Source organism: Pipra filicauda, unplaced genomic scaffold (assembly GCF_003945595.2).
Source record: "Pipra filicauda isolate LSUMZ 115617 unplaced genomic scaffold, ASM394559v2 scaffold212_size3012638_pilon, whole genome shotgun sequence".
Classification (NCBI taxonomy): Eukaryota; Metazoa; Chordata; class Aves; order Passeriformes; family Pipridae; genus Pipra; species Pipra filicauda.
This window is the reverse complement of record NW_024104324.1, coordinates 757349-879244: the sequence shown is the minus strand read 5'-3', so window position 1 is coordinate 879244 and position 121896 is coordinate 757349. Positions and strand designations below refer to the sequence as shown.

Here is a 121896-nt window from a genome sequence, read left to right as displayed (position 1 = left end):
GCTGACCTGCTGGTAACGATCTGACCTCTTTCCCTTAATTAAGAGAGCGGCCCCGGTTGGGGTGATCATCATTATGGTGGCTCCTCGCTGGTGCTGAGCTGCACAGGCAGGCAGACGGACACGTAGCCTGCCTGTGTGTGGGGATGGGGATGGGGCAGCTTTCTGAGCAAGGGTGTTTTAACAGGGGTTGTGAGAGCCTACATAGACCTCTGGCAGCACTGGGTGGCCTCTTTATCCCAGGAGGGCATTAAAGGCAATCCCAGAGGGGAAAATGCCAAGACAGGGGGGTTAGGGAGTCATGAAAGGGACTGAGGGGGAAGGGAGGCAGAGAAGATGTTTGCTGAGGGCCTAATTAGCACGAGTGAAAAAATGATAATAGGGTGGAGATAGACTGGGAAGGAAGGGAGAGCTGTGTGTATGGAGAGACCAGCTGGTGGAGAGAAACCAGATGAAAGGGAAGGAAACAGAAGCGGGAGAGGAGCAGGGATGGGAAAATGGGAGGTGGGAGGCAGAGAGAGAAGGCAGGAGGATTAGTTATTTTGAGGGACTTTTTCAGCTGAACAAAATTAAGGTTAGGGGAAAGGGAATCTGTGGAAAGTAAAAAAGGAGACATGAACTGAGGGAGGAAGACTTGTGTTTTAATATTTCTCCTCTCCTGGGAGAGGAGAAAATGGTTTCAGGATAGCTGTGTGTTTGGTTACACTGAGGAAAAAACCTGAATAGTCAAAGCAGGAAAAGGAACAGAAAAAGAGCAAAGGAACAGAAAAAACTATCGAGGTGTTTATTGCAGAGAGACTGCAATTGAATTTTCTTTTTCCTACTACAAAGGATAAAAGTGGACTCACCTCCCCTTCTCTCTCTGGAGTAATCCTGGGGTGGCTGTTTTGCTGTTTCTCTGTTGATTATGCTACTGTCAGGTTATATCCATGCTGTGCACATGTGAGCAGAACTTTTCCATGGAGCTGTTTTCCATTCCCAGGCCTGTCCCAGGGGCTTCTCCTGCAGGGCTGGGTGTGGGCACTGGCTGTGCCTGGGTCTGCAGCCACAACACCGGGCACAGGGCTCAGAAAGCTGTGTTGTGGGGGAGGTGCTCTCCCTCGTCAGCTGCACCCCAAGGAGCTAAACCTCTGTGGCAGCCTCTCCTGCTCCATCTCCCATCATGTGAGAGCTCAGTTTTAATTAATGAGCAATAAACTTTTTCACCTGCCCTTTGGAGTCACCGGTGTTGAACTATGATGGTGTGCAGTGCTGAGCCCCTGCATGTAGCTTCTTATCATACCACAGAGCTGGGAAAGAAATGCAAACAGGAGAAGAGCCCAAACCATGGGGATGTGGCTGTGGTGGGGCCAGGTAGGTCTCTCCTGTCTGTTGGTTTCTTTCTGCAATACCCATCCTCTGTGATTCTGGTTACATGGGTGTAATCATGTCTAGAGGTCTCAGTTCCTGTTCTTCCCAGTTTGTACAGCAGTACTGGTGTGCTGCCTACAAGTTATAGGCAGAGGAAACTTGGGTCTGATTCAAGAAAAACTTGTTACTGCCTGGGCAGTACAGGCTCTGCTCATAGCTGATGACTGGGCACATGCAAAACAGCACTGGTATCCAGGAAACTAGACTGTAGGAATTTTTTGGTGTGTGTGGTTTTTTGCAGCTTCAGTTTCTGTATGTGAATTTCTGACAGACCTGGTGAAAACGTTCAACAGCTTCCACATCACTTAAAACACACCCCTATCCCCATTTCCTCACTGTAATAGGGCATTTGGTAAAATAGAATGAGAACTATCCATGTAGTCTATCAAAGGTGCTTGTGGAAAGGGCCCTTCTCTGAAGCATAAATAATTTTGCATTTTAATGCACTTCTGGATAGCTTTTGGTTCTGTGTGAGGGGAGAAAATGTCTGTTAAGCGGAAATCATTATCAAAATAATGACACCATAATACAGGTCCGAATCCCGTTCCTTGTCACCACCCAAGTAATCATGCCAGACCAAGTGCAACCAGAAGTGAACTGCCATTCCTATAGGAATGTCTAAATCAACTGTAGTGGTGGTGTAAATCAGGAGTGACTCCAAAAATCAAAGCATCACCCTTCCTTTTATGTCCTTCATGGGGAAGGCACACTATGAACTGTGAGGTCAGGGATATGAGTACATCGTGGTCCTACACACACCAGCACCCTGGGCAGGACTCCACAGCCAAGGGGGAATCACTCCTGGGCACTATGTGTCCCCAGGAAGACAGCGGAGGGGGATCCTCCTGCCTTTGCAGCTGGCCTACAGCAAAGGGATGCTGTTTTGTTACCCATGTTCCTTGCCCTTGATGCTAAATATACACCATTGTGCAAATATGGCTGTGCCTTTGATGGGGTAAGGGAAAATCCAGGACTGGGCAAAGCAGAAAGCAAGGTGATCCCAGATGAGTAGAGTAAATCCTTATGAGAAAATCCTCCTTAGATGGGCATCTCTGCGGTAATATAACTGCACTTCAGGCAAAAGCCACATCTGATTTGGCAAGAGAAAAAGGCAATGAAAAAGTGAAACTTTTCTTGTTTATTTTTCTTAGCTTTACAGCTCATAAGTGGAGTGACTGGGTTTCTTCAACAAAAAAACACAGAAATTCAATGACATTGAAACGGCTGAAAGGTAAGGAAAAATAAAACTGAACAGTTTCCTGTTTTTCTAAAAATTTCAAACACCACTTTATTTCAAACTTTTCTTCTTTTTTTACTCAATTTTTATTAATTTTAATTAAAAACCTGAATTCCATGGTTCGGCACCAAACCAAGTATTTAATTTCACACCAAACTGAAGTGCCAGTAGAAATAATAATCATATAAATAGCCATTTTCATAATACAAAGAAAGGAACATGTTGAGGCTGGAGACTTTGTTTGGAAGGGGAGACTCATTGGGACCCTGGTGACAGCAGCAAGAACAAGTGCAGAGAGTGGTCTGTCCCTTTCATTGACAGAGTAAGATCATACAGTCAAATCAGACAGTCACTGGCCTTACAGACAGTGGAGCCCTTCTGGGATGGAATAAGGAAACTACAGTCCCTCCATTTCTGCCTTTAACCGCAGTTTGAGGCTATGGATCACAATGTTCCCCTCTCTTCTCTCCTTTCAGTTATAGGAGGCCAAAGCGAGTTTGCTTGGTAAAAAACCCTCACAAACCAAAGCCTCAGAAAAAAATACCAAACTCCCTACTACAGCCAAATTAGGTATGTTTTATAGGGTGACATTTCGAGGGAAGCAAACATCATGAGAGAGAGCAAGCACAGAGAGAGCTGTACGTGATGTGGGATAAACTGAAACCATAGCAGGTTGGGGTGGTTTAACTGTTTAGCAGCCAGCGGGCAGATGCAGAAGGGTGGGAGGATGTGAGGATGTAGATACAGTCCTGCTGCCCTTCAGGATCGAACCTGCGATCAGACTGACCAGCAGGGGGGTTCCCGACCTCCGCTCCCCGGGCTGCCTTGCCCTCGGCTCTGCCCGTTTGTTTCACTTTTGAGGGTTTTGTTTCCTGTCCTGTGGTGGATGGGTTTGCAGGCAGCGCTTCCTCTCAGGCATCAGTTGTGGACCACAAAGCGAGCCAGATCAATGGTCCCACTGCTGTGACATCCTTTCGATCAGTGCAGGGACACGGTGGCCAGGTCCCGCTGTCATATGAGCTGCCCTTGGCTTCAGGGATCAAACTGAGCCAGGCTTGGCCCCTCTTGGAAGCGACAAGGTTTTCTATAGCATCCTGTTATTGGCAACTTCTCCTTTGTGTCAGACACAGACAAAAGACTTGTTGGGTTTCCTCTGCCTGAGGAGAAGCAGCTGTAGATGCCTCCCCTATGCAAATGCGCGCAGCCAGGCAAAGAGCACAGCCACCCATGGGTGTCAGGGTTCCCTCGGGGGTCTCCAAAGATGTCTCCAGTTTTCTGGTCACAAATCATTGTAATAAAAATGCACTTGCTTCCCTCTTCCCCTCCACCTCCAGAATGAAAAGAATGTGTAAAGGCAAAACCACACAACTTCCAAGTTCTCTTCTTGGTCCCATCTTGGTGTTGGGGGAGTGCTTCCCCATCTGTTTTATAACTAAAGGCTGAAGGATTATGTTCAGCCTTTCACTATCCAGTTCTCTTTCTCCACTCCTTCAGACAGTGTCACTCTGAGAGAAACCTGATGGAGGTGACTTGGCCCTATTCTGTGCTCTGGCTCTGAGAGCTGGTGCTTGGCAGCTTGCCCACCGCAAGCTGCTGGTCGGGCACGAACTTTCTCAAGCACTGTATCAATAAAAATGGATATATAGATTGTCCCCGGCCTTGTAATGGAAAAAAAAAATATTTTCACTGCACTGATAATTTTTATTTTTGTTCTTACCTTTGCAAGCACACGCGGGGAGTGTGACAGGACGGAGACTGCACGGGGAGGTGCAGATGTTAAACTGCTCAAAATAGTGATACTTTCACCATTTTGATCAAAAGCATTCTTTCGTGAGGAAAAGATTCTCTAAGTGAGGAAAATATTAGGATCAGCTTGAAGCACAGAGCAGCTTTACATTTCATTTTGCCCCTGAGGCCAATTTAGATATCAGCTGCCCCCCACAGCAGAAGCATGCCTGGCACAGCTCTGGCACAGCTGAGCCCCCTGGCAGGGCAGGTGTCAGAGGCCACCAGCCCCACCACTGCTCTGCCCCTTCCTGCTATCAGAAGGTGCTAGCATGTTCTGGTAATCCATTACTGTTTGATGTAATTGAGGAAAAATGCTGTATTTATCTTTTGCTCATCTTAACTCAGTTTGAAGAAAAGGCTCTGCTCTTGTAGCTTGAGGAAAACGCTGTCCAGAGAAGTTAACAATAGAGGATGTTTATACAGGAATGGAGCTTCCCAAGGAGGGAGCTGGGTGGAGGAGATGTCTCCTCTAGCTGTCATTCTAATTTCCTGTTTTTAAGTGATTGGTTTCAGCCTTTCAAGAGGGATGTGTGTTGGATGTGTGCTTTGCCATTGTGGCGGTGTGAAATGAATAAACTGATGCCTCCAGCCCCACTCGTGGAGGCCCTCGTGGCTCAGAAGCCCAACATCTGCCATGGGTTGGGTGGTCCTGTCTTTGGAAAACAGCTGCTGGCCAGAGGGCCCCTTCAGATTAACAATGGGAGGGGTATACCACTGACATGAGAGACTTGTTCTACCTCCAGTGCTGCCCAGTATGGTACGTGCCCCACAGGAGTTATAGGGCAGCTGGTGTGGTTATTCCATAGGCTCCTGAACCTTATTCCTGCCCACACCATCACAGAGGTTACACCCAGCCCAGTAGCAGCACTCAAACCTCTTATGGGTCTCCAGTGGTGTCATGTCAACCTGCTAGACAGGATGGAAAAAGACATGCCGGCCATCTTCTGGAGGTAGGGGCTGGAATAGTGTTGTTTTGACTGCAGATGCCAAGCCAAATTCATGCATCAGCACAACCTCTTTCCCTATCCTGAAAGCCTGAGAGAAATTGTTCCATCACTCTTCTGCAGAAGTCACCTTGGAGAGGTGGGGACTGAAGCAGTGTTGAGGCACAATTACCTGTGTGAGGACACCAGCAACAGCTTGGAAGATAGGTGGGAGCCAGTAGACTGGAAAGGTCATTCCTGCTGCCCATGGTGCCAGAATGAGGTTGGAAATATTGATGGACAGGGAATGTTTGTACCAGTGAGGGCTGCATTATAAAGGGGCTAGCAGATGGATGCTTAACATAAAGGATTATCCAGTGCTGACCTGCACCGTAGGCAGCCCTTGAGAGGGTGGGCATGGGGTGCCAGGCAGCTCCCCATTTGTCTCAAGTGAAGCCATTATTCTAGTTGGACTCTATAATAAGATGTGGGGTTTGCTGTGTTAGTGGGAATGGGATCAGAAATATCTATATAGGAGGCACTGCACACAAACAAAAGTAATTCACCAGTTTTTCATGATTTGACTAATATTTCTGAGAAAAAAAAGGGCTCCTGATGGTGATGCTTATTTAAAATTTCTGCTAGGTAGCTGCATCCTGCCGTGTCCTGCCCTGACCCTACATCGTTTTCAGCTGTCACCAGCTGTCCCTGCTCTCGCCTTGTGAGCTGTGTGAAACAAAACAAAAGTAAGTACAGCGTGAAAGTGTGAATGGCCTGTGCTGCAGCCCACCCTCTGGCTCCCTCCAGGAACAGAGGCTGGGAGTCAGCAGCTCTGGAGACATGCCCAGTGCCAGCTCCAGGAGAGACAACCTGCTCCGCACACCAGCAAAAAACCCGCCTGGTTGAGGGGCACCAGGCTCCTGGCACTCGCTGAAGCAGGCAGGGTGGGGTGGGGGCACAGAAAGGTAAAGTCTTTTTGTGATCTCTTTGTGGTGTCCAAATGGATGGACTTGGGCTTCTGGGCAAGCAGTGCCTGCTGAGCACTCTACTTTCCTCTTCCCAGTGCAGCAAGGGAATGGGGAAGCTCTTCCTAAACTTTCTCATGTGATGCATCAGAAAGTCTGTTGATGCTGCTCAACCTGGATCTCAGACAAGCTGCTCAAAGTCTGGGCCCGGCTGACTGCAAAAAGTGTTGCCCAGCTTTTGTTCCCTTGGCTTTCCTTTCCTTTTTGGTTTCCCCTCTTTTTTTTTTTTTTTTTTTTTTTTTTTTTTTGGTGTGTGCGTGTGGGGTTTTTTGTTGTTTGGATTTTGTTTTTGTTTTTTGTTTTGTTTTTTGTTTTATACTGGGTAAAAGGAGCATTTGAATCCCCAGCAAAGATAGATTTTTAGCAACACATAACATATCCACGGCTCTCCTGCAGTCGGAAGAGGCCAGCAGAAGGACTGTGCTGAACTGCAGTGACTTGGGGGGGGGGCTTTATTATCCCTGTACACCAACGTTGGAGCTGACAGCCTGCAGCCAGCAAGAGCAACCACATGTCCTCCTGGCTGCTGCCACAGACTCATGCTCCCCGGACTCATGCTCCCTCTGCCTTCTCCTCTCTGTCAGACATGGGTCTCTGTCTGTGTATATATGTATTTATATATGTGTATATATGTATTTATCATAATGAGTGACAGAAGAAACATTAGGTGTACCTTTGGGTGTCTGTTTTTTTTGGCACGGTGATCATTTGACCTCTCTTTGCTCTGCAAGGAGAGGAAGTTGACTGAATGTTTATTACATTTGGTAGATTACATATGCTCATCCACAGCATGTGTTTACAACGAATTTATAGATCCCTATAAAGGGGCTTTCAGGTATTATATTTAATTAATGTGGCAGAAATTATATCATTGTAATAACTGCCTGGCCTTTAGAGGTAAAACTCAGAGCCAAGGATTCCCAGATGAATCATCTCTGATAAGAACCAGAAATGACACAGGCCATATATTGTATGGTGAATTTGTTTGGATTGGTACCTTTAGGGTATTCAGCCTTGCCAAGTCTCTGCGGTGCTGACACAGTTTATTACACATTTTCATTTATTAAGAGATTATTTGACTGCAGTTTGTTGTTTTATTGTACAGCAGGTGATAATTTTACACTAAATTAACTGTAACATCTCTGTTAGGAACAGGCCGAAGAGGCTTCTTGCTACGATGCTAAATACTAAGTAATGGCTTTTATTCATCAAGGGAGTAATTTACTGCCATGTGCAGGGCCTGAATAAGACTCTCCACCAACCTGTTATTAGACTGTGCATGTTCATGTTAGGGTTAATGGTCTTGTGCCAGTGCAGGCTGCCTCTTAAAAACAGATATCTGTGCTAACATTGCATAGCTTGCTACTTTCAGGCTTGACTGAAAAATGGTTTGAGGCAACCAAATCTGCATGTAGGCAGAGGAATGGCCACCAAGGTCTGGAGGTGGGTGGTGCTCATCATGTCAGCCCACAAGCTCGGATTTTATCATCAGAAGAGGATGGGTAGGCAAAAAAGTGAAAGCTCCTTACACAGTTTGACTCTTCAGGAAAATAAAAAGATGTTGTTTCCATTCCTGGCTTAAATATTTGTTTTTTCAACCAAAGAAATAACTCTACCAGAAAATAATTTTCAAACCCTTTATGAAAACAAAGGAAAAATTAGCAACAATAACCATCCCTCTTTTCCCACAGAAATTAATAACTTTTGAAGGAAAAATATTTATTCAAAAGCCCTTTTTTCCATTTAAAATAGATTACAGATGAAAATAATTTGCCTATCCTTTAATGAAGTCCATTATACCAGACTAGTTTCATAGTCTGTCTCGCACAGATACCATTGAGTTAAGCTTTGTGTTGGGAGATGGGAATTCCACACCAAATTGAATTGGAGACTGAAGCAGGAACAATTATGGCTGCAAATTATTAAAGCTTTGCTATATTGGAAATTCACAGCATGCTTATAGCAGTAACTTACTATTAAGAAGAACCATACTACAAAGCTAAAAAATACAGAAAAAATCAGAACCATATTGCTTTGATCACAATTCCATGTTTAAAGAAACTAATCATTGGCAAAATAATCCCCTTCCCAGCCGCGCCATGGATTAGCTTTGGTTAATGTTAACGTTTCCTTTATATGGGACACATCAAGGGAAAAATTATCAAATAAAATCTAGGGCTGTCTAAGTAATTCACAGTAAATAATGTACTCAGGGGAACCCCCTGACACACACACACTCTTTCTCACTTATGATTTTTCTGCGATCCAGCTCTGACTTTCAGGGAGCGATAACTTCCCGAGCGGGTGGCTGTGAGTCACACACATCTGCTCTGACTGGACGAGCAGATGAAGTGTTATATTTCTAGCTGCTGAAAGGATGATCAGAGCTCCTAAATTAGGTGTCCAGTGTAAAGTTTTTTATGATTAGTTATTCCAAATTGTCTTCTGGGGAATATTTTCTAGGGCTTCTTTTAAAAATTTGCTGCTCAAAGATAGTTCTGCAGCAAGCTTGTTAGCTGGAGTGCTCATGGAAAGCTGCTCCCAAAGCAATGTGCATCCACATGCTGAGAATATGAAATAATATTCCTAACTACTTCTTTGCAGTATTCCCTAGATCTAAAAGCAATGAATGGGTGTGTCCATTCTATTTATTTTTGTTATTATTAACAAAATTAACAAAATAAATTCTATTTATTTTGTTATTGTTATTACCTTTAGGTGAGGGAATATGAGACTATATAAATGAATGTTGTCTTGTTGCCTTTTGGGAATGACCTTTGATTTCTGCCCCCCCCCCCACCCCAGTTTTTTGGAGTCCCTGTTTTCTCTGAAGGGAACGTACAGCAAGTTTCCAGCTTGTCCTTAATGTGGGATGTTGGGTTTTTTTCAAGAGCAGGAGCAATATCAGCCTATGAAACAAAACTCTCCTGGGCCCCAGGCCTGGGAGTTAAGTGTTTGTGAGTGGAAGGTTCTGCCTGTGCATCCCAGCTCAGGTGTGAACATTTGAGGAAAAAAACCTGCACACTTGGGAGCAGAGGGGGTGCATGGCACCCTATGGACACCACAGACACACCTGCACAGAAGGTACACGAGAATGAATCCTTTGCTGGACAGCTACAAAAGCTGCTGCTCCTAAAGCCACCAGCAAAAAGATGAGCAAATCTGGGAATGAACTGAGATTCAAACAAATCTTTTGTGTATATTCATAATATTTTTTTGTGTGTAGTAGAGAATTTAAATGCAATCAATCCTTCAAAGGAAGTTTCAGTGGATGCGGTTTTAGAGGGATGTGGTCATGCACCTGGACTGGAACCTGCAGGTCCCATCTGCCCTTGCCTCTGCACTATCCCAGTGATGTACATCTCTGTGGTTTTTAGCTGGCACACAACAGCAAAACATGAGCTTGTAAAGCTCTGAGAGATCCCTAAGTGAGGGCTATTCTACAAGGGCCCCTGGAGATTATGAAGTCCTGTTGTGTTCAGAGAGGATTGCAAACAGGGAGGTGAGCTGGCATGAGTGACAAGAACATCAACTAGATCATATCTATTTTTAACATCCAGCAAAATTATTAAAACCACTACTGGAGGACTAAAACCCTCCTAGAAGGACAGGGCATTGCGGGACATCCCATACAAAGTGATGCTTGGAGGTTGCACCACAGAATATGTCATTACACCACATTTCTACCCATCTAGAATCCCTGTAGCCTGTTCAAAGAACTGTAAGTAAAAGCTGAGCTGCTGATAACCACTTTACAAATGAAAACCCTGATTTTATTTGATGGTGAAAGACGTAAGAAGAAAATAGGGGGAAAAACACAGAGCAGAATAAATTTTATTAGTAGAGTAGATGTGGCAGAATAATTACAGTTTCTGGGAGAGTGTTGGAAATGGCATAAGAAGGCTGGAAAAGAAATAGCAGCTTAAAATTTGATTGTCTGTCTGTTTGGGGTGATAGTAAAGTCAAGAGTGCCATTTCCAGTCTAAAATCCCTATATCCAATACTAAAGAGCATTAGAGCCTAAATAAGGATTTGAATACAAATGTCTTCAACTCCGTCTCACCACAAAATTAAAGGATCTGTTCCAGGAAATACAGTGTCTGCATGAAGAGACCCCCTTAGACCTATGCCTTTGAAGCTTAAGTTTTAATTTGGGATTAAAAAAAAAAAAAGTTGCACAAGGCCCTGCAGAAGTCTGACACACTATCCTAAAAGAGATCTTGTGCCACTGCCAGCTCGAGCAGAGCTGGGCTGGGGGTTCTTGCCACTTGCATGCCTTGTAGAGGGAACACTGCCCACGGTGATGCTGCTGATGCGAGAGTGATTCAGCAGTGAACATGGAAAGAAATTCTGAATCCCAGAGAGAAGCGCTGAATCCAGGACATGCAGGATGGCACAGAGGCTGGTTGAGCCCTGCTAATGCTGGTTTTAAAGCCAGACACACATGGTTTGGGCTAAGGATGGCCCCCTCTGTACAAATGCATTGCAGATTATGGATGATGTAGGCTTTGCATGGGTAATTTTTTCTTTTTCATCTCAGCATAAGGCAGCCCAGGAGACACCATCATGTATGACGTGAGCATTTTTCTTGTGCTCTGTGTTTCATTTAATCGAAAGAGCTTTCTTAGCAGCCCAGATACACGGGGTGACCACTTCTACTATTCTCAGCATTTTGCAACACTATTATTTTGCCTGTCCTCTTTTATGTGCAGGCTTCAGTGCACTTGGAAGCACCAACCACAGCTCACTGAATTCGAGACATCTGATCTGGGATAAAATAAGACAGTGATGCTTGGTGATGATAGAGCTGGCAGTGGGGTCATCTTCAACAGGCACCCCTGAGTGGCCCTATCCAACAAGATGCCTCAGTGCTGGAAGTCCCAGTGCTGTGTCCCAGCAGCAGGGATGGCAGAGTCCAGGGATGCAGGGCATGCTGCCAGCTGGGCTGCTGGGAGCTGAGGTTGGCCCACAGCTCCAGTGCTGGGCCATCTGGTGTCAGAATTTGTGGCCTCTGCAGTGTTCTCCCCAGGTTGATGTCACAGACTCAGAAGCTGCAGGAGGCTCTGCCTCAGGGTGACAGTGGGGATTCGCTGCCCAGCCTCACTGATGCTCTGCCCACTGCCCAGCTGCTCTGCAAGCAGTCTTGAGATTGGGTTTTGGTTTTACTTGTTCCATTACATAAAATATTCAAATTTGAAAAAAAGACCACAAGCCATAAAAATTACAAATACCTAAAGATATTTTCAGATAACAACATTTCCCTTTTGCTCCTGCTGGACATGGTCTCTGCCCTTTCAGCTCGCAGTGCAGCAGTTTCCATTTCGAGGTGTGATGTTCTCAGGTCAGACCTGGACACAGGAACCTACCCAAAATAGGGGTGTCCTAAGCCTGGTTCATGAACCACTTGCAAGCTCCCCTCAAAGGTAAGCATATGCAAATTCACTGTTTGTACTCCTTGTCTTTCTGGAGCTTGTTGTGCAACGAAAGATTGGTTTCTGAGTGATCCCACTGTGAATCCAAGTCCTGCAGGGAGACATGCCAATATGAACCATATTAGTAAAAAGATCTAGTAAAGGGCTCAGCATTTAACCAGTGAGAAAATTTGTGCACCACAGCTCAGCTTGGGCTTGGAGGGCAAGGAAACCTTCGGTGAGGGGCTACTGGGGGCAGACGAGGGTTAATTTTTTCACCTGGAAGAGCTGCATCTTCCTGAAGAGGGAATAGCCTCTGAATCTCTCCTGTGAGCTCTGGAAAACATTTTGAAAAATTTTTTCTTCTCATATAAAGAACTCATTAAGTTTTCTGTTCCTCTGAGTGCCCGTGCCTCCCATTCCCAGAGGCATAATATTGAGCCTAATCACCAACTAGAACAACTGAGGCCTTTATTTTGGTGTAAAGCTGCATGAAAAAAGAAAAGTCCCCTGTGTATGCAGCTGTAACACTGGCATAACTGTAAGAAATATGGAGAAACTCACAACTGATTTCCAAATCTGCGTCTTCCTTTTTCCTATAATGAGTGTGATGCATAATTTACACAGGCAAGAAAACCTACAGAGCTGATTATTTTTTTTCTTTCTGTTTGTTTTCATTCAGTTGCAGAAGGGCTGGAACTGCAGAAAGCTGAGATAAGAGCCCTACCCCTTCCTTGGCACGATGAACACGATATGAAGGATGAAGAGGAACTCAAGGTACAACCATGAGCACTCGGGTCTTTCCCGCAGCTATCAAAACCAAATATGTCTCGTCTGTTTCCTGTCTTGAAAAGAAGGAGCATGAGAGCCATGGTGTGAAACACTCAGTGATGTTGGGGGCAATCACAGCCTCAGCCATTGAGACACTTGCCCACACCCACGACTGTGGCAATAAACTGCTGACTACAACCAATATCATAAAAATTCCTCCCTGGATGCCATAGACACGTCGACAGTTTTGCATATGTTGAAAACTCTCTGGCTAATGACATATTTCCTCCTTGGGCTGACTCATGAGCTGCTTCTCCTGGTTGCTATGAAAGTTGGAAGCACTTTAACACTGCCTGCTGCAAGTACATTTCATGAAAAGAGAGGAAAATCTCTGTATTATTTCTGGATGCACAGATTTGACCCTTTCACTTTTGCAGTCAGTAAGCTTTGCCACTTTGACACTTATTAAATAGCCTGTTAGTGGCAGAAGCAACGACAACAAAATTTGTGTATATAATTTAAAGCAAACAATCTCTGCTGTTAATCCAGCCTTCGAGGTCTGAAATAAACAACCACATTTCAAGGGAATGCTACTGAGAAAAGGAAAGGTCTGTTGGGTGCTACTTGCTTTTAAACATTGAGACAAAATATTTAACAGCCTAAAAGCTCTAAGCCCTGCATTGGTATGGGGAGATAACAGCTCCATTAGTTAGATGATCAAATATTACTTTATTAGTATATTCTTGCATTGGTCTGGGATAGCTTGTGCTTGTTTATGAGACATGTGACTCTCTTCTTTTGAGGTTATTTAATGTAATTGTCATAATTCTCTAATCCACATATTTGCATCAATGTTGTGTGTTGATTATGACCTGGTTCAGGGTATTTATCTGTGCTCATTTTCAGTAGCTCTCAGGGAAAGAATAAAAGGTCTTTTCATGATGTTCAGGTCTGCCACCATGTCAAACCTTGATTTCTGTCCCTCATGAGGAGAGGTGAGGCTCATGAGTCTGTGTACTTGAGCTCATTCCAAGTTAGCACCATGCCAGCACATGTGCAGAGGGAAAAGTGAGAGAAAAGAGGCTGAATAAAGCCTTTGGGGCTGCTGACAGACAGACCAGCAGCCAACCTAGCTCCCTTGCCACTGACTCCTGAGCAGGGGCAGTTTATATGGGGATGGACAATATCTTCCACTGTGTCTGCTTGCCCCGACCCCATGGCAGTTAAATCATCTGCGAGCTGTGATGGCCAGAGCTTACAGCCTGGGGGTTTAAGGGAAACTAAAATCACTGCTAATTCACCTTGAAAAGTGGGCTGTAGGCAGAATGCTCGGGGGTGCAACAAGAGCCAGAGCAGGGAGCCAAGTGATGGTGTCAGAGCTCTGCCAGCAGAAGTTACCCGGCCCTTGAGCCAGCGCCAGGCTGGCTTACGGGGACTTGGGCTGCCCAGGTTGAAATCACCAGTGGATTTAAATCAGTCCTAGCATTTCACAACACAACTTCTCCCTGTAGCTCTCTATGCAGGGCCCATACATATTTGTATATCTTACAGCTCCTTCACAGCCTGCAGTACTTTTAACATAATATACATATGTTTATCTCAAAGCAGGATAGACACCAATTAACACTGCTCATTAATGAGGGCACAATCAACTTGCATAACCTTGAACCACTGAGTGCACACAGTGATGTATGAATGAGAGGTTAACTGCAGATGACAGCTCATTTCTTTTTGCTCTTCTGCCCAGAACATCCTGCCAATACACATATTACAAATAACATGTTCTTGCGATGGTAATGGGGGGGGCATTTCAGAAGCCAGCATGGCTTCTTTGTTTTAGGAGTTATTACATGACATTTGGGGTTTCTGGCTTAATACCATCTATTACCTTTGCTGTTTTCCCCCCCAGGATCTCCTCTGCTGGTACCCTTGACTGCAACCCAGTTCTGCTTTCTGAATTAGAAAGTTGAATGTGAAACGGATTAACATAAAAACCTACAGAAAAGGGCAAGTGGCATTTCTGACGTGCCTGAGACACCCGTGCCCACGTGACTCACAGTTCATGACTCGTGGAGTGATGCCATTCGTAAGTCATAATTCACCCACACACCCCATGTCAGACACTGCTTTTCCATGGAAAACGCTCAGCCAGCGATAAAGCTCCGTTAGCATCACGCTACCTCGGCTCTCACACAGATTATGCCACATCAGTGTTCTTTCTGTGGGGAATATATTTACTTGCTGTAAGGAGCCATCTAGTGAGGGTTTACTGCACATAAAATCAAAGTAACTGTTTCTTTACTGTTTCCAGGCAATACCAAAAGAAAAGGCACTAATTTTTTCCCCTCTTCCCCCCACTCCGTGTGCTCCTGCCATACTCGAGCCACGGCTAAAGCAAACAGCTTGAGCAGGTGAGGCTGTGTGGAGTGAATGCTCATTCCTCTGGCTATCCCTCTACAAAAGACAGGGAGCACATGTGCTCACCCTCGCTCAGCTCTGCTCTCGGGGGACCCATACAGAGCCAGGCACAGTCCCGGAGGACCTGCCTTATGTGCTGGCAAGAGTAAAAGTGAAGTGTGTGGGTGGAGAATATAAGGAAGGGCCATGCTAGGCAGAAGTGAAAGGCCTTAAACTTGGTCCCGTTTTAGTGTACAGGAAACTGAAGAGCAGAGCCAGCCAGTGAAGTGCCTTTTGTCACGCAGGCAGCGATGGCATAGCTGGGAACTTAATTTAATTGACAGAAGGCTGAGCCAGAGCCTCAGTCATCAAACAGATAGTGGCATTTGACTGGTGGGCACTTCTTGCTAGTTTGCTTTTTTTGTTTTGTTTTGTTTTTTAAAGAACAATTAACTTGTGCAGATAATGAGAGAGTAGAGTTGAGAGTGTCCGTGCACTGCAGAAATCTGAAGTTACTGCTCCTGGAGCATCAAAAGCACGGCTACATTGCAAATCCATCTTGTTAGGAATTGTACAGTCTGCAGAAAGGACCAAACACACTGAGTTAAATATTAACAAGACAGGGAAATGACAGTAGTTCTTCTGGTTAGAAGTAAGACTTCTAACTTCAGGTTAGAATTAGGATTTTGTGTTGTGCTGTGAAACTATACCCAGCGAGTGCAGCTGAGGGAAGGGATGGGGTGCTGGGGCAGCATCATCTGTTTTGGTTGTTGAATCAATCTCCAGACTAAAACAGAGCAGGCAGTGGGGTGTCCACCAAGGTGTGCCTGGGATGCTCCACAGCGGGTGACATGCTGGAGTCTCCATCGTGACATTCCCTGTGGAGCCTCCTCCAGCCCCTGCAAGCCTCCTGGGGTGGGAGTTTGCAAGCAGCTGTGCAGCATTTTGAGCAGCCTTATGCTGTGCTGGCACTGGAGTAATCTTCCCCATCTCCCAGCTATCTCCAGTGCTGGTTCTAAGGAGGCAGCTTTTCTGCCCCTCGATAACTCAGCTCTGTGCTCCCCCACGTTGTCCTCAGCCCAATTCCCCTTGGCACAACTGGCCAGCCCTCAATGGGAGAGCACTGAGGGACAGCTCCTCCAAAGGGCTGAAAAAAAATGGGCACCCTGGAGGAAAGAGACTCTGAGATGTTTGACACTGTGATACACAATAAACAGGACTGTCATTTTCCATAGCTACACTGCATATCAGGATAGGGAAAGTGATCCAACTTTCATAAACAAGCCTTTATTCTACAAAACCCAGACACTCTCTCATGTACTAGAAAATGCTCTGAATTATGAATGCCTGCCATTTTACAATAACTATTCCTTGCTTTTAATTTTTTGTCTTGAAAATGCAATTTATTTATTTATTTATTTATTTATTTTTACAGTGAGAAAATCCCTATTTTTAGTTGGTGGAAATTATTTGACTACATCAATGATTAATAGGTTTAATGTAATAGCTGCAATGGAAATTTAAAAAGCAAACACACCAAACAGAGCTAAATGGATTTGTTATAATGATTTCATTAGGGATTTTTAAAAGTTTGCCTTATACTTGCAGTTTGTTGCCAGAAAGAATTCGCTGAATTCAGTCAAAATGGTTTGTTCTTTGTCTGTCCGTGGTCACCATAGCTACCATTTCAATCTGTTAACATATGTGGTATTATTTTGTTCCTTTCTCCTAAACTCTGTTCACAGATGCTGTCAAGATTTTCCTTTGTACATATCTGATCGGTTCATGCCAGGTTTGGCTCCACGCCTTTTCAGAGGAGAGCCTCTATGATGAGGACAAGGTGGTCAGGCACTCGGTGCAGCAATGGAGACAAGATTAGAAGCTGGGGTGGGAGGTGGCTCCTACTCCACTAAGGCATGGGATCTGTGAGAAATACCTCAGGAACACATTGTCAGAGGTGTATCTTTTTTTCTGGAGAGATAGGTATTCCCTGGATGTGCTGTGGCAGCTCCTCAGCTGCCATAAATCAGTATAAATGCATTCATTTTAGTGGAGGTGTCGCGTCTGCTGGTAGTCAGGTCCTGTGATGTTGCTCATTACACAGGTTTTGGGTAAGGAGCCAAGAGATGAAGGGAGGCACGGCTACAACATTCTGAATAAATAAGTAATAAGATTGTACAGTCTCTATTCTCTTGCTTTTTCCAGTCTTAGAAAAGGTTCAGGTTGCCAGTGAGTACGGAAGTATATCCACCCTGTGCTATGGAGGGGATTGGAATATTTAGTGGAGATCAGATTATCCACATTTTGCATTTTAATTGGCATCAAGTGAGGGAAAAAGTCAGTTTTCTCTACTGCTGAATGTGAAGATGATTGAGATGGCTTCATTTTCTGTCCAGCTGTGAAGCAGGCAGGTAAATATATTGATGTACATATGCAGTACAGTTTATAGTGGTGAAGCCGTAAGAGAAATCAGATAGTCTGGAAAATATACAATTTTCTTTCACAACAAAGCACTCACAGTAGAGAGTAAAGTTAAGGCGAGTCTATATATTTATATTTTAATGGTATAAAAGCATTTGTTTAAAGCTCTGTGGCTGTGATTTTTCAGAGCCACTGAGCACCCTGCTCTCTGATTTCTTTTAACTGGAGATGTAGGTTTTCAGCAATTCTGGCAGCCAGGGCCTCTCTACTAATGCCTGCAGAGAATAGCTGGAGAAAGTGTGAGAAACATTATTGTAATGAGGGGCTAATTCTGCCTCTCCTTCCTGCCTCTCAGTGCAGATGAAAGAGTGCCTGCAAGTCATGTTATGTGCACAGGGAAAGGGAATTCTGATTACTGGCTCTGGCTCCCCAGGGGCAGGGATGCTCTCCTAGCACAACTCACAGTATGTCACATCTGCATTTCCAGTATAAGGCTCATTTTTAAGGACTCCTAGTTTGGCTATAAAAATTCACTTAGCATGCATGAATAGAAACCAAATTGACAAGATAGACCATAACTGCTCTGAAAGGGCCATTAGTTCCTGTCGTATGAAAAATCCACGTTTTAAAAAAGCGAGTGTTGTTCACATTTGCACAACAGGCTGTAACTATTCCTTGTAAGTCATTATAGCCTGTATGGAAATAATAATTTTCAAAATCACTATTGATACCACAGACATAGAAACAGCAGGAGGCAGATGCCTGTGCTTGATATTAATCCAGAGCCTTCCAGTGCCTCTGAGCAGATTGGGATCAGTTTAAACCCTCGATTTACAACATTGTAACTGAGAAAAAGTAGACCACAGAATAAAGATTTGGTCTAATGTCTGAGTTTGGTTTCTGGTGTCATCAGGTGAATTCCAGTGGTGCAGTGGCTGTGAGAGGGTACCAACAAGTTGTCTGTTGAGAAACAGCATCCATCCCCTGTGCTCAGTGCTGGTGTGGGGGGGAAATGCATCTGTCTTAGATGTGTTCAGGGTTTAATAAGGGAAAAAAACCCCTTGGGGCAGATAGGAATGTAGCTTTCTTTTTAATAATGATTTTAAGAGGTACTAGGTCATGTTGTTTTATAAAATTGTTTCTTTTGGTTCATGATTAGTTCCTCACTTGACACTAAATAGAGCTTTTATTGATTTTTTAATTGTCTTTTTTGGGTTTTCATGTGTCGCAGGTTTTCTTTAGACAAACACCAGTGAAGGACTAACCTTGATTTCTCTCTTCTCCCCCTGAGATAACTAGCATTTGAGATTTCCAGATTATATTTGGACTGAATGGAAGAGAAAGTGTACAATAAAAGGTTGGCACTAGAGTCCTGATGAGCTGTGCTGCCTTAGGGGTGTGTTCACAGAAACACTGGGCCTGAGCCTTCTACCGTTTTTTTTAACAAAGGGAATTTCCAGGGATTTCAGCAGAGTGATCTCCATGTATGTCAGAATGATGTGAAAGACAATTTTCTCCACTCCCACATACGTGTATGGACATACCAACCTGTACATTTTTACTCTGTTACAACAGTTTGCTTGGACCTACGACTATGAGTTTTGAGGGGAATTTCAGATTAATTCAAATAGTTCCCTTTCCCATAGGAATGCCAGTGGTCAGAGGCCCTTCAGGATACCCCTGGCTGCATTTCCCTAAGATCACCCTATGTCATGGGAAGAGATTGAGATGAATGGTGGAGTAAAGGGGGCTGTGTTGGCAGGACGTCAAACTGGGGTTTTTTTTGGTAGGATTTCAGGAGCAAGCAGCTGCCTCTCAACTGGACCTCTCTTCCTCATTGCTGAGATTACCCTGATAGCAGCAAGACATGAGGGGGACTGAGGGAGGCTTGGCTGAGGGACTTTGCTGCGATTGCAGCCCCGGGCACTATCGTGGGAGGGTGCTGGTAGGGAGCTGCCTGCCAGGTTGCAAAGGTAGGACACCTCTCTCTGAGCAGCCTTTTCTGCTTCCACCTCTGTTGCTGTGGACTGCAGCAACGTGGAAAGCTGCTCCCATCGAGAGGCTTGTATAGAGGAGTTTTCCTGCTGGATTCAGGTGATGTTTCTCATAGTTGGTCAGCCTTGCCATAGCAGCATCCTTCAAAGATAATGCCACAGAACTGCACAAGTAGCTGCTCCCGAGGAAAACTTCCCTCACTCAAAAAAAAAAAAAAAAAAGAAAAAAAGGTTGATTTAAAAACTGAAGTGCAAGGGATTGTATTCCTTGCAAACCTCTTGCAATGAATATCTACTGTTAAACCTCAATCTCTGTCCCGCTAGGTCTTGTGACAAAGAGCTCCGCAAAGGGATGTGCATTGCTTGTTCAAAATCACCAGTGAGGAAAATCATGTTATTTGACTCCCAATCACTCTAAAAATGATGGCAGCTGTCCCCTGCAATTCTGTCTCCCCTCACAGACTTCAGCACTGTGCCTCGCTGCTGAGATGGTGATGAAGGAGACGAGTGAAATGAAAGTTTATAAAAAGAGAGGAGTATCTTCCCAGATAAGTGCTGTGCCACCTGCAATCACCCCTACAATTAAGTGGTTCCCTAAAAGGAAATATTGTTTCTCCATTTGTTTTTTTAAGAAGCAATCTCTTCACACCACGTGTTTCTCTTCAAATATGGAGATTAACTTAAACACAGATCTGAGTGGGGCAAGCCCATCAGTTATCTGAGGCTTTCTACTCTGATTTTGCTGTGTGCCTTTTCCTCATCCTGAGGCAGGTAAAGGTCCCTGTCCCACCTCATTCAAAGTTTGTTTTTTGTGAGAAGGCACCAGCTATGGAGGGATTAGTACCACCAGAGACTAGCTCCTGTCTCACCTCCTCTCACTGCTGTCCCTTCCCACTTTCTCCTCCTGAGCTCTTCTCCGGGGCTGATCAGGGGTGCAGGATGGTGTTCAGAGAGGGGCTGCCCACTCTGGGTGCTGCCTGCCGAGGGTGCCCTGCTCTGGAGCCCTGCTGGCTGGGCAGCTGGGGGAGCTGAGGGGGAACAGGGCTCCTTGACAGTCTCAAATTTAATTAGCTGAGAGAAGCTCCCAGGAGGAAAGGGAGGAAGTGGAATCCTGTGACAGCAACACAGGGTGACAGGGAAAGCCATACACCCCAGGAGTCAAAACCCTGCTAAGGGGATGCACACGAGAGCACAGACAGATGGATGATTCCTATTCCCATCAGCTTCACAGGCTGTGAAATAGCTCCTAGCATGGACGCTGAAACAAAACCACTAGAGTCTGTGTCCATACTTTGCTGGGATACACAGCAAATTCTGCCTGTGCCAAGATGTCGTGTGTTTGTCCCACTGCTCTCCCTGGTGTCGTCAGCCTCTGCCTGTGCAGGATTTCAATCTCATCCTCTCCTTCCTCCCAGGGCCAGCCCTTAGTGCCTGCCCTCCGGATCAGCCTGGAGCTTTGCTTCAAGCCAAGACATGGTTTCCTGGGCTGCTGTGGCTCCCCTAGTCCTGCCGTGCTTACCCTGCAGCTGCCAGCATCCCTTTTCCTGCCTCCTGCTGCTGATCCAGCCCCAGCTGCCTCTCTGCACCCTCTCACTCCCACCATAGTTCCCCCCTCTATTTTTTCCGCTGGCCTCCCACTCACTACAGGATATGAGCCATTCTCTCCAGTGGGAAATAAAAGTTTGGATTAAAATTTGCTATACTATTCCTTCTCTAAAAGCAACTTTCAGGCTGAAAGGCTCCAAGGACAAATTTGCAAAGGCTCGCAAGAGATTTAGGGACAGATTTTAAAAGTCTTTTAGTTACATTAAAGTGAAATTAGATGCCCCTTGGGTTTTTTTCAGCAGGAGGGGGTGTTTTTGAAATTTGCACATGATGCCTGTTTCTGTCTTTTAGGCTTGTAAATGCTTCCAGAGATTTTGGGTTTGAACACCCAAGTCCCCTTGAAATCTAAGAGAACCAGGCATCAACTCCCATGCATTCCTTCCAAATTCCAGCCAAAATTGTTGTCGAACTTGGAGCATGAAGTTCTAATGTAAGAGATTATAAACCCGACTTCCGCTCTGCATTAGCAGGCAGCTTAGCACCAGGGGGAAAAAAAACAATCCATAGTGTTGACTGTATAAACATCTTGTTCAAAAGGCAACATTTTCCTGATTAATAGCCTTTCAGTATTAAAAACAATCAGTCCAGAGCATGATTAATTGTCCCTTTTACTACTAGTAACCAAATATATATGTGTGTATATATATATATATACATACATACATATATACTTGTGTAAACACACAGGCACATTCTCACTGGGGTAAGCATTTTTAGCATGTCTGTTTTCAAGGAAAATACTGTATAAAAGAGGTGAGAGCTGCTTTCTACAGCTCCAGCAAATGGGTAGGGTTTTAGCTCTCGTAACCCTTTGTCGCAAGAACTGGCAGCCCTGAGGATGCATGATGAGCATTGCTGCCCTGGGAAAAGTCTCAAAAGGAAGGAGACCAAGAAAGAGGCAGAAGACACTTTTTTTTTCATCCAGGGAATGAAGGCTACTCAGTTGTTTGGCATCCTGGCTGCATTTCTACTTCATCTGTATTTCACTTGTGGGAGTGACAGGGTTAAAGGCAATAAGAAAAGTTTTCACTTAAAAACTGGCAAGGAGAGGTGCTTTTCCCTTGACAAAGAGAAACAAATTTCAAGAAATTATTTAAAAAGACAGTCCTGCCTCATGCAACCTGTTAGGTTACAACACACATGCAACAATAACACTGTCTTTATATAAGGAGGAGACCTTTTTTCCCACCTTTTTTGGTCTGATATCTAAATAGCTGAGCAGGTTAACCACTACATTTCAGTAATGTCCAGAAGTTGCAGTCAAGCTCAGGATCTAGGGAAAATATCATCCCTGCTTTACATAACTCAGTCTGTTGCAGATCATGCACGAAACTCCTCTTGGTGAGCCTTGGCAGGTCACACAGGTGTGCACAGTCACATGTGGGATCATGGCCTAATGTGTCTCAATAGAATTTTGATCCAGGTAAACAAGACCCCCACACACCATAGACTCACTTAGTGCTCAAGGGGTTTCCTCCTCATCTGTCCCACCTTGCAGAACTTCAAAATAAGTTTTAACACAGGTTTTCTGCAGAGCAAACAGCACGAGCCAGAGGAGTAGAATTCATTGCTCTTCTGGCACTTGTATTAGAGGCTGATAAAAGTGTATTCACTACTGCTGCTAAAAAATAAAACACAATTCTGTGTTTTGTGTACAGTTTCTGTGTACATGTTCACCCACACTCTGCAAAGAGTTTTCTTTATGGCCAGAAAAGAATTTTTCGAAGTTTCCTTCAAGAACACCCCCAAAATCTGTAGTGCTGGGTTGGAACACCCTCATAACTTCAGGCTAAAGCCGAAGCAGAAAGAAACCCACCACCACAGTGTTCAGGAAGAAGAAACAAGCACAAAAAATTTTCTCAATGGTTAGAAATAAAAAGCTCCCATTAACATCAGAGATGTTCTGTTCAGGGCTTATGAATTTCTGCAGAAAGGTTTGAAAATAAATAGGAGCCCTGCTGTGGGTGAAGAGGATGTTGTTGGCCTGGGACAACAGCTGTGACAGGTGCAAACTGCAGTGACAGTGACAATGCCAAGACTTCCTGCTTTGGGGACATACACACATGCACAGAGTGCACACATGCAGCCTTTGGCACCCAAGGCAGAAGGCAGAGATCTGCTGCTGTTCCTGGGCATCTCCTTATCTTCTGCTGGGGTCACAGAGCAGGAGGGGTAGAGTGTGCCCTACTGCCCCAGGGTATGGCTTCAGCAGCGGTGGCCTCCCTCATGGTACTGCCAAGCAGAATGGGGGACAGGGAATACACTGCTCCCCCAGCCTGGGGGTGGACTGCACTGCTCAATCCTGCTTCCAGGAGGAGCTGCAGGGGCCATGGCTTTGGGAAAGGCAAACAGTGGCGAAGCGGCAGTAAATGTTGTTTCAACAGTTTAAATGAGTGAAATTTTGTTATAAATAATTTAGATGATTGACTTAATATTTTAATCCTGGGGCCTAAGTGGGTAATGGCTATAAAGAGAGGAGGAGGGAGGGAAGGAGAGAGAGGAAGTGAAGACAAAAATTAGGCCCCAATTTGCAAAGCTGTACACACGTCTCAGTGTAAACTGTACGCACAAGCTTCCCAATGTCGTCTGTGGTCTTGGGTTCAAGTTCAAGTGTGTTTCAGCCTAAGTCTTGGGTAAGCCTATTTTTTTTTTTTTAAGTGGTGGGACTTTCAAAAGCAATGGAGAAACCTTTTGAATTTCACTCAAGCTCATTTTTAAATGAAAGAGTGGGTGTTCCTTTCCTGCTCTTGGATTTCTGGTGTAGAAATCCTAGAGTGTTAGGATTTCTGGTGTAGAAATCCTAGAGTACAGAGAAGGATAACGAACACTCAGCCATGTTTGCATTCCTGTCTATCATGAAAATGTATTCTGCACTACAGAAGTAATACACTTCACACTGGAAAATATTTGTGGCTGTCAGTGCTGGGGTTTAAGAGCATCACTAATTACTCCCCTGATTTAGAGCTGATATTTTTAAAGAGTGTGGGATCAAGAGTCATAGTCATAAAATTTAGCATTGTGAGCTAGCAAAAGTTATTTTAATGCAGCGAAAGTGAGCTCAGTTTTTCTGCGTTAAATAACTGTGTTGAATAAATATTCACAGGTACACGCATGTGTACATGAAGGAAACTGTGCATGTCAGTACGTACAAACAACACACATACCGAGTGTAGAGGAGAAAGGAGATATTGTAAAGACGACAGTATGCTGAAACAAACTACCATGCATTTCAAAAAGGTATTTCTTTCCCTAATTTTAATGGAGAAAATACCGTGTCTAAACTAGAAGTGAAATGATTTTGATAATCTTAAGCACAGCATAGAGAGGGAAGGATAAGCCCAGGGCTGGAGACCACGGCTCTCCCTCGGCAGCTCTTTCCCCCTCCCCCTGTGCAAATTCTCTTGGATTAAAATGGCAGAGGGAGGCGGGGAGTGGCTGGGGACAGTTTGGCTGATACGAGATAACCGCTGCTAGTCAAATGGCACTTTTAATTGCACAGGCCAATAAAAAACCCAACTTGCTACAGAAGTTAATTTGAATGAAAATAGCAGACACACCCCACAAGCTGCTTTCCATGATCGTGCATTGCGTTGCCTCATCCTGACGTACAGTCCGAGTCGCAAAATAACAGCGAGCGGTCTATACATACTTTGGTTGCCCATTTAGCCAGGGCGGGTCCGGACTCCCCGTTCCCGTCCCTCCTCCCCCATCAGTTCTCCCCCGCGGCGTGCAGGTTTTCCCGGCAGGAGCCTCGTGTGACGAAGGGAGGGAAAGCGGTCCCGCTGCCCCTTTTGTTCCCTCCCTCGCCCCGCTCCCGGAGCGCTGCCGGCGGCGAGGCAGCCGCTCGCTGCTGGGTCACCCCGGGGGAAGGCACCGGGCGTGGGACGCGGCCGCGCCCGGGAAGGATTCCTGATCCCGGCCGGCTCGTCCTCCTCCGCCGCGTGGGGAACCGGGCGCGCCGCTGGGAATGTGGGAATCCGGGGTGCCGGATCTGTTGCTCGGCCGGGCCCCCAGCGCGAATCCCGGCTCAGCACGGGAGCGAGGATGGGGGAACTCAGGAGTTACTTGAGCGGAGCTGGGCGGCAGCGGCTCCTCGGCACCGTGCGAGCCCCGCGGCGGGCGGCTCTGCCCCGGGGGTAGTGGCAGCGCCCTGCGGGCGAGGCTGCACCGCGGACCCCAGTCCGTGCGGTCCCGCTTCCCGGCGGGATGCTGCCGTTCCCTCGGGGCAGCAGGAGCGCCCCCAGTCCCAGCGCTGTCCCGCAACCTCGGCGCCGCTCCGGCGGGGCCGCCCCCTCCGGCCGCCGGGACACCCTTGCCCTCGGCGGGCTGTGGCCGGTGCTGCCGACAGGAGCCGTCCCGAAGACGAGGATCACAGACCTCCGACCCCGCCGGGCTCAGATCCCCCAGGGAAACGGAGCTTTGTAGGGAATCCCATTCAAACCGCGCTGTAACCTTCCGCCGCGGGGGGAGGTGGAGGGGGGGCAAAGTAGTCCCTCGCCACGCTCCTCCCGGGACTGAGTTCCCGGCGGGGCGGCGGAGCCGGGCCGGGCCGGGGGAGCGGCCGAGGAGAGGCTCCCCAGCGGGAGCTGTGGGCCCGCCTCTTCCCCGCTCGGCCCGGAGCAGGGGAGCGGGGAGCAGAGGTATCGCCGGGCGGAGAGATCGCGGCTCCAGCACACACGCACGGCCCGCGCTCCGCCCCCGCCGCGCCCAGCGAACGGAAGCGCGGGGCCGCTGCGATGGACAGGCGGCGCCGGCCAATGGGCGGGCGGGATGGCCTCCCAAAATGTAGGTTCGGCCAATGGGCAGCGGCGGGAGCGGGAGGGGCGGGGCTCTCGGCGGGCAGCAGCGCAGGTTGAGCGGAGTCCCAGCGCAGGGCTGGGATGAGCCTCAAAGTTCGGGGCGATCGCGGTGGGGGATGTAGCAGCGCCGCCACCGCCGCGCACCGGCCCGGCCCGCCCCGGCTCCCGCCCGCCCTTGGCGCCTCCCACAGCCCCCCCCCCGCAGTTTTTAAACTCTGATCCCCCCCCTTCCCTTCTTCTCCACTCCCCCCCCCCTTCCTCCCCTAAATGCCAGCCATGATCGAGAAGGGCCCGGAGGTCTCGGGGAAACGGCGGGGCAGGAACCACAACGCCGCCGGGGCGAATAATAACAACAACGGCGGCAGTAAAAGTTTATCCGCCGCCCCCAACGGCAACAGCAGCGGGAACTCCTGGGAGGAGGGGAGCTCGGGGTCCTCCAGCGATGAGGAGCACGGTGAGGAGCGGGAGGGGGGGGTGGGTTTTTTTTTGGGGGGGGGGGGGAAGGGGCCGCTTGGGCCCACGCGGGTAACGCTTGTCCCTCTGCCTCCCTCAGCTGGCGGCGGAATGAGGGTCGGGCCGCAGTACCAAGCGGTGGTCCCTGATTTCGACCCCGGTAAGTCTTTATTATATTTTATGGGGGGACAACTCCTCCCCTCTCATCTAGTGCTTTGGACCCCTCCCGATGAGCGGAGCCCCCTGGGGGGTGGGGGTGGGGTACCCGGGGCTCCTCTCATCGGAAGGGGTCCAAAAATAATCCTCCCTTAATTCTAGTCTCAAACACCCAGAGCAAGAACAAGGACCCCCCCCTCCCCTTCCTCCCCCCTTCCCCAACGCACACGGTTGATAAAAGAAGTCTCGATGCTTTCCAGAGGGCGCTTTGCAGGCAGGGAGGAACAGGGAAGCTGGCAGGGCTGGAGGAGGCAGGAGATGGCAGTTGGGTGGGATTTTTTTTTTCTTCTTTCTTTCTTTCTCTCTTTCTTTCCCCTTTTTTTTTTTTTGTTTGTTCTATCCTCTCCTGAACTCGTGTTTCTGTAGTCTCAGTGATAGGTGTGGAACTAGAAGACATCAAGTTACAAATATTTTTTTCGAAGGTATTTAGAAGTGACTTGGGTCTGTATTTTAATTTTCTCTCTTCCTAAGAAGCTGCTCGCCTCCCTCCTCCAAAAAAATTATTGTTTCACGTTCCAGCTATTCCGCTGCGGTTCTTTGTAAGCTAATTTAAAGTGGTATGGAAGCAAATTTTGAGCAAACAAAGGAATTGGGGCTGTGCTGAAAGGCAGGTGCTGGAAGCACGTTAGTACTGATGTATCTCCGTGTATAGAAAGACAGGCTGTTGACCTCTTTAGTTTGAAATCTAAGCTTTTTTTTTTTTTTTTTTTTTTTTGGGTATTGTTCCTTTGTAAGTGGAGGTTGAAGCCAGCGAAAACCCTCCTCCTGCCTGCTGAAGATCCTAGCGTTTGGAGTTGTCCCTTTGCCCAGCCCAAACTTAATTGAATCCTCCGCACCTCTCGCCTTAAAACAAAAAGAATAGTGTGGAAAGCCACGGTGTCTCTTTATCGAATAATCCTTAGAGTTACTATTGTGTGGGTTCAGGAAAAAGGTTTCTCGTGGGTCATCCTCAGACTGTGCACTAATGTTGGATACCTTTTTTATTATTAAGTATGTTTGTTCTTAACTGTTCAGGTCTCAGGGTAAAGAGGATTTTTTTTCTTAAGTTCAGTATTACTTGTATTTATTTACAGAATAATTTTTCCCCACCCCTTCCCCCCTTCGTTTTCATGACAAAATAAGATGCAAGGTCTTGGCACATGGGAGCTCCGTTTCTTGGTTGACCAGGAGGAAAAAGGGGGCGGGCGGGGAGAGGAGGAGGAGGAGGAGGAGATGGGGGGGGGAAGGGAGGGGGAGCAGTTGGTTAGGCAGCAGTTGACACTGGTTTTCAATCTGTAGGTCAAACGTAACATTTCTGTAACACACACAGCGTGCATCACACTGGCTATTCAGCCACGTATCACAACAATACTTGGGCTTTTTGGTCACCCTGGAGAATTATGCTTTTTTGTGCAATTCATTTCTGTAACATAATAGACGGAGGGGGGAAAAAATACTGTGAGCCCCTTCCTCACTGATATGTGCTCAGCTGTACATTGTTCTGGTTTAAACTCACAGGCATACAGTGACCTATACAAAGGTTATTGTTTTCTGTGCTCTGTGGAGTAGGAGGGAGAGAGGAAGTGTGTGATGTGAAGAAACAAATTTTTTTCTCAGTAATATGTACCCTAGCACAGGATCAGCAGGTACTGGTGTTTGAGTACACAGTGTAATATAGCAAGCTCATAGTAGGGTTACCTGAAGTGAATGCACAGTCCTCTGATGACCTGAATGGACATCAGATCCTCCTGTATTGGTCTCTATTTTTTACTCTGGTTCTTGAAAGTATACTTGTTAGGTAAGAAGTTTGGGGTGAACTTTTGTCTGATTGAGTATTGAAGAGTTGATTTCCTGGCTCGTGGAACTACCCAGGGATAATTTTGCAGTGCCAGCTTGTTCCCTGAATTTTGTCATCTCTTCTTGGTCCTAAAGGCTAAAAGCCAAGTTGTGTTCATCTGTTATGTCTCTTTGGTTTCTCTCTTTAAGAAAGAAAACCCTAAATAAGCCTAACGTGCTGTGCTAAGACCGTTTGACTGAAACTATTAAATTGTCCTGTCTTGCTGGTCATTTAGAAAGTTAAATCTATGGAATAGTGTTATCAGAGTGCACAGATGCTGGGTCTGTTTCTCTTTAGAAATTTGAGGGGCTGATTGACCAAAGGATCCTTGAAGGTTGGTTGTTGTTGAGTTGTGGAGGCTTTCACCTTCAGGTTAGCTGGCTGGGAAAATGCGGAGTGCTTGTGCCTCTGTGGCTGTGTCTGAGGGGAAAATAACACAGACCAGGCCTTGTGTGTACTTCTTTTTTTTTTTTTTTTTTTAATTTAATGCTCAGCTATACTTCGTGTTTGGCTTGAGGTATATCTGTAACTACTGATTCTTACATCAGCATTCTTATGTGGGTGTTCCTCTGTCCCCATGCAGAGGGGCAGAGAAAGCCTTTAATTTTGTTTCACTTCTCGGCCACATGTGAGCTGCTGCAAAGAGCAGTGAAATCAGGAAAGCTTTTCTGAAATCCATTTCTGTGAAGCTACAGGAGAAAAGAGAGGTAGAGCAAGGCAGGATGTCGATTTGGGTTTCATAAATGAAATAGTCAGAGAAGAGAAAAAATTTACTACGTTGTATGACCTGAAAGTAGAGAGTGTTCTCAATGATTGCCTAGGTTTAGACAGGAAAGGGACCTCACCACCTTTTTGTTATCATGGAGAAGGACAGAAAGTGCTTGTCTCTTCCCTGTTTTAGTAGAGTAAGAGGGAAATGGTTAAGAGTTGTGCTTCTTTGTTTTTGCTTCATCCTTGGAACCAGAAAATGACAAGTTCACATTCTGGATTAAAATACCTTGGTGTTAGTTTTTAATATTCCTTGTGGCTAAAACTTGCTGTGGCAGTGGCCAAGGAAGGGCCTGATGTGATTCTTTGTCTGTAAAAATGCTTGTGGCTGGAATCCTCTGTAAGAGGTGGTTCTTACTCTCAGCTCCTTTAGTAAATCTCTTTACAGTGGCAAGGCCTATTCCATGTGCTGACAGAGCTTATAGGTTCTTTGCCAAAGTTAATGTTGCTAGCTTTTTTACCTATCCCAGTTTCTCCTTAGTTTGAGAAACTAAGTTCTCACTGCATTGATCCCACTTCTTTTATTCTCTCAAAAACATACACCTTTTTTATTATTATTGTTACAGTACTTACACCTCTGTTATTATTTATATAAGAATAGCTGTACTGTAAAGGCAGGGCTTTTTCAGAGACAATGTGTATACTAAAGAAGCCAATTCAGCTTGAGAGAAGAATAGGCAAAACTTTTTGGGCTGAAAGTCCCATGTCAGAGCTCAGTAAACTCAGTAAAACTTGCACTTCTGCTCTGTTTCACTTTTTGACCCTGAGTTCACATATGTGATGTGAAAAATTGCTGTTTTGTCTGCTATTTCTTGTCTTATTAAAGCTCAGAGTCAAATATTTGCCAGCCAAAAATTCTGTCCGTTAAACAAAGGCTGATATTGGTAGGTCAGCATTTCTTGGGAGTTTGGAAACTGAGACACGGAAGGTTTTGAAGAGGGAAAACTATTATGATTCTTTTAATCCATACAAATGAAACCCACATGTCTTGTTAATGGAAAAACTCAGTGAAAGGAAACATTGCATATCCTAAAGCTAAAAAGAAAAAATCTTTCGTATAGGGAAGCTCTGATATTGTACTTGACCATTTTATTTGTTGCTTATTAACTTATGCTGTTGGAACACTGAAAATAGGAGGAAGAAAGCATTAGTGAGCACTTTAACACAGTCAATGAATTTAACTGACGATTAAAATTGCCATAATTTTGAGGAGTGTTAAATAACTCCCTTAAGAGAACAGTTACTCCCAAATTTTGACTTGTGTTGAAGGCAGATGAAGTTTTTGGTTTTTTTCTCCTTTATAGCGTTAAAACTTCAGATTTCCTTATTTGTTGCAATGGCATTAACAATACATGCCACATCATGTATCTTTGGACAGTGGTTGTGTTGGTCATCTTTGAAAAACAGCTTCTGGGGCTCTTTCCAGTGGAAATAGATGAGAAAAAGCAAGTTTGACTCAATAGTGTCTTGTTGTAGAAATGCAAATCTGGGATGTATGTCAGTTGGGAGACTTCAATCCCTCGTTTGCAATGCTGCTCTTCTCCCACTTTTTTGTTGTTGTACCATAAGAATTAAAGTAAAAATGGTGGAAGGTGCTTTCACCTCTTGGTTCAGAAAAGCCTGCTGGAGGGTGCTCACTAATGTCTCTAGTCCTTGAGCAGCTCATTCTCTGGTGCTCACTGTTAGCTATGCTCTGTGTGCTCCTGCACCAACAGTGGATATTCCAGACCAAAAAATGAGGGGGGGGAGAAACCAGCAACCCTTTTCAATGTAGGGAGATACTCTGTCAGTGTAGTTGTGTCAAAGAGGGAGTAAAAGAACCCCAACAACGTAGTCTGCTTTTCTGATCTGGAGTGCCTGATCACTGTGGGGAAGTGGTAGCATGGTCGTGTCCTAGGGGAGGAAACTGGTGATTTCATCTGTCCATCCAATTCTGGCTGTTAAAATGTGCCCACCCTCTGCCTATTTAGGATCAAAGGTTGAAAGTATAATATTGGGACAGCCCCTAGGTGGCTGATTCCCCTAGAATTGCTGTATTGCTCTGGTGGTTGCAAAGGCCATGTTTTATTAGGTTGTATCATCAGCTGCTTCATGGGGTTCTGGGCAGAAGCACCTATTGGCCTATGCAGCTGGGACTGTAGCCCTTTAACAAGAGGTTGTTAAAAGCCCCTTATGACTTCCACTTCACAAGTCCAACTCCCAGCCAGCTTGTTCTGTTTCTTTGTTTACAGCTAGTCTTGATCCTCACAGTCCTAATAGTTTGTGAGTAGTCTGAGTATTAATGGCTGTAAGAGAAAATGGCGTTTGGATGAACGGACTCATCAGAAAGGGGATGAGGAAAAAAAGAAGTGCTCTTCAGGTGAGACTTTGCAATCACCGTCTAAGCAAGTGGAAGAGTCAAAACCAAACTCCTGAAACTGGAAATACTGGTATCCTGGAAAGCTATCTCATCTCCTCAAATGACTATGCCTTAAACGCAACAGGCAGGAACTCCCTTAGTTCAACAGTCCCTTCGGAAAAGAAGGAAGAGTTATCAGGATGTTTGATCTAATCAGAAATATCAAACCATAATGAACTAATGCCCAGTGTGTTTGGGCTGACAGAGGCTGCCTGGTGTCTTGGTAAACCATGTGCACCTTGAGTCTTTCACTGTTGTTTGAGATGTGCATCATGCCCAACAAGAGTGTGTTTTCAGAATTAGGTGGTGGAAAATTTGGGTTTTGCAGGTTTTCTCTTAAACTGGTGGGAGAGGAGAAGTTTTTCCCCCTGGTTGTCTGCTCAACCCCATTCTTCCTCAGGGGCTGTATTTGTCTTGTCCTCTTCCTCAGAGGTCACAGCCTCTCTGTATGTGCTGCAGTGCAGAGCAGATGAGAAGGTCCTCAACAGGCGCTCCACCAGAAGTTGTTGCCAAAGCCTTGTTTTTTCGTCTTACCCCCATAGGCATTTAGGTACAGTCTGAAGGGGTTCTCAAGGTCAGGCTGGTCCCCAGTGGCCTTGAGGAAGGGGGAAGGTGACTTCTGCTGCCTCCTTACTGTGCTGGCAACTCTGCTGGTGTGTGGGTGAGTCTGTCTCATCTCATTCTGTCAGTGGTGCTCGCTGCTGGTCCAATCACCATGGCAGGAGAGAGTGCGCTCCCGCTACTGCGTTAGGAGAACGAAGCTGACATGTAGGTGCTGACACTTCAGCTTATCCTCTGTTTTTCAAATCTACCCTGGAGAAAGAGTCGTGCTCAAGTTGGAAACTTTATTATCCATATCTCTGGCACCTCAGCAGGAGTTCAGCTGTTGATTTGGTGCCGTATCTTTTTTACCTCTGGGCTGCTCACCTGAGGGAGACCATTTTTAAGCCTACATTGTTCTGTAGTCAGCTTTCACCCAGCCTGTTCACTCATCCTGTGAAGAGGTTCAGAGGCTTCTGGTGGTGAGCACAACTCCCACTCGAACATATTTCAAGGCATGGCTTTTGGAGCTTTCTCATTATTCAAATAGTACCGAGAACATCCTTCTCAGACCTTAATGCTGTAGTAAACAAACAGGTCTCGGTGTAGCCAAAGCCTGTGGCTTCCTTCCCTGCCTGGCACATGCAGTGTTTGTATGTGGAGGTAATAGCTGTCTCATGTACTGACAAATGTATTAATGGCTGGACTGGAATTAATACTAGGTAGAGTGACTGCTTTGTTCTTCATAGTTGGTTCCTGCTGCTTAATGAGGTGCTCTTAAAACTCTTGTTTTCAGTCCTAGTTAGGTCTGTGACTTGGCCAAGTGAAGGCTTAGAGCTCCCTGTGATTAGTCATTATAATTAGCTCGGAAATCTTTGCCTCTGTGATCAAGGCGCACGGTATAATGCGGCTTAGAGTGGGCTCTAGTCCTGTCACATACCTTCAGAGTGGTATAGGTGACAGTGCTTTGGTGGACATGCCTGTGTGTTTAACTGTGTTGTAACTTTAATATGTAATTTTTTAATATGTGCCAGGCAGGTGAATGTGAAGTAACTGGCTCCTCAGAAACTCGTGGTTAGTGCTAGTCCCTGCTTCCCTCGCACAGGACAATTTCTGGTTGTGGCCAAGGCTTGCCTTACCTATTCCAAGTGTGAGATTGAGACATGTTGACTCGTAGTTGATGGAGCCCAGAGACCAAATAAAAAAGAAAACGCTGGGGTAATTAGAGCATGCCCCTTCCTAGGAGGTCTGTACTTCTTTCTGCACTGGGTGACCTTGTCTTCTGAGGCTTTGACTTGACAGGATAACGAGATGAGCAATCCTGTGTTCTTAAGTGTTTAAACTGGAAAGAGCAGTTTGAAATTCAGTTCTTGAAAATATGGAGTTGATTTGTAAAATAAACTTGATCTTAAAAAGTACTTTTTAAGGAATGCTGGATGAGGTGTTTCTTTCTTTAAACTTTACAAGCTTTTAATTTATTGTTCCATGTGAAAGTTTTGATGACTTTGTGCTTTTGAAAGTGCAAGAGGATGTGCTCAGTCAAGGCAGTGGCAGTTTCTCCAGCATATTGGAGAACTGGGCTGCTTTTGTGCTCTTCTCACTGTTTGTTTTGAAATGCAACACATTGTGATGGGACTGCCTTTAAGTATTGTAGGTCAAACTCAATAAATTTACTTTACTCCTCAAGTAAAATTTTGAGATGAAACAAGTGAGTTTAACCTACCTTTCCAAGTATCTTAAATTCAGCTCTATGCAGTAGCTTGCTCTTTGAACTTGATAAAGGAAGTATAGGTAAATGTTGCCTCTTTGGGGGCAGGAGGCTGCAGCAGTGTGATAAAATTGCAAAAAATCCACTCCCAGGAGGAAATTCTAGTCTATTCTTCCCCTTCAGCTCTGTTCTCCTATCATGCAGGTGTGTCTAGGGGACATCAGTAGGGTCTCATAGGTACTCTGTGTCTGTAACTAGGTGTGTCTGTACAAAAATATTTCCCTGCCCCATTAGGGGCAGGAGTTTAAGGTTGTGACTTTTTGTCCTTAAAGTTATTTTATCTTCCTTGCCACCTCCCTTCTCCCCGTGCTCTTCACCTGGATGGATTTCACAAAACCTGAAAGAGCCAACAGCTTATTTTTGTATTGCACTTGTCTAATTAACCACGTGGCTGTCTATTGCATCTTTTTAGTTCTGCTGTCTATAGGTATCTTTGATAACCTGTTGTGATAGCAGGTGCATGTACTTTTAGATGACTGGATGTCTTATCAGGTTGAGTCTGAGTTCATACAGAGACTTTGTTTTGAAAGTTTGGTCTTGAAAATAATTATTAATGTACATGACCTTGAATTGGTATCCTTCTAGGCTTTATAAGCCTACTGTGAAAGCACAGTGTAACAAATGTGTAATCATAGTTGTGGCTTCTGGGTTCAGAAATCCCTAAGGAATACATGTAAACAAGGCTCGCATGCAGGGGTACAATGCCTGCCCTCTCCTATTAACTGGTCCCTGGGGAGGGCACATAGAGATTCTAGTTAAACAAAGGGTTTGGGCATGGATGAAGACTAAGAAAAACCTCTCTTGAGTAGGAAATGGCCTTCCCTGTAGAAGAACTGAAGTGGCAGGACTAGGAAAATCTGGTCCACATTAGAGCATTGCTTTCGAAGCAACTTTTTACTTGCAGCTTGCATTGAAATGTCGAGTTTTCTCTGTTGCCTCTGACTTCCCACCTTCTTTGGGTGTCTAAACTCATCCCTCTGTTCCCATCAATAACATTGGTTTGAGTTTTGGCCAGGTGTGAATGGTAATGGGGGGGAGGGGGATTTTTCAGCTGCTCCCCACTCTTTGTTGAGAGCTCACTGCCCCATGTAGCAGGCACTGTTGGCTGGAGCTGTGTGTGGTTCTGCATTTAGGTTGCTAACAGCTGTGTGAGAAGCTAAAAGTGCCGCATCTGTAACCCAAGCTTTTTTGTTCCAAAGAGTGTAAAATGATCAGTACATACCAGTGTGCACATCTATTTCTATGGCTGATATCCCTCCATCCTTAGGAGGGAGCTGGTGTGGGTGCTTTTGGGAGGAGTAGGGGCTGTAAAGGCAGGCAGGCATACCAGGTGTAGCATTTGTACTTTCTTGGTATTGTTTTCTGTCTGGGAATCTTAAAGATGTCCCTCTTGGGACCCTTGTGCTGATTTGTGCAGCTGCCACCACGCCGTTCATGACAGTAGCCATGGGAACACAAGTAGGATGATACAAGTTTAAAACTCTAACTTGTTGCTAGGCAGACCCAGCTCAATGTGTGCATTAAGTAGTCTAAACAACAACAAAAAAATCCCCACTCCAGATATTGTACCTCTTGTGGGGGAAGATAACTTGGCTCACCCCAAATTCTGAGTCTTTGTCTTTAGGCTGGCAGAATGAAACCAGCCCCAAACGTGCCCCCTCACCTTGGGACAAACCCCTCCTGCACATCTGAATCATGAGTACGTGGTGGCTGGGGGGGCTGGGAGTTCCAGCAAGTAGGTTTTGACGCCACCTTTTCTAAAAAACCAAGTGCTGCGAAGTAAAGTGATGTGCCCCCCAATGCAAAACCATTGTGCCGCTCGGATAGTCTAAAAGCTTTAGCCTGCGTTAAAATAGATACTGCTTAAAGCGACATACACTCTAAACAAAGGTCATAGGCTTAAAATATCACAAGATCGTTTCTAAACTCTGGCTGTAAAAACTTAAAATTATGACTAAGGCAAGGTAAACACCTTCAAAACTTGCATTGCTTTTGCATACTGTTGGTGCAGCTGCTGGCATGTGCTGGATGAACTGGTGTAGACCTTTTAACTTGTTAAGTTGCTTTGTCCCAAGCCTGTGTTTTGGCACTAGGTGCTCAAGAAACAAGGGTAGCCCACTCCCTCATGTTGTTTTTGTTGTCAATGCCTGACCAAGGACGTATGGCACTTTATAGGGGCCCAAAGGGAATTGGAGGCCCAAACTTTAAGGGAGTGATGGGCCCCGTATGCTTCTTGAGGGCTGTGCTCCAGCCTGCCTTTGTCCCTGCAGCTGTTGGCTTCCTGTATCACAGCAGTAATTAGTTATGCTCTGGCCACTCGTTTAAACGGATCTTTTTTATTTTATAAACATTTGCTGTGCAGTAACTGTCATTCCTGTTGGAATAAGGCCATTTATAGAGATGCTCCCAATTACCACCTGCTCTTTTTCTTTCTAAGCAAAATACACTCTTACCTAATTTAACCTCCCACAGAAATTGCTTTGAAGTTGTTTTCTCTTTGCACCTTGCCTCACTGCTATCCCTTTTCCCTCCGACCACCCTAGCAAACAGCAGTTGTCCCTGTTTGTCCTTTCAAAAATTACTTACTTCTGGGGAGAAAGCCTACTTGCTTGGTTTGCCCCAAATGTTTTTGCAGTCAACTCTTATAAGAAAAGATTGCTTTCCTGTAGAGTGGCTCAGCCCTTTTTTTTGTTTCCTAAGTTGCTATTTGTGGTTCTCCCACTTTCGTTAGAGTTTTAGTACAGTTTTTATATCCTATCTGTCCACCCTCTTACTAACCCAGGCCTGCTTGGATTTCTGTGCTCTTCTCTGTGCTCCTGAGCCCTCTTTTCTGGTACTTTGTCTCTCCAGGAGAGACACCCGTGTCTGAGCTTCATTGTAGTTGTTGTTGCAAGTTCTCCTTCAGGTTGGAAGAAAGTAGTCATGATTTTTACTTTGTTACAATTTTGCGCTAAAAGAGGGAAAAATGTAGCAGGACTCTGTCCCTTAGCCTCTTTTACAACTTTGATGCATCTCTGTGCATGGTGTCAGCTTGCTTTTCAACCATTTACATAGCAGTGATGTTTTTGTCTTTTCAGGCTCCTTAAGGCTTCTTTTTTTTTTTTTTTTCCATCACTGAAGAATTTCAGCCTAAATTCTGTGGAAGCCTCAAGGTGCTGCTTGCTCCTGTAGGAACACATGCTTCCCCCCACTTTAGCTGGTAGAACATCTATCTCTCTGGACAGTAGTGTTACTCTTGTGACCTGTTGCTGCTGTGAGCAAACAGATGCGTGAGAAAAGTGAGGGAGCTGATCTTTCCTGCAGCCAGGGCTGTCCTGGGAGCCGACCGAGCACTCATCTGGAACCTCTAGCCAGCCCCTGCCTGATGGGCACTGAGGCTGAGTTGCCCGGAGTAGCTCTGAAGCCTGTCCTGTGAATTTGGAGAGAGGGGAGGTCTCCTTGCCTGTTTTGTGAGTAAAGCAAACCTTGAGGTTGCTGACTAACTTAAATCTGCGAGCGGTGAGTTTTGATGCAGTGAGGACACGCAGGTGCTCTGAAGAGCTTTTCTTTTTGCTGTAGTCTCAGCCTTGGGCTCATGGTTGTGTGTGCTGAGGGGAGCTGGGAGGGTACAGCTGGATCTCATCTGAAGTTCTCATCAGCTCTCTTCCCCTCTTAGGCATTATGCAAGTATCGAATAACTTGGGAGAGAGGCTTGCTGGTGGGAACTTGGTGGCAAAGGGATGATTTTTCAGAGCTGTCCTCTGGATTTCAGCCCAAGAGCTGAGTTGCTTGACAAATTGTTCCCTCCTGTGTGTACTGGCTCTGAGAAGTGGGTCTGCTCTCTGGGAAACTGCTGCATTGTGCTCTAGCTCTTTCTGTATTTCGGATGGGTTTTTAGTCCTCTTGGTTTGGTTCTTAAGATGATATTCCCCCCAAGATTTGCTTGGGATTTTGAGTACATGGCATCAGTTTCTTTTCTTGGGCAGTTTCAGGTGAAACAGCAAGCTGTCCTCCACACAGGTCAGGCGCAGTCCTTGTGGTGCAAACCAGGCAGGCACAAATCCAGCCGTCCTGCCAGCAGGCTGAAAATTGGCAAAGGTTTAGGAGTACATTTGTAGATTTGGGTGAAAAATGACTTTTTCTACTGGAGCAGAAGCAAAGGTGATTTGAGCTGGGAGGTCTTGTAGTTTGCTCTGGTGAAACTAGTGACTGAGGAACATCCATGTGCTGCTCCAGTGTGGAGATGGGCAGCACTTGCTTTGCCTGATGATCTGAGACTGGCTGCTGCTGTTTTGAAAGGATGGATGTCGATTGAGAAGACCTTTATAAATGCTGAAGCTGTTTAAAGTGTGTGTGTGAGTAGTTACTTTAGGCAAATTGATGTTTTCTATTGTACTCACCTTGCTGAAGTTATTTTGAAGGAGGGAGGAGAAATAAAGGCAGAACTTCTTAAACCCCACATAAGAATATTTTTAGAGATCATAAAAACAAATAAATGAGATGTTGGGGAATTAGGCTTGGAAGCAGTCCTTATTGCTCTGAAGCTTGCTGGGAAGGGGACTGTTTCGTGCCCTCTTACCTGAGCCCTTGTGAAAGAGGCTCTTGGAGCAGACACCAGGCTTCTCTTGGAACCAAGTCTCCAGCTTAGTTTGGTTGAATGCTACCCTGTCTGGTTATCTCTCACTCCACTGTGGCTGCTGTGTTGCCCACAGCAATACCTCTGTAGCAGCAGCGTGTCCTTTTGTTTCAGCTTGAGAGAAGGAAACTACTGGGTGCAGAAATTATTTCAGTGTCTGCTGGGTGAGGGGGTGGGAGGAGATGCAATGGAGGCTCTGAGAGAGACAGGTAGGAAAAACCTTTCCAGTGACTATGTAGTGCCTGTACTAATACAGGCAGTGGATTTAATTCATGCTGCCAGGGCTAGGACAAAGCTTGGAGCAGGTGCACACCCAGAGCTTGCTTAAGTTGGATAGGTGCCTGCTGAAATGTTTATCAAACATGAGAATAAAAGGAAAAAGGTTGTATTTAACCTTTTTTTGATGATGCATTTAAAAAATAACTTACGTTTCTAAAGTCAGAAGCAGTTACAACCAGGGTTTGAAAAATGGACTTGGCACTTGCAAGCATCAAGCACCTGTGCCACAATACACCCTGCAGCAGGAAGGGATAAAATGGTTGGGTGCTGCTCGCGTACTGTGGTGTTTGTTGGCTGTTGCAACGGGGTTTTCCTTGTGTGCTAGGGTTGCCTGCCTTCTCTTACTGCTACTCTGTTCTTAGTCTTTTGTCAGTAGGCAGAATTTGGCTTAGTACCTGTATTTCAATGCTGTACAAGTTATTCTGAGCCTCTGGAGTAGAAGAGAATGAATCTAGTTAGACTTAGCTTAGTTTTACCTCTGTAAAACTGTGGCATGCAGTTGAGGCACTGATGCTGCATCCAAACTAAGGAAGACACTACTGCACTAATGTGCTAATTTTATACTCTTACTTGGCAGGTTGCCTTTGTAATCAAAGGGCTGGAAATTTTTCAGTTTGAACAAAATGTTCTAAGTAGCTGCGCTCTAGGTGGAAACGAATTTGATACGGGATGCTGCCTTCAGAAGACATCCATCTTTCCATATCTTTTTGGGCATAATAGTTCTAACTAAAATTCACTTTCCTGATGATAAGTGAAGCTATAGCCAAGACTTGAGTAAGTCTTACCTGTGGAGGTTCCTTAGCAGAAGTGTATCTCATCAATCTGTGCATCTCATGGGAATGGGGAGAAGGCAATGTTTTCAGAAAGTACCTGGAAGCTTTAGGAATGACAGTTGTAATGAATTTCAACAGAACTATTCTGTTGCATGTAATTTTCTCCCTGTTTGGTTAATAAATATTGTATGGGCTTGGTGGAGAATGTAGTCAAAATACAAAAGCATTTTTAAAGGAAGTTTGAAAGAGAATTTCTTGGTGAGTTGTACAGTACCTGACACATGGGGATTATACAGTAGGGAGTAAATATCTGATTCTTACCAGTAGTGTAAAAGTAATTAGAAGCATCTTTTGATGCCCTTGGATTTTTTACCCATTATTTTAGGGAATCAATGAGAACTAACTAGAGAACGTACGTATCCAGACTTACTTTTTCCAACAAAAATGTCCATAGGAGCAGAACAGTCACAGAGCAGTCATATATTTCTAAAGTGGTTGGAAATGAAATGTTAACTCAAAGGCCATGTTATGTTACTGAAAAGCTTAAAACAAATGGCAGAATTGCTCTCAGGCTGTATGAAATATGCCTTTCTGTTGCCTTTGATTTTTATTTTTTATTAAGTAGCTTCCAATGTTCATGAATCTAATATAGAAATCTTAATGTGCTATTTTCTAATGAGCCTAAAATTTCTCTTTCTCCAAGATGAGAGCTGGCTGCTAAACTTCGTTGCTTTGAGTTTAAGATGAAACAAAACTCTGTGTACCATATGTTAAAAGGACAAGCTGACTTGACAACAAGAATGTGTTTTATCTTCTGCATTTTGGCAAGGCTCTGTAGTCTTGGAGGGCAACTGTAAGGAGAGAGAAATAGTGAAGATTCAAGAATGATGTGAGAAGGACTTGTGAGGTCAGAGAACTGGAAGCTAAGTGTCTTATATGGGAGGCAGGGAATAGGAAGAAAACCAACCAAGAACAGCTGGAAAGCAGCAGTGGGCAAAATTTTAACAAAAAAAAAATCTCATGCTTTTAGTGTCCTTTTCTAAAGATACTTGGCTATTCTTTCTGTTGTTTTGTCACTTGATGAATTAAACATACGGTTGCTAGTTCAGGTGAGTGCAAATCCTCTCTTCCTACACTTTGGACAATAGGGTCTTGAATTGAATTCCTGAGATCAGGAGACAGCCAGGTGGTGGTGGAAGGGAAACTACATTCATGACAGTATCAAACTAGCCAAAGGCTGCTGAGTCTGAAGGCCTGACGCATCAACGTTGAGCTGAGCTACTGCTTCTGCCTACAGCAGCTGTCCTTGTCTGTGTTAGGGGCTTACATACGTGGCTGGGTACTGTTCTGGCATCCTGGGCAGATATGCAGCGTGCCTGGTGATGGGAGAGCCAGAGCAGGCCTGTCCTTCCTTTTGCTCCTCGTAGGGAAGGAGAGCTGTGGCTTTCTCTGCTCACATGCCCTTTGCCAGACCTGCAGCTGCTCAGGCCATTCAGCTTAAACTCTTCTTCGCTGTGACTTTTGTTCTGCCCTTCCCAGAAGCAGTTTGCCTGGAAGTTGAGGTACATAGTGGGATGCACGTTGTGTTTGGCACCTGCTGTTGTGGCTGTCACTTGTGATTTCCTGTGACCATCAGCAAAGTGTGATGTCCCCACAGCACTGTTTACTTGGCCCCGCTGTGCTGGGCTTAGTCACCATGGAGCTAATGACTTGCTTGCCATAACCTGCAACGAAGGTGTGTGTGGGATCGCAAGTGTGCGTTTCTGCTGCCCTGTCAGTGTATTTTACTCTGCTGTTGGTTGTCCTGCCTGCCCTTTGAAGCCAGGCAGCATCTCTTTGTACTGCTGTCAGGGCATGGGGACCTCGCGTATGATTACCTGGACCGTAGCAGGCTGCTGGAAGTGTGAGCGAGTCTAATGAACTGCTGGCTCTGGGGAATGTGCCTGAGCCAGATGCAGGAAGAACCAAACACTGTAAGTCACCATGCAGGCTAGCTATTGGCACAATACTCATCTGAGTGTAGTTGCAAGACATGTGCTTTGCAGGGTCTGGAGTCTGAATTCAACTCTGAGTGGGTGTTCTAAAGTCTTGTTACTTCTCTTCAGGCTTGAGTTTTACAGTACAGGTCTTGTTCCTCTGTCTCTATTTTATTCCATATAAATTCTTGGATAAATACTTGTTTGAGTTAAGGAACCCTTATGGCTTTCTCTCTTTTCACCTCTAACCTTCCTTCTCACCAGACTCCTCCCTTCATCGCTGAGCAGTACAAAGCACCATATCTTTATCAGAGGTGGAAATATCATTACTACCTGCATTCCTAGACCTCTCTGAGGCTGGGACAGGCATTGTCTAACTCGGATCTTGTGGGTCGTGCCAAATCCTGTTTCTTGTACTGTGTGAGAGCTGGACCTCCCCCTCTGAAAAACAAGCAATACTGCAGCCCTTCATGCACTGTTCTCTGCCACATCTTCAGAGCAGGACCCTCTTCTGCCATTGGGGTGTCCTTGCTGCAGCAGGTGGTTACTCTGGTGCTGAATTTGGTCAGGCGTGCCCAGGACCTTGTTCAGTAAGAGCAGGCACTTTGTGCTGGTGCCGTTGTTATACAGGCATGAGATCCCTGTTGTACTTTGCTCACAGTACAGTTACACCCCGTTGTTTCACAGATGCGCTCGTGTCACGCAGCTCTAGGATGACAAAGCTCTTCTTGCCAAAGCAGATGTTTAAGTGGCTATTTAACTTACGCTGTAATGCACTATCTCCACGCAACTACAACTGAGTTGAGTAGAATAGAAGTATGGGCTAACACTGAGGAAAGGTGGTGGGAATACTGCCTCCAAATAGCCATAAATAAATAGTCTCTGGTTGGGGCCAAGCACAGCTAGAGTGTTAGTGAAGCGAGCGAGGGAATGAAGTAATGATCGTGGACAGACCCTGGAATGAATTGGACGGGGGAAGCTGTCAGCACACCAAAAATGGCCCTTCTGTGTAGATGTCTGACTAATTGGCAGTGATGGGGGAAAGAGCACATAGGATGCTGGGATTTGACACGAGCCTCTGAAGGCTCTCAGGGGCATATCTGACCACTGGAAGCTGACTGATAGGTTCCTTCCAGGGTTTGGATGCATAGTAACAAGGGGCAGGCAGTGTAAAGGGAAGTAAAATAACTTGTTCCTCTCTTTCAGTCATTTGGATTGTAAGAGTACGAGTTTGTGCTGGTATTGGGGAAAATGAATGTTATTGCCTGCAGCATTTGTGGCTTTTGGTACTTATGGAAGTAAGTACCTACATAGAGAAGGTTGGGACATTTGTGTGCCACAGGAAAAGTAGAAACTGTTGCTGTTCAGGACAGAATTTCCAGTGCACAGTTAATCCAGGCAGTAAGATGAGTAATTAGCACTTCTACTCTGCATTTATGTTCTCCATAGTTAAACCCTCGTCCAGTTCTTAAGTTTTGTATTCTGGTAGCCCCCAGCTGGGTCACCTCTCTTTGCACAATGGAGGCTTGACTTGAATGAATGAGAAACCGGTTGGGAGGTGAGCCAGCTTAGTATGCAGATAATATGGTGATGTTTCTTCTCCTTCCTCCCCTTTTTGGCCCAGTGGCCTCAAACCCTGTTCTGAAAAAGAATCCTTCAGTTGATTTTTCAAATGGGGGAATGGACAAGTCTCTCCCTAATAAGGGAAGGTAAGCTTAGTTTAGGGTGCTCTGCCCTGCAGCAAAGAACACTAGCTCTGAAGATAAGAGGTGGTGGCAGGGAGAAGCATCCAAAAAGAGTTTGGTTTCATTAAGCAAAGTCACCTAAAATCCTGACACGTGAGAATCATTTCCACTTGGTGTAGACTGTGACAGGTGTTTCACCATAGGAAACTCATTGCTTGACTTCCAGTGTGACCTTGGGCAGAAAGCTGAACCTTTTAGCTTTCTCTGCTTTATATTAAAGCTCCCTGTGTTGTTCAGAATGGGGATGAGAGTGGAGTGGACAAATGTGAGTGAATCTAGAAACATCAGAGAAGGCACCAGGAGCCTGAGAAGAGCCAGTGCTTTCTGAGGCAGAGCTGGAATCCCCCCCGTCTGATTTGGTGACAAGTAAGATGGGAAGAGGAGATGTCAGTGTTTGTGGTCTGTTGTATTAACAGAATTGATGCATCTGAAGTCTGGTCTGACCACAACAGACTGATTCATGTTCTTGAGGTAGAACAGGAAGAAATTTTCCTTTTTAATCTGTGTCCCAAAAGTCAAAAGTGTTTCTGGCTGCAGGGTAACTAAGGTGCATTAACTATTCCACTGTGAATTCCTTGTGGAGACAGTGTGCTTCCTCTGGCTTCCTCTGGCTTTACTGCAAAGCAGGTGCAGCCAGTGCTCAGCTTGCCTGGCTATCTCAGGGAGGAGCCTGCATTTGTGCACTGGTGGGGGGGGAGAGATGTCTGTAACAAGGAAGGCAGAAGCTAAATTTACACATTTTCCTTTCAGGTTGCTTGGAAGGAAGAGAAATATATAGTAAATAAATGTATGTTGGGATTAGACTCTGTTGTGCCAGACCTGTTCTGTGCCTTATGAATAGCCTTGATGTATCTCAAAGTTTTAACTCCTTCCCTGTGCCTGTAATGGAGCGATGAGGGACTGGAAGATTTCCTGGACTGTCCAGTACTGCTCTTGTAAGGGCACATTTCTCTGTGTTACCTTAACTTTCTAGTCCATGGTGCTGCCTCTCTTGCTTGCTCGTGCAAGAAAAACTGCTCCCAGGGACCAGTGGAACTGGGGAGTTCTCTGCTCTCACTGCTTTGGCTTTGTCCCTCTTTCTGAATGTCACTTCTGTGGGTGAAGCCTGACATGAAGAGCAGCCACAGCCCTGGATCAGGAGGATTTCATTGACTCAGGAGAAACCCTCTTACCCCTTACACAAAGGGTTTGGAAGGTGTTTCTTGGCAGTTTCTCTTTCATGCTTTTTTAAAATTTGACTATTTCAGTAAAAGGTTTCTGAGAATCTGGAGACCTGTACCCTGAAAATCTGTGAGGAGAATACAAGATACCAGAGAAAGCAGGGAAACTCTTGAGGCAGTGTGCTCCAGCATGCTGGACTCAAGCAAGTGCCTGAAGCCCAGAATTTCTGGTACTCAGAGGTCTCATCTACTGCAAAAGCTGGAGAAGGAAATGTCAAATGATGCTAATAGAAGCATGTTTGGTTCTTCCAGACTTCTCTCTAGCTGCCTGCTTAAATAAACACCCTCTGCATAAGTCACACCATTCATTGTCTTATGCCTCTGAGCTATGCTGGTTTTCCCCATGATGGTGTAAAAAAGGAAATGAATTCAAAATGTCTATTAAATGACAACTACAGAACTATCCCCTGCTAAATGATGAGAGGACAGCTGGTCTACAGAGGCACCACAGCGTTTGTCACTCGGCCATGTGCAGGGTAGCCAGAGGGTGCTGAGGGTCTGCCACATCTATCAGAAGTCCTTGGTAGTGGAGCTCAGGTTTGTTCCAGCCCACTCTGTGCAAGGTATGTCTGTACAACATGCCTGTTATTTGGAAATCTTAATAGAACTCGTGTTCAGTTGGCTCATGAAAGGAAGAGATTAAAAGCAGGTCCTAAATGTGTCTGCTGTGGTCTGTGAAAACCATGGTCTATTGGATAGTGAAATTATCTTCCTGGGCTCATTTATAATGGAGCCTTAGGGTGTCCTGAGGGGAATAAGCTCTTGTTGCTCTGATGTGGAGGCATAATTTGAGGCCCCTCTCAGGGTTCAAGGCCTCATGGTGACCTACTTTACCATGAAGAGATGCTACCGTGACATGGACAAGCAGGAGCTGGTCCGAGGCTATGATCAAGTACATCAGGCTGTAGTTTGACATGTGTGTTATGACAGATGGACACACAGGTGAGCCAAGAAAGAGGGCAAGAGGTCAGAGTAGCTAGAAGAGCTTCTCCTGTATCTTACAGCCAAACAGATGTTGTCCTAATCAGCACCTTGTGGGAATGGCTTGCAGAGAAAAGGATGAAACAAACACTGGCTCAAACGCTGCTAGTGTGCACCCAGGGGTCTTGAAAATGTATTTCTGTAAGGTATATTACCAGCTATGCAGAACATTTCCTGTCTCAGACAAATTGGTCTGTAGCTGTTCCTTGGTTATCATAAGACTTTTTGCAGCGTATGTTTATCATGCTGACATAAATCATCCATCCATCCAGTGACAAAATTCCCCATACCTATTCCTGGAAACTTGCTTTTGAGTTTCAGAGTGTGAACACTCTGGTGGGCTAAGAAGCAAGTCTGAAGTGCGTCGTGCTGGCTTGGTCCCTGCTTGACGCAGGATGTGCCAAGGAACCCGGATGGAGCCTCCGTGTGCAGGAGCAGTTGTGGAAGCCTGGCTGCCTGTGTCTTCTCAGCTTTGAGGAATTTTATGCTTTAAAGTGAATGATCTTTCTCGGTATTTGGTCCAGGGACTTGGAAGAAAGAGGTGTGCAGCACCATGTTCTGCTGTAGAGCTGCTTGCAGGGGAGTGCAGAGCAATGTTGAGGGTATTTTGAGAGCAGTCCTTGAGGATCATCGTTCTTAAGTGCACCGTGACTGGCTCTGATCAAGGGCTTGCAGGCTGGCTCTCTCGCTATGCAAAGCTCTTTCCTCACGGCTTCATCAGTTACAGCTTTAAAAATAAACTTGGAATTATTGGCTGTGTGCAGGCTTGTGATGGTGGGATCTGCTGTTAGTTCATCTTTGAGAAAGAGGTGTGGGTCAGCTGCTGGCAGGCAGAAATCCCTGATGTAGGTACTGTGTGACCAGCAAACCTCATCCTTCCACAGCAGAACTTGCTGGGAGGTGATTTGGTATAACTGTACAAAGCACATCTCTGGCAATGTAGCAGGGTATGTACTGGGAATGCTCTGGGGATGCTTTTGTACTGAACTGCTATGGAGTGAATCCATGAACTTCAGAGTGCAAATGCCATAAACCAGAACCCAGCTAGGTCAGTGGAACAAGTCCCTGTGGGTTGGAGGACTGTAGGCTGAGCCTTGTATTGCCATTTGTCCTTTCCCTAATGTATCATATGAAAGAATTGTGTTTTTTTCCTCCTATAATTTTTATGTAGTTGGTTTTAATCCACAGTAGTGTCTTATCCTATCACCTGTGACTCTCCACAATTGTAATTTGGCAAGAGACTTAATTAAAGCTTAACAGTACGTTAAAATATTTTTTAGTACTCTAGGAGCTTTTACAATAAGAACAAGAAGATCCCTAGAACCTAAATGTCTTGTCTTCATTTGTTTAGCTTTTTGTTTTAATAGCTGTCTCCAGTGATCTTTTTCAGGCAGTCTGCTTGGTGCTGAGGTAAGACTTGCTGTTCTGAACTTCTCAGAATCACTTCTGCCCACCTGCCTCCCAAAGTGTTCTGCACTTGGTACTGCAGAGTCGCGGTGCCTGGTTAGAGTGAACTGATGTGGCACATAAGGAAGGATGGGCTGGGGAAGCAGGGGAGAAGATTTGTGTCTGAAACTGCACAGGCATAGATAGCCTCCCTTGTTATGGCTAGTAGCTTGCTTTTCTTTCTAGTTCATTAACTTATTACTTCATTTTCCTGTGCATTAGTCTTTGAAATACTGCTAGAAAAGGATGGGCATGCAGTTTCCTCTGTTCTGAAGTCTTAACAGAGATAGATCATTAGCTTCTCTGTAACTAACTTATCCTCCTTAACTACTGTTCTTTGTTCCTGGGTTTTCCAGAAGATCTTGCTGACTTGCATCAAAACAGGAAGTCTGCAATGCTGTAAATAACTGGGTGGTTCAGTCTGATTTTTTTTTTTTCAATCCAACACTTCACCAGACAGAGTTAAAATTCCTTTTTATTGGCATCAGTCATTCTGAGCTAGGGCTAGACTTTCTCTTGGCATGTAATAACCTATCAAGTTTCATTATGGAGAAACGTGGGATTTGAGGGAGACTGGGGTTGGTCCTGCCTTGTCCTTCTGTAGTATTTTGGCAATATTCCCTACAAAGGTACTGTACGTGAAGACATTGCAGAATGTCAGAGCATCCTTGGACTCAGCCTGAAGGTTGTGGTCTGTCTTAACCTGACTGTAGGAAAAGGAGGTTTAGTTTAGCAGCCTCTGAGGAGCACACCAGATGGGCACAGAGTATTTTGGTTTCCTGGTGAAGTTCTGCTGCTGAATTGATACAATTATACCAGTATAACCATGGAGCAACCTTCCTCCACTGCAGCAGTGGGCATGATGTGGTGCAACTCCTTTTTCACTGATAACTGCTCAGTTTAACTTGCTTTCATCTTCCCTATCTGTACAGAGATTTGAGTTATGTTATGACTGCCCCTCCTTGGGGTAGCAGCTGTAGGTATGTTAACTGCACTCTGCAGTGGGATTCCTGGATATAACTTCATGAACTCCTATTGATAACTCAGGTATATGGGTATCATCATTCTGCTATATTCTCTTAATAGTTTGTTTTAAGTAAAGCTTAAGCTATGTAGCACATCTCTTGCTACAGATCTGCACAGGGTTCTGCCTTACTCTTTGTCTATACTAAAAAGCTTTTCCTGTATGAACTGAGCTAGGGTGTGAATTTAATCTGCTGTGGTTAGGGCTTTATAACCCTTACAGAGGAAGTCCACTCACTTTTTATTAGCTTGCTTTCCCCTTCCTTTCTTCTCTTTCACAGTGGGGTCTCCTATTTAGAAAGAGGTCTTGTGAAACCTTAAATGGTACTTGGGAAGTTGCAGACATTTCTAGGTAGGCAAGGCATCTCATATCCTGTTAGACTTCATTCTGAGGCCCATGAGCCCAAGGACAGCTTTCCTTTGTCCTGCTGAAGTGAGTGGTTTCTGCTCTTGCTTTGCCGCCTCAGACCCGGAACCGTTTTATGGAGCTCTCTGATATCTCGGTTCCTGGAAAGGCCCGTGTCTGAAGCAAAAGGGACAAAGCTACCGAGAGACTTGCCCAGGTAACTGGCCTGACACTGGTGTCTGCTTTCATTAGCACTGGAACTGGACGTGCAACTGCTGGTGCACTGGAAAAGTTAGGACATAATTGGGGGTGTGACTGCAGAGTGCTCTTCTGCAGGACTCCACTTTTCTTGTTTTTTTTTCTTCTTTCTCCTCAGAAAAGACATTTTTGTAGTACAGTGTGCTGTGGAAGTTGTTCTTCAGCAGACACAGTGATCTGCTTGTGTTGGTAAGCTGTTAACACTGGGCAATTCATTCTTTGGGTGTGATGGATGCTATGGCCAGCAGGAGGTAACTTGAATTGGCTTTCTGTGGTCTTCTCACTTTGAACCTCATTGTGGTAAAAATTCCCCCAACGTCGGGCCTTGCCTGGCTCGTGTGTGTGCAGCAATTCTTTTTGCCATGGAGTGTGGAACGCTGTCCTGATCATGGCCTTCAGACTTCAGACCTACATGTCTGCAAAGTGCTGAATATTGCTGCGTGTTGAAGGCAGGAGCAAATTGAGGCATTGAGGTAAAATGAGTTACTTCTGCTCCGGGGAACAAAACATGGTTTTCCAATAGCATCCCTGTTCCATGTTCAGTCACTTTCTGTGGTAGTCAGAAATAAATCCATTTTTATTCAACTTTTTCTCCAGAACTGCAGTCCGTAAGCATTCTAGCAGGCAATCTAAGCTTTTGTAGAGGTGCTTGAGAGGAGAAAACATGGGGCTGCTGGCTGCAAAGCAACTCAGCAGGGTAAGGTCTTCATGAATCAGTAATGAAATACAGGGAGTCCCATTCCAAGGATCAGATCTTTTAGGTCTATAAGAAGGAAATAATACGCTCGAGTTTTCTGTTTGTTTTAATAAATGAATAAAGTGGTTTTATGAGTGTCTTGCAAACTCTGGCCTCAAAGTCAGAAGGTCAGACTAACATATATCCTCATAACTAGAATTAAATGATACCTAGGGCTGGTTCATGGATGATAGTGTTGTGTTTCATGAAGGCCAGATAGTTCTCTAGGGCAAGATTCAGTACATGAAATAACTCTTAATCTCTCTGGAAAAGTCATGGATGCAATGTACTCAGTGTGAGCATTTGGTAGGAAAAAGGCTAAGTCATTAGCTCTCAGAATCCACTTTCCCCTTGCCAAGTCTAGTGTGGAAAAATCAGAAGAGATATTCTTCAGATATATTTAGTTTTAAAAATGAAAAGCTTTAAATGGAGATGACCACTGCAATTAAGTTATTCTGAATGTTTTCTGTCACTAATGAATTTGAACATTTGCTTCATTTAAAAAAAGAAAATTGGTACATATGAATTTAATTAGTGATAACATGGGATCAGATTTACTTTTTGTCCTTGCTGTTTTCATGTCACAATGAAGGACACTTTTATGTAGACTGGGATGTTGTATTTGTTTCTTTACATTTGCATTATGACACTAGGTCTTTATTTACTTACCATTTTAGAACCCCCAGGATATTTAACCTTCTGTTTGAGTTAACAGTATTGATATTTCCTATTTCTGACACTTTTCCTCCCTCCTTTGTCTCATTTTGGAGATATACCAACTGGCAAAAATACACTTACTACTGTAATGTGCTGTGATGTTCTAGTCTCACTTCTGAATGGTGATAAATGTACCCTGTATTAAAGAACTTTATTTGGAAGCATACCTGGTGGAAATTTATGAGCTAACTCAATTAAACATGACATGTTTCTCATTCCTTGATGAGGAAATGAAGTTCCAAGTTCCTACAACTGACTTCTTTGAAAACTTCTGGGAAAGGTAGAAAGAAAATAGTAATTTTCACTCCCCGTGTTTCAAAACTTCAGGAAACATTACACCTCTGGGTGATGCATGAGGTGAACGGGACTGATCGTCTTTACATTAGGATGTAACAAGATGGGACATAGCATGAACCTTTCCCTCTATCCTCTGCATGTGTACCTTGTTCTACCAGGATTTAGATGGCTAGGGAAGTTCTTCTTCCAATTCACAAATGTTATTTTTAGTGTCAGTGCTGAGAGTGATACTGAAATCACTCAAACAAAAGAAATGGGTGGAACAAGGGAATCTCGCCATGTTTTTTGAACAATGGCAGAAGTGGTAGGGTTGTGGGGCTTTCAAGTGAGTTTTATACAGAAGAGCCGAGAAGCCTGGAAAGAGATTGTTAGGATAGCTAAATGGCAAACCCAGGGATGATAATTGCTGCTTCTATTTATATAAAAAAAAGAAGGTATTTTTTCCCCTTGTGTCATGGTTTCTAGTGGCCAAAATTGATGGTTCTGTAGGAACAGCAGAGGAAGTGCTTCTGAAAGCACAAAAATGCGCTTTCCTAGCGATGTTGGTAGCACGTCCTTGGCTGATGCATTTAAATTGAAAGCTCTGTTTAGGAAGGTGCCAGTGACACAGGGCAAAGTTGGACATGACCAATCATGAACCTGACAAGGGAACAATGACTGACCACCCAGCACGTGTGCGTACAGCTTGTGGGGGTATCTACTCAGCAGGATTCTTCTGTCAGGACATGGCTGTAAGAGACAAAAGCTTACATTTTGTTTCTACACACCAATGCCTGATGCGTTTCCTGTCCCTGTTGTCTCTCTCCTGCTCCTACAGGGCAAATTTCCTCGTGCAGGGGGGCAGCAGAGCAAAGGCACGGTGCCCTTGCCTTACACACAGTGTAAGCTGCAGGGCACTGGCTGAGCCTGCTGCCATGTGACATTCAGGTTTAGGGATCAAAAAGCAACCTTAGGAGCTTGTTCTGAAAGCTTTAGTGTTCCCGTAGTATCAGCCCAGCAAAGTGGGGCTCTGGGAGAAAGGTACAGTTACTTCGTTCTTGTAAACCACTGGGTGGGATCTTTAGCAGGGCTTTGCTCTCCTTAGGCTGTGAGGGAGGGAGGTTGCGTCACCAGCCAGTGCCAAGCGGAAACCAGTTTTCAGCCTTACCGACTCTGCACAAAGAGAACTGTCCAAGGGCAGTAAGCCAGAGGTGTGGAAACTGTGGTGCTCTGGTGTCATCTTTCCTAGAAATTGCTGCGGAGTTCTCTGATGGAGACAGTGCAGATATTGAAACAAACTGTGTAGAGAGAGTGCTGTTTTCTTGGTGTACTGCTATAGTCAAGGGAGCAAGGATTCTCAAACAGATAGAGCCCAGGAATCTTATTAGGCATTGCTTAATTGTTACTCTTTTTTCTTGTGCAGGAATAACTTAAAACCTGCTCTCCCAGCATCTGTGCTAGTCTCATGTGACTCTTCTGCATACTGACTGGGCAGTTGCATAAGAAGATGCTGAGGTTGTCAGGGGACATGCCAGGGTTCTGTAACTTGTTATTGGACTGTTCTTGGACTGATCCTGTCTTTTGGTGAACCTGTTCAACCTGTGTAGTTGAACTGTTGTGTTCAGGGAGGGAGCAGGGGGGGGAAGGAGAAAGAGAGGCTTTTGGAGGGGATTCTGCCGGTTTAGACCTAACTCAGCAGCAACAGTCATCTAAACTCTCCTTCATGTAAGCTGATACCTCTAGTTCAGGACAACGTCAGATGCAATGGGATTGTCTTGTTCTGCAAGTCTGGAACAGCTGGCAGTGGATCTGGAACACTGCTATGAGAAAGAGGTCTTTTAAGGAGTCTTGTAAGCAGCTTCCTCCTGTGTGGGGGCAGGGAAACAAGTAAGGCCATGCAGTCAGTAGCTTGGCAGTCTTAGGTACTGTGCTGAAGGTGGCTACATGTCTAAGACTGTTGTTGTTGTTGTTATGACTGTTTTTCTGGAGGCCATGTGAGTTGATCTGGCATGTGCCTTAAATGCCTGGGCACAATGCTGGTACCTGTGATAGTCATGACCTTGAAGAAAAGAATATCCCAAATTTCTTGGGACTTGTCAAGGGTGCTTCTGTCTCCCTGCCTTCTGCCAAAGTCTTGCAAGCATTGCTGACATTCAGGCCTTGCTGGAGCAGAAGAGCTGGTGTTTGTAGCTTATGCTGGATATAGCAGAAAAAATACCTGGGTGCAAAGATCCAGCATTCAGCTGTTGAAAAAGCTTGGACTGTATTCCTGCTGAATGACAGTGAAGATGGGATTTGTCTTGGGCTTCAAGGAGTCTCATTTCCCTGCTGCTTCTGTGTCTTGCACAGCAGCACATGTTCACTGCTTCTGCAGGAGTGAACAGCTGTTGCAGGACAGTGGAGGTGTGGGAGGGTGAGCATGTCAGTGCTGCAACTGGATACCCTCACACAGGGCTCTGCAAGTGGAGATGTGGGATGTGTTGACAAGAGTGAGCTTGGAGTCTTGCATTTGGGCCCAGTACAGCCAGCTAGTGCCTTCTGTGGGCATTGCTTGGGTGGGATCTTAGGAATGAGGAGGGTAAGATGTTCTTGTTGTTCTGCACAGTAAATGGCAGAAATCTGCCACAGGAAAAGAGCTTTAGTTGTTCAGTGAAGCTGATTTACTCTTGAGTGTTTTTAAGTGAAGCTTGGTATCTTTTACAGGCTGTTGGCTCTCCCTCCTTTGCCGTTATATATTCAGTCTAGGTATTAGTAATTATACCAAGAATCGCTGCCAGCATCATGAATATCTGACTACAAATAGCTTTATCAATAGAAAGTCAGACCACTTGGAGCTGTCTTAAGGGAGCTGAGGCTCTCAGCAGGGTCCCTGGCCATGCTAACAAGTATTGGTTTAATGTGTGCAAAGCTCTTGCCGAGGGGCTGTCTGCAAGGGGGGAGGTGAGACTGAGGGATTTTCTGAGCAAGAAGGTAGACAAGAAGAGAAGCCTGTGGAGTCAATGTACCCTGAGTTATTTTGACACTTGTTCTTTCTTTTTCACGTAGATATAACTGGACTCTTAGCAATTTGTATTTGAGTGGTGGCACAGAACAGAAGATTCAAGACTTCCAAATTCACAGAGTTGCAGCAGTACCTGCAGCTCCCTGTTGCAGATCAGAGCTCAGTTGCACTAAGAACAGTGGTCGTTACTCTCTGTTTCATGGTACTGGTCTTGTAGTCTATTCTTTAAAGTAACAAACTTGTATTGAAATAGCAGCCTGTGAAAATTCAGTTGTCAGGAAAATGGTTGTCTTTCAGTAAATGCAATACATTGTGCTGGGAAAGTTGGGAAGGAAATTCAGACCAGGATAGAAGTGAAGAGGATACACAGCTTTTCTGCTGAGGAAGATACAAGTGTCTCAAAATGCTTGACAGAGCCCCTCGCTACAGGTAAATGATATGGATTCCCTGGCCTGTCTTGCCTTGTAGTTTTCTTTGACAGTCTGCTGTCCTCTCTGGTGCCATTATGTCTCAGCTCTTCTCTGCTCCCGCCTGTATATGCACCTGTAAGGCTGTTGTGTTCTCCCAAGATCCTCTGCACATATTCCCCCCCTCCTTTGAAGCTCCAGCAACCCTAGCATGGTTTAGGTTCTCAGTCCCTAATAACTCTGCTCTTCTAAATACTGTCCCTCCCCTGAGGCTCTCTGTCCTCTTTATGTCCCTGTGTGTTTTGTTTCCCTTGCTGCCTTGTTCTTGTTGCTGCGCTTTTTTTTTTCAAACTTCTGTGCGGATGTGTACAAGCCCCATTAAGCCCTTCTCTACAAGCTGGGGAGCTGAGGTTGGGAGTTGAAGCAACCTGGTGGCAGAACCAGACACTACCTTGGGTCACTGATGGTCAGAAGGTGATAGTATGGAGACAGTGTTCCAGAGTGGCCAAGGTGGTAGCACTGGATGTAGGAGGACACTTCTTCAGGTGTCTGGAGCTCAATATGGTGCCCTGTGGGGAGCTGCTCATTGCTTTTATGGAGTTATCCCGTAGTCACTGGATAAAGAAAATGAACTTGGAAGCTATGTTTTGAATTTGTCCAGAGCAATGTGGGGCATCACAATTGATGGGCAGGGAGGTACATCTATATTCCTATCAAACAGCTGGCAGAGGATGGCAGCTGCATTTTTTCCCCTCATTTTATAATTTGTGGGAAGGGAAAACAAGACCTCTGGGCGCTTAGCACACACAGTGACGCTCTGGTTGCTTTCACAAGGGTGATAGTTTTTGGAAAGAAAAGAGAGAGGAGATGATTTGCCCTGAGCATGAATTATGCCTGAAAGATATTCCCTCTGCCCCCCAAATTGGAGAAAACAGAAGAATTTTCAGCTTCAATAAAGAGGCATTTATGTGCTGAATAGGATCTTACTCCTCAAATTGGAAAGACTAATGGCCCTGAACACAGTAAAATTAAGTTAATTTTGTAGCTGTGTATGTGTGTGGGGAGGGCTGTGCCGCAGGGGTGCGGTGAGAGGGGACGTGCTACAGGGCAGGTAAGTGCTGTGCGAACTGCCCTCCTCTGTCTCGCCGGGAAGCGGCTCCTCCTTCTCCTCCCGGGGCAGTGCCAAGCCGGGTTCCTCCCTCAGCTCTCTACCAAACCACACTCTTCTCCTTCCAGCAGGGTCTTGGCTCCTCTGTTTATCTGCACTGCCAGGCTGGCATTCGGCTGGCTTCTCCTTATCTGCTTGGCCTCGCTGTCCCCTTTGTGCTTGCTTCCTCGTGGGGATGGCTGGAGAACAAGGCTAGGTCTCCCCTTCCCCCGTCTCCTGGCTGCCGAGGCTTTCCCAGCCCTCTCCCCCGTCTCCTGCTGCTTCTCGGCTCTTTGTGTGAGCTCTGCTCCTGATGCTCGCCACGTGGTGGTTGCGTTTGAGAGCCTGCAAGGCCCTGCGCCTGCAAACTTCTGTCCTCTTTGTTAAACGGGGTGGGGAAGGGAATCGTGCGCCAGACGTGGATACGTCGTAACCGGTTTGCTTTTCCCTGAAGCATCTGAGCAGCAAGCCACGAGCTTTTCTGCGGGGTGCCCCAAGTACTACCGGCCTCTTCTCCGTGTTCACCTCCGGGCTTGTGTCCCGATTGATTTCTTTGTAAATATGCTGTGGTATGCAAATGCTGGCACTGCAGAAAGAGCGTTTGTAATCCTAAAGCAGAGGCAGCTCAGGGAAATCCAACGTCTTTGCAGGGCTCTGCCCTTGTTTTGTTCCTCTGGGCTGCAAGTGTGCTTGGTGCTGCTTATTGCCGAGAGCCTGTCTCTCCAGGGCTTGGTTTGCTGTTACTTGGCATCTTTTGGGGTCAGTTATGTTCAGCATGAAGTGGGAATATAGGGAGAACAGCAGAGCAGAATGAGTGCAGGGCGGTGCTTGGTGTGCAGCAATGATGAATTGTTTAGCCTCTCTTGTAGTTATCATACTGCGTTTTTGCTCTGAAACTGTTAGTGTAGACGCAAGACAAACTAGTTCTGAGATTCTTTGAAGGCAGGAGAAGGAGAGAAACCAGATAACTTGTTTTTGGATGGTCTTGTAGTAAAAGTTGAATGTTAAAATCAAACTGTTAAGATTTGCTGTGATTGTTAGCTGCATTTTAAATATAGTCCTTACTGTGCCTCTGAGTTTGGCAGAAATGGGGAAAAAAACAAACTAACTTGTGAAATCTGTCGGAAAATTGTGATCCAGGAACTGCCTGCGTTTCAAGGGCATGTTAAATCTGACTGTGTTTTTGGGTATGAATATTATCCTTACAGCACCCTGTTGAGCCGGGCCCTGTGCAGACAGAAGGAGAGAGGGACTGTCTGTACCTTGGGGAATTTGTGAGATAATGAATGCACCAGTCATCTCCAAGGAGAACTGGAAGCAGACTGAGTTTTCAAGATCTGATTTGAAATATTAGAAATGTGTTATTTATGGTTTCCTATTTGATTTCAGCATTTCTGAGAGTGGGATGATGAGGAAGGATGACCCACAGTTTGGGCTCTAGCATGGGACCCAGGAAACCTCACTCAACCCCTGCAAGCCTGGAAGTCAGAGCTTTGCATGTGTGTGTTGATAAAAGCTCTCATCTGCTGGTAGGGGTGCTGTGAGGATAAGGACCTGGAAGACTGTCATGGATGGGGGTGAGAGGAGGATACGCAACTGTCACAGACGTTTAGAAGTCGGATTTGTGTGGGTTAAACTGGGCATGCTCTCAGCCTGTTGATTGCAGTTGCACACCACATTGGTGCATGACTCAGTGCTGGGTGGGATTTGATATATAAGCTTCTTGAGCGCTCGCGTTGGCCTGAGGACAGGTGTCTGCTTCTGGAGATGGCTGTGTCGGGAGAAGAAGCTGTGCCCCCTTTTCAGAGGCTGCAGTCTCTGCAGCTCTGCCAGCCAGGCCACTCTTGTAACCTCTGTGAAACCAGCTTTGGGTAGAAGTGGCCGGGTTAGTTTAGGTGAGTTCAGCACAGAGGTGAGACCTCTCCTGGGCATATTGGCAGGGCCTGATTCTGCTGCTCTTGGAGGGCACTACCTCCAGCAGGGAGGTACCACGGAGGTACCTTCCTTGGATGTCTAGCCTATTTAAAGCACCCAGCTGGGTTTGAAAGATGTGTCTGCCACTGTTATATGATGATATTTTCTGTTTGTGGCCTTGGAAAGTGTTGGTGTTTGACCCAGGTTTTAAGGAATAATAATAAAATGACAAACCTATACTCTTTGCAAACTGACTGTGCTTGATTGATTCATTTGACTGTAAAATGATTTGGTACTGCAAGAGTAGAGTAACATGGAATTTCTCTCTCACTTGACCTTTTGAGTGGGCTTGTGTCGGAATGAGGACACCAGTGTGTCCTGTCTCCATGCCCCTCACAGTACAGTCTTGCCAAGCAGTAACACATTTGCCCAAAAACCTTAGTTGGTAACCCACAGAGCATAGCTGGTTGGTTTTTTATGTATTCTGATCTCCTGAGATGTGGGGTGAGGAGAAGTGCCCACATCTTCATACTCTTTCGAGACTGAGTTCTAATTAGTCAGATTTGTTCTTGACTGTCTCTTGGCAAGGGTTTTTGAAGTGTGGTAGAAAAAATAAACCAGTTATTCTTTGTTAACCAAGAATCTACATTTTTATATCACTGGTGCTTTCTAGGCATTCATTACTCTACTAGTCAGTTTAAGCTATCTCAAAAGGATGCTGTTGTGAACTTTTGATGGGTGGAAAGGGAAGAGGTGTTGCTAAAAATATCAAAAATCTCTGGTTAGTGAACACTTGAGACTAACTTTTTTTCTTTCTTCTTGCATTGGGCATTAGAAACAGGCCAGCTGGTCCTTAGTGTGTGGGAAAGATGAGTAAAATGCTGCTTGTTTGGGTTGCCAGGGAATGGAGAAGGGTGGCTGGAGCTGACGAGTGGGAACTACTTGGATGGGTGGTCTAAGCAGCATTGCCATTTAACAGGAAAGGGAATAGGGGAAGCTGCAAGGTCTGAGAACCCTCTGTTGGCTTCTTGCTCCTTGTGTCACTTAGTTCTCCTGGGAGAAGAAGCCTGGGGAAGCCAGAGGTGTCCTGCAGCTGGGGGTTGGAGAAGAGACACTGTGCACTTGTCACTTTCCAATTTAAGCAACACTTGTGTATTTCCTATTTCAAATTACATACCTTGTTATTTTTTGTTTCTCACCTAATTTTTACTACTAACAGCTGGATTGTCCTTTTGTCAGTAAAAGACAGTATGTGAACGGGGGCAGTGCAGACATCTGCAGAATGGAGGGAATGGGCAACCCATTCTTAGTCTTGTGACAGGTGACACTTTTTACATGCTAACTAATATTGAGGGGGGGTAGGGTGGAGCAGCCCTTAACTGTGTGTGTACAGTAGTGGTCTCTAAATTAGGTATTGCCTTTCCAGATAAAGATCTGGAAAGTGTGGTTTTTTATCAACTCGAGAATAATAATGAAAAGGCAGGTGTATTGTTAAAAGCTGTTATGAAAGCATCCGAGAACAAAACAGAACCTCATTATGGCATGTTTTATAAATCCTGTGGTGAACCCTCTATTCGAACACTGTGTACAGTTCTGGTTGTGTCCCGTTCTCATCCCTCCCCCATGCTTACATGCTACTCAGAGCTGTAAGATAACTAGATAAAGTACAAGAATTATTCTTGCTTCCCATCTCCACACGAGGAAGAAGCAGAAAAAGGCAGACTGTTAAGCTTGGAAAGCAGATGACCAAGAGGAGCGTAGTAGAAGATCTGTAAAACAGCAAGAGACGTGGAGGAGAGGAACAGGGTGCAGTTATTCTCTGCTTCTCATAAGGCAGGAAATGGGGCCACCAAATGAAATGACTGGGTAGCAGCTTCAGAGTAGAGAAGGGAGTGTGTGCATGGGCTTTCTTTGTTCTCCTTCAGACAACAAACATATAATTAAATTGAAGCACTCTGCCACAGGATATTGTAGATGCCAAAATTACAAATGGGTTCAAAAAGGATTAGACTATTTGATGGATTTTTTTTTTTCTTTTTATTCCCTTCTCCCATGAAGGGTCATTAAATCCAATGATGCAGATACAGTACCAGGCTCAGGAAGTCTCTCTGCTGGTCCTGGTCTTGTTATTCTTAAGTGCTGCCTGTGAATAATGGGCAGGACTGGGCCCAAGCAGCTGCACTTGTTCTTTAGGGAACACAACAGAGAACCCCATTCAATAGGTGGGAAGAGCTGAGGGCTGGCTTAGTAAAGAAATGGGAGGCTGTATGAATGTGGAGCTGTGCATGTAGGAGTTGCTGATTGTCAAAGATCAGGGGAGGCAGCAGAATCAAGATCTGTGATGGAAAGAGAGGATGTGTTCGCTTATCTTTGCTTCCTCATTAGTAGGCTGTTTGACTTCAAATAGATTTGGCAGTGTCTAGATATTTGTCAGCAGCATGGGACCTGGCACTTGAGGAAACTGTGTGGTGTTATTGTTGTTTCTTTTGTGTGTATTAAATTCTATATGTGGATCTTCCTTGCATACATGTAGCCATGTCTTTGTGACTGCTTGGTCACTTGAATGAAAGTGGAAGGGAAACAGCGTGCAGGGAAAGAAGGCAGGAAGTGTCTTCTTGGGGCAGTGCTCAGGGAGACTGAACAGAAACCAACAGTAGTTTGCTTATTGTAGCTTGGCTCTCAGAACTGACTGCATACATTTACCTATTTTTAACAAACTTTAAAATAGTTCACTGTGTGACTCCGTGAAGGTCCTGCATTGATTTTTTTTTTTTTTTCCTCTGGTAGGGTTGTGAGTGTGCAGGGGTTCCCAAGGTTACTGGCAGGATGTGGGTCCCAGTGTGGAGCTGTGGTTTATGGGCTGGTATCCATAGGGCGTGTGGGGCCCCTGAGACCCCATGTGTGGTGTTTGCTTTTGTTAGTACTGACTGGTGGGGTGGAATGGGTCTGGTGGAGCTTTGGAGCTGGTGTGGCTGTGAAGCACAGCTGGGGAGGCAAGGGATGCTCTCTGCAATGTGGAGGTGGGAGAAGTGTGCTTGGGAGGGCGGGTGAGCCTCATCAGTCCAGCTTGACATGTGCACTGCACGTTTTGGCTTTGTTCTGGTTGCCTGCTCTCTGGGTGTGCATTCACAGTTGCTCTGGTGTAGTCACCAGCCCTCCTCCTTCAAAAAACAAGTGTTTTAAAAAGGCTTACAAGGGATCTCTTGTAAAATCTTGATCAAATGTGCATTTTCTCATTTTAATTTTGTACTCAGCTCTCTCTTTAAACAAACTCCAACCCTTCCACGTTTCAGTACAAAACCCCAGCCCTGTCTAGACAAAAGCCCGTTGTGATTAGCAGAGGTGTGCTGCTCCATGCTGAGCAAGTGTGGGGGTATAGTCATGTTTCTGATGTGGTAATGTATTTCCTGCTCATGTGTGGATCGCAGGGCTTGTGTATGCAGAACTTGCCGAAGAGCTCAGGTTGGAATTGCGTGTGCGTAGAAGATTTTACACACTAAGAGTGTATATTGAAAGGCTGTTCGCTCGTATAGTTATTCAGACCTCATCTATGGCTGCACATTGGTGCCACCTGCTTGCAGGAGGGAATGAGCGGACTCCTATTATTCAGGAAAAAAAAATACAAGGCGAGGCCTCAACATCTGTTCTGGCTTTATTGTTTGCTCTGGCCTGGGCTATGGGCAAAATGTAGGCCACAGCTTTTGTGTTGCTGCTAGCTCTGAGACTGGAAAGGCGTCTTGGATCAGATGTGTTCTGAAAAAGTTTAAAAAAAATACAAAGATGTTAAGTTCAAACTTAGGGTGGGATTGAACTTGATTACTTTAAATAAAAGGAAACTGTATTGCTATCTATGCTTTTTCTCGTTTTCTCTTTCAGTTCTTCTAATGGTAATAATTTTTATCACTGCAAAGTGACCTTTGTAATCATTGCTGGATGATTAATCTTTAACTGGGTAATTTTTAAAGCAATATTTTGCACACTGTTGTAATGTGTGATACTGTGGGGTTTTGTATCACAGTACCTGCAGTTATTTTGAGGCAGTAGGGCCCTACAGTCTGCATTTCCAGTGGTGCTGCTCTGCACAGAAACCCAAATAGTCACTTTTGTTTCCGTAGGCAGATACAAAAATGCCCTCAGAACTTTATTTGCATATAGATTATAGTGCTGCCCGGGTGTAGTCATGTATAGGAAGAGCTAACTACTGCTTAATTTATAGCTTTTTAATTAAAAAATGTTCCTTAGCTTTCAGTATTCCAGTCTAAAATGTTCTCCTGCATTTAATGCTGCTATAGTGTGTATGAAGATGGTATTTCTGTGAGGTACCAGCTGCTACAACTAGGCAGTCCTTGGAAAACACGAATGAAAGGGGATCACAAGCATTATCTGCTGACTCAGGGAGAAGTCACATGCAGAAGGAAGTGGAGATGAGCAGCAAAGTTCTTCAAATGTCTTTGAGTTGCTGCTTGAGACACCAGTGCCAGCAGTGGGGAAGGAAGGTGAAAAAAGCTCTTCTTCTGACTCTCAGTTATGTTTGAATTCTCTTGTGCCACATAGGTGTTGTGCTATTGTATCACAGCTGTGCATTTACAATTACACCGTGAGCCTGAGTAATAACAGTGAACCCGTGAGAGTTTTTTATACTATGGGAGCCTGTGCCTCCCTTGGCTTATTTCGTTTAACAATCATCATGGGTACAGTAAACAGGGGATTTCACCCTATGCAATGAATTTAAGGTCTGCATTGATTAAAAATGCAGGGTTGGGAATGTTTAATCTCACTTCATTAAAAGTAAATACATTTAGACGGTCCAAAACTGCTTGAAGAAGCATTCAGCAGCTAAGTTATTATATGGCAGCTCCAGCTCTTCCTAAACAATAAAAACACCTATTCACCTTTGGATATTATGCAATGCATATTTTATATATAATGCTCAGGGTTACATATTAAAAGGAAGAGGTGTTTCTTGCTCTTTCTTTTTAAACCTGCAATGTGTGATTTAAAAATGAAGGGGCGGTTATCAAGTGCTGTTAGTAAAGCAGTAGCTTTTGTTGGTGGAAATCTTGCCATCCTGTACCTTGGGGATTTCAGTTGTTGTTGTGTAAACCTTATTAACTTTTTGAAAGACATTGTTCAGATCTGGAAGTCTTTTTTTACGTGTTGTTTTTCAAAAGATCAGTACCTGAAGAGTTCCCTGTAGTTCTATGGCAAGTGTTTTTTAAACTTTGATTTAAGGCTTTTGTTTGCTTTCCAGAGACGGTAAGAAGTATGTATCTGTATCAAGGTACACCTGACAGTGTACCTACTTTTCTGAGTTACTTTTTCCCAATTCTGAATAACAAAAGGATCTTACTAGCAGCAGGGTCTCGCTCTTCCTGGTGTGTGTTGCAGGGCTCTCGCATAGTCATGTGTAGGTGTGCTTTGCTTTGAAATCCAGAGGGGTTCAATAGCTCTGAAATGCTTTGTGCAAACAGCAAAAACATCACAGATTATTGAAAGGATGCAGAATGGAAAATGCTGGAGGTCTCCTGGCAGAGCCTCATTCTGACTTGGGCAGGGTAGAATGGGGAGGAAAGTGTCTTGGCATGTGCAGAAGGTGAGGATCATCTCCCAGAGGGGTCAGTACAGGTGTCAAAGCAAAGCACAAAGCGCTTGAATGGCTCACAGCTGTGGCTGGATCACGCAGCATCCTTGGGGAGAGCTGTGAGATGGAGCAGGTCCCTCAAGTGGGAGCTGGCACCGCTCCCTTGCACAGAAGCAAAATAACAGACAACAGAGTGATTGGTGGCTCTTTGAGAGGCCTCGGCTCCTACTGAGTTTATTCTGGCACGTTTCTTCTCTAACTTGGAGAAGGAAAATAAGACACGATGGGTCAGGCTCGAGCTGGGCAGCGCTGTGCTCCTGCTTGCTGACAGGCTCTGCCTTCCTGCACGCTCTCTGTGTGTGGTGTCCGTTCCACCAGTGGTCCTTAAGGCGCAGACCAAAGTGATGCTGTGACCGAGGGAGGTGTCCTGGCTGTCCCTGCTTCCTTACTCTCCTTCCTTGTCTCTTAGGATATGTGCTGGAAAACTAGGAATTGGTATTGAGTTAAAGCCAACAGGAACACCTGGCTTTTTTGTTGGATTAATTTTTTTTTTTTTTTAAAAGCTCGGGTAGATCCCCTGCTTTGGTTTCTCAAGTTAGATGGTGGTGGTGGAAGGGGAAACAATCTCCCACCTTCTCTTTTGCAGTGGTGCTGCTGAACCGTGGTGTGGGTGAAGGCAGAGCCCCCCACCCACATGGGTCTGCCATTGTCTGTGCACCCTCTCAGCTGATTTGATTTAATAACTGGGGAAAATGCAGTTTGCTTCATATTTTGCTAGGTTACTTTTAGCGATTGTGCTTGGCTTGGAGGGATAAATGCCAGAGTCAACATAGGAAGGGGGGAGGAGAGGCAGGGAATGTGTCAGGAGGGCGGAGAAATGCTGGCTGAGCAGGATCTCCTTTCCCTTCAGAAGTGGTGAGGATGGATTCAAGCTGTGAGATGCAAGCTTCACCCTTTGGCCTTTTGACACAGCTCTTCAGAGGCTTGTAGTTCATCTCACCAAAAGAAGATTCAGGTGGGTTGAAGGGAGTGGTATTACTGCCAGGCACAAGTTTCCTTTTGTGCTGATGCCAGTTACTCCATGAGTAATTTGAAATTGGGGAGGGTACTCTCTGACCTGTAGGAGGGACTTGATGTGTGTGGCATGGTGACCTTTGGTAGTTTGTTTGGAGACATGCCCATTTCCCTTTCCCTGTTGGGTGTCCTGGCTTCACAGCACCCAGGTGGAGGTGGGGAGAGAAGCAGCCTTGTTTCTTCCAGCCCTGCTTTGTGGTCCATTTGCAGCAACTCTACTGAGTGCGGTGGCTGAGGAGACTGCAGGGCACGTGCACATGTCTTGGCTCTCTTGCAACGTTCTGGAGAGAGCCAGAACAGAGATCTGTGGTTTCATGTCCACATTATTCATGATGACAAACTCTGCGGCATGTTCAACACTGAGCTTCTTAATACAGTCCTCATTCCAGCACTGGTGCAACTTTGGTTTGCCTAAGAGTAAATATGAAGTTACAGTATCTGCAGAAGAATGCCGAGGATGTGAGGAGATAAAATGCATATTTCTTGGTATAGGAAGGGGGTCTAGACCCAGAGTTTAAGTTAATAGACATATCAGGGGACTTGCAAGGGTATTTAGGGCTTGGTGTCCTTTAAGAAGTTTCTTTCAAGGATCTTGGAAGTTCTGCCTTTCTCCTCTGTTTCTGCAGAGGGTCCTGGCAGAGTTGACCATCTGCTCTCTGATTTGGACTAAATTCAGCAGAGGAGTTTGGCTCTGGGAGGGAGTAGATTTGAAGAGTTTTGATTCTGGGTTTGTTTTCTTTTTTGGGGGCATTTGTGTTTTTTTGGTATTGACAAAAAATCATTTTGCTTTCACCTCACTCTTTGTTCTTTTCCTTTGTGAGCTGAGATCACTCAGGTGTGGGGTCTGAGGTGGATTTAGCCCTGAGGCTTTAAACTTTGTGGGTGGTAGTGGGAAAGCAGAACTGACATTTTTGTGTATGCAAGGGAAAATTGGACAGACAGGTACTAGAGAGTGAGACGGCCCCATGTAGTAACCTTCACAGCAGGGAAAAACACATATTTTAAAGACACAAGATACTTTTTGTTTTTTAAATCAGCCTGATGTCACTTAGTGTCTGAACTGACTGCTTCTGCTGGTTGGAACCTCTGTCTTGTTTTTCTGTGGGGCAGTCTTGTAACAGCTTTCCAAAAGCTGGGGAAGAGCCTTGACTGCTGTGGATCAGGGTTTCACATCCTGCAAGGTGCTAGTCTTGCATGTGCCAGGCCTGTCCTTTAGCTCATGGAGCCCCCAGGGATGGAGAGCTTTGGCCTATGGGCAGAAGTGATAGGAACTTCAGTGGTGGTGTTGTTTCTCTCCTGTGCAAACCAATGTGTTTCTACACACTTGTGTTGAGATGTGTCCTCACAGTTTCAGGGGGGAAAAAAAAGGCCCCCACAACCTTTAGAATGATGCTGATATATGGGTGTTCTGCCCTGCTTCATCTCTCCTCCCTTGCACAGTAGAACTGTTTGGGCTTTTGCAGTAAACCACTTTAAAAAAATAACATTTTCTTCACAAAGCGAGTTTTAAGCTGGATTGGTTCTCTCCTATGTTTTAGTGTATAGTCTGTGGAGTAGGGGTATATTCTAGAGGTGAGAGAAGAGAAAGGGATGGGAACTGCTGTGGAAAAAGCAACACAATACTGTGCCTGGTTGGGGCTGCACTTTTCTGTTTGGGTAGAAGCAGTGGGAGTTTGCATCCCATGTGAATTCTGACAGTGAAACAAAACTTAGGGGGTGCTGCTTGTAGTAGATGGTCTTTCTCTTGGGGATGGAGGAAGTGTCTGTGATTCCTGACAGACTTGGGACAAATGGGAAAGCTGGCAGTGGGAAAGTGATTAGTGTGTTTGCTCCCACAGCAGCTGTGATAGGAACTAATGGCAGTGGCAGAGACTTTACAAATATCTAGTGGGTAGCCTAGATGAAGGTGCAGGATTACCTGAAATGTCAGGCCATCTTGTCTGCCAGTGTACAGCTTCTCTAAACACAGGTTGCACTGGTTTAACTGCAGTTGCTTAAACAAGCAAACCCCATTGATCCTAAATTGATCTGTTCCCCTAAAAAAAGACTAACACTTGCCTATCTTACATGGCTATTTTTATATGAAATATATAACAGATTAAATTAAATTATCTTTTTAGCTTTGTCAGTGAAGTGCAGAGTGTTAGTATTCACCCTGGTATTCTTTGTCCTGAAGCAGAGGTAAGGGGAAAGAATTTCCCAGTGATGGTGAGCCTTGCAGCTGTGCTTGGAATGGTGCAGGAAAGGGATGTAACAGCCACTCTGCTCTAAGACCCGTCTTCTGCTCTCATGGCTGTTGCTCTGAAGCAATTATTTCAATGTGCTTCCAAATTCTGAGCAAGCTCTTAAGTTTTTCCTTGGTACATCATGAAGGAAGAGTGCTTATGCTGTGTGTATTTATGATTGGGTCGACACTGGACTTGGAAGAATGCCTGTCATGTCTGCCTTGTGTGTGAGGGACAATACATGTGGGGGCTTTGGGCTTGAGAAGGGGTGTTAGGGAGGGAGTGGTGCTAGAAAGTGAAGGAGCTGGGTGGCCAGCATCTCGGATGTTAGGGATGGAATCTCAGCCTCTGTGGATGTTTAAGGAACATGCCTACCCTCCAACCTTCTATGTGTGTTGGCCTTTAGGTGCTTCTGTCCTTTGCAGAGAAGCATGAGTTTTGACCTAACCGTTCTGTGTGCTTTGCACTGGCCTCTACATCTGTCAAGGAATGAGGCCTGAGGGTGGATAGGTGTGGGCTTGAGTGGAGAGACAGCAGGAGATAACATTTTGGGAATACTGGAGGTGCTGCTTCACACCTATTCGCAAGTGCAGCAAAACTTGGCTGGTTGTTCTACCAAGGGGCTGGAGGGAGGCAGAGAGAAAGAAGCTGGGCTGTGGGAACTGGACAGAAGAGGTCCTGAGGGTGGCACGAAGGTTCCCGTTCTGGGTATGAGGCCCAGGGAGGGGATGTGTGACTGGAAGGAGGCAGCTCCTAACCCAAGGCATTTTCTTTACAAGGGGACATCCTGGGTGCATGTGGGGGAGCCGTGGTGGGAGACGAGGAACACATTTCACCAACCCCATGGGTGCCATGAGGTCCTGCAGTTCCTGCGCTGGTTGTCACCTCCCAGGGCTGCTGCAGGTCACAGCCAGGAAGGCTGTGGCGCTCCCTCTGCAATACCTCAAAGCGTACCTTGGGGTTTTAACCGTGGGAGGTGAAGCTTCACCCGTCTTACTGTGGGTGAGCTGCGTTGGCAGTGCTCTGCTCCTGACAGGGACAACCCGGCTGGGACGTGTGCCTGACTATCAGAGAGGAGAAGAGGTTCACCCTGTGAAACTAGGAGAAAACCTTTTCCTGAGTTAGGTGGGTTTCCCAGTTCAGCGAGTGAGACTGTGGTAAAGCCTGGCTGACAAAAGGGGAAGTTTAAGGTTACCTCTCTTTACATTCCTGACTGAGACTTGAAATTAAGAGGGAAAGTAAAATTTAATGCCCAGTGTTTCAGGACTTGTAATTTTAATTTCAGACATCCTTGTGTTCTGTGTACAGACCTGATGTCCACCTCCCATCTTTTGCCACCAGAGGCTCTTGTCTCACTCCTTTTTTTGCCTAGTGTAGAAAATAATGAACATGCACAGCCTGCAAAATATCTTGTATGTGCAGTTGCTAACCTTATTTAAAGAAAACCAACAAACTGTGTGAAAGACAATCATGGTGTTTGACATGAAAAAACCTGTTAGTTCAGTGTAAATATGTTGCTGGCAGCTGGTTGTTTTTAGTACATGCTATTTGTACTTTAAATTTAATGTTAAAATATTATTGTCGTCTAAACCGTGACTGTTCTTAGTTGAGCAGATTTCAGGTTAAAAACAGTAGTCAAGCCATGACTGTTTGTAGCACTGTAATGTAATTTTGTGTTACTAGGTCTTTTCTGACCTGTTTTAATGCATTATGAAGTGGTGGTTATATGCCTAATTGCACAGTGCAGAGAAAATTGTGTTGAAATATTGCATAAAACTTGAGTGTTATGTGATGTTTTGTAGTGGAAGTATTACTGCAGGCACTCATTCATAACAAGACCTGCAAGTTTCTCCCTGCCAGGGCGGGTGGTTGAGCTGGCTGTGCTGACTCAACAGAGCGAGTTTCTTTCTCTTCTCATCCTCTTCCTCCTCCTCCTCCTCTTTTTGACTTCTTGTGACCAAACATCAGCAGATTCACAAGAGTTCATTCGTGAAACAAACCTTAGTTTGAGGTTGCTTTTTGAAACTATGTGCAGCTGTGGATCTTTGAGACTTTCAGAGCTCTCATGTCAGCCAGGTGTTAAGCTGGTTAAAATCTTTGCTTTCTGAGCATGGGTGTGTGTACACAGTGTGGGTGTGAGTGCACACAGGTTCCTCTGGAGTAGTTGAGAAGAGGACCTGATCCTGACCAGGGGGGAACTGAGTGTCGCCTTGGTGGGCATTCCTGACTATGAGGGATGGAGGCCTAGGAGGGCTGCTGGGGCAGGGCAGGAGGTGCTCAGAAGTGAAATCTGAGAGGTTTGTGCATGTGTGTACCCTGAAGTGTTCATGCAGTTTTGGTCATCGCAGTAGAAGAAAGATATAAAGTTATTAGAGAGTGTCCAAAGGAGGGCAGTGACGATGGTGAAGGGCCTTGAGGGGAAGCTGTATGAGGGGAGGGGCTGAGGTCACTTGATCTGTTCAGCGTGGAGAAGAGGAGGCTGAGGGGAGACTTCATCGCAGTTACAACTTCCTCGTGAGGGGAAGAGGACAGGCAGGCACTGATCTCTGTGGTGACTAGTGACAGGACCTGAGGGAATGGCCTGAAGTTGTGTCAGGGGAGGTTTAGGTTGGATCTGAGAAAGAGGTTCTTTACCCAGAGGGTGATTGGGCACTGGAACAGGCTCCTCAGGGAAGTGGCCACAGCACCAAGCCTGGCAGAGTTCAAGAAGTGTTTGGACAATACTCTTGAGTGCATAGTATGACTTGTGAGGGTGGTCCTGTGCAGGGTCTCAATGATCCTTGTGGGTCCCTTCCAACTCGACGTATTCTGTGACTCTGTAGCTACACAGTGTAGCCTCATGATGTCCAGGGCTTGGAGCCCGCTGCCTGAGCCTAGCTCCTCCCTTTTTCATTTAACGATGGCTGGAAGAAAAATAATCAAGTATGCTGGAAGAGAAACATTAATTAACTTTTAATTTAGATCTAACGTATGCTGCTTAGTGCACTGCAGGAAAGAGTGAGTGTGCGGTATCTGTCATGTTATATAGAGGATGATGCATTGAAGAAACAAGGAAAAGCCTCAGGTCTGAATGGGAAGATGAGGTTTTAACTCTGTGGATGGGTTTTGTATCTTGATTAAAAGCTGCAGATGTGTGATAAGTCGCTTTTGTATCCATTTTGCATCTGAAATTACTTTCTCTGTAACTTGGTTTGTATCTGTTTTCTCTTAAGCCAAACTTGCAAGGAGAAGTCAGGAGAGAGAGAATCTCGGCATGCTGGTCTGGTCACCCAACCAGAATCTGTCTGAAGCAAAATGTAAGTCTCTTCAAATAATTTTATTCCCCTTTTTCCTTGCATGTATCACTTCAGGAATGCAAAGTTGCCACTTTTGGTAGAGAGGTTATGTCTATGACCTTTCCATTATGATTAGAAATTAATTTAAAAAAAGAAAAGCCAACAAAGAAATCCCCCAGATCATCTTTCTTCCCCGCTGGGCAGCTGCTCAGAGCATCAAATCCACAGGGGCAGGGAAATCAAGAGAAATGTGACATGCCTTCTTCCCTGGTATGAATTCTTTAAGGTACTTATCCGTGGGCCTACACAATCTGCTTTTTTTGCTGTTGGTGCTGTAGAAGGCAACAGAAATAGCTGGGGAGAGCAAAATGAAAAATATTGGGAGGGGGGCATGAAACATTTGGTAATTAGTAGTACCTTTTTCTCCACAAAGACACAAATAAAATCCACATCTGGAGCCCATGGAGGTTTTAAATGCCAGAACAATTGTAGTGCCTTGGAATTCCACGTGAGGGCAATTAACAGTACTCTGTGTATGTCTGGGAACAAGTCTCAGTGCTGCTGCCAGATGGCAGAACTAGTGTTTGAAAGGTTTGTCTAGCTACAGTTCTCCTCATGAATAAGTAGGACTCCTTGATTAAAGGGCTGCTGTTTGAATGCAGTAACTAAACCTAAGTGCTTTTGGGGGAGGGAGCTGAAAAGAGCTATTTTTGACTTTATGCTCATACCTTTTTTTTTTCTTTTATCTTTTCCGATTCTGGGACCAAGACTGAGAATCTTGCATTCCTGTTCCTCTGCAGTTTTTGTGGTGGCATTATTAACTTGATACCTGTTCTTCCCCTAGACCCAAGGGCTAGGATGCATCACAAGGCACTTGTGAGGTTGTAGTGGCATTTGCAAATTAAGGCAGCAGAGATTGTGCACAAACTGGCTCTGCCATGAAAGGCCTGTGTTCTGCCCTGGGGCATTTGTTCCACTGAGCAAGTTGCCCCTTAAATTACATAAGGATGATGGTACTGTGATCTACAGATAAAAAGGGCTTTGCAAGGATCATGTCTGCCTTCTCTCCTACCAGTAGTGTCTTGTCTGCTCCCTGCTGGCTGTTGCATGCTGAACTAAATAAGACTGATGAGGAGAGGAATATGTTTGACAGTTATCTACAGCTAGAAACCTCTTAAAAGGTGTAAGAGCAAGAAATTGTTTCTGCCACCGAAAGGAATGACTGTTCATGGGCTGTCTGTGACACAGAGAATTCCTGTGGATGCCTCTCAAATCTGAGTGTCTTTTGAATCTCATCTCAGCTTTGTGGAGCATTTAACTCCTGCCTGGTAGGAAACAGGTTTCTTGAAGAGGGAAGAGGAAAGGGAGGGAAGATATGTGGAATTGAGTAATATTATCTGTAACTGAGAATTTTGTAGCAATTGGCAAAAATATGCTCATATTATAGAGCACAGAAAGGATATAATATCTGCTAAGATGTCATGAACCTAGGAGGTAATTTAAAAAGTGATATGAATAAAAACTAGGTGGCAGTTGATGTTGGTACAACAAAAAAGTTGGGGAAAACAATATGAATATAAGAAGGCAAGAAGAAATTTCTCAAAATACTCAAAATTTCAGTAAGAGTATAGGGTCTCGGTTATTTCACCTTCCAAAACAGATACAGAAAAAAAAATAAATATTTCATGGGGAATTTGAGGAAGTAAAGTGTGAGGGTGTTGCACCATACATGACACACAAAATACCTCCCAGGTGCCTGATTGATACAGAGTGGATGGAGTTGTGAAATTAAGCATCTAGTAGTAGTAAAAAACCCAAGGAAATATTGGGAGAGGTTGCTGGGAGGACCTTGGGGTGGTAGGAAGTCTCCAGCAGATGGGGAAAGGGCAGCTATACAGGGAATGAGAGAACAGGGAGCTCGTTGGTCATTGCTTTGTCTTGAGTCAATTTGAGCTGATCCTGCTGAAAGATATCAGTTATTCCTGTCTCTATCTGGCATTACTTAAAAATGAACTATGAAAACCAAATTCTGCTGAAGGTAGATGCTTTTGGGTTTTTGAGACTAGAAATGGATTGATTGGTAGAAATAAGTTTATTGCTCTAATGTATTCAAGCCAGCTGTTAGGCACTGATTGCACGAGAGCCTGATTCAGTCCCCCTTCCTTTCTGAAGATGAGAACCTCCTCCAAAACACCAGTGCTCTGCAATGGCTGTAGAGCACTTACTAAATATATTACATGCAGAGTTCCCTAATCTGCTTTATGGTTTATGATGAAAGAACATCAGGGGACAGGCGGTCTCTTCAGCGACTTTTGAATTCACTGACAAGTCTTGGCATCGTTGATAGTGAATCCTAATTAAATGGGGTCCGTGGGGATGCGTAAGAGGACTGGTGATGATCAACATTTCATCAGTGATGTGGGAATTGATATGAAATTGTTGATGACCCGTAGACTGACAGGGTGGTAAATAAAACTAATGCTACTGACAGTCTTGTGGAGCACTTTGGGTCTTTTCCTAACTTGGATTGCTGCCAATGCAATGGGCTCTTAATGACCCAACTGCAGGGTTATGAATCTCAGTCCTGAAAGCTCTGGCCTTCTACATCAAGTCTGATGTTTGGAAAGAAATGGCTTAGAGAGCAATATTGGGGAAACAGTGGGCAGGTAATTCAGCAAAGGTTCACTGTGTCCTGCTTGACCCAGGGGATGATGTGGATGTAAAGAGTGAGGTAGTCACTGGTGCAGTTTGCTGCATCTATACCCAGCAGCGTTCAGGAAAATGAACCTCGAAATAGTGGCTTTAGTTTAAAAACTGAGAAAAGGATGGAGACAGGAGCTACTGAAACATTTTGCAAACTGAAGATGAAGCAAAATCCATCTGTTTAGCTTACTGAAAAGAGGCTGAAAGGGGACTATTCTCAATTATTCACTTAGAGGAAAAATTTGACATAGTAAGAGACATGCATAATACAAATAGATGGCTGTGAAATAAGTCCACATGGACTGAAATGAAATGCCTGAGTTTGGGTTTTTTGGTGTTGTTTTTTTTTTTGTGATTGACTACTGGAAGTTATTCAGGGATTCTCTATTTCTCTATTCTCTATTTCTCGATGCCTTTTTAAACCATGGATTTTTGTGACATGGTGCGGTAGATCATTCACTGGCAGTGTGAAATTGCGAGTGGAAGGAGATATGGTCTCCAGGAGGTTGGTGTAGCCCCTTGGGCTGTAAGTACTGTTAGTCCTATCTATCTATCTAGCACATCCATTCTTAATACTGCTGTTCAGGTTGAAGTGTGGGTGAGCAAATCCTTCCAATCAGCAGCCTGTTGGTACCTGTGATTACTTTGGTTTGTACTCCAAAGTCTTTAATCCATCCTGTGCCTGTAAGACACAGGACTCTTCTCTGTTCCTGTGGCTCACTGTGAAGATGGAAGTTAGTGCAGCACATGTTAGCTCTTCCTTAGAGTGAACTGGTAGCTCTTGTGAGCAGGAGAGTTCAGTGCAATCAGTGCAGCTTGTGGAAGCCACCTCTGTTAAAGGTGCTAAAAACCACTGAGCAGATTCTGTGACCATGCTCAGAGCAGTGCACCTGATGGGTTTGGCAGAGGGCTGGCCAAACTGATGGAGGCTGTGGGAGAGTCTCTGTAAGCTGCTGAAAGGAACCTTAGAAAGACCAGTGTATCAGCCAAGACCTGGTGGATATCTGCATACCTGATGCTCCAGACTCACACAGTTAAGAGCTCATTTGGGTCCCATGAAGCCGTGTTTTAATCACACTGGAGAAACCTTTTGTCTGGATGCCATGAAATGATGGATGTAAAAGAGAAGATGAAAACAAAAGTATGTGTTGGCACGTTGCTCATTTATTTTATCCTGTTCCTTGTTAACCATTAATCCTGGACATAACCATTATTACCTTGCCCATATTAATACCAAAGTTGAATGCTGCCAGCATGGTCCATATCTACTGACAGACTTCTGCCTTTGAGGGGTCACTTGCACAGCAGTGTCGCCATTAGTGAGTAGGTCACAGAGTTAGCCCAAAGCTAGAATTTTGTCCTGTGTCTTTTGAAGAAGAAAGAAAGAAATGTCATTGTGCAGTAACTGAACATTGGGATTAAAATAACTGTGCTCCCCTTCCAACTCTGCTCCAAATACCCTGTGGCTGGTGTCACACCTCTTACAGAGAGCTTGCTCTCAAAGTGAGACTCCTGAGAGGCTGTCTGTGGACTTGGTGCCATGGAGGGCAACTGTTCAGGCTGTTGTGGGACTCTGTCATGGAGGGTGAGGAAGGAGACAGGGAGAGAGGAAGAAGAATGATGCCTTGAGCAAGGTGACATTGAGGAGCAGGAACAGCTAGGTGGAAGACAGGCATCTGCTCTCTTTGAGTGGCATGTGGGGAAGGAGGAGGGGAAATAGTAAAAAATGCATTGTAATGATGCTGTGGAAACTCTGCACAGGATAGAGCTGGGCCAGCAGGAAGCTATTAATAAAACAGCAGTGTCTCTCTCTGTGCCAAGTGCACCAGTGAGTGGAACCATAAAGATGACTTTGGGTTGGTTTAGAAATGAGCAAGCGCTGGCATGGTGCAGCTGCCCAGGAGCAAGGGATAGATACCAGGTGAGAGGGTAGGATGTGATGATTGCTTTTATAGACCTGCAGTTCAAAGGTGAACTACAAGAGGGAAAGATGTGTTGTTTTACCAGCAATAAGCTCTGCTTTGAGAGTAATTTTTCTGCTCTCTTCCTGACAGAATACATGTGCTGCTAGATGGGAGTTCTGTTTTCTCACTTGATGTCTTGGTGGATGTCTCCAGTGGATTTGCAGTTTGTGGGTGTCACTGAACAGGCAAGCACTGTCCCTAATGCCTGTGGGGCAGTGGGGTTGTAGAGGGCAGCTGGGTCTTCTGGTCTTGCAGTGCTGCTTCTGCTTGACCTGACAGTTGATTGGCACTGCCAGCTTTGGACATTCACCAGTTCCTGTCTCCATTACTCTGTGACACCTCTTCTTTTGAGGCTGCAGCTGGCTCCCTGCTTTACATTACACCTGCCTTGGTGCACATGGAGAGAATTCAGATATCTTGTTCCCGCTATGGAGGGGAAGTAGAAACAGTCAGGGGACATGGGGATAGAGAAATGCCGGAATTAAGTGAAAACAGCTGAGTGCTTTGACATCCCCTAATGTGTTTGGCCAAACCCTGTGGCTGGGGAAAAGGGAAGGCTTCTTAAATGTGCTGCAAAACCTGATGCTGGGAAGGCAGTAATGTGCCAGCTGAGGCTCTGATGGAGGAAGAAGTGCTGGTTGCTATGGTTACTAAGGATATCAACCCTATGGTGTTTGGATGGGCATGGTTTTAGTTAACTGTGCCACAGGCCGGGTAACTGTTTGGGAGTGTGTGGTGCTCCACCCAAAGAAGCTCTGAGTTGGCATTCAGGATTTCAGTGTCCCAACCACATTTCTAAGTGTGTCCTGGTTGTTAGTGTTAGCAGCCTTCTTTGGGTGAGAGTGAGTTTTGGTAGCTGTCCTCTCTTGTGATGGTGAGGTGAACCCCAAAATTTCTGAGGGCAGGTTGCAGGTTTAAGTGGCCAGAGTCCATCTCCAGCTTTAGTTCAAGGGATAATTTTGGCATAACATGGACTCTGGACTTCTCTTTAATATTCCCTTCAGAAGAAAAACTAAACAAGCTTGGAGTTCTATTTTGTCTGAATTTTCTGACTTAAAATGACTGCTAGAGTAATGGACATGAAAATGTCTTCTAAGGTTGCTGCATGTGTCTGACTGATTTGTGTGGCTGGTCTCTGTTTTCAGTGTGTAGCTGAGCCATAACTGTTTTGCAAAGGGCTTCTGCTTGGACATAGCCTTTACCCTTGGCTCACTTATTTTGGCCTATGAATTCTGTGGACATAGGACTACACCTCACAGAAAAGAGAGCTAATGATGATAGTTGATGGAGAGTGCCCTAACAATACATAAATGTGAGAGGAAAACAACAAATGGGAGAGAATAGACTAGGGAAAGTGTTGATCTTAAAATCTCCCTTTTAGAAAATGAAGCCCTTATTTAACAGGATGCATTTAAAATGGAAGGGATTAACACTTCAGAGCTATTTGAGAGCCACCCCCTCCTCGACACACAGGCACCCCTCCGCACGCACGGAGCAGCAGTGAGGCAGAGGATATAGTCTGGTACGTATTCAGGTGCTTTTTAACTCTCTCCTCTCCATCATCCCCTGAACAGGATCCTTGAAACAGTTGGAATCGTGGTTTTATTTTTAGTACCCTCTGCCCTCCAACCCCTGTCTTCTCTGACCTGGTTTATAATGTAACTCCCCAAAAGGTTGTGTTGATGCTCAGTAAGAGTGCGCAGCCACCTTGGTCAGGAATGGGAGAGTGGGAGCTGCTTAGACTTTGTCACCAGAGAGAAAAAAGTATTGTTGAACTCTTAGCTGAGCTCATACTTGAGGTTTTTCGTGGCTGGCTAAGTGCTGTGGGAGGTTGTGAAGGAAGGAGCACGTGTATTGTGCTTCTCTTGTTTGGGTTTTTTCTGCTTGTTTGTGTCCAAGGTTTTACTTGTTGAGGTGTTGGGGTTTTTTTTAGTAGTAGTAGAAGTATTAGCTTTAAAAAAGAGCTGCCAGGTAGAGCCAAGACTTCTAGGTCTCTGAGGGGTGAACTTCAGGGGTTGTGATTATCTCGGGAAGGTAGGTGCTGACCTTTTGTTGCTCAAGTGGAGATAGCAAAACTCCCAAATTTAGGATTATGCTGTTTCTGTATGCTCCTTCCTTAGAAATATCAGTTTGTTGTCTGTCCCAATGACAGCGAAAAGGATTAATGGAAAAGCAGAATTAGGTTTATGTTTATCCCTAATCCAAATTTCATATTATGCAGTGAACCTGGCAGCTGTGAAGCTTGGATGCAAATGCAGCAGCTGAAGAATGCAACTCCATGAATTTAGAAATGAGAGAACTAGTGTTCAGTTTAGGATTCTGCTTGAATTTAGCTGTAGAAATAATAGTCATGGCCACTTCTCCCAGCAGCTGCGGTTGCTGCACTTCAGAAAATGCTCAGAAGAAGGTGGTGAAGGAATGCAATATTTCATTTTAGCTAAGGCAACTTTTGATGCTTATAGTAGCAATATTGTGAACAGCAAAAAGAAGATGCCAGGCTTCAAAGGCTATGGGTGTATCCCAGAAATGGCTGAGTTGCCTCAAACTTAGCTGCAGTTTTCCCTTTGTTTGTAATCTGCTATACTAGTTGCTGTTGCAACACTGTGTGGAAATCTCAGGGCAGCTCTTTCATCATTATTGCTGCAGGTTGATATTTCTGGATCCTGAATGAATATTTAAATTAAGATGAAATTTTAACCCTTTCCCAGCAGTGGAGTCAGGAAAGCACTTTAGTTCAAGAGAACTAGGTAGGGTATGCGTTGGGATGGATTGTGGCGGGGGTGGGGGCGGTGTTTGTGGTGTATTGGTTTTTGGTTTTTTTTAAAGCTCACAAACAAAAAAAACCCGAAGGAGAGAGAATGTGTTGGAGAGTATCCAGGAAAAGGATGTCTTATCTAAGGTAGCTGTGTTATCCTGAAGGAATTTTTGCTGCTGTGCTGGGAGGGGGGAGGTAGTCCTCAGTTTCTTCGTGTGCCTTGTTCTCTCCTGCCACCTGTTTGTTCCTCCTTTTCACTGCAGTGTGATCCAGGCCTTCTCTGAACGTGTCAAGATGACCCACTTTGAAAATGCCGACTGCCACTACTGTGGCTGCTGCGGGATTGAACTGGTGCTGGCGCTAGGAAGGAGCTTTTATTTCCTAGGAGAAGTTTAGAGATAAGATGACGTGGATGTAATGGAGTGATGATAGCTGTGTTAAGAGTTACCCTGGCAGCAAGCCTTGATCTGAAATGCATTTGGGAGCAGTCTTAGCCAGCCTGATCGGCGCTGTGTGAGTTGTAGGACCAGTATGACGAGAACGAGCAGGCTGCAGCTACTTTGTGCTGCTTGGGCTCAGCCCTGGGATGGGTTGAGTGTACTCCAGTCTTGCTGGTCTTGCTGGGATGGGTAGGCTTGGAGCATTTCAGAGGACTAGGTCTTTTTTTTTTTTTTTTTCTGACCTCTTTTCTCTTACTGTAGCTGTGAGTGAATATAAGAAGGATCAGGGAACTGGAGGGTAACCTTCTACATTTTTTTTTGTTTGTTTTAATTTTTCCTCGGAGCAAAGTTAGTCAGCAAATGCATGTTTATAGGTGTATCATGGGAGCTGTGCACAGGCAGGGAGGAACTCTTGTGGGAGATGTTTCCACCGAGGAATGCTTGAGTAGGTCATGGCTGTAACATCTTGCTGTGATGAGTTCATATGCTGCCAAGTGTGACCTTTACAGAGGTGCTAGTGCAGGAGGCAGAGCAGCCAGGCTTTCTCAAGGACATGTACCAGAGCTTCCCTCATCATAATGTGCTTGCTGTGGCATTATTTGCTCTAATTAGGAACCACTCCCACTAGTTAATTTTCCTGTACTCTTATTTTTGCCCTCCACATTAAGTTACTTTCCTGATCATGTGCTTCTTGTGCAGATTCATATTATGGTAGGGTAGTAGTGAATTTTCTAGCACTCAAAGGATTAGTAGTAATACATAATAACTTCTCAGTAAGGACTAGGCTTCTAAATCCTGGCTAAAAGCTATGACCACCCACCACTGATACTCCAGGGTCTATTTGGTTTATCATAGGCTTTTCCACTCAGTCTCTTTAGGTCAGTCTTGAAGGCTGAGGGCCTCTATGTAATTCATGTTTCAGCAGATGCTGTATGAATTTGTAACTTGATTTTTTTTCTAAATTGACTTAATTTTATGCATTTTTTAATACCTTAATATCAGTCAACACTAATATTTTGATTTGGAGGCTACTGTAAAAATGATGTCCAGGATCCGGCTGTGGAAGCTTCCTGTCTTTCGGCATGGACTTCTTGGTGAGGTCGAAAACATCTTTGCACCTCTTTTCTTTCCAGGCTATAGGAAGTAAAGAAGTGCAAGAATGGATGCATTGAGTGTTCGTGTCTCCCAAGACTGACCTGTCTGTAGTAGGGCAATGCACATCTGCTGAGGGCAGCAACTCCGTGTGACTCAGACTTGTCTCCTTCCTTTCGCTGCCTGCTGGCTTGCCCGATGCTTCCTTTCTGCCCAAGTGACATCCCTCAAGGAGGTAGCCAGGGGACAAATTGATCATTTCTTTTGCCTTTGTGTCCAGTATAAAGGGAGTCAGCGTGGCTTCTACTCTCTTGTCACAAGCTTTATTATCAGTAACAATAATAATGAGCTGTAATTTAACCTGATGGCTATTCTGCTCCCGCATACCCCTTGTGTGTGTGCCCTCATGCTGCACAAAGACCCTCTGTCGTGGGGAAGTGAAGTTACACATGCTGATTGGGAAGCCTGGCTCTGACACAGGGCCTTCATTAGTCTGCATTCCTACAACAACGAAGAATATAACAGTTCTGGTTTTAGACAGGAGCTTTCCAAAATCTTACTGAGGATGGAAAATGGACCTTGTGGAGGGTTTCACCCTCTTTAAGGAGTTTTGGGTCTGGATGTTCTTTGGTGGCTTCTGAAACTGGTTGGCAGCAGCTTGCTTGACAAAGCTTAGTGGAATTCTCACTGACTGTTTTGCAGACCAAGAATTTCAGTGTTATAGCATGACGTGGATGAAGAGCTGAGAATGTTCCTAGGCAGAGTACTGAAGCCTTATATTGCATTGCTAGTAGACTGAATTTGTGGTCTCCCATACTGATTCTGTCATTAGTGTGTGCCAAACTGTATTTTTTTTCAAATTAGCAAATCTGGCTTTTGGAAAGGGTCCACTGGATCAGGCATTCTCAAGGAGTGAGAAGAATAATTTCCATAAGAAAATCTGTGTGAGGGAGGTTTGTTCGAACCCAAGTTAGCATTCCCTGCACTGAAGTATATGACGAATTCTTTTTTTAATAATCTACCTCTTGTCACAACTGTATTGATAATGTTCCTAGTTGCATTGCTTGGGCATGTTGCTGCCTGTAGTTGAAGTGTATAATCCAAGGCTGTAACCTCCCAGTAGAGTGAACTCAAGCCATGGTTTGACAGCAGAATAAATCTGGCTTTAGGGCTTCTCGGACTGAATTGAGAGCACTGTACTGAATAATGCAAAGAGCCGTTCTGCTATAAACTCACTTTGTTGTTGAGGCGTATGCTGTGTGGATTTATCCTGTCTATAACTTCCTGGCTCTGTCTTGGAAGGTCATACGTGGGAACGAGTATTCTCTCCCTGCCAGAAGCTAGTGGGTGCTGGTTTTATGTTTTTACATGGGTTCTAAACCCAGTATCAATTGCTCTGGCTAATTACATTTAATACAGTCCAGTCTCTGTGTCTGATTTAGGATCAAGTTTTCACTGCTAAATGATAGACATACTCAGATCCTGTATGGTCACAGTTTAGGTCCCTGGATGATCTGATGTCACTCTCCCTATCTGTGCTAGGTGCCAGAGACAAGTGTTTCCTTTGTTACTGCCCTGCCAGATCTCCCTCATCCTCTTCTATTCTGTGGTTCATGTAGCAACATCTGTTGCCCCATTGTGCCCAGGGCTCTGTAGATATTTATACCTGTGCCATCCCTCCAGTAAAATGGTGTTCAGTGCTACGGTGGAGCAAATTTATGACTGACGGTTGAATGTCGTGGATGTATAAGAAGCAGCCTTTCTTCCCAGAGCATCCTCCATGGATGTCCTTACAATGGGCATCCACATGGCCTTTCTGAGTGAGAACAGCAGCAGCATCAGAGAGCAAGAGAGCATCAGCTGTGTGGCTTTTCTTATAGCGATCCTCATTAATACACCACTCCATGGATATACACGTGTTAGGCCTTTTCTTGATGTGATGACGTTAGCTGAGGGTGCAGCTTCAGGAATGAACATGTGTTGGTGAAAGCTTTAAAAGTAACACATGTCTATTAGCAGAAGGCCTTTCCTGGTAAGGAGTTTAATATAGTTTTGGTGAGCTACAAAAACTATGCTAATTTGTCAGTGCACCTGTGTCTGCAGTACAGCCTTCTAGCTGATATAGCAAGATCTAAAGGCAGATGAGTCGGATCTTTAACCATCATTGGGCCTTAGATGCAGGCCATGCAAAGAGCAATATTAAAAATAATTTAAAAAGGCGGTAGGAAATAGGTGTGTCTTTTTAGCTTATTAGTTGGGCTCTGGTTGGGGACTGGTTGCCTTTGTGCGAAAGAGGAAGCTTTGGTAGGTATCACCAAAGGTAATTTTAAAGGGATAAATCTCCTAGCAGTGGGGCATTCCATTTTACTTCTTGATTTTTTTCTCTGAGGCTGGAGTTTCCCCAGGCTCCAGGCGCAGTTCCATGAGCAACTTTTTCCTCACCGATGCCAGTTTACGTAGCCGTGCCTGTTCCTACCCTCCTGCTCATCCCTGCCACTCTGCTGGGGCAAGGAATGAGTCGCACTTATGGCTTGAACCAGTCTTGTCCCTTGCTTGAAACTAGGAGGGCTCATCTCTTCTCAGGCTTGTGTAATCTCCCAAAAAAGTGATTTTTATATGGTATGCAGCATGGTATAAACATAGAGTGTAAAGCACCAGAGGTGGTGCAGGAGAAGGGGGCAACCTGTGTAGGTAGGGCTGGTGCTATGATGGTCTGGCACTGCCCCTCCTGGGAGGTGAGAGCATCTCCCTACTTTCAACCACCACGCAGTGCTTCTATGGCTTTTCCAGGTAAGGTGGGTGTTCCTTTGCCTTGCAGTTGCCTCCAGATTTTCTCCTCAACTGCCGTAGAGTTGAGGCCTAAATCCTCTTGTGCCTTCAGTTGCATGAAGTGATTTTTAAGTAGCCTTTGTGTCTGTAACTAGCACTTTTCTGTTCCTAGAGACAGTGTTAAAGGACACTATGTGCCTTCCCAGGTGGGTGCAACACAGGACACAAAACATGTCTGTGCTGTCTCCCTGCTCTTCTCCTGCCTCTTACATAGATCACATCATATCTTCACACATAGCAAGAAGAGGAAATAGCTTTTCCAAGAAAAAGAATTATTTGAATAGAAAAGTAGAATGATTAAGGTTAGAAAGACCTCTAAGATCAAGTGGGTTTTGTTTTCTTCTAAGTGATTTTGTTCAGGCTTTGATCTCTGCCTGCTTCCCACGTTTCCAGTTGCAGCTAACTTCAGGGAGACAGTTGTCCAAACTCGTGTGCTTTTGGCAGCTTCTTCTCCCGAGCTGGGACCACGAGGTGGCAGGAGTGTTCCACCGATGCTGCTAGGGCAGCGGGACAGCAATGCAGCTGCTCGTTTTTTATAGTCAAGGCGAAAACTGTGCTTAGTTGTTTGTATACCATCATAATTGTGTTTTGAAATTTCGAAAAATTTCACCTGTATGTCTACATGTCCTTATTTTCTTTATATACTATTGATTTGTTTTGGGTCTTGACTTTTTTCCTTTTTTTTATTTTCTTTTTTTTCCCGTGTTCTCAGGGGAGATGGAGGGGAGGGGGAGATGTATAGCAACATCCAGAATTCCTTGCAGGTTCCAACATTGATCAAACCCTGTGAAGCACATTACTGAGGCTGTGAAGGATGCTGCTTTTGTCCTCATTTCACCTCGTTCTGTCAGGGTATTGCATCACGTAATATGCAAAGTGTTCAGAGCTCCTGCAGTACCCTAGTAATAGGGGTGAACTGAGGTTGCAGCAACAGCCCTACCTCTGCATTCCTGTTACTTTCTATAGGCTTTAGCACACTCACTTATGCTGCAAACCCTCCTTGGGGTCATTGAGTCCACTGAACATGATGTGATCCTTGTGGGGTCATTAAGAAACAATTTGGGTAGGGGGATAGAAATTCTTCAGAAAGAGCCACTTGGAGAGATCGTGATGTGATCAAATGGTGCAGAGGGGAGTCATTATTTTCAGGCGTTTGTCTTTTCAGAGTTCTCCTGCCCCCTGAAATGAATGCTCCTGTTTTACATCTCTCGATTCTCTGTTCAAGGATGCGGGACTGAAAATCAGCAATGCAGTTGTTTGCTCTTGTTCCTCCTTCCCTCTGTCAGCCAAGAGGGTCCCCTTTCTTTTCCTCTAGTGAGGAATTCTTGCGGGGAGATGGTTAGCAGAGGAAAAGTGTTTATGAGAAAGATGGCTGGAAACAAGAACACAAAATTCAGGGGGTTGATGGCACCATTTTGGTCAAACTCTCCTCTCTAGATGACAGGGGGTGGAAACATCTTTCTCTGCTTTCTTTCCCACTCTCTTCAATTTCCCTTATCTCTTTGGCTGTATTAGTGCTATATGCAGGGTCCTTCCGTCATCTCATTGTATTTGGGAGAGGTGTGTGTTAGCATTTGAGTACTTTGTACCCCTCTTTGTTGGTGACTGCATATGTGAGGCTGTTCCCTCTGTGTCCCTGCCTTTTGTGCTGCTTCTACCTTCCTGAGCATGACGGGCTGTATGAAAGGGGCCACTGCTCACTCCATTTTGGGTGTGGGGTGGACAGTGGGATCCTGCTCACCCACACAGCTAAAATGTATGCAATAGAAGAAATGTAGCCAAGTAGGTAAAGAAATAACAGTTTATGGTTCTCTTTTCTGTCCCTCCCCCCATCTGGTTTCTAGTAGCAACAAGAGCCTTCACAGGAGCAATGCATCTCCTGTGTCACACGACTGTTTCTATTCAAGTATCATTGTATTTTTGGTCTGGTCTGTTGAAATATCTTTCTGGCTTAGGGGAATGAGTTGGATGGGAGGGAAGGCTACTCCTGTGTGCCCTGTTTGGGGAAAAGTTACACTGGTAGAAAGAATGCATGGTGGTGTATTTTATGCTGGGGAAAAGGGATGGGAATGCTCTGCTGCTCTTGCTTATTCTCTTCTGGAAAGCAGTGAAGAGCTGTGCTGGCAAACTGTCTCTTCTGGTGTAAGTAGAGCTCTGCCCCAGGCTTCTCTGGCTCTGAACTGTGATGTCTAAACAGATTGCTGGGTTACACGCTGAGCGTGACTGAATGCCGCTAAAATGCAGTGGAGCAGAATTTCACGTGCCCTGTGCTTGCTAGAGTTGTGTGGGGAAGGCAGAGATGGAAGAGGGCACTTATTTATCTGGTGTGGCATGTAAAGCATTAAGCTTGTGGCAATTCCGGGCTCTACTGGTATGGGAGACTAAAGGGATCCTGTGACTGAAATGGTGCCGTGCTCTTCCTTGCTTACTTCATATGGAGGGGGATGGTAAAGAAAGAGCAAACGGAAGGATTGCTTAAGGGGCTGTCATACCTCTCAGATGGTGCAAGCATCAAAGCAAGTGAGCCCACAGTTAGCCATGAAATGACAAGCAGAATGGGCTAGATTGTCAGTAAGTGGGCAGGAAACAGGCCAAGAGAAGAGTACAATTGTGTACTCCTTGTCCTTCCTTCACCCGCAAACTCTTATGGTGTATAGAAGAAGCACTGCTGTTTGCTCATGGTCATATTTACTGCTTTATTGCCTTTTTCTTATTTTCTTTTCACTGTAACAATGAGGTGTAATACTGATGTGTTACAGAACCTACTGTGACAAGAAAAGCATCTTGCTTCCTTTCATGGTGTCCAGTCACTCATAATCTACTGTTTGGCTCAGTGATGTATTGACTTGTTTGAAGAGAAATCCTACTGATATTTGGGGACCTTGCTAATATTCTTGCTCAGTTAGGAGAGAAAATGCTGTAATGATTTTTTGGGGGGCTGGGAAGCAAGTATGTTTTCATTACTCACAGCATCTGGCATAAGGAAGGTAATACACTGGAAAGGAGAATGACCTCATCTCCTCTCTGTATATATTAAAGGATAAGATGCTGAAGCAAAATGAGGAACTGTAGGTCTTTCCACGGTGAAAGCAAGGTACTTAATGCAGCAGTACTTAGCATTCAGGAGCTTAATTCAGCCTTGGACTTCAGAGAATTCAGCTCCTTTCCCTCCTTCCACCTCCTTCTTAGACAAAATATATAACACTGCATGTGCAGTGTCTGTTTTAAGGAAGCTGAGAACATTTAGCTGAAGTACAGGGAAATGCTGCATGTAGGGTTTCCTGGCAGCTTTTTTTTTGGTGTGGTTTTATAACCATCTATAACTGGAAGCACCTAAAGTTGTTCTTTTGCCCACATCTTACTGACGTTCTCTGCCCTGTTTGGCATGTGGAGGGAAGGGATGGTGTGCATCCCTTCTCTGTCCCTGCTTACCCTGTGTGGCCCTCCTGGACCATGTTCTTCCCTTGGGATGTGGTTTTGCAAGTTGTTTTTTTTCCCCCCATGGCAAAGCTGATTTTTGAGGTTTGTACTAGCCTTCGGTTGCCCTCAGGATATTCTGTTAGGCAATGCAGCGAATTCAGCCTAGGAAGTTTCTGTCATTGTCCCAATCACCTCCATTGCCTTTTCAATTATTTTACAGTGTTTGCCTTGTGCAAGAAAAGGTTGTTTGTGAGAAAGGATGGTTTTCATCCCAGTTCAGCACAGTCCTTAGAAACAATTTCACTTGGACAGATGCACATGTTTGTGCTGCAGCAGTGCAAATGAATGGTTATGGCTGCACCTTTTTCCAAAGGGCTAATAAAGCTTTTACTGAAAGTATCCAGAACATGGACCAACAAACAGGTTCATCAGCCCATTGGTAGCTGCCATTGTGTGCAGGCGGGAGCTTGGAAGAGCAAAAACCTCATGGAGTCCCCTTGCTAATGTGTAACTGTGCCTGTGTTTATTGCATGCTCTTCTGCCACAACATGTGGCTGTATTAATATTCTCACAGACTTTTCCATGGCACTTAACAAAGCCCTCTTTTGCAATGCCTCTGTGAAAATTAACAAATGCTTCTCCTTTCCATGTGAAGGTCTGGCATTGGTACCACATGTCATATTGAGTAGTCTAAAGATGGGATGTTTACTTTAAGTACCTAGATTTAAATACTTATTATTAATGACAAGCTGAAAATAACAGGCTGTTGCTGTCCTGCTGTGTGTTTTCTGATTTATCCTTTCTGTTTTCCCAGTACCTTTTGAGTTTATTGCTTAGCTGAAGGAAGGATTGAGGACTGTCACAGCTTGAAGGAAAAACTTTAAAAAATGCCATGCTGTTCCGTGACAGTGTTCATAAAGTCAGAAAACATGGGAGAAGCACAGCTGAGAGCTGAAGTGAATCACGAGGCCCAATCACGAGTGCACGGAACCATTTTCCTTCTGGAGGTGCTATGGATGCTCTCCATGACTCTAGTGCTCAGTACAGGAATTTACTTGCATCCCTCCCAGGGTATCTCTAACAAAGGAAGGGGGAATGATTTTTGAGTTCATTGTGACTTGTCATGAAGTCCAAAACTTGTAGAAGAATGAGAACTCTGGCTGTATGTATCTGTCCCAAGTACATTACGGATCCTACCTGCAATGTGTACTTCCAGCATCTTCCACTCCATTAGGTGAAATAGGAGTCTGACCTTTTAGGCTGAATTTTTATTTTCAGGGATGTTGTCACTACAGTCTGGTTAATAATGAGCAAGCATAAGGGCACAGATTTCAGAACACCACCACTGGTACTGACTTTGATCCAGTCCTCTCAAATGGCTGCTGTTGGATATAATGTAAGCTCAGTCACTCACAGTGAAAGAGACATTTGGGTTTTAGTCCCATCTATACAAAATATAAGTGCTCAGGGTGTCTTCACGTTGTAAAGGTTAAAAGCTTTTGGGGGCCTAATAATACATAGAGGTGGGGTTTGGTCCAAGATGAAAATTGCTGAGGCCTAAGAGTAGAAAAATTTGCCAAGATATCTGCAGTGGTTGTGCAACACTAGGAGTCTGGCAGTATTGGAAGGTATGGATTGTGTTTGGGGATGTTTTTCCTTAAGAAAACAACTGCTTTGGGGGATTAAAAAAAATCCCCACCAACCAACAAACAAAAAAACCACAACAAAGCAAACATACCCCCCAAAAAATAGCTGACACAATTACGTTTACAGTTTTGGTGAACAAATTTTGAAATATTATATGCTGTGTTTCAGAAGTACTGGAACTGGATTGGATATCATGCATCATTGAGGCTTGTTAAGAAAATATGTAGTAGCTTGTCTGATGACTGTTGTTTTTCTTTTGTTTCATTTCTTTCCTGAATTGTTGGAAACAGCAGCTGTTCATCAGAGTTCTCTGTGGAGGACTGAAGTCAGAGCTGCAATCTGGGGTTTAGACTGGGAAGGGCAAGGGAAGAAAAGGTATAAGAGCATTTAATATAATAATCTCATCTCTTCTTTGTTTTTCAGTGGATGAATATATTGCCATTGCTAAAGAGAAGCATGGATACAATATGGAGCAGGTAACAACAATCCTCTGAATACTTACTTTATTTTAAAATATTTTCCAGCTTGTATTAAAACGTGACTTCAAGTGACTGCCTAGAACTGCTTCTTCCCTTCTTTATTGACTGTGTTTTCTTCTCTCCTACTTGTCCCAAAACTGACTGTTCCTAGTAACACTAAGTTGTGCTCTGGGGATATGGAGTTCACCTGGAGTTTTATCTGGGGATATGGTGTTAGCCCCTAGTTTTACATGAAGAGTCAAAAAAACAAAACCAAAACCACTGTAATTTCTAACAGAGTCTGGCCATAAGTGTTATGCTTCCTCCTGCACACTTTCAGAACCCCTAAACAATTTTAAAAAGATTGGCTTGTCTTTGGACAGCTGCCTGATTGCATTGCAGTTTCCAGCTGACTGCTCCATCTCTTCCTTCATGGATGTCTTGGTAGTTATTAATGAGCTATTGAACCATCATATGCTTTTCTAAGGTGAACCAATATCTACAGTTGTTTACCTTAAAACTGTGTTGCAAATCGTTTTGCATTTGATAGATGAGCACCTTGCCTGTCGGTGCAGTAATGGTGGGTGACTTTGCCAGCTGTCACTGACATTAGCCAGTACCTGTAGCCTCGGGATGGGAATCCTGATCTGAGGAGCAGATCTCCCCTTTACTCCCTGTGGTCTAAGATTGTGTACTAATCTTTCCTGTGTTAACTAACATTGATTTCAACACTTGTTGGGGAGATGAGTAGATCTGTGCCTGGGAAACTTTTCTGAATTCTCTGGAGTTTCCTTATGCACTACTACTTGCCCAGAAAGGGAAGGCAGGGGATCTCATGACTTACTGAATTGTCAAATCACATACTGTCCCTACAAAGGGATTCTATGAAAACTTGAAAGTTTATAAAATTGTTCAGGCAGAGCATAGAAACCAATGATTTGGATGGGCAAGGGCTTCTCTTTAAATGATTCTGCTGTCATCTTTGAGTCAGACTTTCGGTGGTTGATACTCACGCTCAAAAAGACTTCTTGCTGAACAAGAACATTGAAATTGAGATAGCCAGCAAAACCAGGAATGATCAGACTTGATAATTGTAGTTTCAAAGAGCAGAAAATAGCAATAAAAGGAACATGAAGGCTTCAAAAGCTGTGAACTTAAAATGAACATAAAGATGGTAACTCTCTTCAGCTGATATGGGTATACCCTAATATTGGATATTGTGGGTAATATTTACCAAGAGAGATGGTCTCAGAGTAATAGAAATGGGTTTCATTGTTTTAGTGGAGAAGTGATGTTTGGAGAGTATAGACTGATACAAAAGACTGATACAAATTAAGCTTGTGATTTAAAAAAAAAAAACAAACAAGAACCCCAACAAAAAAACCAACTGAATTCTTGTCAGTTGAAAAACTTAAATTTAGCTAGCAGAAATTTGCATTCATTCTAATGTTGGAAATACAGACCTCCCACTCGTTCCTTGAAGTCTTTTTCTCTGTTTTCCTCTTCTCCGTGTACAGAAGTTGTAGGACTTGCCACACCAGGATGTAAAGTGGCTGAGCAACTTGTAAAAATTCCCTACTTCTAAAAATTTTCTCATTCCTACTGTAGTACTCTCACATAATACTCTGGAGTCAAAAATGCTTCCCAGGTCCTTTGGGATTTCCTAGACAACTACACTAGGCACTTCCAGGAAATAACTGGAGAGGATCTATCTTCTATTGCTCTGGAAGGCATGTATTCATTTTGTATTATAGGGACAAGTGTCAAGGCTTTCAAATCAGGATGATTTGTTGTGTCACCAAGGGACACTCCGTCTTCAGCAGGTATCATCAGAGTTGCTGTTGGCTGAGTGACTGTGGACAAGCTGGAAGCCAGTCAGAGCTTGCTTTAGCAATTGGCCACCGTCTCTGGGCTTTGCTGGCCAAGGCAGCCCTCTCCCACACACACATCCCCCTAACAGCTGGTCTCTTTGGACCTCTGTCCAGGTGGCTTGTCTGACAGTCACTGCATGCAGATTCCCGTTCTTCCACCTGTGCCCGCTGCCCAAAGCCTCCCTTTGCAAACTAAGATGTGCCAGTCTGTTGAAGGGAGTGATGAGCAGCTGCCAGGGTTCTGGGGTGTGTGCCAGCCCTCCTCTGCCCAGCGTTGTTCCCGTCCAGCCCAGCCGGCCACATCTGTGCCACGTGCAGCTCCCAGCTCTGTCTTTTCTGTCCCCTTCCTGTGGCCGAGTGCCCTGTTGGCTCTGCTGCTGTTGGATGATGGCTGGAGGCTCGGGGCTGTGCTGGTGGGAGTCTCTGCAGCTTTGCCAGCTGGAGGGCAGGCAAAGGACAGGCTCCTGCAGGCCAGTGAGCTCCGGCAAGGCAAGCCCACTTCAGCTGGTGGTGCAAACAGCTGTCGGTGGTTGTGCTGAGCTGTGGCAGTCACAGGCTTTTGGAAGCACTACAGTAGGTCTGGCTGTGAGCCGTGTTTTCCTGCCAGCCTGTGTCAGACACCCCGGGACAAAGGAGTCTGGGAAAGCTATGTACTTACCCGTGTATGAGTGTAGAGTTCTTCTCGGGCAGCACGGTCTGGAGGAGGAATATTGCTCTGCTGCTAAAACAAGCCTGTAAGGAAAATCTTTTTGTTTACCTTTTTAGTCTTTGTGTAAGCAGCTGCCCCCTCAGCCCTCGCTAGCATCTCAGTGGTATTTAATGCTACCCTGCCCTCCTCCCAAAATGTCTTGCTCCTTGTTTTTCCCTTGCTTCCTCATGGGGATATTTGGTACAGCTTGTGTCTGAAGCTGAAAAGGATGGCAGGAGAGAGAAAACTCAGTCCTTCATGACTGCAGAATAGTTCCTTTGGCCCCATGCTTGCCAGAGTGGCTGCATGGCTCCTGTGACATCTTGAGTGACTGATGCGACCAAGACTACTACTTGTTCTGCATGGTGGCAGAAGGGAGAAGAGGGTGTCTGGGAAGCACTGAGAGGCCAGTAGGGTCCGGGCAAGATCTTGGATATCACTAACATTTATATGCATGCTCTCTGCATAATCTTAGGGGCACAAGATCCCATAAAGGAACTGCTTTTTGCATAGCAAAGCACAGTGGGGAAACCCCAGATTTGGAGGGATTTTGTAACACTGAGCAGCCAGGGCGAAACTACTAGAAGAGGGTAACTATGGCTGTGAAACCTGAGCTGAGTTTGCATATGATGAGCAGGTTACTCTTATGTTTTACTCAGCATGTTAGGGATTGCTTTCACTTCACAGCCATTGTGAAAGGCTGGTTTTTAGCTCTGTAGAGTCAGGCCTTCCCAAAATGACTTGCAGTGGCTGCTGGCATGCCAGAGGCAGTGATGTGTCATAGCACACAGGGGCTGTGCACCCCTGGGAGGGGGGAGCTGCATGTGAGTGTCTCGGAGGCAGCGGGAGGAGAATGGTTTGCAGGTGCTGAAGTGCAGCACATGTACTTTGTCTTTGGAACTGAGAATGAGAGACTGCAGCAGTGAAATGAGGCATCTCTCAAGGGAACAAATGAGCAGCCCCCAAAATGAGTGAGATTTATTCCTCCTTTGGTCCAGGGACATTTTAGCAGCAAGTCAAGGTTGTGCAGGCTCCTTCTTCCAGTTCTTCTCTCATCCTCTGACCCTTTTACCCCTCCTCCTCAGAAAGAACCCCCTAAACAACCATAAGAACCCCCAGTCAACTAAACCATCCTTCTGATTGTCAGGAAATAGAGTTCAGCACTGGCAAGAAACTGGTTTTTTACCTAGACTTCTCAAGTATTTGCTTAGCTTTCCTATGCATACCATGATGGGTAAAGCTGGAGTAATTTCTTCAGTTTTCTTCTCCCACCTTTCTGTTGCTGCTCTCTTATTATGTGACTACCTGTGTGGTTTTGATAAACTTCAGACTGATCTTCACAGCCCAGGTGGGGGTCAGATTCCAGGTTTCTCAGAAAAGCATCTGATGTAGCTGTGAATTAAAATTATACCTACTGTGTTGCCTGAGAAAAATGTTGTAGCTCTCCCTCTCCATTTTCCAGTCATGTTTCTTTTTACAATTATTTTCAATTACGATTGTCCCCTTGGTGTCTGTTATTTCTAGGCCCTTGGGATGCTGTTTTGGCACAAGCACAACATCGAGAAGTCTTTGGCAGATCTGCCAAACTTTACTCCGTTCCCAGATGAGTGGACAGTGGAAGACAAGGTCTTGTTTGAACAGGCCTTCAGTTTCCATGGGAAAACTTTTCACAGGATCCAGCAGATGGTAAGTGGTGTCACAGGAGTGGAAAAGCAGAACAGGCAGTTGGACTGTCATCTTCAGTGCTGATTGTGCTGAATGCATGTGTAATGCTCTTGGGAGAGGCCAGAGGAGATGTTAGAGGGAAAATACTGCCATGAATAGAAAGAAATAATATTGTTTCCAGAGTCTCTGTAGAAATGTTTTCCTTAAGTGCTTTACTGGTTCAGGATAGACTTTGTACAATTTTTTTGGTTGGAAATTACAGTTTTCAGTCCCCTGTGTGCCATGATAGTGTTTGTCTCAGCTGGAGTTCAGGCATGGTCTATACACACGTGCCCACACACACGCACAATAAAGATCATCTCTGTGCAAAGTTGATCTCCTTTCTTACAGCCTGCTTTTTAGGAATTAATTTTATTTAACTATGAAGTCTGTACTTAATGTGATTTGGGGCCGTCAGCGGATGCTGTGGTGGAGGTTTATACATCATTGCAAGCATTCAGTCCTTTGATTTTGGTTGCTATTGATATTGTTTTAAACTGTAATTGAAAACTTCAGGGGTAGATTTCTGCCTGAAAGGGAGGTGCTAGGGGAGTGTGCAGTTTTCTTTTGAAAGAGGGAGAGGATGGGATGTAAATAACTTTTATTAATTGTATCTTGAGAGTGTCTTCAAATTTATCACCTGGGTGGGGAACCAGACCTTTTTCTTTGGTCTCGTTCGGTAAAGTGCCTCCCTCTCAAGTGTTCCAGCAGGATCCAGTTACATTGGCTGTGACCCTCTGAAGTGAGCATAGGCTCTTGCAGTCTGTCTGTTCAACCTCTTTAAAAGCACATGTGAAGGTCTGTGTTGCTGATCCTGCTGAAAAGTGAAAGCTGACTTGGCCTTCCACGGATGAAGGAAAACCACCAGATCCCTTTTCAAAAGGGAAGAGCAGGAAGAGGCTCGTTCTCCTCATGTCCTCCTTGAATGTTCCTTCACTGATGTCCATTTCCAAATGTTCTTGGAGTCCTAGGGTCTCCCACTCCCTTCGGTCAGGTGACAGGGCTTGCACAAACTGTGGGCAGTCTGGACTTGTGGAACTCTTGAAGGGTGAAGCTTCGTTATTCCTCTGTTTTTATATAGGGCGGAAAAAAAGGGGAGGGGAATGTCCTGGGGAAAAAAAGAGAACATAAAGCTTATCCTGTTGCTTGGTTAAATGCTAAAGCAAGAAATTCTCCATTCAGTTTATGTGCAGGAGCATGGCTCTGTCCCTCAGTGAAGTGCATTCCAATACAGGGATGCCAAGCTAATGCACTGCTCCCTAGCTAATGATACTTTTTTACTGTTGCTCCCAGGAAAGCCATCCTGCATGAAAGAAATTAAATGGCAAGAAGCTTTGTGTTTAGCAGGGGACAGGAATCAATGGCTCGGGAGCATGTTAGTAGTTGGTTTATATATGCTGCCCCATTAACACCAATGCAGTTTGGAACTGAGGGGAGAAATCATCAAAGCCAGAGAATGAAGAGCAAGTTACGTTATTTACCGAAGCTAGTTCTGATATTTTGGCACTCTTAGCACGGATTTGTAGCCAAGTGGATGTTTGTCAGGAACAGCCTTGTCCCTGAGTTTGTTCTGTGGAACTCTTAATTTCAGCATACCAGCCTGTTGTGTGGCTATTGGCAACACAACATCGACACAGCACCTGTGCTTTGCCAGCACAGATGGATTTCTGTGTGCAGCTGTGGGCCGGAGTGGTAGATCCACTATTAGAACCTAAAGTCAATCTGCAGTTTGAGAACCAGGCTTATCTCAAGTGAAGACTTAAACTGCAGTATCTGAATAAGAGAGATCTGGCTCTTGCTCACAGTTTTGTTTCAAGCCCCACCTGTTCTGCCCTCCAAGCTGAATCAGACACTTAACTAAAACATGTTTTATTCAGCAAGAAAGGCTGGACTTTTACCTTTTAAAAGTCCTGTGTAAGAACATCCATGCAGAGTGTTTCAGAAGTAGAGAATTAGTTGTAATGTAGTTTTATGCTTTTTGGAGGCAGACCTTTCATTCATAGCTACAGGGTAATGGTATTAGTATAAAAGGACCAAAAAAATTAATTCTGAGACTTGTGTTTTTCTGCATTGTAAGTTCACCATACAGTAACATTTCACCTTTTGAAAACATCCTTTGTTGATGCCTTTGAATAGACTTCATCGTGTGAATGGTGTGAATAAACCTATTTAACCAAACATCAAAGATGTGCTTGGGATGGTGCCTGCAATTCAGCAGTTCCTGCAGTTGTTTACGTGCGTGTCTGTGTCGGCTTTTAAAACTGTTATCTCAGTTTCAAGGCCTCATTTTGGATATGCTCTTGCTCTGTTCCTCTACTCTGAAGGGAACCAGCTACGTGGCTGGTGAGTGGAGGCTTGCTGAGATGCTCTTCAGAGATTTTGATGTCTTAAATAGTAGGCACTAACCTGAAACACTCTACCATAGCTCATTTTTGGAAAGGCTGCAGAACTGCCTTGCTTGAGCCTTTGAGACAATCCAATGTAGAGAGATCAGATGTTCCTTGACAAAGCCAGACCAATTGTATATGAACTCCTGGGAATACTTTACATATAAACATATAAAAGGATACATGTTTAATTTACAGCTTCCTGACAAATCAATAGCCAGCCTGGTGAAATTTTACTACTCCTGGAAGAAGACAAGGACTAAAACTAGTGTGATGGACCGTCATGCTCGTAAACAAAAAAGGGAACGTGAGGAAAGGTAGGTTTGCAAGCAGAAAGGCTGTATATTGCTGCACACTGGTTTCTTTAGACTATCCCAGAGATTCCTGTTAGCTTGTAAGAAACTAGATGGAGGATTTTCCCCAAAACGTTTCCTGGTACCACACCTTTCCACACCCCTCTTCCCTACTGTGCATGTTTTGCTTTGCTTAAAGCCAGAAGGAATCTGTTGGCAATTAGGTGTGCTCCCTTTTTCAACACTGTGCGATTCCTGATTGCCCTCTAACGCACTGGTTTCCGTCCCATTCTAGAACCTTTTCTCTGATACTGCATGAGGGTGGAGAAAATGAAATTAAAACTGTTTACAGTCTGATTGGCACTGTAGTCAGCAGAGCCAGAAAAGCTGATAAGCAGGATGGTAAAAGGAAGTAATGAAAGAGCTAGAAATCTGCCTTTATTTCCTCTCTGTGATGCTCAGCAGAGTGAGAATGTGCACCTGATACAGGGAACAGGCTCCAGTGCAGGACCTCTCTCCTGTGTGTGTATGCACACAGACCCTCCCCTGCCTCTTAGAAAACTGTGACCAGTGTAAGGCTGTCAGGCCAAGCTGTTCCCTAAGAAAGGTGAAGTTAAGGCTCTGTTTTTGAGTGACTGAGAAGAGGGTAGCAGAGGGCAACTCAGGATGAGCTCTCTGGCAGAGGTAGCCCAAGGAGTGCTGGGTGCATTAGGATCTGAGTGAGGCTGGTGGTGTTCCGGAGGTCACTAGCTACTGAGGTTTAGCAGATGAACTTGACTCCTGCTTTTTCTGCAAGTTCACCCTCCTGGGTAACCATGGAAGCCCTCGAAGGTAAAGCAGCCAGTGGCCTTGTGTGTATTGCTATAAATACCTGTACAGTTGGAACTGCCACTCGGTGACTTTGCCTAGTTCTGGAGCTGACAGAGCCTCAGAAATGCAGAGACCTCACGTGTCTGTGGGGAAAGTAACCCCTCTGAACAGCAGCAACTCCATCTGCTTGATGCAAGTACCTTCTCAACCTGCTCTAAAATGCAGTTAATGTCTTTGCAGACCAAACTTGAGTTGTTCCTGGCTTTGGAAGACTTCTAATATAATCGGGCACAATTCTGCAAAAGTTTTTCCCTCAAAGGAGTTGCTGCACTTCCCAAGGAGCTCTTTGCTGGCTCCAGTGCATATGAGCAAGCTCTGTTTGGGAAGGGGGAAGAAACATGTTTCTAGGGTTGAGCTGTTCTACACCAATGACTCACTCAACCTCTCCCATCTCTCCATTAGGTCAACAATACTTGCTTAACAGGCAGGGCCAGGGAGAATACTGCCAGCCAACTTGTCCAGTATTTGGTTGGCTTTCTTTGACTTGAGTCTCTTTTTCCACTCTGTTCCTTTCTTTTCTCTGCAAAGGCTGTCTATTTTTCTTCTCCCCATCCTGATGGGGTTTATTTATTTATTTATTTTGGTTTGATTTGGTTTTAGTTTTCCTACTAATTTATGGGGGGCATGGAATCTTTTATAAGGAGTATTTGTTTGTCTCCTACTATGTAATTTTGGGGTCTTTTCATACTACCTCCTCTATTTTTGTTCTGTGCTCATAAATGAAATTACTGCAGTTTGGAAATGCACCTCTCAGGTACCTATGCCTGTTTGGTAGGAAAAGCAGCACCTCAGACCATCTGGTGATTGGGAAAGAACTGTATGGGCTGTCACGTGCTGCAATTTTGTAACTTTTGAGGAAGGCAGCTGGATTGGAAATGCATATTTGGTTTACATCTGTAGCAAGCTAAGCACAAGGCCATCAGCTTGATTTTTGATTTCCATTCTTCCCCTCCATTACATAAAATAGTCAAACCCTACACCCCCAAAGGATTTGTCAGTGCAGCCATGTGGGGTGTGGAATCCACACTGGGTGAGTTCAGGGTGCCCGGATTTTCAGGTTGTACCGTGCCATTTGGTGCTGGCAGAACTGCAGAAGTGCTCTTTGGTTATAGTGATCAGTGTCTAAAACTACAGAAATGAGTGGGTGGGTTTTGGTCTAGCTCATGTCTAGAGAACATGCTAGAATACAGGATCAAACTATCAGCACAGCAAAGGCTGTGGGACTTGACTGTTGTAGAAAGGCTGAAATCTGAACCTAGGTGAGAACACAAGGAAGTTCTTTCAGAGATAGGGTTAAGAGAAGAGGCAGTCTGAGGTATCTCACTCGAATACCTCTGTATCTCTTCTGTGGCTAGGCAGGGAAATTCCCCAGCTCCTCAGGTTGTTGCTAAAATAACTCCCAGTGCATTTAGAACCAGGTTTTCAGTAGCCGTTCTTAGTAGTGTGTGAGGGGCTTTGTGTGTTCAGCTCTGGGAGGGGATGCTTGGGAGTTTATTCCCTGGAATCGTGATTACTCAGACTAAATGCCCTGTGAATCAGCTGGTGAGCCAGGCAGCTTGGGAGAGCAGAAGTGGCTTGAACAAGTGACTGCTCTTGTGGAGAGGGATACCAGCCCAAGCCACCTGGCAGTCCGTTCCTCCTTGAGATGTGGCTGCAGCAGGGAGCCAGCCACGAGCAGTACCCTGTTGGCTCCAGCACTGTCGTACAGCTCTGCCCTGCACTGAAGCTGTGGCATACCTGCACCAGCTGATGGTTCCTCAGCCCAGGCTGTAAAGTTTGACTTGACAAAATAGGTTAATTTTTTTGATTAAAAAAAAAAAAAAAGTAAAAAGCTTGAATTAGATCAGTTTATTTCTTCTGTTTCTGGGCATCATCTCAAATGGTGCAATTAACTTTAGTTGTGTACAGTACAAAAATTCTAAATGGTGGAAATACATTTGATTTAATGTCTGATTAAAATTCCAATGAAGCTAAACTGGACAGGTGTGGCAGGGTCACTTTCAATATGGCCCCAATTTCATGCCTATTATTATTCTCTAACTGATAGTCTTTTTCTTTTTCAAGGGAAAATAAAATGTAAAGCTGTCACTGAAGAAAAAACAAAACAACCAAACATTTTTTATGCTTGTTCTTGAGGGAGCTCATCTTGTGCCTGTCTGTTTTGCAAAATGTTAAGGAGTTCTATGAAATCCAAGTTTTAGCTACTTGCTGTATTTCTCAGTCTTCTTTCTGTCAGTTTGCCTAAAGTTAAAATGCTCAGTGTCCTGTGTTCTTTAAAAGATAACTTGTGGAATTAATTTCATATCTCTGTGCAGACTTACTTTGCCCAAGTACACTACTGAGAAGTTATCCTGTATGTACTGTCTTCACAGTTAAGAATTTATTGACTTAAACCAAAGCCAAAGAAACCGAAACATACCTGCAATCCTCTAAAAACCCCCACATCCTGGGAATAAAACTATGGAAAGCTGTTGGACTTGATATTGCATCCATGCATTTGTTTTAGCATGCTATTTATAGAAAAAGAGAGTCTCACAAACTAAGACAGTACTGTTTGCTTTTATCTTCCAGTGAGGATGAAATGGAGGAAGCAAATGGAAATAACCCAATTGACATTGAAGTTGAACAAAACAAGGAGAGCAAAAAGGAGGTATAATTCTTTTTCTTATTTCTGTACAAATGAAAGTGTTTACTTACTAGCTACTTCATGTAGAAGCTGACAGTATGTAATTTTCTTTTTGTGCTTTGTATAGTTGTCATACAAGAAAAGAATTGTCTTCAGAATTATTCTTAGATCAAGACAAGTTTAGATAAGTTATTATGGATGGAACTGGGAAAATTTCAGACTTTACCGTCCCATGATTATGTAGTCTGTGATTGTTCTAGTCTCTTTGATTCTCTCTTCGGGTGTGTTAGCTTAAACCACCTTCAGTGATGGTTTAAATCAACCTAACTGCGTGGAGATGGAGTAGAAGCACATCTCCCCATTAAGATGGCTTGGAAGGGGAGAAGACAGCCTTTTGTTCTAGGTAGACCATCAAGAGCGTGTTTATCTACAGCTTAGATTCTGAGGTAAATTCCTGATGTACTGAAATTCCCAGCAGTAGTTCTGAGGATTTCAGTTGCACCAGGATTGTAACTCCATTGGTGAAAAGGAGAAGGTTTTTGTAACCAGTTCATTTTGTGTGGCAGAGGGGCCTTGACCTGTTATGTGCAGAATATTTTGTCTACTTGAAGTGCAGTACTTGCATCTCACTTAAAATGAAGTAGTTGAAGTGGGCATAGAGTTCTGGATGAAAATAGCCACACAGATATAACAGTTTTGAAAACCTAGTCTGTGATGCTTAACCAGAAAGCATATACTTCATGTCTGTAACCTGCAGGTTATCTGCTACTAAATGAAAGCACCTTGCCTTTCAGCTGCAGCGTGGGTTGTATGCATGAGTGAGAAAGATGCTTACCCTAAGGCCATCTCTCCTTGAAGTAGTTCCCTTTCCTGATTTCTTGTAGCCTAATTTCTCTCCCACGGACATTCTATTTCCTTTTTTAAATTCCTTTAAAGGTTATATGTCGGGAAAATCCACTAGAAATATTTAAAAAGCTGATCTAACTGAGGCAAAAACAAAGTCCTAGAGCAGCTGTTTTGTCAGCCACTGTCAGAGAGATTAATTCCTCCAACAAATTATTTTTAATGGAAATAACTGAAAAATTGCAACATTCCCATCTGTTCTTTGCCTGTGCCAGGGTGCTCTCTAGACTTTCCAGAAAAGCCTAACTGTTGCTTCCACTGAAAGGACCAGCACCCTTGATGTCTGTCTAGGAGCAGAGTGGATGTGAAGCCATTTGCATTCATCCTTACAAGAAACTGCAGAAGCTTCAGCAACAGCCAAACAGGAAGGGTTCTCACTTGGCTAAGTTGCAGCTGCATACTGCAGCTCTCTAGTGTCTTGTAAATAATAGTGTTGTCCTATTTCCCAATATTTTAATAAATTTTCAAGTTTAGATTTCTTTGTAAGCTCTTCGAAAGCTTGCATCTGTAAAAGAGCTCCCTTCAATCCCCTCTGTTATTGCTTCCTTCCCTACCAATGCTGACATGCCCTGAATTGGCTGCAGAAGAGGGAAAGGTAGTTCTTTACCAACTTTCTGTTGTAAGGCCAAACCAGATCAGATGTCTAATAGTTACCATCAAGGCATTTTTGTAGAAAATATTGTGCGGGAGGAGGCTGTGTGCCCTCCCTGTCACACTGATGCAGGCCATGGCACTCCTGCTGAGCTGAAACTCATGCAGCATGTGCAGTCTGGCTGTGGGTGCAGTGTCAGGCAGCCTGGTGGGGGCTCTTCTGGTCAGGGATTGTACTGGAGGGCAAAATGAAGCCAACAGCTTTCACAGCCTGTTAAGAGTTTAGCTGGGGTTGTTTAGCCTGGAGAAGGGGAGGCTTGTGGGAGACCTTATCACTCTCTACAACTACCTGAAAGGAGGTTGTAGCAGGATGGGGGTTGGCCTCTTCTCCCAGGCAACTAATGACAGGACAAGAGGGCACGGCCTTAAGCTGTGCCAGGGGAGGTTCAGGCTGGACATCAGGAAGAATTTTTTCACTGAAAGGGTTGTTAAGCGTTGAAATGGGTTGCCCAGGGAGGTAGTGGAGTCACCAGCCCTGGAGGTGTTGGAGAAACGAGTGAATGTGGCTCGTAGTGTTATGGTTTAGTTGTCATGGTAGTGTTCGGTCAAAGGTTTGACTTGAAGATCCTGGAGGTCTTTTCCAACTTTTCCAACAATCTTTCCAACAATGATTTTATGATTCTGATTTTACAGTACCTGCACCTGGGGCTGATGGAAATGCCTTGAGAGAGAGCAGGTATCCAGGAGGGGGCAATAAGGTCGTTCTTGATCATTGTGTTTCTTTTAATGACATGGTTAGATGTGCAGGGCTGGTGATGTGTCAGCAGCTCAGGACTCTTACCGTAAAGAACCTCCTTGTCCCAACCGCTCAGAGATGCTTTTTGGGTCTCTGAGACATGTTGGTTACTATCTGACTTGCCCAGTAATACTGGGATTTCTCAGAGTATCTGAAATCTCTCATCTGTTTCCTCTTTTGGGGATCACTGGAGGAGGAATCTTCCCTTTTTACTTTCAGTGTTAGTGCAACTGTTCGGATTTCCTCAGATAGTAACTCTGTAATACTGAGGTCATGACCTAGAGCTGCTTTCTCCATATCTTCCCTGTTCCTGGAAATGCCTCCCATTTCATCCTCTGCTTTTACATGGCTTGAGATAACTTGGTCTTTTCTTCTCCCAGAGTGAAATCTGAGGAAGGGAACTTTGTATTAAGGGGTTTGTAAGACTGAAGTGCACTGGATAGCAGTGGCAATACCTAAATAAACAGAGGAGCACTGTTAAATCCCTGCATTTTAATTCTTTCTGGTTTTCATTACTTTATTTAATTCTAAAGAGGGATGTGTGTGGCCAGGAAAGCAAGAGTTTCCAAGAAAGAGTAGATATTCAAATTTTTGCTGGATCCTAGAGGCATTTGGAGCCATCAAAAACTGTTCTGCTGGAGCTCTGGCTTCTTGTCCCCAACACAAAAGAGTTTTGCATTTTTTGAACTGTGTAAAACAGTCATTTAAAAATGCTTTCATTTTTCCTTAATGTTGAGGCTTCTAGGGTGTTTGCACTGTGGGAATTGCATGTTGGTCAACCCAGAGCCTGAACCTGTAGTGAGTTATTGCTGTGTGGTCCTGTGAAATTGTGTATGCAAATGAAATAGGAGTAGATCTGAAATGCCTATCCATGCTGAATAATTTACCTGGCTCAGTTATCAAAGTGCTCACTTCTGAAGCAGGGTACAGAGCTTACCTCACTTGCTCGTAGCTAAACCACTTTGCTTTCCCCTGCTCACCACTCCCTTCTGCAAAAAGAAATAGGAGTATCCATCCTGCCATAGCAATAGTTACCTCTTGCTTCTGGGCTTGCCTTTGGCATCGTATCTCATGGAATACTTTGCGCTAATCGATGGAAGAAAAAGGTTGAGAACAGGCAATTGTCCACATTACTGCTGTTAACGTGGTTCTGGCCGTTGTGCCCATGAAGAGGGTGCAAGCTTTTGTCTGCTGACATCTGTGGAGGAGTCCTCTGGACTTTGGGAGTCAGAACCTCATGCTTATGTGGGGTTGGTCCTCAGCCTTGTGTGGCTTCAAATGTGAGCATTTAATGTTCACTAATGAGCAAATGTCACAAACTCTGTAGAAACTGCATGTAGCTGCAAATTAGGAGGGGAACAATAACTCTAAATGAAGCCAATGTGTTTAAAGCTGGCAGTGATCAAGTAGAGTATTCAGCCTCCCCTCTCTGCTTTTTCTCTCCCTGCCACCCTTCTTCTGTTCTGTGTTCTTGGCCAGGCTCCAGTCACTGGGTAGTAAATCTTAGTTATGAGTTGCATGTTGAAAATAACTTCTGGAAGAAATGGTTTTGGTTTTTAGAATCAGATGTGCTCTTGAAGGATGTGTAGTGTAGTGTCCTGGCTAATCTCTCTGTTAGAGGTGTGTGCTAAATTCTTTGCTTTAAATGTAAGGGATAAAAATAATAAGTGGTCTGTGAAATACTTGTTTTTCCAAAACAGACTTAAATTTTATTTTAGGCAAAACTGCATCAGTTTAATGGAACAGTTGATATACAAGTGCTATGCAAGAAAACTTGTCTTCCAATGAATGGTGTAACAATCTAAGAATTACTCTGTAGTCATCTCACTCCTTTATCCTTCGCCTTTAAATAAATTTATTCCTTTTCCTGTCTGACTTGTAATAATACAAATCTCGGTAAACTGTTCTAGTTGTGTTCTTCCCCTGTCTGCAGACTCCACTTTGTTTCATTCTGGAGTTCAGTTAAAATGGTGTCTTCAGGCCTGGTGATGAAAGCAAGAAGAGAGGTTTTGGAGGTTTCAAAATAAGGAGAACATTTAACTGCTGCAAAATTGTGCATCTGCCTCCCAAAATGAGAATGGGCAGAGATGACAATCAGTATCTCTGTAAATACTGAAAGCTGCCTAGAAGAAAGGAGAGATTTGTACAAGACAGTGTTTGTATGACACGCCACTTAAAGCAAAAAATGTCTTCCTGTCTGCAAAGTAGCTTTGTTGTTCTCCAGTCTTTGATGGCTAAAAGTCATAGAATCATAGGATGGTTTGAGCTGGAAGGGACCTTTAAAGATCATCTAGTTTTATAAAATGACTGCTCTCTGCCAGGTGCCACCTGCTGAAACTGTCCCTCAGGTGAAGAAGGAGAAGCACAGTACGCAGGCCAAAAACAGAGCAAAGAGGAAACCTCCCAAAGGAATGTTCCTTTCCCAGGAAGATGTGGAGGCTGTTTCTGCCAATGCAACAGCTGCTACCACTGTACTCAGACAACTGGACATGGAATTAGTCTCAATCAAACGACAGGTATGGATTGGGGTATGGATGGGCTGGTTTTGGTGGTAAGGCCTGTTTCAGTCTGTGAAGCTGGCGGGAATTTGTGGCTTGGCAGTGATGATGTGTATTGTTATGTGGCTTAGTTGACAAGCTGCTAGTTCTGTGCTCTGAACTAATGCAGCCCTGGGTTTTACATCTCATGTTGTAGTTCTTTAGGCAAGCCTATTTTATACCTAAAAGCAAGGAGAAGTTCACAGCGGGGACTTGAAGGAACACTTGTTGGCGCTTGCTGTTTCTTGCAGTTCAGAGTTCCTTTGGTTTTAACTGTGAACTTTCCTCAGGTGACATTAGTTTCAGCAGTATCCGATTTCCATCTGCAGCAGCTGGTTTCCTTTGCTTTTTCATATGGTACTTTTAGAAGAGGCAGATATGGTTTAGTCTTTCTTAAACAGGCATCATACAAACTTTCCTGTATACCTTTTGCTTCCCTCGTGGATCTGCCTTTTAAACAAATGTTTTTCAAATATCTGTGATTAAAGACAGGTTTACTACATGAGTCTGTTGCCTAGATCTGAGCATTTTTGTTCTTTCTAAAGCAGAGATCTGTCTCAAGCTCTTTATTAAACTTTATAGAACTGGTATTATGGCCTGAAGCCTTTTTTTGGCACTCTGGGAGAAGTGAAGCTCTCTAGCAGTCTTTGATTCTTTACTTGCTGCAAACGGGGTCTTTCTTCTCATACTGGTCTTTATACAGACCTCAAAGTTGGGGCGGTTCGTGCTCCAAATAACTTGCAAACAGCAGAGAATAAATTAAATGGGGTCTCCTGATTCACCAGCTGCTCCTGCATTCCACACACTTCCTTTTGGAAAGGCTGAGCTTGTGGGGTTCCTGCTGAGGCTGCTAGAAAAAAGGCTTGTCCAAAGATATGTTTTAATCCATTTTAAAGGAATGAAACTTTCTTTTCAGATTCAGAATATCAAACAGACAAACAGCGCGCTCAAAGAAAAACTTGAAGGTGGTATAGAACAATACAGACTTCCGGAGGTAAGATTGTTTTCTGACCCTTGTTTATTGTGAAGATAAATGCTAATCTGTGTTTACATACCATGGCTAGTGGTTTCCAGTAAAGTAGGACCAATGTCCTATTGGTTGTCAATGTGACTCAGGTCCTTTACCATATTCACTGATGTGTAATGGAAATGGGAGATGAGAAGAAAGTAAGAAGCAGTGTTTAAGTTGAAACTTGTGAAAGTTGCTTCTAACAGAAGTACGGGTATCCCAGATAGATCATGATTTGTCAGTGCTATATCTATATGCCCTTGTGAGAGGTGGTTGTTTTGCTCTAAATGCTGAGAAATGTGGGAGAGGATATTAATGGTCCATCTTTCTTTGGGCACTTGGGGCTTTCTCTGTGCTCCCTCCAATGCTGGTACCTCATGCTGGAAGTAATTTGGCCCAGATTACAGAAGATGTCTGTGATAAAAACAAGTAGGTGCTTTGGAAGAGTGTGGCTCTTAGTTATCTGCTCAGACCCTTCCCTATCTTCTTTTGTTACCATGACTTACAGGCACAGTGTATGTCACAGTTAACTGAATGGATGCCATATGCAGTTCTTTATGCTGAAAATGTCATTGCTACTAAAGGAATGATATACTTTGACTAACAATTCTTTTTTGCACTTTTGAGGGGTTTTTAAGAGCTCAGATACAAGTGAAGGTACATAAATGAAGTTACCTAATTTTTATTTTTTTTTTACTGTCTAGGTCGTCCAGAAATTTAATGCACGTTGGACCACAGATGAGCAGCTTCTTGCTGTGCAAGGTATGGCACTGCAAGTTTATTTGTACTTCAATTGTTGATGGTCAAAACTTTGCTGTATTTCAGGGCTGAGTTTCCTTTCAGTAGCTAAAGAAGGATTTTGACGTCGCTGTGTACTAATGCACCAAGAATGTATTTGAACAAGGCAAAAATATTCCCCCTTCCTCTCCCTGGGCAGTATAAGTTTCATCATATGAATATTTGCAAATAATGTCTGCTTGTCTAAGCTTTCAGAAAATGAAACTCTGCTGGAATCACTGCTATGCTGTTTTCTTGTGTAACTTTTCAAGCAGTACAGGCAGATTTACACAGGTCTTGTAGATTTGACTCTGCCCATCTTTTACTAAACCTTTATTTTCTTCTCTTCTCCAGGGCTGGTCTTAGCTGTGTCTCTTGCCCCATTTAGACTTCTTTTTTCCTGGATTAATCTGAAAAAGGCTTGAAACCTTGACAGAGGTTCAGCTTTGGATCCTTATGCTGTGACTTGAGCCTGATTTGTGGTCTTAGTGGAAATAACACATTGCTTTTGGTTTTCTTTTTGTCGCTTCCAGCAATCAGAAAATACGGCCGAGACTTTCAGGCAATCTCTGATGTGATTGGAAACAAATCTGTGGTGCAAGTGAAAAACTTTTTTGTAAATTATCGACGTCGTTTCAACATAGATGAAGTCCTACAGGAGTGGGAGGCAGAGCACGGCAAAGAGGAGACAAATGGAACCAATAGCCAGAAGCCTGTAAAATCCCCTGATAATTCCACTAAGATGTCTGAAGAGGAAGATGAGGTAAATCCAGTTTAAAAGTAACATAAAATTCCTGATCTGAGCTCAGTTCGGATAGATGTGTGTGTATATATGTGTGTGTATATATATATATATACATATATACACACACAGTCTTTGCAAATTTTTTACAGTCTTCAATCTGAGCATATTTCACTTCCTCTGGATATACACGTTCCAGTACTGATTTTGGGAATTGGGAATTCCAGGCATGTACGAAAGCAGAAAGAGAACAGTTGGTTTGCAGCCCTCTGACAGTATCTGTATCTCATCAGAACAAGGAGATTTTAATGCCTCTTGCTGCTGAAACCCCATACGTCTTTATCTCACTTGGATGTTTTCCCTGTACTCAGTTCTCCCAACTGTTCTGGGTTTGGCTTTGTGGGACCCTACAGTCTTCTGAGCCAAAACTTGCTCTTTCATTTTTTATGATTGAGTGGCTTCACTCGAGGGAAGAAAGCTATAAAACAAGATGAGTGTGTGAAACTCTTCACTCTGGAATTACCTAAAGACAAAGTTTCCATGATTTTTATGACAGTTTCTGTGAAGACAGACATTTTAGAAACAGCATCTCCATGATGGATCTTCATGGAGTTAACACTTCTCCAAAGGCCATGTATGCTTAAAGTTAACTAAGGGACTGTAGAATGTTTAAATATGAAAGTGAGTTACAAAAATGTAGTATCAACACGATCTTGCAAAGAAAAACCCCAGTAGAGGCTTGTGTGTTAAAAATGTCAAGGACTTCCTTTGGCCTAATTTGTAAGACAACTTGGTGCACAAGCCATGTCTTTTAAATGCAAGCACAGTCAAAAACATAGGGCAAATTTTGGAGTAAAGACTTCTCAGTGTACTGTATATCTTTGTTGGTCTGATTAAGGGTGGGTCACCCATACCTTGTCCTTGAGACATTCAAAAAGCAGAACTCCACTGCTTCACAAATCCTAATAACATGTAATTCAAAGATGCTTATATTTGGGAACTAGATCCAAAGGTATGACAGATAAATAAAATCAAACTCAGAAAACTTGCCTTCTCAGGAGGGTGTGAGTGAAATTGTCCCATTCTTCCAGAATTGAGAGGTAGAGCCACCAATTTGAAAGATAGGTGGCTCATGTCACTGCCTTTTCCTGTCATCAGTAGAGTTGTATCTGTTGGCAATGCAGAGCTTTTCTTCTCTGAGCCCTCTGAGATTCTCCCTAGCTTCAAATACACCCTTGTTCCTGACAGTTGAAGTCAAAACAGGTGAGTCTCTCCTGACAAAGGAAAAAATGGCTGCAACAGGAACTGGAGTGGGCTGATGTGGCCAAGTGTGAGGGTACTGGAGCAGTGAGGATCCCAAATGAGTTAGCAGAGGAGGAGCAGGGAGAGTGGAGGCATGATGGCAAGGTCTGGTAAAATTACTGCTAGAGCAGCTGTTGTGATCCCCGAAAGTAGTGATGGAAAGTGCCCAGTCTGGAGCAGAACAAGTGCTGAGTGGTGGGAACTAGACCAAAACAACAGTCTGGTGGAAATGGTTGCAAAGCCTGGAGAAACAGCAGCTGTTGTGACAGTCAGGCAGCTCAGTGCCCTGCAATACTGTGGGGATGAGGGCAGAGCCTGCCTGCACCAAACTGACAGACAGGAGCTAGGCAGGGTGGCAGTGAGCTGCCAGCTGTGGCAGACCACATATGCCTAGCCCCGTGTGGCTTGTGGGTCTTGATGAGGCCTGTTCTGGACAGTAGGAGAACTGATATGTCATGGCTGGCAGCATAGAGGGGATTTTAACTACCAAGCCTGCAGTTTTTTATAAAAACACATATGGAAGGGACACAAAGCTGTCCCACAGTGGATATCTAGTGGCCACCATGCTCTCTGAGCACATCAAACCTTACCTCTCAGACTGGCTATAAATGCAGTGCTCCTGCCTTCAGAAATAACATAAGCACTGTACTGACTGGGTGCCTGTCTCAGCAGTTCTGGGGGCAAGGTGACATGTCATTGGAATTATCCCGTAAGTGATCTGTGTGGCCTAGGAGCAGGTTTCCCAGTCCCTCCTGAGCTGCACAGTACTGCATGGCTGATGCCTGCTCCTGAGGGCACTTACACAGGTGGCGTCTGGTCAAGTCAGGGGGACTCTGCAGCAGCCAGGAGAAGACTTTGCTGGCCTAACACTGAAGTCCCTTGGGTGCTTTCTCCCCTGGCATGCCTTAGCTGTCTTGCCACCAGCCTGGTGAAAGCTTAGTCAGGGCTCTGGGCTTTTCCATAGCAAGTGGCTACAGTTCCCTTTTTTTGAAGGAGGGAGGTGAGACTACTGATTATAAAGCAGCTGCAGCTCCAGTCTTAATTCCTGTACGTTTAAATTCCCAACAACAAATCCCAGTGTGCCTCAAAACAGGGAAAGCTGCTGCGATTCTTCCCATGTGCCAGTGTTGTCTGTTTAGTCGCTTTTAGTACCGTGGATCTGGGGTGAAGCTTGGAGATGCAAGAAAGCCTATTGTGTATTCATTTTAAACTAAACATCTCCTTTTTCTCCCCCCTTTCCCCTTCCCTCCAGGCTACTTCTGTTCTTGATGTCAGATATGCATCTGCTTCGTGAGAAGGTGCTGTAGCCTAGAACAATTTGTGTTGACTACTGTGTTATCCAGGATATCAGGTATTAGCAAACCTCAGACAGCCATCTGCATCATATCTGTGGACAAGCAGCTATTACCAAAAAAAAGGCAAACGCTTCCAGTCCTGTGCTACATCTGCCTTAATCTCCCCTCATTCCTCCATACTGCCTCCACTTTCTTTCAAAAGCACCCAGGTAGCTCAGCTCTCCATTTCATCAACATCATGCTTAAGCATGGGGACTTCTAGAACCAGTAACACCTATAAATTTTTGACCAACCTGCAAAACAAGGAGCTCCTTAGCAGCCCCACAGTAACTCTACACATTAGGAGTTCTTATAATACTTGGTCCATAGGGTATAAGTATGTATTGCTGCATGGCCTTGTGGTCTCCGCTTCCTGTGTATTCTTACGATGACACTATTGTTAGTGAGCTTTCTATAAAGGAGAGGCCTGTGCACATGCCAGCAGTGTCAGGTTTGTTCTGCCATGACAGGACATGTTAACAAACAATCTTGAATAATGCAAAGTGATAGGAAATGTTATTTGTAAGGTTTGGTCAGTCCAAGGTTGTAGATGTAACTCATTACACTTCTGGTTTGTGCAATTCCTTCCACTGTATTTGTGTGTTCTTGCTTCATAGAAAGCTCCCTAATTGAGCATTTTATTCCTGTATATTTTAATGGCTTTTATTTAGTGCAAAAGGGAATATGTAATCTGAAACTGTTTGATACGCTATTTAACCCCTGGCATTCAGCATTTGCATTGTAACTTGTTAAATGAGTGCTACACAACTTTCTTTTTCCTGATCCTCTGCGGGATTAAGTCAAAACAAACTTCCTCTGGTGCCTCTCCTTTGGGGAATATGTGCCTTTTTACATTTGGCTACCATAGGTCACTTTCTGTCCCAGTGTCTCATTTCTCTTCAGAGCGCTGTTTGCCAAAGACATCAAACTGCTTCTCCCACTGAAAGTCTGGATGAGGGTTGGAGCACAAAATTCAACCTTCAAGAGTTTTTGATCTCTTGGAAGTTTAATGGAGAAGAACCGGGTTAATTTTCATTGGCCATTTTAACCCTTCTGGAGCACACATCGCTTTCATGTTCTGAACCAAAATATGCAATTTAAAATCTAAGAGGTGCTTTTCCAAATACTTGGTGCATGCAGCTTTCAAATCCCAGCCCTCTGCTCGGATGACCTGGCTTGAACTGGAGCTGTTCTTGGAAGTCCTGTATGAGGACTTTGCACCTTGAACAAGGTAGTTGCTGACTGCCAAGCAGACAGTGTTCAGAGAAACTAGAAGCAGCATTATTACTTCTTGTCCAGTGGAAAGCTGCAAAATAACACTAGTCACAAAGCATTTAAAAATGGTTAATTTAATGATGTTGAAAGAAACCACCAGGTGGAAAAAAGGACCTTTTTTGCTTCTCTTCCTCTGCAGAGGGTTCAAGCCAAGATGGCACACAGTGATGTACAGCACCAGCCTTTCTTAACACAACCTGAAATGAGCTAGTCCGTGGCCTGGCCTGCAGCTGAGGTGCTGCAGCTCATAGTTGAGCCCCGTCCTTGGTGCTGATGTTTAGCTGCTGGGCTGTGCTATGTTGTGTGCTGTAGTGGCTCTGCTCTCTGTACCTGAGCGAGGCAGGCTGATGCCAGCTGGGTAATAGAGCCAGCTCTGTGCACCTCCTGCAGTGTGGACACTGCCCAAGGAAAGTCCTTCCCCTTGGGCCTTGTGTGAGGAGAGTAATTCAACATCAGAAACTGAGCAATGACACACAGGCACAGAGCAGATAGGGATTTCCTAGGGCATGCTGGAGCATGGAGCCCACAAAGGGCCTGTTTCAGAAACCTGGCAGCTGTTTCTGAGCAGTTCCATTCTAGTAGCTCCAGAGAGATCCTACGAGGTGATGTGAGTATGGAAGGGAGCTATTCCCTATCCTTTGTATTGATGTTTGTGTCTCTACAGCTGTTGCTGTGAACTGGGAGCTCTGATTGTGGTTCAGATGTTCCTTCAGACCTGTGCCAGTTGGAGTTGGGAGTCTCCTGTGGGAAAGGACGCTAGTTGTTAGCCAGTGTGTGAATTAGGATTAAAGACCGGGCAAATAGCACTGTGAATCCAGTTGACAGTTGTGTAAAGCAATGCTGCTCATTAGAAACACTCTAGTATTAAACCTCCTGCTGGTACCAATGCATGGAGACAGGTCCTCGCCAGTGTGGGAATGTTGTGGAACCTGCATCCCAGCTGGGGGGACTCGTCAGGAGAGGCTTCTGCTGGAGAGTTAGTTACCTGTGAGGACTTTCTATTGGTTTTTGCCCTCAAATCTGTCCATCTTATGATCAGAAAAGTTGTGTTTTGGCTTCATCCCCAAGGGGTAGGGGGAAACATGTATAATTCGTGATATTAGGAAGAAAAAAGTTGTTTAATTACTTTTCAGTTGACTGCTATCTTATTGTAGTTGATACATGCAATATAATAGCACTGTATTTTAAAGGTTTAGTTTTTTATGTTCTCTTGAACTATGTTTTTAAATGCGATAAAATCATTTTAGCTTTTGAAATGGTTTGATCTTGTTTAGGTGAAGACCCTCTTTTTCTTTTTTTAAATGGGTCAAGCATTAGAAACATCAACTGGTTGCATTCTGACTAGAAGGGTCCACAAAGATAACTGCATAAGATAGAATATTCACTTAAATTTTGTTTCTTAAACTATCAATGTGAATGTCATAATTATATATATTTTGTGGAAAATGGGAAATTATTTCTCCTAAGTATAAGTTATTGTGCAAAATATGGTATCGTTAAAGCAAATGATAGTTTAAGTTTTAGTTTTAGAAATCTTAAAGATATAAAAGTGTATTGCATATGCATAAACAAATTTCATTTGTTCTATTTAATTTTTATGTAGTTGTGTAAAGTGCTAGGTAACTTCTTTTTTCACTTATCCATTAAAACAACCTTGTTACTTGAATATTCGTGTTTAACTGGTTTGAAACAGTGATCAATTTTTGTAATTTAATCTTATAACCAAGGGAAAAAAATACACGCCTCAGTTGTGCTTAACAGTATAGCAACAATGTACAATCAGATGCTTAAGACCATAGTAGCCATAACTGGTAATGCAACCACAATGGTTGTGTCTCAATATATTTAATACCAATGGGGATAATGATTTCTTAATATATTTTTACAAGTTTGCAACCAGGAAGACCCCATGAATATCCACTAGAACACTTTTTTAATAGTTAAAATAAGAGTGAAACTCTTACTCTCTTAAAGCAATGTCCCGACAAACATTTTTCTTTCCTGTACAAATACATCAGAAACATTATGTATTAAAATATGCTCATTGTCACTTTAAATTTCAGTTTTTATTCTCTGAAATCGCTAATATGCTGTTGGTATTCTTGCACACCAAATATGAGCCAAACAGTGCATTACACTAACTCGATCACTGGATTTGTGAACAAAAATCTCCAAGTCAACAAAATGCAAAAATACCGGAGGAGATTTCTTTTGATAATGCGTGTTTTTCCAATTGGTATAAAGTTGTGCACAGCCCATTCAGCAATGAGTGGCCTGATACTTACTGTCTACAAAAAAAAAAAAAAAAGTGAAAAATTATTTTATTAGCTCCAGCTTGTCTTCAGCAAGTAAAAAAATCTAGTGATCTTGTGCAATGCCCCTAAAGCAAATACTTTCTGCCACTCCCTGGATTAATGCAGCTTTTCCTGTTGATAGTAAAGCACAATTGCAGTGAAAGTTACAGTTCAGAAGATGGAAGGTCAGTATAGTCTATGCATGTTGTATAATAATGAGTGTTTACATTCATATTCTCCTAAAATAAGATTTATACTGGAGTGTATAGTATTCCATTATGTAGATTTTATCAATTTTGTTAACTGCTTATAGATTGCTTAAAAGAAGTTTTTTCAAGATTTTAAAAGATGTATAAGGTTAAGTTTGCAAATATAATGGAAATGCTGTATAGCTTTTGAAGTGATTAAATACTCGTTGGGATTTTAAAGAAAGTATGTTGTAATAATGCTGTTGTAAGTAATATTTTAAATGTCTTTTTTGCCTGTTTTCTATTATTCAGCACACTTACTGTGATGAATGTTCATAGCATTATAAAATTGCTTAGCCACTGAAAAGTAACATTTGGTTTTGGATTATTTTACTGTATGAGGAATTATAGTGGGGTAAATTCCTTTGTGAAATTCTACATAATTCATTTTTCTATGATTTCCAATGTTTGCTGACATCAAATAAAATTTTTTCAAGCCATTGATGTAATAAAATGTGTAGTAAAATGTTATTGACATAAAGTGTGGTTCTGATGTGTAATTGACCCCCCTTACCTTTCAAATTTTGGTGAGGAGATGCAACCAGCATTTGCCCCTTGCTGTGTTGCGTCGTCTGTGTGGAGGTGTCGTTGGAGCGCAGGTTCCCTGGAGTCAGGGATCAAAGTCCTGGGCTCTTGGGAAACTCCAGCAGCCTTAGTACACTGCTGCCAGCTGGAGCTGCCTGTTGTGATTCCCACCAGTGGCCCTGGAGAGGCGGCTGCTCCTCCTTTCCTGGTGGTGTGGCACATTCCTTTCCCTGGCCACCTTCCAGGCAGCTGCTCTTGCATTTGGGAAGCAGTGGGACTGGAGCGATGGCTGGTTTTGAAGAGGTAGAGCAGGAGCCTTGCTCATAGAATATGGGGAGAGTGTAGTTGACAGTGTCATCCCTGTTATGAGGAGGACCTGAAGAATAGACTGCTTCCTCTGCTGCGTGCAAAGAGCACTTGGCTGTACATGTTGACGAGATTTTCATCTTTGTCCTACAATGAAAGAAATGCGTTTAAAATATATAGAAAAAGGCAACCCTTGCCCTCAAAGCTTAGCAGTGCGTAGATGTTGCTATTGAAGGTGCTCAAAAGGGCAGGAAATTTTGTGCCTTGAGATTTTCAGGAAGGTTGTATTTTGTCTCTTCACATGCTTAGTGCTACTAAGCACTAAATGCAGAAGCCCAAACAAGACTTTATAGGGCAGTTTGGGGGGAAACTGCTCTGTCTTGCCTTGTTACCTTTGACAGGCAGGGTGCTCTGGGTGTTAGTGCAGGACAGGTGACAAGAAGTTCTCTACAGTAGAACTAATACAGAAGGATACTGTGGTGGTTTCCAATGCTGCAGCATATGGAGGGCAGGAATTAGCCATGCCTTTCTATATTGTGAAGTAAGGGAGTGGAGAGGAAGAAGGGCTTGGGGTTTTGGAAGAACAGACAGCATTTTTGAAAACTGAGGGTGCTTCCTGCTTCCTTACTGGAAAGCATCCTTGTAATTTTCCTGCTGGTAGAGAATATGGTACCAGTATTGTAAAGTAGCGATCTGCTCTTTCAGGGGAGTTTGACTCGAAGTCCTTTCAGCCCTTAAACCTTCAATACAAACCAGCTCTTCTTGCCCCAAAGTAAAACAAAGACACAAATAAAAAAGAAGGAATTTCCCCTTCTTTCAATCAGGGAACAAAAAGAGGTGAGGAAATGGGGACTTCCCTGCCTGAACATGTACCTCAGGAGTCTCCTGAGGAGTCCAGAAGCAAAGGTAAAGTAGTGGTAATACTGCTGTTTTTGGAAACACAGGTGCTACATTTCTACCTAGTAGTGGTATGTATTTGTAAATAGGAATGCAGTGGTGAATTAATGTATTCGGTATTCCTGATAGCCTGTCCTACATAAACAAATTGGAATCTGATAATTTCCAGTGCTGAAGTGTTAAGGCATCATCAGCACTCAAGCAACTACTGTGGTTTGGGCTTCGAGGTCTGGCCTTAACTAAGCTTTGGACCTTAACTAAGAATGGAAAGGTGTATATGGGGAAACCTTAGTTTCCAAAGCATGAGTGTGTCTTCCAGACCATTCCCCTCCTGTGGAGTATGAGCAATATGGCAGCATGGAGTACTTGTCCCTTAGGATAGGAAATGTCTTGTAGGATGCAGTATGAGCTGGAGTTCAGGCTGAAAGGGAAGAGTTCAGTGTTGGTGCTGTTTGTGTGTTGAGATCTTAATCAAATCCCCAACTATCAGTTTTATGAAATAATAGTATAAGCTTGGATTTCATTTCATAAACTATCTTCCAGTGTGAAAGATGCTGTGTGATGTTTGAGAGAGAAACCCAGTTATCAAACCCATTATAACATTCTCCTCCAAACCATGCTCTGGCTTATCCACCCATCTAGTCTTTGAGGTAATAACGGCAAATGTAATTTCTGGTGTTGCTTTTAGTAAACAGTCAAAAAACTGTGTGTGTAAAAACAAACAAACCCAACAAAACAAAAACACTCCTGCTGACAGTGGTAGAAAAATTGTTTTCTTTTGCTGCCGAAAGGCTAAGGAGAGAATCACTGTAAAATATTAAGGGAACTAGTTTCTGAAGTCATCAAGGAGGGAATTCTTGAGGACAGTAGCATACAGGAGGTCTGAACTTTGATATGAGGTGGAGAAATCACCTGGAAGTTTCCCCTACTAAAAGGGGAGAAGTTTGTTTGGAGGAGGGCTGCAGGCCTAGCCTAGCAAGGGCAGCAAAGGGCAGGGATTTCTGAGATGGGAAAAAGCACTGACGAGCCAAGAAGTTTACACTGGGGAGATTGGGAAATGGGAGTTAAAGAACTGATACATTGTGCTGACATCTGCTTGTATCCAGCTGGAGACGAGGATGAGTGAGAGGTGAGGTGTTTGTTCTGATTCTGGACACATGCTTAGTTTTCATGAAGTTAGTTTGCAACAGGAGGTGGTGTGTGGAACGATGGAAGTAAAACATGCACATGTGAACTGGGAGGTGCTTTTCCCTACGTGCACACTTTGGGGGAACAGACATAATTTGTCTGACACCTAGCTTATGAGACTGTATGGCTTAGCAAGACATGAATAAGCTTTTGAAATGGTAGATGAGACTATGTGTGTGACAAAACTGAACTGATTTCTCAAAGAAAAAGATGAATAGGAGATCTAGGCAGCTGCAGAGTTCTTGATGCTGCCTTGTGTATTCAAGGTTTAGAATAAGCTGTGATGGAAAAGAGAATTAGGTGAATTAATGAAATAGAAGAATGGGTGCAGTGGGTTTGCCAGAGAGAGCAGTGTGCCTGACTAGTCTATCACAAGGTGCAGGATTCATCAGTGGATAAGGATATCGCTGCCTGAGCTCACTGTCCAGAATCCCTTGGAGAGAAATAAGCTTTTCTAGGGTATAATTAATTTAATCCTAAATTAGATGTTGAAAACTGATCTAATGTATTACATGCTGGAAGTGCTTATTCCTTCCCTTATTATAGATTAAGGTAGAGCCTAGGGCTCTGTCTCGGGTGTGGAAGCTGGGCATTAACCACACTGGTGCCACGGCTGCCTGGGCTTAACCCAGGAGGGGAGGGAGGACTTAAATCCCTCGCTCAGCACTGGGTGTTGCACTTGCAGCTGGACAAAGAAATGTGAACGCCTCATACCAATGCTTTGCGAGGTTCCTGTGGGGTATTTTGTACAATCCTGGCTCATCCTCTGGAAGACTGGTCTGCCCAAGCAGATGGAGATGAAAGGAAGGCACCTGTGCTTTCCTGCCTTGCTTGGAAAGGTGGAAAGGAGGTCTGGGGGTTGTGTCTGTTCTCTCGAAATGGCACCTGGGCATCACGTGTTCTGATAAAGGCAGTGTTGATGGGAGTAAAACTAGGCTGTCCAGAACCTTAGTGAGGTAATTCTTCCAGGTTTGAGGACAAACATTTCCATTAATCCTAAACTTTGAAAGTATGTGAAGGAGGTGCTGTAGTTACTGTGCTGAACATGGTACTGAGAAGATTCTTCCCAGTTCCCTGCTTCTTGGTACAGAAGAGTGTTGAGCAACCCTGGTTTGCCACTTAGGTCCACCCTTACTGCCAGCTGCTTTTTCAGGAGAGTAGTGTTGAATCCCAGGAATTATACTGTTGGCAGGACCACGGCCTCTGGTGGAAGGGTGCTCTGGGAGACATACCTGCCTCTGATTGTATCTGGAGTTGTCCCCTGTCCTGGCTTTCAGCTGCCTGCAACTGGCCAGTGGATGCAGAGGCCAAGCAGCTCCGGTGTCAGAGGTGAATAGAGGTGCTGGGACTGTGTAGGAGTGTGCTGGCTGTGGATTTCGAGTCCAGTCGTGCACCAGGATGAAGCTGCTGGCTGGCATCTGTGTGGGTGAGAGCAGGGGACGGAGAGCTCCCTTGAGTAGTCAGGTCCATGGCTATGCTCCATGTGCTGTCTGGGGGGTGGGATAAATGGCTTTGGAATAGGGGAAGACTTGAGAGACATGCCCCTGGGCAAGTAAAGGTGGTGTTGTGGCGCTCAGCTGGATTTTGTGTGTGCTATTCTGGGTATAGAAGCTGATTTGAAGAAGCCTTGGCTCGCTGCAGGTGCCTTGCCTGCCTTGAACCGCAGCCCACAGCAGCCGGGACACTTGCCATTGGGATGCAGTAACTGTTCATTCTCCAAGTGCCAGACCTCTCTGGCTTGGTACCTTTTGAGTACTCTAGAAATGTATCTGTGTTGTGTGGGGAACCTCACTGGACCCAATTTCCATTCCTTTGGGCCCTGTGTCCCACTTGTCTTGAAGAGACAGCTCAGGTAAGAAGTGTCATCCTGTGAAGAAGTGTCACTAATGCTGAAAATAGATGTATATTTTCTACCATTTTTAGCCTGTCCAGTACAACTTCAGGGACAGCTTTTCTGATGCCAAAAGTACCTTTGTGTCTCTTATCAATATATTGTGCTGTTAATGTTCTCTCTTGAAAAAATAAATTAAAAAAACCCTATTAATAAACCCAAAAGCAGTCAATTGGATGTTCTCTTTTAAGCTAATTCCCTTTTGCTGCGTGACTGGTTCTCTCCCTTGTACGGTCAAGTCTCACTGGTACAAATATTCTGAGAAGATAACTTTTAAGCTTAAACAAATTATCCTTTAAAAGTATTTGTATAAAGATTTCAGTTTCTGCAATTAATCATGGGAGGCTGTGGGATCAGCGCCGTGCCTTACTCGGGAAGCAAACAATACCCCGTGCCTGTGCTCCATCACAAGCAGCCTCTTGCTTTGACTCCAAATGAGTGACCCAGAACCACAGTGGGATTTAGCAGCAGAAAAATAATTTAAGAGAACTGTGCTGTGTACACAAGGAAGATAAACTAGTCAAGCAATTTGTTATGAACAATGCCTTTAGCCCAAGGCATGGATGGATAACTTCTCTTCCTCCTGGTTTTATTTTAGTGCATTGTTAGCGGTGAGTACTGGGATCTGCCCAGGGCTCCAGATCTGTGGTTCAGAATTCAGTGTCAAGAAAAAAGCTCCATAACAAATAACTATCAACTGACTTGCATCTTCGCTGCCCTCAAATGTGCGCTTCCTAGGGCTTCCATAATGAGAAATACTGAGTCTTCTTCTGCCAGCCTGGCTCTTGAGGTGCAGAGAAAATGTCTTACAATAAGAGGAGAAAACTTGATTTTTATATACATATATATAAAAAAAAATTACTTATGATTCCCTAGCTTCCCAAGATATTTTTGTATTAATGCTTTAAACCACAAGTCCCCCCCAAGAGGGGGTGTAGGCCCTGCAGTAGACATTAAATAAACAGTAAGGAGCCTAATCCAAGCCTTGTTAGGTGCATTTACATAGTCTGCAGTAAGAGTTGGACCAGGTGGATGGTAAATAACTTGATAACGTTACAGCAAATGCAGTTTTAAATGATTACCTGTCGGCCTCTTATTAGTGTTGTGGCCAAGCAGAAACCTGACAAGGAAGGACGTGCCTTGCTAATGAAGGGATGTGTTGGTGTGCTGTGAGAAGCAGCAAGATTTCAGCAATGCTTTATCGACTCACGAGAGCATCCAGCACCTCAAATTGCTTCCTTGTTGGTTGGTGAACCCATTTTGAAGGCATTAAGGAGAGAATTATCTTGCATTCATGAAACTCTTTTTTTTTTTTTACTTTGTCCGCTGGAGATGGTAATCTCCTGGATCGAACAGGTTAATCTTAAGGATTTCCTGAATAATTGTGTTAACCAGAGGCCAGTCAATGTGGTCCTGTTTTCTGTCCTTCTGCAATGTTTTGCTTTTGCTCTGATATGAAAAGAAAAAAGTAATCTGTAAAATGAAGCAAAGAGGGTTTATATAATTTTTGTTGCTGTTCTTACATTAAAAGATTGCCAAAAGGCAGTGGAGTCATCTCTATTTTTCTTGTAAAGGTGCATTTTTTCATTTAGTAACTCAGTCTTGTTTCTACAGCCTCCTGGGACAGAGAGGTCACAGTGCTGTATAAATGAAAGCTGAGTAATTGAGAGGGTTTTCAATGTTTTTACATTTTGCTAAAAAGTTTAATGTTTACTTAATGGCCTGTAAACCCTCAGGAGAATATGTCTTTGTTTAAAAATTCAGAACCTACTAAAGGCTTCAAACAACTGCTGGTCACTTGGGGAGGACTCACAGCACTGCTGTGGGTTGTTAACGTGCTTGTGGAGGTGGAGCAAAACTATAATTCCTGCTAATTTCTGCCAAACCTGAGTCAAGGTTAACTCACCCATGAGCTCTGGGTAGACAGTAATGTCAGTCTGATGTCTGCAGATGGGAAGTGTTAGGATGTGTCCTTCCTATGGATTAGTCAGTCCTAGAAAAGGGGTCAGTTACGTCTTGGGTTGCCAGCCTGTGGGGCTTTGGGAGGTAAAACCCTTAGTTAATGTTTCACAGTTATAGAAGAGCAATTAACACACCTAAGGAAGATGCATTTTCTAATCCTTGTGATACTTGGCTACCAAAGACCCCACAATGTCGTTTTAGGAAATGTGCTCAAACAAGGTATTGTACAAGAGATCTGTGGCGGATATTCTCTAATAGCAAAGGGTTATTTTTGCCTTGTGCAAGACAAGTCCTATGAAAAGTCAATGCTAGTGGGAAGGGACTGATTGAGCTGCACGTGGCTGTGAGTGTGTCCCTGTTGCAGGAATGTTATAGAGGCTGAGGTCATGTAGCAGACTGGAGGAATGGGGTCCTTGGCTGGATGCAAGAATCTTCTGGAGAGAGATGTCAGTGTGGACTCACTTTCTGAAGGCTGAAGTTCTCCGATACTAGAAGGATGCTGCCCTTGGTGTTGGCTTCCTCCTTGGCAGTGATGGTATTTTTAGCAGTTTTTTCTGCAAACTCCTAACCAAGTACAATCAAAGCACAGAGGAAAGTTGGAGAGCACAAGAAGAATGTCTTGATATTATACACATCAACAAGATTGTTCGGCTGTGCTCCAGCTACAGACAAGCGTGGGCGTCTAGAAATCAACACCATGGAATCTACACTGGGAGCAGTTGGAAGCACCATCGCAGTCTGTGGAGGAGTTGGGGCTTGGGACTGCTGCCATGGTCCCATCTCTAAGGCCATTCCTGAGTAATGGATGAAAAGTTCGGTTTGTTTTCCCTGCTGAGTCTGGCTGCAGATCACAGGTTCCATTTTTCATGACAGCCTTTTATAGCAGGTTGTTCTCCTAGAATAGCTGGAGCTTTGGAGAACACTGTCCAAATTTTTTCAGTGACTATTCTGTGACAATTTTGTTCTAAGTGAGTTGTTTTGTAGGCAGACCCCAAGGGCCACTTGCCTGGGTGGCTTTAGCTCAGCTTGGTTTATTTTTGTATACTAATTATTCCTTTGAGATTCAGTTTGTGATTTCTGTTCAGCTGTTTAGGTGTCTTGGATGTGAAGACAAAGTAACATGTCATTTAAGTAAATTAGTATGTGAAAACTGTGTGTCCTGAAGTGTTTGATTAATGCTTGCAGAAGCCTTTGGAAGCCGTATGTTTGTGGCTGGAAGCTGGGCAGTGTGTGTGTGCTGCTGTCTTGAATAGTGCCTACAGCAGAAACTGGGGAAGAAACTGAAGACCCTACAAGAGGAAGGGGCATGGATGTGTCCTTGTATTTCCTCTTCACTCCCTCCTAACCCCTCTTAGAAGGAGCTCTTTCATGTGGGAAGCTTGGGATTAGTTTATTACTCTGGCCATTCAAAGATACTGAAATATACTGACAAAAAATCCAACTCTTGTCCAGTGGTGAAGCAGAGGCTGCAGAAGGGCAGTGGCAGGAACAGTGAGGGGCTGGAAGGAAGCTGTACAAGTCCTTGGGGAATGGAAAGGAGGCACTGAGTGTAGACTATGCCCCTGGTGCAGGGAGCAGCTCAGAGCCCTGAACTGACAGGATTTATTTTTGCAGGAGATGGTTTCTGGCCAAGGAGGGTGGAGAGGTGGGTGCTTCAGCCCAGACTCTGTGGTAGGGCTAGAAATTAGCTCTTAACAAAGTCCTGGAAATGAGGCGGCAAAGGGAATTAATCATTAGCAGAGCTGAGTGACAGATGTGCCGTGTTCTTTATTGCTGCGAAACTTTGAGTTTGGTTATCTTTCTACAGAAAACTGTTTCTCAACAGCCTGTGCTCGATGCAGGAGTGCCAGGTGGCACCTCTAACCTGTACTTTGCCAGAGTCGGCAAAGCTCTGAGGAGGCAAGGATGGGGAAGGTGTTCCCAGTGGCTCTGAAAAGTGATTAATCTTGTCAGATGACAGCTCAAGCAATACCTATTCCAAAGGATTGGGAACTGCTTCAATAAATTATGAATCACTAATGATTTATTTGGGGGATTTCTCTGAAGAAAAGTCTAGATGAATGTAATTTGAGGGGGAGACACAAGCTGTGCTGGGATGCATGAAGGACCCACACGTCTAGTGGTAAATGATGAAGTGGGATGAATTGCAGGTTTTGAAGTCTGGAAACCCAGGAATGGGTTTTAAACCTGCAATTGCTTTCTGATGTGCCGTGGTAGGTTCCAGCTGTTGGATGCCAGCTAGACCTCCCCAGCTGAGGGTAGAGGCTCCTACAAAGCAGGTCCCCATTTGCCCAGGTTAGCAGGACAGCAGTAGGAGTAGATGGTGCGTGTGGAGCATATGCTTGGCATTTGGTACCAGAGTGAGGACTGCTCTTCCAAGCCCAGCATTGTTGGTATTTACCTCAAGGGTCTCATCCAGCCTCCCAAACCAAGCAGTGCTGTTTTCCTTGGGAGGTGATGTCTCAGGAGGACAAACCATTGATACAGGCAGTTGTGGGAGCTTGCCCTAATTATCCCTTTCTCCCCTTTCCTCTCCCGCACATTTCAGCAGTTCCCATCAGGTAAGGAATAACAATTTATTCATAATGATATCCGCTTGATGTGACTGTTTCCGCGGCCTTTGTCATATCTCTGCGCTTCCAGAACATAAGCTCTGTCACACCTGTAATTTATTCTTGAGCTGTAACGTAGCTCTTGGAAAGATGCCCAGGTTTGACTTCAAGCAATGATGAATTCACAAGGTCCCTAAGCAAGTTGCTTCAATTTTAAGTTACCTTTGCTGCCTTAATTTGCCCAGCATCTTTTTTGTTTTCTACTTGCTATACTTCATTGCATTGCCTTCTGCTAGGTTAAAGACCATGATCAGCCACTTCTTCCCAGCCTGGTACTTGATGAGGAGGCAGCTGCACCTCAGTCTTATTTTGGATAAACCAAGTAGTATGAGTTTCCTGCTGCTTTCATGAAAAGGAGGACTTTGGAAAACTTAAATGCCCTCCACTCAAACCCGTGATACTTGGCACTGATGACATTTGGAGGTGAATCTCCCTTCCCCTGTGTTTCCTGGAATAAATTATTGGATAGGTACGTTATCAGATGGGTTCCTGTTTCATAGCTGCATTGAAGATGCTCTGGAAGTCAAGAAAGCCATTGAACCTGATCCTATTTACAAGGTTGCTGCCTTACAAAAGGTGATTTCCTCTCTTTGTGTCTGTTCTCATACGTTGACCACAACTTGCTCGGGAAATAAGTATATGCATGAGGCTGCTTTGCCTGTTTAAGGAACCTGGCCAGAGCCCACCTCCCAGCATGATGGAGGATGCTGAGTGCAGAAAGTGATTAAATGTTTGCCTAGCAAGTCGAGCTGCGTGTTTAGCTGCCTGGAGGAAAAGCAGGCTTGTGGGACTTGAGCTAAGCTCATTCATTTTCTGATTCCTGAACTAATCTAACTGAAAAAATGAAATACCAAATGAGAGTAATTCTGCAGTCTCTCTGCAACTCTGCCTCTAATTGGCGGAGTCCAGGCAAGGCCCCAGGCGTCCCTGAGAGAAAATAATGTGATTTCCTCTGGAGGCCTGGGGGGCACCAGGATCTCGAGGCAACACCAGTCCATGGGTCAGGGAGCTGAGCTGAGTCTCCTCTGGGAAGGGCATAGGGGAGGCTCCAGCCCCTGTATCACTTCCTGAGGATACTGAGGGGCACAGTTAGCCAGGCATACCACCTCCTTCCTGTGGTGAGGAGCTTTCTAGATGTCACCTTTAACTGAGAGGCACAGCTAATGGGTTTGCGTTTCCTGCACTGCTGTCCCGGGTTGCCTCTCCTCTGCTGTAGGGAGAGATAGGGAAATGGTTTGCCAGTGGAGGAGCATCATTGGCATGCCAGGCAGGTCAGCTTTGGTGTTTAAACTGTCACCTTCCTCCTCCTCCTCCCCTGTTTATCTCTGGTACTCACCTACTGCAAGTTCAATTAAAAAAAAAAAAAAAAGATGGAAATGAGGTTACCTATGCCCAGGAAAAGTGAGCATGGACCCTCGCTCGGGGGTCTTATCAGCAAATATTGAGGATGGCCAGGGATTAATTATTTAGAGCCTCTTGGCCAACAATTTTCCTGTTGGGCAGGAAATGCCAGCCCCAGAAGTGTCAAGTTAAGGACACTTGTCATTGTGTAGTAACTGACTGCACAAAAACAAACATATTGCTAAGCTACTCATAAATCTTACTCCAACCATGGGACCTGTTGGGTTCCTGCTCAAGCCAAGTGCCTTCAGCTGAGGCAGGAAAAGGGCACCGGAATGCTCGCTTCCCCTTGAGAACAACTGATGATTCTGGGTTGAGTCTTTCTAAAGGTGATTTTCTTCCCAGAGATGATGGCATTCAAATCTCCTTTCCTCCTGGACAGGATTGCTTTCCACCTAAGTTGAGGAAAGCATCTCCAGCATCTGAAATAATGGGAAAGCTCTGGGATCTGTGGTAGAAGCTAAAGGAAGCTAAAGGATAAATGCAACTACTGAAATTGCCTCCCACTAATGCAGTGCCAGCAGCGTTTTCACCCACTCGGTTAGGAGGAATGATTATGGAGATACTCAATTCTGACCAAGTGGGATTTATCGGAGTCAGCCTGCTGCTGTTCATCAGCAATGGAGAAAAATTACGTGCTGTGCTGGGAGAGGAATTTGCAAACCCCACTACAAAATGAGTAATAAGGGTAAATCAATTGGAGATGTGCTGTGCTTTTTCTGGGAACGGCAGAGTGAGCAGCGCAGCGTTTAGTTCAATTGGGAGTGTTAGATAAAATGCTGCATTTCATATGTAGGCATTTCCTGG

At 44.5% G+C, this 121896-nt stretch overlaps 1 protein-coding gene and 1 long non-coding RNA gene across 4 annotated transcripts; both read left to right on the top strand.

Annotated features, from left to right (window-relative positions):
* Nucleotides 1-11538: 11538 nt before the first annotated feature.
* LOC113993032 lies at nucleotides 11539-20013 on the top strand. 3 transcript variants are annotated; one of them, XR_003542455.2, is made up of 4 exons: nucleotides 11539-11803; nucleotides 12474-12568; nucleotides 14472-14648; nucleotides 19836-20013. It is a non-coding gene; the product is annotated as an uncharacterized LOC113993032 (long non-coding RNA). The 3 variants fall into 3 exon arrangements; XR_005563488.1 differs by lacking the exon at nucleotides 19836-20013 and adding an exon at nucleotides 19699-19821; XR_005563489.1 differs by lacking the exon at nucleotides 19836-20013 and adding an exon at nucleotides 16705-17048.
* A 5857-nt stretch (nucleotides 20014-25870) lies between these two features.
* RCOR1 (REST corepressor 1) lies at nucleotides 25871-110778 on the top strand. The gene is made up of 12 exons (XM_027730859.2): nucleotides 25871-26232; nucleotides 26332-26391; nucleotides 68690-68773; nucleotides 86026-86078; nucleotides 90144-90305; nucleotides 92909-93027; nucleotides 96445-96523; nucleotides 101111-101305; nucleotides 102243-102320; nucleotides 103040-103097; nucleotides 103646-103875; nucleotides 106409-110778. The coding sequence occupies exons 1-12, from the start codon at nucleotides 26046-26048 to the stop codon at nucleotides 106448-106450; spliced, it is 1347 nt and encodes a 448-aa protein (XP_027586660.1). The 5' UTR covers nucleotides 25871-26045; the 3' UTR covers nucleotides 106451-110778.
* The last annotated feature ends 11118 nt before the right edge of the window (nucleotides 110779-121896 follow it).

Excerpts from the sequence above, each read along its gene's own strand:
- RCOR1 (XM_027730859.2), top strand. The coding sequence starts at position 26,046 with ATGCCAGCCATGATCGAGAAGGGCCCGGAGGTCTCGGGGAAACGGCGG. Across the intron at positions 96,524-101,110 it reads ACAAGGAGAGCAAAAAGGAG|GTGCCACCTGCTGAAACTGT; the intron begins GTATAATTCTTT and ends GCTCTCTGCCAG. Across the intron at positions 103,876-106,408 it reads TGTCTGAAGAGGAAGATGAG|GCTACTTCTGTTCTTGATGT; the intron begins GTAAATCCAGTT and ends CCTTCCCTCCAG.